A 141,855-nucleotide genomic window follows, 5' to 3' on the forward strand; every position below is an offset into this window, starting at 1 on the left:
AACAAGTGAAATGGAATCACTCGGTATTGCTAACAGCTGCATACCCTCAGCCAATGTTCGGTTATTAAAATATATATTGACTTGCTTTATGGATATTCAAATTATTGGGAGGTTCCCAAGGAGTGGGCAAATATTTTCTGTTTATATGAGATATTTGATAATGTTTCGGAAAGTTCGCGTTTCATAAGAGTTACAGTTATTTAAAATTTTAACTCTTTGTCGAGTTTGAAAGTAATCAGATCCTCATTTCTCGTTTTATGTGCTTGATGGTTATTCCCAATAGAAGGAGTGGTCCGTCCAATCCGTTCATCATACCACTGGCAAAAATCTTCGAATGTACCAAGTTTTCATAAAATCCAATGATCGTTTCTCTTTCTATGAGGTAAACATTTTGCACATTTGTGGGGAGGTACCAGAAGGAGTGGCTCGACTTTGCCCAAGTCGATCACAAGTTTAATAATAATACTATGATGTATCAAGTTTGGACCAAATCAGATACTCCCTTCGAGAGTTATCGTGCGCACCAACCAGCCAGACAGACGAAGGTACTTTTTGGAACTTTATCCAACTCTGAATATATTTTCACCTATATCAGATATGTTATATAGCTATATATCTGAACCGATCTCGATAAAATTTGGCATAGTAATTTGTATCTGATGTCCGGTATTGTGACGGCAAAAATCCTTCGTCATTTTTGCCCACACAAACTCTATGCGAGCAACCACACTCAATAAAGGTAAACAGTTACCACAACAACAGATCAGTGTCCACTCATCACTACCATTGGCGATGATGAGCACATGTGATGTTGTTGTGATAACCAAATTTTTGTAAACAAGTTCCCGTTACTCCACTGCGAGCACGTGGTGGAGCCGGGCAGTCGATAGCAGAATCGTGGCAATCAGTGCCAGACCGTGAACTTCTCAAGACCAAACCGGTAAGTGCTTATCTAGAAATTTATCCTGGACATCCTTCCCTAGAGAACTTATACAGTTCTCTAGTCATTGAATCCCGATATTATCCTTAGCATATCCTTGAACATCCTATACTTATTAAGGTCTCTCGCAACCGTATCCTTGAATATCCTGTAGTGCTTGAGTACATATTAAGGTCTCTTGCAAACATATCCCAGATCCTTGTAGTGCTTGAGTACTTATTAAGGACTCTTGCAATCATATCCATGAATACCCTGTAGTGCTTGAGTACTTATTAAGGTCTCTTGCAAACTTATCCTAGATCCTTGTAGTGCTTGTGTATTTATTAAGGTCTCTTGTAATCATATCCTTGAATATCCCGTAGTGCTTGAGTACTTATTAAGGTATCTTGCAAACGTATCTCTTGCAGCCGTATTCTTGAACATCCTGTATCCTGCTTGAGTACTTATCCAGGTCTCTCGCAGAGAATCCATCCCGAATCCTGAACACCCTGTTCCTGTATCCTTGTCCCGTTCCTTGAGTACTTATCCAGGTCTCGAGTGGAAGAACCCCCAATCCCGGACCGAAGACGAGTAGGATAGTTGTTCTAATCTATATATAGTTCAGGTTCCATTTTAAATAAAAACATAATATCAAAACGTAAACCACTGTCTTGCTCTTTCTGTCTCAAAAATAAAATATCTCCAAGAGGAGAAATCCTGTCGTTACAGTATAAAATATCAATGTTGTGGATTGCATATTACGCATGTGAGGGTCTTTGGTACCAAATCGGATGAAAATATATATATGTAAGTTATAGCTATAATTGAATCGTTTTTCACCAAACTTATTGTACTTCCTTCTAGCCCGAATTCGCTCGGAATTGCCAAAATTCAGTACATTTTGACGGATATAAGTCATTTGGTGCACAATAAACCTGATATTGGATAAATATATATATGGGAGCTATACCCAACTCTGAACCGATCTTGAAAATAATTAGGCACTTATTTCTGAGCTGTATCTAATATTTGGTACCAAAGATCATTGTTGTGCAGTGTATATTACGCATGTGAGGGACCTAAAACCCCATATCGGATGAAACATATATGTGGGAGCTATAGCAAAATCTGAACCGACTTTCACAAAATTGTATGTACTTGCTTCTAGACTGAATTCCGTTGGAAGTACCAAAATTCAGTCGATTGGGGCTGATGTTAGCCATTTGGTACACAACAAACCTAAAATCGGATAAAAGTATATATGGGAGATATATCCAAATCTGAACTGATCTCGATAAAATTTGTCAGAGGCATTTTTAAGCTCCATAAGTTATCTAATACCAAATATTATTCATGTGGAAGGCATATTAGGCATATGAAGGAGGAAACATATATGTGGGAGCTATAGCTATTTCTGAACCGATTTTCAGCAAATTTGATGTACTTGCTTCTAGACTGAATTTTGTCGTATGTTCCAAAATGCAAGTCATTTGCAAAGATATTGATTTTTTGGTGTACAAATAATACGAAATCGGTTGAAGATATATATATGGGAGCTAAATTTCAATTTGAACCGATTTTGAAAGGGTTCGTCCTTGGGCCAAACAAATATTGTTTGAAAATTTCATATTTTTTTCGTATAATAAATGCCACCTGCATTTTGTTTACAGGAATACATGGACAGACGGACGTATTTGAAGTTTGAATGGATACTACAGACTATGACAGAAAATTGGTGCGGTGCAGATCCACGTCTTCGTATAGGCCTCATATAATGGTACCTCCCAATATTCGGTAATTTCAAGATTTTATCGACATTATTCACCGGAATTGTTTCAAATTTGGTATTTGAAGTTCGTAATGGATACTACAGCCTATGACAGAAAATTGTTTGTGCAGATCCACGTCTTCGTATAGCCCTCATAAAACGGTACCTCCCAATATTCGGTATTTTGATGGTTTTAGCGACATTATTCACCGGAATTGTTTCAAATTACGTATTTAGAGTTCATAATGGGAACTACAGTCTGTGACAGAAAATTGTCTATGCAGGTCCAGGTCTTCGTATAGCCACCATATAACGATACCTCCCGATATTCGGTATTTTGATGATTTTAGCGACATTATTTAACGGAATTGTTTCAAATTTGGTATTTGAAGTTCGTAATGGATACTACAGCCTAAAACCGAAAATTGTCTGAGCAGGCCCACGTCTTCGTATAGCCATCATAAAACGGTACCTCCCAATATTCGGTATTTTGATGATTTTAGCGACATTATTAAACGGAATTGTTTCAAATTACGTATTTAGAGTTCATAATGGGAACTACAGTCTGTGACAGAAAATTCTCTATATAGGATCAGGTCTTCGTACAGGCCCCATATATCAGTACCTCCGTATATTCGGTATTTTGACGAGTTTAGGTACAATACTCACCGAAATTGTTTGAGATGTCGTATTTGAAGTTCGTAATGGATGCTACAGCCTATGACAGCGTATTGTCTATGCTGGTCCAGATCTTCACACGGCTCCGATATAACGGTACCTCCCTATATACGATATTTTGATGATTTTAGCAACATTCTTCACCTTTTATTTCAAGTTTCGAATTTGAATATGGTAATGGCTTATGACAGACAAGGCCTATGTATATTCGGTATTTTTAATATTTTGACACACTTTTTTTTAAGATTTTATTTATTGAAAATTTCCAAATTCGTTCCAAATGGTGTAGGGTATTCAAAGTTCTGCCCGGCCGAACTTACTGCTTTTTAACTTGATACAATTCCTTTAGAAGAATTTAGAAGAATTTATAGACGGAGGGGAAATTAAAAATTTTCATTGGACAGGAGACATTTAAAAATCTGATATTGACACCAGAAATCCCCTTCTACAGACGAAAGACCATTTGAAGGTCGTCAGTCTATAAGAGACCTTCACAAGACTTTTCATTGAAAATTTTTTGATGTTCGTCTTAATTATCCTTCGTTTCCAATTGACTCTATTGTTTCTGCCACAAATGGCAAATAAAAGCGCAATTACAATTAGGCCACAATAAGTACTTCAGTTTAACATTTGAATCCCTGACATCTCATCGAATAACTTTAATGGGACTTTGTGCGAAAATCAAATGCAATTTAAACAGACAAATTGCCAAAAAATAAAAAAAAAAACTGTGCTGCCATCTGGTCAGAGACCAACCAGCAAAGCGGCAAGTGGTTCAAGAAATGGCTAGTAAAATTGTAAAAAGAGTAGAAAAAACACAAATTACAGCCAAAAAAAAGTAGCCAAAGCATTCAGTTGTCACCCAAATTGCCAAGAACTTTAGAAAGTTGTTTAAAACTTTAAGTGTCAAGTGGGGTTAATCTGTCTCTCTGTGAGTGTGAGGACGAAAGACCAATTCCTCCGCTCACCATTGAGGTCAATTTCTCGGTCCGCAATTTCAAGTGACTGATGTTGAACCTTGTCTCATTTGGTTTGTTTATGTCTGTGTGTGTGTGCGTGTTGCCAAAAAAGTTTGAAAGCCAGCAAAAATAAACTTTCATTTTAACACAAAACGGCAAACAATTGATGTCCAACGCTAACACTGCTCGGCTGTCTTGCTTTCTTTATTTATTTACAAAGCTTATCTAAATCTCAAGACTACAGCGGGAATATGAAATAAAGTTATAAATTACAGAGAGTTTTCGTTGTTTTGTCGGGTTAAAATGGGGATCCTTTTTTTGTGGGAAATTTATAGACAGCTGCTCATTAAAGTCCTTTTTTTAATGAAGAGCTCTTTTTTTGGTGGTGCATTTTTATACCCTCCACCATAGTATGAAGGGTATATTAAGTTTGTCATTCCGTTTGTAACACCTCGAAATATATATTTTAGACCCCACAAAGTATATATATTCTTGATCAGCATAAAATTCTATATCGATTTATCAATGTCCGTCCGTCTGTGGAAATCACTCTAGTTTCCGAACGAATTGAAGTAGACAGATAAAATTTTACTCAAATGTACATTATGTCTGTAGGACTTTTGGTATTGAAAATGGGCCGTGTAGGTCCACGTCTTCGTATAGCCGCCATATAACGGTACCTCCCGATATTCGGTATTTCCATGATTTAAGCGACATTATTCGTCAGAATTTTTTCAAATTTGGTATTTGAAGTTCGTAATGGATACTACAGCCTATGACAGAAAATTGTCTGTGCAGGTCCACGTCTTCGAATAGCCCCCATATAACGGTTCCCCCCGATATTCGGTATTTTGATGATTTTAGCGACATTATTTACCGGAATTATTTCAAATTTTGTACTTGAAGTTCGTAATGAATACTACAGCCTATGACAGAAAATTGTCTGTGCAGGTCCACGTCATCCTATAGCTCCCATATAACGGTACCTCCCGATATGCGGTATTTCGATGATTTTAGCGACATTATTTACCGGAACTGTTCGAAAATTGGCATTTGAAGTTTGTGGTAGATACTACAGCATAAAACAGAAAATGGGCCATGTAAATCCACGTTTTGGTATAGCCCCCATATAACGGTACCTCCCGATTTTCGGTATTTTGATGATTTTAGCGACATTATTCACCAGAATTGTTTCAAATTTGGTATTTGAAGTTCGTAATGGATACTACAGATACATAACCCCCATAGTACCTCCCTATATTCGGCATTTTGATAATTTTAGCTACCATTTATAAACAGATTTTTTCAAGTTTCGCTTTTAAATATTGTAATAGCTTGTTGTAAAAGTTACCTATGCAGGGTCTACGTCGTCGTATAGACCCTAATATACGGCTACATTCTATATTTTTAAGATTTTAACAGGATTTTTAACGGATTTTATTTTTTTTGAAAATTGCCAAATTTGTATCAAATGGCGGAGGGTATACAAAGTTCGGCCCGGCCGAACTTACAGCTTTTTTACTTGCCTTTTTAACCATTTCATTAAAAAGTATTTTTTCATTTATTTGATTACACAAAAGAGTTTTGGAGCCAAAACAAAACCTTGGTTTAATGCAAGGCTGGCCATTACGGCCAAGAAAAAATAGAAATTAGACCGACCAGTTCAAGGCCATTAAAAAACACAAAGAGATTTATTCCAATTTTGGGATAAGGGGTAGAGAGGATAAATTAAACGTGTTTTTCTTTTACTTAGAAATTGGGAATTTTAATTGCACCATTAGAGATAAATTATATGCATCAGCGGAGTCCAGGCGATTTGCCATTTGTGGCCAACCGAAGCTGACCTCTTGGGAGGGTAAACACGATCATTTTGTTTGTTTACAAACAGCTGGACAACGAATATTTTCTCATCGGAGAAAACCAAATTTGGCAGTTCAACACTTTCGGCCAAGCGAAGCAACTCCTTGGCGCTTCTGAGTCTATTTTTTTCAGTAGCTATGTAAGTTTTTGAACTTTTTGGAATTTCAATGGCTTTATCCCGAGCTCATTTTTCAATAGTTGCCGAATGGAATATTGCGATATGTTCAGCTTACGAGCCATTTTTCGGCCGCTGCGACGCGGGTTTCGATCAAGTCGCTTCTTTACTTTTTGAAACAATTTTGCTGATGTTGCTGTTTTCTTCCGTCCACTTCTTTGATGTCGGACAACTCTACCAGTACCAGGATCACGGTAACGAGCGATGGTACGAGACATAAAAGATATATTCACATTTAAATTCTGAAGTGCTCTAACGATAGCCACTTATGGCTTTCCAGCCAAATTTAAAGAAATCACACTATCACGCTTAAGTTCCATCACGAATAACTTTGTTACTGGAAAATTCTCAGCAAAATACTTTTGTACGCTTGTAAACAATATAATGAGCTGTCACTGGAATAATTTTAACAGCTGTTGGACGAGGGGCTTAGAAATGACAGCAGTCTGAACTTGGTTGCATTTTTTTCATCTCACCCTGTATATCCAAAACCGTATCGATCTCGTCAAAATTTGGCAGAGGTGTGTCTATGTTACATTCCATAGCTGGCACGAAATATCTTTGTATTGTAATGCCTCGGAAGCCTCTGCTCTTTAATTTCATAATTTTTTATTGCTGAGCACAATTCACAAATGAAGAGAATGCTTTTTCCTAAATCTTGCCAAACGGTGCAAAATCTGGTATTAACAGCTCGACTTAAACAGATAAGTAGCAGTCGGGTATATTACAATCTCCCGACTATAACTCTTTCCACCTTCCTTAAAAATAGTTGTAGAAATTATATAAAAGGACCTATTGTTCTCCTTATGAAAGTTCAGTTGGTCTTCGATAAAAGTACAAACAACCAATCGATATGTTTATACCCTCCACCTTGGAAAGGAGGGTATATTAACTTTGTCATTCCGTTTGTAACATCCTTAAATATTCGTCGTAGACACTTCGTGGGATATATATATTCATAATCAGCATAAAATTCTAAGTCGATTTAACGATGTCCGTCTGTCTGTCCGTCTGTCTGTCCGTCTGTCTGTCTGTTGAAATCACCATACAGCCCACATTATTTGACGTAGAGCGCCAAAATTTAGCAGAGCAATTTGTATTGTTTCTAGGATGTTTGGTATTGAAAATGAGATATATCGGTCCACGGTCTGGTACAGTCCCCATATAATGGTACCTCCCGATATTCGGTATTTTGATGGGTTTTGCCACATTTTTTCACTGATTTGTCTAAAAATTGGTATTCGTGGGTCATAATGGGTTCCAGCTCCGATGGCGAAACATTGCATGTATGTATCCATGATTTGGTATAGGCCCCATATAACGGTACCTCCCGATATTCGGTAATTTGATGATTTTTGCCACATTTGTTCACGGATTTGTCTGAAAATTGGTATTTGTAGGTCATAATGAGTTCTAGCTCCTTTGGCGAAACATTGTATGTATGGGTCCATGATTTGGTATAGCTCCCATATAACGGTACCTCCCGATATTCGGTATTTTGATGGGTTTTGCCATATTTTTTCACTGATTTGTCTAAACATTGGTATTTGTGGGTCATAATGGGTCCTAGTTCGTGTGGCGAGTCATTGTAATTATAGGTCCACGTTTTGGTATAGCCCCCATATAACGGTACCTGCCGATATTCGGTAATTTGATTGTTTTTGCAAACATTTTTTCACGGATTTGTCTGAAAATTGGTATTTGTAGGTCATAATGGGTTCTAGCTCCTTTGGCGAAACATTGTATATTTAGGTCCACGATTTGGTATAGCCCCACGAAATCGATACCTGCCGATATTCGGCATTTTAATGGTTTTTGCCACATTTCTTCTAATGTTAATTTACCCTAAGGTGGAGGGTATTAAAAGTTTGGCCCGGCCGAACTTAATGTTTTTTTACTTGATTAAAAGATCCAATTATTTATTTATATTCTGTCCTCATCAATGCTCCCTTTTAATGAAAATTTAAATTACTTTGCCATTGCATTCTTTGTCAATCGAATACCAACTTCTGGTTTCGTATGTGTCAATTGTATGGCTAAACTGCGATGATTCAATGTTCTCCGGTGTTTGGTTCGATGGCATTCTTTTAAATCGGCTAACCAAATTTACGGCGTGTATTGACAAAACCTCGGTCGGTTGAGGCACAACAACAAGAGTTGTCATTTGCAACCGTGAGATTCCGCACCACAAACCAGGCAGCCTGCCAGGCAGCAAGCCACCAGAGACAACAGTCACGAAACCACAAGACCAACAACAATAACAACAATGTGTTTTATCCGAACCAAGCGAATTGATGATGAGTTTTTGTGCTTTAAAACATACTTAACATTATTGGTGGTGTAGTTGTTGTTATTGTTGTGGCGGCACTTTGTGGCATACCACTTGCCACATAGTTAGTTTTACTTTTTTTGGTTCAAAGACCAAATGAAGCCTTGCAAACAAAAACAAAAGCAATGCCACCACTTAGTTATGTCGATCGAGCAAGCAGGCAAGCAATTGCCGGTCTTAGGCTTTTTGCATGGTCCCGTGGTGGACAAACCGTGAAAAGGGGGGAGGGGGTGTTTAGCTGCTTGTTACACATTTTTATGCGCCATGCTCCACTCCTGTCATGTTAATTGTCGGACGTTTTAGGCTGTCACATAAAAGATGTGTTTTGTTTTTCTTCTGTCATTTTAATGAATTATTTAATAACTGCCAGCGGTGATAGTTGTTGGCGTTGTTGTTGCTGCTGTAGTTTAGATTGTGAGTTTTGTTGGTTTGTCGGAGGCACTCACTCGTTGCATTTAAGTTAGTGATGGTCTGTGGCATGGCGACAAACCATTAGCATAATGAATGAGTTTGCCACGGTGTAATGCAGGATATGTTGCGGTAGCATTTCGATTTTGGTTTTTTTTCACTCGAAATAAATCCGCAAACGATTTATAATAAATTGTTTTAATGTTTAGAAAAGAAAAATAGAAAATTATGGCCGAGATATAAATAAAACGATTTATTAATGGATGGATGGTGTGCGAATTTGTTTAGATTAGCGCTAAAAGAGCACACACATAAATGGGGCAAATGGTCATCTATACGCAAAAAAGGCTAATTGGTAATCTCTTTTTAGAAGATGTGCTAAAACAAATAAAAAAGCTGTAAGTTCGGCCCTGCCGAACTTTGAATACCCTCCACCATTTGGAACGAATTTGGCAATTCTCAAAACAATAAAACTTAAAAATTCTGTTGAAATCTTAAAAATACCGAATGTAGCTGTTATATCAGGGTCTTTGTTCTTAGCCATAACAATATTCAAATGCGAAACTTGAAAAAAATAATGAAGCTGAAATCATCAAAATACTGAATATAGGGAGGTACCGTTACATAAGGGCTATACGAAGACGTGGACCTGCACAGACAATTTTCTGTCATAGGATGTAGCATCCATTACGGATATCAAATACCAAATTGGAAACAATTCCGGTGAATATTGTCGCAAAATATCGAATATCGGTAGGTACCGTTACATGGAGCTACATGGTCCATCTTCAACGTGGATCTGCATGGTCCATTGTCAATACCAAAATAAAATTTTATCAATTTTTGATTTCCACAGACGTTAAATAGATATCGACGATATCCCGTTAAATAGATATCGAATCTGATCAAAAATTTATATAATTTGTGAAGCCCAAAATATATATTTCGAAGTTTTACAAACGGAATGACAAACTTATGGTGGAGTGTATACAAATAAGTAAAAAAAAAAATCTGCAGATTTTCTCATAGAAAATCTCAGACGAAATCTCAAAAACATTTTTAATAGAAAATCTCATCGGTTTTCTCTTAGAAAATCACATCGATTTTCTCATAGAAAATCTCATCGATTTTCTTACAGAAAATCTCCTGGATTTTCTCATTAAACATCTGTAGTATCTTTTCATAGAAAATATCATAGATTTTCTCATAGAAAATCTACAGGGTAAGATAAAAAAACTGCAACCAATTTCAGACTGCTGTCATTTTCAAGCCACTCGTCCGACAGCTGTTAAAATTATTCCAGTAACAGCTTATTATATTGTTTAAAAGCGAACAAAAGCATTTTGGTGAGAATTTTCCAGAAAAAAGTTATTCGTGATGGAATTCAAGCGTGATAGTGTGATTTCTTTATATTTGGCTGGAAAGCCACAAGTGGCTATCGTTAGAGCACTCCAGCATTTAAATGTGAATAAATATTTTGTGTCTCGTACCATCGCTCGTTACAGTGTTACTGGTACTGGTAGCGTAGCCCGACGTCAAAGAAGTGGACGGATGAAAACAACAACATCAGCAGATATGGTCCGAAAAATAAAGAAGCGACTTGATCGACACCCGCGTCGCAGTGGCCAAAAAATGGCTTGTGAGCTGAACATTTCGCAATATTCCATTCGGCAAATATTGAAAAATGAGCTCGGGATAAAACCATTGAAATTCCAAAAAGTGGAATAACTTACACCGCAACAGAAAGAAAATACTCTCAAAAGAGATAAAGATTTACTTCGCTTTGCCGAAAGTGGTGAACTGCCGAATTTGGTTTTCTCCGATGAGAAAACATTCGTTGTCCTCCCCCAAAAGGTCGAAATTTTCAAAAAATATATTTTTTGCACAGAAAGAGAAAGGATAATCCGAATTTGCTCCAACTTTGCAAACCCTAATATTTGCGTCAGTGCTAGTTCAGGTGTGAAAATAGGCAATATCGGTCCACTCCATCAAGTACCTCCCCCACAAATGGTCAAAATTTTGAATAATTACAACTCTCATAAAATGTTATGTAAGAGTCCGACTGTCTTCAAATTTCACACATCCAAATATTTATATTAACCCAAGGTTTTGTGTTAAGATGAACAATATCGGCCCACTCCTTCTGGTACCTCCCCCACAAAAGGTCGAAATTTTCAAAAAAAAAAACAAATTTTTTGCACGGAAAGAGAAAGGCTTATCCGAATTTGCTCCGACTTTGCGAATCCTAATATTTGCGTCAGTGCTAGGACAGGTGTGAAAATTAACAATATCGGTCCCTCCCCCACAAAATATTGAAATTTTGAGTACCCATGAAGCTCATAAATCGCCAAATTAACATCCGATTCCATATAGACTTGGCACATCTGTCGAAATATTTATATCATATTTTGGGTCCGATAGGAAATGGACAATATTGGTCCATTCCTTCGGGATCTGCTCCATAGAGGGTCAAACGTTTTAATAACCTTAACACTAGTCAAAATATATTTAAATAATCGAACATAGGCTGAGGGTATATCTCTGGCGGCATTACCGACTGATACTTTTTAACTTGTTTTGCTTTCATTCAATAAAAATAAAAAAAATTAAAAAATATGGCGCTTGACTTTGTTGCAGTTTTTTATCTGAACTAATTGGTATTTCATTTCAGAAGATATTCTAAAAAAAGAAGTTAAAGAAAATCTAATAGATTTTCTTATTGAAAATCTCTCAGATTTTCTCAATAGAAAATCTCTCAGATTTTCTCAATAGAAAATCTCTCAGATTTTCTCAATAGAAAATCTCTCAGATTTTCTCAATAGAAAATCTCTCAGATTTTCTCAATAGAAAATCTCTCAGATTTTCTCAATAGAAAATCTCTCAGATTTTCTCAATAGAAAATCTCTCAGATTTTCTCAATAAAAAATCTCTCAGATTTTCTCAATAGGAAATCTCTCAGATTTTCTCAATAGAAAATCTCTCAGATTTTCTCAATAGAAAATCTCTCAGATTTTCTCATGGAAAATCTCTCAGATTTTCTCATTGAAAATCTCATAAAAAAACTCATAGATTTTTTCATAGAAAATCTCATAGATTTTTTCATAGAAAATCTCATCGATTTTCTCATAGAAAATCTCATTGATTTTCCTTCAGAAATCTCATAGGAATTTCTCAATAGAAGATCGCATAGATTTTCTTAATCGAAAATCTCTTAGTATTTTCTCATAGATTTTCTCTTCATGATTTTCTCAAAATTTCAGATCTTAGAGGAACTTTACTAAATCAGATTTATTTTATTTAGAAATAGTTTAATTATTTTCTTCAACTTACCCCTTCACCTAATTTCTTGGTGTGTTCCTTGCAACTCTCCTTTCTATCCGGTCTTTAGCCATATTGTTCGTGAATTCTTTGAATATCTGTAAATAAAAACATATTTCGTGTTAGTTAACAATCTTTATCCATTAATCTGCTTTTAAAGAATTTATTATACGCCACATAAATTGTTAATTGCATTTGTACTCCCCCACCCCCTCGCATCCCCCACTCACTCTGTGCAATATTTTGGCTCCCACAAACGTTGCAAAACTCGGGCCCAAAAATGTTGGCCACATTGTGTTGCTGCTGTTGTTGTTTTAGCTGTCATTTGTCGTTTATTTTGTTTGCAAACATTTCGGCACAACTGTTTCATGTCACAGGAAATGTTTACATTTTATTTCTCTCCTCTGCAGTTGGTGGATTTGTTGTTGTGGTTAGTAGCCACAAAAATTTGCAAGAATTTTTGCCGACGACGAATGCTCATCAACATACCTCTACCTGGCCGCCACAGAAGTGTCCGGTAGTGGTTATCGAAAATTGTTTTAATTTTAACGAAATTACTGAAGTTGATTGTTACTCTGTGGTGCAGATTTTTAAAATAAATTTATTTTGGGGTTGGAGTGAAGGAAATAAGAAAAGTAAATGAGGTAGAAATTGGCAGAAATTGAAAAAATCCACACAAAATTGTGGTCCATTTTATCCGCTATTAACCGATGTCCATCCAAACTGCTAAGGTTTTTATCCTGTATTGTGACTACAAAATTAGGAACATTTTCAGAATTTTATCCAACCCCTAAATAATTTGCCACCATGTCCAAAAACATATAAATAGTATCAGTCGGGGTTTTTGACAGATGTTTACCCTCAGCCTTGAATTATCATTATTCACAGTGTTGACCCTTTATGGGGGAGGTTCCGAAGCAGTTGGCCAATACTGACCAATTCTTATATGACCTAAGACTGATATAAATATTACAATGTGCGAAATTTGGACTATATCGTCAACTTCCTGTACTTTATATGAGATATGGGCAAATTTTTGGAAAATGTGGAAAAATGCGTAACAGATATAGCGGATCGAAGTATTTCATTTTCATACTTCATCTAATACAGATAAAAATATTGGTATGTGCAAAAATTGAAGGAAATCGAACATTTATATTCAATTTTATGCAAAATCATAAATTCCGATAAATTACATATTCATCTCAGGTTTCTGGTTGAGAGAAATATTTAGGTATAGCAAATTGTAAAGAATCGCTGACTTGTTTCACAAGTTATGACAGATACAAGTATTGGAAATTGTGACCCTTTATGGGTGAGGTACCAGAAGGGGTTGCGATAACAAAAATTTTTGCATGTGTGAATTTTGATAAGAATCGGATGCTTAATTCGCTTTCTTTGAGTGTTTGTTTTTCAAAATCTTGAACCCTATGTGGGGAAGGAACCAGAAGAAACGTTCCGATCACTACCTTCTTTATAACAGAGCTTGTGTTGACGGAAATATTAAGATATGCCAAGTCTGAATGGAATCGGATTTTAATTTCGAGTTTTATGAGCTTCATGGATATTCAAAATTTTGACCCTCTGGGAGTATGTACCAGAAGGAGTGGACCGATATACCCCATCTTCACAGCAGATATTGTGTTAGTAGAAATAATGTGATGTGTGAAATACGAAGCGAACCTGATGCTTATTTTGGGTTTTACAATCGTTGGGTTAATCAAGATTTTAACCTCTGTGGGGGTACCATAAGGAATGGTCTGATCTCTACCATCTTTATAACAGATCTTGTGTTGATGAAAATATTGAGATGTACCAAGTTTGAATGGAATTGGAAGAAAATTTCCCACTTTATTAGCTCCGTGTATGTTCAAAATTTTGACCCTTTGTGGGGGAGGTAAAATACAGTGTAGAACGGTATATATTTAATTTTCACAACACAAAATATGAAGAGAACTGGATGCTTATTTCGGATTATATGATCCATTTTGGTTATTCAAAACTTCTACCCTTTGAGGGGGAGGCACCAGAGGGAATTGTCTGATCTCTTCCAATTTTTTTAAAGGTCTTGTGTCTATAGAAATATTGAGATGTACAAAGCCTGAATGGAATCGTATATTAATTTCGCGTTTTATGAGCTTCATGGATATTCAAAATTTTTAGCCTTTGTGGGGAGGTACCAGAAAAAGTGGATCATCTTAACACCAGACCAGGTGGGATATGTAAAATTTGAAGAATCGCATTTTATAAGAGTTCTAATTATACAAAATTTTGACCATTTGTGGGGGAAGTACTTTATGTTGTCCCGATGAGATAAAAACGAAAAACCTTTCATTACTAAGTAAAAAAGAGATCAGTGTTACCTCACATTCTTACGGGGCCTACCTGAGCCTACAAGCTCATCTGTACAAGATAGGATGTCCAGCATATGCAGGACATGTGGGGAAGATGACACGAAACATTGGAAAATTTTCTCTGCCAATGCCCAGCGTTTACAAATTTCAGATCTCAATTCTCAGGGAACGACTCCATACCAGACCTTAATCAGACCATGGTAAATGATATAAGACAGTTGAGAAATTTTATAAAGGCAACTGAATTTTTAAATACAACAGACCGTAAGCTGCCCGCCATCTTCAAAAATCCCTTAGTCTAAAACGCACAACAGGCCTATACTGGCTTAAGTGTATGTCCAACAGGGCATGCGGCGAATTGCTTCGCCCCTCTTTTCAACCTAACCTAACCCTAACTTTATGTTGTGCAACGATATTATCCTTTTTATCCGGGCTGATATTACACGTTTGGTGCACAATATAAAGTAAATCGGACGAAGATATATATGGAAGCTATATCTAAATTGTTACCGATTATCCCCAATTTCCAATATCCAAGAGGGTTCGGCCTTGGGCCAAACAAATGATTTGTGCAAAATTTCATCTGGATAAGGCAATAAATGCGAACTGTAGTTTGTTTACAAAAATACATGGAGAGAAGGACGGACAAATGGACGGACGGACATGCATAACTCGACTCAGAATGTGATTCTATGCAGATCATCAAAAGGAACTATGGGTCTATATCGTTTCCTTTTGCCTGTTACAAACAAATGCACATAGACATAATACCCTGACCACCTAGTGGTGTAGGGTATAAAAAAATATTTTTGTCGTACAGTGTAATCTCTCGTCTTTAGTAACCTTTGAAAGCCCTTCATCTATAAAAGACTCTTGAACGGTCGATATCGTGAGAATACCTTTGAAACGTCTTCCGAGTTGTGATATGAATGTGAAGTTGTAACACTACAGACCGTTGTTAGGTACATCCTCCAGATTTTTCCCTCTCTTCCTCCACTGTGCCACTTTAATCACATGGAATCATTTTTTGAAAGTTTTTTCCCCTTTTTGTATTTATTGTGTCACCAGCAACATATCATCCAACATGTTTTTGCTACCCATTTTCCGATCGTTAAATACCTTTGTAAACTTCACCCCATTTTTTTCGCTTTGATTTGCCTTTCCAACCTTCATTCAATAAAGCATAAATTGAGTGGATTGTCGATTGCCGAAAAGTAAATTTACACAGTTTGTGAATGCTTTTTAATTAACATTTTGTGACAAATTAGCAGGAGGTCGATTTGTTCCGCACAAACACATGCCGCGATACACACACATACTCACAATGTATTGATGCGTTTTTAAGTGATTGTTCGATGTTTGGCTTTTAATTCGTCCAACAAAAACTTTAATGAAATCAACTAAAGAGGACTTTCACTTTTGGCAGAATCGAAAAAAAAATATGGCAGCAATAACATCGACTGTCAAACATAAATATTGGGTCTGGAGTGGTGTTGCCTTTTGGGTTTTATGAAAATTGGAGTTTTTGTGATTGAAATGAATGGGAAATTGAAAGTTTGTTTAACTTTATTTTGGTGAAACGAATTGTTATTGTTGGTTTAACAATTTATTTATTGAATTGAATTCAAATTTAATAAATTATTTGAGGGGGGGAATATTTTATGCAGGCCATTTTAAATATGAGGATATTGTTTCATATTTCGAATGAGAAAATAATAAGTTATTATTAAATGAATTTTGCCGATGGCTTAAAAATGAAGTTTAAGGTTATGTTAAGCCGAACGGACTTCAAAAAAAAAAAAAAAAAAAAAAATCTGGGATATGTTATCCTCCAAGAGAAGGTATTTTATGTTGCGAATGTTGAATGAAAAGGTGAATTTTTTTAAAACATTTACAGAAACATTTTTGAATTTAATTTTTGTAAAATTTTAAAAATTAGAACACTTTGCGACCTATTTATTTCAATAATTACAGGAAACATCCCGAAGAGTATGAAAGTAGAACTAAAACCAGTAAAGAAAAGTCTAAAATCGGGTGACATAGGTCACACCAACTATGAAACTTTTTTGAATTCGTATTGTGGCTTTAGAGCTGTTATAATTTGGAATCAGAGGGAACAAATATATGGGAGGTACATCCAACTCTGAATTGATTTTCATTATACCATCCACATTGGAAAGGAGGGTATAGTAACTTTGTCATTCCGTTTGTCTAATTATTCGACACCATAATGTATATATATTCATAATCAGCATAAAATTCTAAGTCGATATAACGATGTCCGTCTGTCTGTCTGCCTGTCTGTCTGTCCGTCTTTCTGTCTCTCTGTTGAAATCACGATACAGCCCACATTATTTGACATAGAGCGAAAACTTAGCAGGGCAATTTTTATCGTGTCTAGGATGGTTGGTATTGAAAATGAGGTATATCGGTCCACGTTTTGGTATAGTCCCCATATAACGGTACCTCCCGATATTCGGTATTTTGATGGTTTTTGCCACATTTTATCAAGGATTTCTCGAAAAATTGGTAGTTGTAGGTCATAATGGGACCTAGTTCGTTTGGCGAAACAATGTATGTATAGGTCCACGTTTTGCTACATTCCCCATATAACGGTACCTCCCGATATTCGGTATTTTGATGATTTATGCCACATTTTTTCACGGATTTGTCTGAAAATTGGTATTTGTAGATCATAATGGGTCCAAGTTCGTGTGGCGAGACATTACATGTATAGGTCCACGCTTTGGTATAGCCCCCATATAAAGGTACCCCCCGATATTCGGTATTTTGATGATTTTTGTCACATTTTTCACGGAATTTCTGAAAATGGGTATTTGTAGGTCATAATAGGTTCCAGCTCCTTTGGCGAAACATTGCTTTTACAGGTCCACTATTTCGTATAGCCCCCATATAACGGTACCTCCCGTTCTTCGGTATTTTAATGGTTTTTGCCACATTTCTTCTCGTATTTTTCTAGAAATTGGTATTTGTTGGTCTTAATGGGTTCTAGCTCTTTTGGCGAAACACTGTATGTATAGGTCCACGTTTTTGTATAGCCCCATATAGCCGTATTTCCCGATATTCGGTATTTTGATGATTATTGGCACATTTTCCCATGAATATGTCTAAAAATTGGTATATAGGCTCTAATGTTTCCTTTACCCTAAGGTGGAGGGTATTAAAAGTTTGGCCCGGCCGAACTTAATGTTTTTTTACTTGTTTTTCATTAGTACCTCTCAGTGCTATCGAGTGCATGATATGACTTCGAGAAGGATTGCATTAAAAATATATATCGTAGCCGCATTACACCAAAAAGGAAAAATTCGGCTGAATGTGAACAAGTAAAAAAACAGTAAGTTCAGTCGGGCTGCACTTTGAATACCCTCCACCATTTAGAATAAATTTTCAAAAAAAAAAAAAAAAAAACATTCGCCAAAAATTCTGTTACAATCTTAAAAATACCGAATACAGCCGTTATATTGGGGTGTATACGAAGACGTGGACCTGCATAGGCGTATTTTGTCATACGTCATTACAATATTCAAATACGAAATGTGAAAAAAATCCAGAGAATAATGTAACTAAAATCATCAAAAACCGAATATAGGGAGGTACTGATACATAGGGCGCGAACCTGCATACACAATTTTCTGTCAAAAACGGTAGTTCCCATAACGAACTTTAAATACGAAATTTGAAGCATCTTCGGTGAATAATGTCGCTGAAAATCATCAAAATACCGAATATTGGGATATACCATTACATAGAGGCTATACGAATACGTGGGCCTGCATAAGCAATTTTTTGTCATAGGCTATAGTACACATTATGAATTCTAGGTACGAAATTTCAAACAACTCCGGTAAATAACATCCCTAAAATAAAAAAAATCAAAATATCGAATATCGGGGGGTACCATTGTATCGTGGACCTATATAGATATTTCTCTTCCAGGGAGTGAAGTGCTTGTAAAGAACTTCTAGTGTGGATTTTTAGACCATTCCATTGAAAAATGTTGCTAAAATCACTAAAATACCGAATATAGGGAGGTACCGTTATATTTGGGATATAAGATATCTTGGATCTATACAGATAGGCGATGAAGTACTCAGAAAGAAATCCTTCTGTGGATTTTCAGACAATTTTATTGAAAAAATTTGGCTACAATCATCAAAATACCGAATATCGGGGGGTACCGTTTTAAGGGGGCAATACGATATCGTAAACCTATATAGACAATTCAGACAATTCCATTGAAAAATGTGGGTTACATCACAAAAATACCGAATATCAGAAGGTGCAACAATATGGGGAATATACGATATTGTGGACCTATATAAACAATTCTCTTCCAGGGGATTAAGTACTCAGAAATAACTCCTTTTGCAGATTTTCAGACAATTCCATTAAAAAGTGTGGATAAAATCATTAAAGAACCGAATATGGGGGCTACACGAAATGGTGGAGCGATATAGCCCATCTCCCAACTTGATCTGTATGCACACAAAATACAGATCGGTGCAAAATTTTAGCTTAATATCTTTATTCGTTTTGACTCTAGCGTGATTACAACAGACGAATAGACGGACGGACAGGATCAAGAATATATGTACTTTTTTTGGGTCTAAAATTATTATTTCGATGAGTTATTTACAGAAACGACGAACTTAATCAGCCCTCCATACTATGTATGCTGGAGGGTATAAAAATATTTATTGGAGCAATAAATATACCGGACAGAGTTTCACCAAATGGAAAAATTCGGTTAAATATGAAAACATCTATCCAATTTGGGCTGATTTTGCACATATGGTGGACAAAAACCGTAAAATCGGATGTATATCGAAGTTCTATAAAACAATATTTTCGAGCTATATCTGATGTTCGGTATCAAATATCATTGTTGGTAAAAGCCTATTAAGCATGTAAGGGACTTAAATACCAAATCAGATGAAACATATATATGGGAGCTATAGCTATATCTGAACCGATTATCACCAAATTTAAAGATATTTTTCTGGGACGAATTTTGTCGGAATTGCTAAGATTCATTTCATTTGGGCTGATATTAGCCATTTGGTGCACAAAAAAAAAACATGAAATCGGATAAAGATATATGTGGGACCTACGCCCAAAACTGATCCAACCTCAATAAAATTTGACAGAGGTATTTCTGGGCTGTATGTGATATCTGGTACCAAATATAGTTTATGTGGAGTGCGTGTTACGCATGTGAAGGACATCAACACCAAATCGAATGAAACATATATATTTGGGAGCCAAAACTATATCTGAACTGATTTTCACCAAATTTTAAAGTAATCGTTTCTAGCACGATTTCAGTCAAAATTGCCAAGATTCTGTTCATTTGGGCTTATATTGGCCATTTAAGTACAAAAAAAATAGATATAAATGATTGATACCAAATCTGATCCGATCTCAAATTTTACAGGGGTATTTCTGGGCTGTATCTGATATCTGGTACCATAGACTATAGCTATATCTTAACTGATTTTCACCAAATTTTATGCACTTGCTTCTAGACCGAATTCTGTTGGATATGCCAAAATTCATGTCATTTGGACTGATATTGGTCATTTGGTGCACAATAAACCTGAAATCAGTTGAAAATATATATGGTAGCTATATCGAAATTAAGGCCAATTCTTCGCAATTTCAATAGAGTTCTGAAATTTTCATCTAAATCGGATAATATATGCGTCCTGCATTTCGTCTACAAAAACACATGGACAGACGGACGGGTAGACGGACCGACATGCATAAATCGACTCAGAATGTGATTCTTTGAAGATCTTCAAAAGTAACTATGGCTCTATTTCGCTTCCTTCTCCATGTTACAAACAAATGCACAAAGACATAATACCCTTCCCACTATGAGATTTATGGTATAATTAGGATTTGCAAAATTTGAAAAGAATTGAATGATACTTTCTGGTTCTATGAGGTAAATTATTGCCTGTGAACTTTTGTGGGGGGAGGTACCAGAAGGAGTGGACCTATATTGCCTATCTCCGAACTCGCGCTAAGTTTAACAATAATATGATAATGTACTGACTTTGGACCAAATCGGAGACTCCCTTCGTGGGTTATCGTACGCACCAGCCAGCCAGACAGACAGACGGACGGACACACCTAGATCGACTCCAAATGTTCATAAATGGATTTGGTTAAAAGAGACCTAGGATCTAAAATAGCTGTTTCGATGAGACACATTTTGGCCGTATCAAATGATATATACTCTCTGTAGCCACATGGCTGAGGGTATAAAAACGGCAACAAAGTCAAACGCCATAATTTTTTTATACTGTTGTTATTGTTTGTTTAAACATATATCATTTGATACGGTCAAAACGAGCCTAGTCGAAATAACGGTTTTAGACCCTAAGTCTCTTTGGACCATATCCGTTTCAGAACATTTGGAGTCGATCTAGCGATGTCCGTTCGTCTAGCTATCTGTCTGGCTGGCTGGTGCGTACGATAACTCCCGCCAAACCCCAAATCTACTATATGCTACACACGTCTTTCTTTTTAAGTTCTTTCAAGGCTTGCACGTGCTTCAACAAAATAGCAATCACTTCCAATTTATTCGGCTAATTATGGTCCAACCTAATTTCCAATTGATTTATTGCCAAATTTATTAGCGAAATTTCTTTTGTCTAAGCCTTAGAGTCATTAAAAAGCATTTTATGCAAAAATTAACAAAAAAAAGAAGAAAAGCAAAACCCCTTAATTGCAAAACAATCACTGCCATAAAATCATAAATTTCAAAAAATCAAATAACAATAAAAAACTTTTCACATTTCTTTGCCAATAAAAAAAAGAAAAAACGAAACAAAAAGCATCATTAAAATAGATAACAAGTAAAAAAGCTGTAAGTTCGGCCAGGCCGAACCTTGAATACCCTCCACCATTTGGTACAAATTTGGCAATTTTCAAAAAAAAAAAAAAAAAAAAAAAAAAAAATGAAATCCATTAAAAATTCTCTTAAAATCTTAGAAATACCGAATGTAGCTGATATAAGAGTCAATACGACGACATTACTCTATTCAAATGAGAAACTTAGAAAAAAAATCGGTAAATAATGAAGCTAAAGTCACCAAAATACCGAATATCTGCATGTACTATTATATGGGTGCTATACGAAGACGTGGATCTGCACAGACAATTTTTCGTAGTATTCATTGCGAACTTCATAAACCAAATTTGAAACAATTCCGTAGAATACTGTTGCTAAAATAATCAAAATACCGAATATCGGGAGATACCCTTATATGGGGGCTATACGAAGACGTAGACCCGCATAGACAATTTTCTTTCATAGGCTGTAGTATCCATTACGAACTTCAAATGCGAAATTTGAAACAATTCCGGTAAATAATGTCGCTAAAATCATCAAAATACCGAATATCGGGAGATACCATTATATGGGGGCTATACGAAGACGTGAACCTGCACAGACAGATTTCTTAAGCTATAGTATTCGTTGCGAACTTCAAACGCCAAATTTGAAACAATTCTGGTAAATAATGTCGCTAAAATCATCAAAATACAGAATATTGGGAGGTACCCTTATATGGGGCTATACGAAGATGTGGACCTGCACAAACAAATTTCTGTCTTAGGCTGAAGTATCTATTACGAACTTCAAATACCAAATTTGAAACAATTCCGGTGAATCATGTCGCTAAAATCATCAAAATACCGAATATCGGGAGATACCCTTATATGGGGGCTATACGAAGACGTGGAACTGCACAGACAAATGTCTTTCTTAAGTTGTAGTATTCGTTGCGAATTTCAAATACCAAATTTGAAACAATTCCGATGAATAAATTCGCTAAAATCATCAAAATACCGAATATCTGGAGGTACCGTTATACTGGAGCCATACGTGGACCTGCACAGACAATTTTTTGTCTAAGGCTATAGTATCCATTACGAACTTCAAATACCAAATTCAAAACAATTCCGCTGAATAATGTTATTAAAATCATCAAAATACCAAATATCGGTAGGTAACATTATATGGGGGCTATACGAAGACGTGAACCCACATGTCCCATTTTCAATACCAGTCCTGCAGACATAATACACATTTGAGTAAAATTTTATCAATCTACTTTAATTTGTTCGGAAGCTAGAGTGATTTCCACAGACGGACGGACATTGCTAAATCGACATAGAATTTTATGATGATCAAGAATATATTTACTTTGTGGGGTCTAAAATGTATATTTCGACGTGTTACAAAACGGAATGACAAACTTAATATACCCTCCATACTATGGTGGAGGGTATAAAAAAATCCATTCAAATTTTTAGCTCATCTTAAGCGGTCTGTCTTATTGTGTGTCTCTGTGTGTGTGTGCGTGTGTTGATGCTGCTTCTACAAAACAAACAACAAAAATTCCTTGGTTAACTAATTGTAAAATGATGTTTACAAATAAGCACGAACATCAACAGCAACATAAGCATAAACAAACATATCTATGTTCACAGGCAGCAGGCGAGCAAACAGCATTCATTGAGTCACTCGCCCCACCCCTCTCCCGAGAGATATATTTGGCTTTTCAACTTAATCAGGCAAGCCCACACAAAATCATGGCAAAAAAATACACAAAAAAATAAAAAATAAAATCCAACTCAAAACCAGAAGCAGAAATTTCTTTCATGGCATTCGCCACACAATTCCAGACAGACAGACACGCAGACAAGCAGACAGACAGCCGAATAATGTACGAACAAGTATCCCATAATTAACAATGTAGCCGATAACATTGACTATTGCCTAGCGATTAAAGGCAATATTAAGACAACAACAGCAACAATAATAATTTGTTTAAATAATTAATTACTCGATTGATGAGAAATCCAAAAGAGAACAGCATTTACATGGGCAAGTTAATTGCTCCGTTCGGACCATCATCTATATAGGAGTGTTGTATGAAATAATATACAAATTAAAATGGTTTTATAAACAACAAGAACAACAACATTATCAACAATATATCAGAGATCAAATATTGGCAAGTCATCACTTACGTTGAGCAAAATTCTCACGCTCATCGAATGTAATAGTGTGAGTGCAGGTAAACCAAACAACCCATACCAATATGCTTGAAATATGTATAAGTGGTCAATACGGATTTTTTTTTATTTCAGGAATACTATTCCTGAATTTCCGGTTGGGTTCCTTGTTCTGATCAATTTTTGGAGACGCCAAATTTGTTGGGACTTAGATGAGTAATTAGCAGCACTGAGTAACACAAAAAAAAATTACAGAAAAAACTGAGCAAATTATGAAAGTAGAAGATACGTGACGAATCGTTTTGAGAGATTTCCCCTTTTTTCAAATCTTCTTTTTTGGTGAAATATGTTAAACTTTAGGCGAGTCTCCAAAGGGAACTTGTTGATTTATTTTTATGCCCTCAGCCATATGGCTGGTTGTTGTGGATCAGGTTTTTATTGTCATAAATCCCTGGAATTGAATTCAAATTAGTTATGGAATGTAAATCTGGAGCAACAATTCTTTTCATATTGTAAAATGGTAATTAAAATTCTGGGAATTTTGTTGACTTGCTTAATAAGGAAATAATTTAAATAAATGTGGATTTTACAAAGGATGTGGATTATTTTTTAAAACACAAACAGAGACCTGTATTTTTTAAAAATATTTTTTTCAAGGTCCAAAAAAGAGACTAAGGTTTTTTTAAACTGTCCAAGGTTGAAAGAGACGTATATTTTTAAAAATATATTCTCAAGGACTCAAATCTAGACGGAGTTTTTTTTCCAAGGATGAAAAGAGATATTGATATTTTAAAAATATTTTTTTCAAAGACCTAAATGTTTTAAAAATATTTTTTTTTTCAACCAACAGAGACGTGGAAAAATATTTTTTCAACCACCAAAGAAGGCGTGGATTTTTTAAAAATATTTTTTCAACAACCAAAGAAGGCGTGGATTTTTTAAAAATATTTTTTCAACAACCAAAGAAGGCGTGGATTTTTTAAAAATATTTTTTCAACAACCAAAGAAGGCGTGGATTTTTTAAAAATATTTTTTCAACAACCAAAGAAGGCGTGGATTTTTTAAAAATATTTTTTCAACAACCAAAGAAGGCGTGGATTTTTTAAAAATATTTTTTCAACAACCAAAGAAGGCGTGGATTTTTTAAAATATTTTTTCAACAACCAAAGAAGGCGTGGATTTTTTAAAAATATTTTTTCAACAACCAAAGAAGGCGTGGATTTTTTAAAAATATTTTTTCAACAACCAAAGAAGGCGTGGATTTTTTAAAAATATTTTTTCAACAACCAAAGAAGGCGTGGATTTTTTAAAAATATTTTTTCAACAACCAAAGAAGGCGTGGATTTTTTAAAAATATTTTTTCAACAACCAAAGAAGGCGTGGATTTTTTAAAAATATTTTTTCAACAACCAAAGAAGGCGTGGATTTTTTAAAAATATTTTTTCAACAACCAAAGAAGGCGTGGATTTTTTAAAAATATTTTTTCAACAACCAAAGAAGGCGTGGATTTTTTAAAAATATTTTTTCAACAACCAAAGAAGGCGTGGATTTTTTAAAAATATTTTTTCAACAACCAAAGAAGGCGTGGATTTTTTAAAAATATTTTTTCAACAACCAAAGAAGGCGTGGATTTTTTAAAAATATTTTTTCAACAACCAAAGAAGGCGTGGATTTTTTAAAAATATTTTTTCAACAACCAAAGAAGGCGTGGATTTTTTAAAAATATTTTTTCAACAACCAAAGAAGGCGTGGATTTTTTAAAAATATTTTTTCAACAACCAAAGAAGGCGTGGATTTTTTAAAAATATTTTTTCAACAACCAAAGAAGGCGTGGATTTTTTAAAAATATTTTTTCAACAACCAAAGAAGGCGTGGATTTTTTAAAAATATTTTTTCAACCACCAAAGAAGGCGTGGATTTTTTAAAAATATTTTTTCAACCACCAAAGAAGGCGTGGATTTTTTAAAAATATTTTTTCAACCACCAAAGAAGGCGTGGATTTTTTAAAAATATTTTTTCAACCACCAAAGAAGGCGTGGATTTTTTAAAAAAATTTTTTCAACCACCAAAGAAGGCGTGGATTTTTTAAAAATATTTTTTCAACCACCAAAGAAGGCGTGGATTTTTTAAAAATATTTTTTCAACCACCAAAGAAGGCGTGGATTTTTTAAAAATATTTTTTTTTAACAACCAAATAAGGCGTGGATTTTTTAAAAATATTTTTTTTAACAACCAAATAAGGCGTGGATTTTTTAAAAATATTTTTTTTAACAACCAAATAAGGCGTGGATTTTTTAAAAATATTTTTTTTTAACAACCAAATAAGGCGTGGATTTTTTAAAAATATTTTTTTTTAACAACCAAATAAGGCGTGGATTTTTTAAAAATATTTTTTTTTAACAACCAAATAAGGCGTGGATTTTCTAGTACCTAGTAGAAATAACGGTTTTAGACCCTAGGTCTCTCTGGACCAAATCCGTTTCGGGACATCTGTAGTCGATTGAGCGATGTCCGTCCGTCTCTCTGTCTGCCTGTTTGGCTGGCTGGTGCGCATGATAACTGTCGAAGGGAGTATCCGATTTGGTGCCAACTGGGTACATCGTAATATTTTTATCAAACTTAGATCGAGTTCGGAGATAGGCAATATCGGACCACTCCTTTTAGTAGCTCCTCTACAAAAGATCGAAATTTTCAAAAAAACATATTATTCTGCACAGAAATAGAAAGTATAATCCAATTTTACTCCAACTTTGCAAATCCTAATATTTCTATCAGTGCTGAGTCAGGTGCGAAAATGGACAATATCGGTCCACTTTATTAAGTACCTCCCCTACAAGGAGTCAACATTTTGAATAATTACATCTCTTATAAAATGTGATGTAAGAGTCCGATATCCCAATAATTTTTTTCACATATCCCAATAATTTTATTAACCCAAGGTCTGGTGTGAAAATGGAATGTATCGGTTCACTCCTTCTGGTACCTCCCGACAAAAATTCGAAATTTTCAAAAAATATTTTTTGCACAGAAAGAGAAACTATAATCCAATTTTGCTCCAACTTTGCAAATCCTAATATTTGCGGCAGTGCTAGGTCAGGTGCGAAAATGGACAATATCGGTCCACTCCATCCAGTACCTCCCCCACTAAGGGTCAAAATTTTGAATAATTACAACTCTTATAAAATGTGATGGAAGAGTCCGATTGATATAATCGTCTAATTCTCCTCAAATTGTACACATCACAATATTTTTATTAAGGTCTGGTGTGAAGATGGATACATCGGCCCACTCCTTGTGGTACCTCCCTCACAAAGGGTTAACATTTTGAACATCCATGAAGCTCATAAAACCTGAAATTAACATCCGATCGCATTCAGACTTGGTACATCTCAATATTTCCATCAGCACAAGATTTGTCTTAAAGATTGTACAAATCGCCAATTCCTTCTCACATAGGGTTCAAGATTTTTGAAAAACAAAGCGCTCAAAGAAAACGAAATAAACATCCAACCCTCTTCAAATTTCACACATCCAAATATTTTTGCTAACGCAATATCTGTTATGAAGATGATATATGTCTGCCAACCCCTTCCGGTACCTCACCCACAAAGGGTTACAATTTCCAATACTAATATCTGTCATAACTTGCGAAACAAGTCGCCGATTCTTTACAACCGGCTATGTCTAAATATTTATTTTAACCAGAAGTGTGATATGAATAAGTACTTTATCGAAATTTATGATTTCGAATAACATTTCCTACAAATTTTGGACATACCAATATTTTTATCTGTATTAGACGAAGTATGAAAATGGAATACTTCGGTCCGCTATATTTTACTTGTTATTTTTAATTTTTTTTGGGAGATCCACGAAAGAGTAAAATTAATTGGCCATTGTATGTATTAAGTCTGATACATTTATAGAAAATCTGATATTTCCATTTATTATTTTTAATTTTTGAACTTTTTGAATATGTTATCTGAGTACTGGCATGTAACCTAAACCATTAATTTTGGTAAGTCATATGTCTGGCCGTATTAAATGCTCTCTACTATGATTTCTTATAGAATTTACCCGAACTTATAACAGACCAATAATCATAGATTTTCAAGAAATAAATATTTTTATAAATAAATATTTTTATTATTAAATATTTTTTTAAACATACGTTGTAAGGGATCTACAGTCATTGTCTTGCATTTTTATCAAGACCTTTTTAACAAGTAAAAAAAACTGTAAGTTCGGCCGGGGCAAACTTTGAATACCCTCCACCATTTGGGACGAATTTGAAACAATTCCGGTGAATAATGTCGTTAAAATCATCAAAATATCATTATATGGAAGCTATACGAAGACGTGGAAATGCATAGACAATTTTCTGTCTTAGGCTGTAGTATCCATTACGAACTTCAAATACGAAATTTGAAACCATTCCGGTGAATAAATTCGCTAAAATAATCAAAATACCGAATATAGGTAGGTACCATTATCTGGGGGCTATACGAAGACATGGACCTGCACAGACAATTTTCTGTCATAGGCTGTAGTATTAATTTCAAACTTCAAATACCAAATTACCAAAAAATTCCGATGAAAATTGTGGCAATAATCACCAAAATACCGAATGTCGGGAGGTACCGTTATATGGGGGCTATACGAAGACGTAGACCTGCAAAGACAATTTTCCTTCTAAGGCTGTAGCATCCATTACGAACTTCAAATACAAAATTTGAAACCATTCCGGTGAATAAATTCGCTAAAATCATCAAAATACTGAATATCGGGAGGTATCGTTATATGATGGCTATACCAAAACGAGGACCTAAATGGCCATTTTCAATACTAAAAATTCTGCAGACATAATATACATTTGAGTAAAATTTTATCAATCTATTCAATTCGTCTGGAAGCTAGAGTGATTTCCACCGACGGACAGACGGACGGACATCGCTAAATCGACATAGAATTTTATGCTGATCAAGAATACATATACTTTGTGGGGTCTAAAATGTATATTTCGAGGTGTTACAAACGGAATGACAAACTTTATATACCCTCCATACTATGATAGAAGGTATAAAAAAAATGCCATAGCAAATTTTATTATAATAATTATGGCTTTACAATAATCATTTAATTTTCAATTGAATCAATCCAAAATTTGCTAAAATTCTTCAGCAAAATCTGCACCCTAAGCTCTTTACACCTGCTGCATTTGATCGAATTTCAAATCCACTTAGTATTCAATCAAATCTGTATACCAGATGTTAGTAAAAATCTCCTTTAGTCAATAGAATTGTAGCAATACCATGGTTTAACATTTTATTTGGAGAACATCGCTTCAGATAGCTTGACTGTCATGAATACAATATTTGGTAGCATCTGTCTGTGAGAGAGAGAGTAGGGTGGGTATTAGAGGCGATACTTTAGTGCATTGTAAAATATACGTCCATTGAAAATTGACACTTGTTCCTGGGCAAACATGGAATATAATATAATACTCAAATGTACCAAACACAGAGTATAATGGTGTACTTACACCCACATGTACACATGCAAATAATCCCAAAAGTGTGATGATTGAAAATGTGGCATTCACACACACACATACACACACCGATGACGTGAGTGCATGCATGCAAATCACAAATCTACAGATGTTTGGTAATGTTGGTATGTGTCAATGTGAAATGCATACATACATTCCCTTAAGGGTGTACTTTGTTGGAAATGTGTGTGTGTGTGTGTGTGTGTGTGATTTAGATGTTAGGTTAAAGGTGATTAGAATATAAGGTGTTTAGTAGAGTATTAAAATACAGATATTTCATTATTGCTAGGCTCAATATTTGTTCAACAATTTTCACATAAACTTGTATCTGTTGGTTTGGAATATGAAATACTTGGCAGAAAAGACTGGACCGGGATGATTATAATTTCATCCCCGTCAAGAAATTTTATTTTTTTATACCCTCCACCATACATCGTATGAAGGGTATATTAAGTTCGTCATTCCGTCTGTAACTCATGGAAATAATAATTTTTGACCCAACAAAGTATATATATCCTTGATCAGCGTAAAATTCTAAGACGATTTAGCCCTGTCCGTCCATCCGTCTGCTGTAATCACGCTAGAGCCAAAATTAATTAATTAATCTGTCTTTTGTCTGCATGCAGGTCAAGTTCGAAGGTGGGCTATATCGGTCCACGATATCGCATAGCCCCCATATAACGGTACCCACATCGATATTCGGTATTTTGATTATTTCAGCCACATTTTTTAATGGAATTAGCTGAAATTCCACACAAGGAGTTCCTTGTGAGTACTTTACCCCTTAAAAGAGAATTTTCTATATAGGTCCACGATATCATATGTCACCCCAATAACTGTACCTCCCGATATTCGGCGTTTTGATGATTCCAGCCAAATTTTCAATGGAATCGTCTGAAATTCCACACAAGGAGTTCTTCGTGATTACTTTAGTCCCTGAAAAAGAACTGTCCATATAGGTCCACGATATCGTATATCCCCCATATAACGGTATCTCCCGATATTCGGTATATTGAAGATAGTAGCCTAGTTTTTCAATGGAATTGTCTGAACATCCACACAAGGAGTACCTTCTTAGTACTTTCCCCACTAGAAGAAAATTGTCTATATAGGTTCCCCATATCGTATAGCCCCTCTGCAACTGTATCCCTCGATATTCGCTATTTGCCTGATTTAGCAATATTTTTACGGGAATTGTTTAAAAATTTCGTATTTAAAATTCGTTATTGGTGCTTCAACCTGTAACAGAAAATTGTCTGTGTAGGATCACGTCTTCTTATAGCCCATATATATAACGGTACCACACGTAAGGTCCACGATATCGTATATTCCCTATCTAAGGTAATTTCCGATATTCGGTATTTTGATGATTTTAGCCACATTTTTCAATGGAACTTTCTTAAAATCCACAAAAGGAGTACCCTACATTATCCCCTGGCAGAGAATTGTCTATATAGGCTCACGATATCATATGGCCCACATATAACTGTACCTCCCGATATTCGGCGTTTTGATGATTCTAGCCAAATTTTTAATGGAATGGTATGAAATTCCACACAAGGAGTTCCTCATGATTACTTTAGTCCCTGAAAAAGAACTGTCCATATAGGTCCACGATATCGTATATCCCCCATATAACGGTACCTCTCTGTATTTGGTATTTTAATGATTTTAGCCACATTTTATAATGGAATTGTCTGAAATTCCACACAAGGGTTTCTATATGAGCACTTTACCTGCCCCATATAACGGTGCCCCCTGATATTCGGTATTTTGATGATTTTTGCTATATTTTCCAATGGTATTGTCTGAAAATCCACACAAGGAGTTCCTTGTGAGTACTTTAACCCCTAAAAGGGATTTGTTTATATAGGTCCACAATATCGTATATCCCCCCATATATCGGCACCTTCCGATATTAGGTATTTTAAAGATTTTAACAGAATATTCAATGGATTTTATTTATTTATTTTTTTTTTTTTTTGAAAATTTTCTAATTCTTTCCAAATGGTGGAAGGTACTCAATCAAATTTTAGAATAGGTTTAGATCTGTTCGAATTGACCAACTTTGGCACGAATTATGGCCTTCAAACGCCCAATGAAAACGTCACACGCTGTCCGAATGTTGCTCTGTGGTATTTTGGAACATTCCCGCGCTTCGCCGGGATAGAGGTGATAGACACTTTATTATTTTGTAGTGTCAACCTTCCTTTCCAAAATACTCCAGATACAATAGTCCAACGGATTGGTATCCGGAGATTTTGGTGGCCATTTTGCGCTGGAAATGAAGCGAGGAACCTCATTTTGTAACCATTCTCGGGTGGAGCGTGCTAGGTGCGGTGGTGCTGAGTCCTGTTGGAATGTCAAAGGTCTGCGGCCAAAATGTTTGCGTGCCCAAGGCTTTAATACACCCTCCAGAATATTTTCGCGATAATATACGGCATTGATTATGATGCCACGGTCGATTATTACGAGCGGAGAGCGACCATCGGCTGTTATGGCGGGCGGCCCACATTATTACCATGGCTGGCGCTTGAGTTCTGGTGGCCAACCGAAGGTGCATATTTTCAGCTGAACTCTTTGGCAAGTAAACACGATCATTTTGTTTGTTTACAAACTGCTGGACAACGAATGTTTTCTAATCGGAGAAAACCAAATTCGGCAGTTCATCACTTTCGTCCAAGCGAAGCAACTCTTTAGCTATTTTAAGTCTATTTTCTGTTCTCTCTATTGCTGTGTAAGTTCTCGCACTTTTTTGATTTTCAATGGCTTTGCCCCGAGCTCATTTTTCAATATTTGCCGAATGGAATATTGCCATATGTTCAGCTCACGAGCCATTTTTCGGTCATTGTGAGGCGGGTTTCGATCAAGTCGCTTCTTTACTTTTCGAACCATTTTTGCTGATGTTGCTGTTTTCTCCCGTCCACTTCCTTGACGTCGGGCTACCATACCAGCATCACGGTAACGAGCGATGGTACGGGACACAAAATATTTATTCATATTTAAATGCTGGAGTGCTCTAACGATAGCCACTTGTGGTTTTCCAGCCAAAGAAATCACTCTATCACGCTTAAATTCCAACACGAATAATGTTTTTTTTCTGGAAAATTCTCACCAAAATGCTTTTGCACGCTTGTAAACAGTATAATGAGCTGTCACTGGAATAATTTTAACGGCTGTCGCACGAGTGGCTTAGAAATGAAAGCAATCTGAAGTTGGTTACAGTTTTTCATCTCTTCCTGAATATAGGTCCGCGATATTGTATGGCCCCCATGCAATGGTACCTCCCGATATTCGGTATTTTGATAATTGTAGCCAAATTAGTAAATGGAATTTCCGACAATCCCTCTGAGTACTTTACCCCCTGGTAGAGAATTGTCTAAATAAGCCCACGTTTTAGTATAGCACCCATATATTTGTATCCCCTGATATTCAGTATTTTCATGATTTTAGCAACATTACTCACCAGAATTGTTTCAAATTTCGAATTTGAAGTTTGTAAAGGGTACTACAACCTATGACGGAAAATTGTCTATGCAGGTTCGCGTCTTTGTATGCCCCCCATACAACAGTACCTCCCATTATTCGGTATTTTGGTGATATTAGCGATTTGTTCTAAATTTCGTATTCAAAGCCCGGAATCGTTAGTACAGCCTATGATAAAATTATTTTCCATCACTACGCCTTCGTATAGCCCCCATATAAAGGTTATCATTTAAGCGGTATTTTTCGACGGAACTTTTTTAGAAAAATGTCAAGTTCTTTCCGAATGGTGGAGGGTATAAAAATGTCGGCCCTGCGAACTAAGCTGTTTTTGTTTTACTAGCTTTAATTATTTTTCCACCCTACGATAGAATCCATCCTTTGTTTTGGCTGGAATGCGCTATAAATTTCAATTCAAAATTTTCACATTATCACATTTTGAAAAAAAAAAATATCTCACAAGGCAACTTGGTCCAAATTTCAAAAAAAAAAAACCAAAACAAATGACAAATTTCGAAAAAAAAATTAAATAAAAATAATTATACCCTACACCACAAGGTGGTCAGGGTATTATGTCTTTGTGCATTTGCTTGTAACAGGCAAAAGGAAACGAGATAGACCCATAGTTCCTTTTGATGATCTGCATAGAATCACATTCTGAGTCGATTTATGCATGTCCGTCCGTCCGTCTGTCCATGTATTTTTGTAAACAAAGTACAGTTCGCATTTATTGCCCGATCTAGATGAAATGTTGCACAGATCATTACGTGTAATATCAGCCCGCATTGTATGGAATTTTGCATATACACCCAAATTACGCCTGAAAATATGTATGCCAAATTTTATCGAAATCGGTTCAGATATAGCAATAGCTCCCATATATATTGTTTATCCGATTTGTTATTTTTGTCCACCGCCGCCGTAATATGCACTCTGCAACAACAATATTTGGGGAAATATATCAAATACAGCTTTGAAATACATTTGCTAAATTTTATCGAAATCGGTTCAGATTTGGATATAGCTCCCATATATAACTTCGTCCGATTTACCATTTATTGTGCACCAAACGTCTAATATTCGTCCAAATGGGATGGAATTTGGCACTTACGACCGAATTGAATCTAGAAGCTAGTATGTCAAATTTGGTGAAGATCGGTTCAGATATAGCTATAGCTTCCATATATTTTATTCATCCGATTTGTTATATTTGTTATCCACAACCGTAATATGCACTCCGTAACAACGATATTCAGGGAAATATATCATGTACAGCTCAGAAATATCTTTGCCAAATTTTATCGAGATCGGTTCAGATTTGGATATAACTCCCATATATATCTTTATCAGATTTCAAATTAATTGTGCACCAAATGGGCAATACAAGTCCGAACTTAAAAGATACAAATGCTTCGGCATATTTAGTCCTTTGAACTTTAAATTATAATTATTATCATAGCGTGTATGATTGAATTCTCCCATAAAAACTTTTAATTGTTATGTGGAGCTCTACTGGCAAAGTGGTGTAGGGTATCATAAAGTCGGCCCCGCCCGACTTTAAGACTTTCTTTACTGGTTTAATGCTCAATTCTTTCAAACATTTAAATATTTAATTTTTTATCAAAAAAAAATTCTCAGTCACAAAACATTCTTTTACGACTTAAATATTTCTTCAGAACAATTACCCCCAAAGCTATTTCTTTTGGTAGAAACATACTATCCTCGTCTCCCCTTCGAATTTCTTAAAACAAAATTGAAAAATGCATTTATTTGTCCAAAAAATAAAAAGAAGAAGAACAAAGAATTTTGTGGTTTCTACATGGATTTTAACAAATCGTACATTTTCAAACACCAGAATCAACCCACTCAAATTCAAACTGCAACATTTATCACAGACAATGAATGACAGAATTTAAAGAGAGAAGTGGAAGAAAAAAGACAAGAATTCCAAAATGCCCTCGAAGAGTGAAAATTGACATGCAGTTGCAGGGAGTAAGGACAGCGTTTTTGACTTCAAGGCACAATATTCTAAATGCATTTGCTTTGCCAAAGTAAACGTAGGTAAATGTAAAAGAGAAGATAATATAAAAAACAAAGATATGACCGAAAGTAGAATACCTTATAATTGGCCTAAAATTATGCAAAAAAATATATATTTGTTCCACAATTACAGAAAAAACTTATTAGCAATATTACTGACAACAAAATGAGAACTATTCTTTTTAAAAATGTTAACGCTTAAGCGAGTCATAAAAATGTCTTTTTAATTAATTTTTTTTTTAAAAATTTGTTTAAAAGTCCTTTTACAAGTCAAAATCTTCTACAAGTTTATTTGGTATAAAAGTCTACTATAGTTTCCGGAAGACAAAAAAAAGTCTAAATTTTACCTAAACGACAGGAAATCATTTATAGAAAAAAGACACTCTGGTGGTATAGCCGTATTTTGTGAGAGTTTATGCAAAAATCTACTACAAATTGTAATTTAAGAAGGATTTTATGTATAATGTGTTTTTAATAAATAAGAATTTCTGGAATTTAAATAAAATTTATGAAGAAAAAATTTTTGTAGAATATTTAAAGGGTGTTGTTTCCACATTTTGGACAAGCGGCCACTAAAGACCTTTTTGGTGACTCGCTTGAGGACATAAAATATCCTTGTATTGCTGTAAGGGTTATTGCCGAAGACATTATAACACCTAAATTGCACGTATTACATGGAATCTTAATCCGAAAATCACAAAAAATTCTGAGGAAGGAAGAAGTTGCCTTTCAAAATGACAATACCCTCTCTTCTATTTTTAGCTCTGCTTTCATAATATTCCACGAGTATATAAAGAACTTTCAAATATCCAAATATGAAAATATTAACTAAAATTCAATATTAGATTTCCAACAATATTATTTAAACGGCTACGATTAGACCTTAAAAAGCATTTTATAAAATTACTCAAAAAGTGCTAGAAAATATTCTTTAAAAATAAAATGAAAAACATGCCTAAAAAATCTTTCAAAACCTAAAATCTTCTTTAAAAAAATACTATTTAATAATAATTAAATATTTCTTTAAAAAATTATCATGATGGGTCCTACATAGAATATTCTTTAAAAAATTATAAGTGGTTCCTGATTTTTTTTAAATCATTATTAGACTTTAAAAATATGTTTAAAATTACACAATTTAAAACTATTTTTTTTAAACACACGATTATTTCTTGAAAAATATTCTCTAATAATTCACGATAAATCATTTAAAATTATACTACAGAAATCTACGATTACTCCCTGAAAAAATATTCTTGCTTAATTCTTTAAAAATTGCGGTTTAGTCCTTCTTCAAAATAATATCTTTTTTTTAAGAAATCCAAATTTAAAAATTCCTTTCTGGTCTTTGCAAGAATATTCTTCAAAAATGCACTATTTACATTGAAAAAAAAATATTCTAAAAGATCTACTATTAGTGCTTGAAATATATTTCTTCAAAATACTATATGCATGTTCAATGAAAATTAATGATTTGTTCTTAAAGCATATTCTTTGAAATTCCAGGATTAGTCAATGAAAAATATACGCTACACAAAATGATACTTGTAGAAAACAATTAAAAAGTCCACTGTCTTTGGAAAATTTTTGTTGCAAATTGACGATGGGTCATTGCAAAATAATCCTCAAAAATCGACATTTAGCTCTTGAAAAATATTTCTGGAAAATTAAGGACAGTTATACAAGTTCCTGATTAGTCTTCGAAAATTATTATTTAAAATATCCTGATAAGTCCTTGTAAAACATTCTTTAAAATCCGTGAATAATTCTAGAAAAATAATTCTGAAAAAAGTATTTCAAAATCGACAATTACACCTCGAAAGATAATCTTTAAAAAACTACAATAATAATTCAAATAATATTTTTTATAATACCCAATAAGTCTTGTAAAATATTCCAAAAAATCACAAAAGGTCCTTAACAAATATTACTAAGCAACCCACTATTAGTCCTATCAAAATATTTTGTATTTTTTATTTCCTAAATTCATGATAAGTAATTGAAATTTATTCCTAAAAAAATCCAAAATAAGTCCTTGAAAAAAAAAATACTTTAATTGATTTGTAAGAGAATGTTTTAAAACCCCACGAGAAGTCCTTGGAAGCATTCTTTAAAAATCCACAATTGCTCCCCAAAACATGTTCCTTTGAATCCTCGATGAGTCCTTGCAACAATATTGTTTAAAAGTCACAATTATTCCTTGAAAACTATTTTTTTAATCCACGATTGTTAATATTCCTGAAAAATTTGTGCATCTATATAGATCCATCAGCCCTCAGAAAATATTCCTTAAAAGTCCGAGATTCGTCCTTGAAGAATAAATTTGAGAAATCCACTCTTAAACATTTAAACATAATAATATTAGCAATCCGGATTCTAAAATTCCCTAAAAATATTGCGATCATAAACTACAGTAATTCTAGAAAGTTGTTCTTTAGAAGATAAAAAGGCAGTGATCGTAGCCTTTTTAAAATTTTTCTTAAAAAGTTTTAGTTATAACTTTTTTCTTACTCTTTGAAAAAAATACGATAATTGCTCTGAGAGTCGTTGTATAAATATTTAATGAAAAATCCACGATTTGGCCTTTGAAAAATATTTATCGGCTTTAGCCACTATTAGTCCTTGAAAAAAAATTCATTTAAAATCCAAGAATATGCTTCTGATAATTCTTGAAAAAAAATGTTCATAAAAAAATCTAAGATTATGGTTCTCATAATCCTTGAAAAAATTTAATAAAATATAGTCCTAGAAATATATTCATTAAAAATATACTATTCGTTCTTGAGATATATTTTTTAAAAATCACCGTTTCGTTGGAAAAATATTTATTAAAATACTCAATTTTTTTGCTTCTATAGAAAGGATATTCTTGAAAACTTCTTGATTCGTAATTAAAAGATATTCATTTAAGACTTAACGTGTATGGCTCTGTAGTCCTTGAAATTTGTTCTTTAAGGGCTACAGATGCAGTTCTCAAAATGTTCTTAAAAAATACAACTGTATCTCTGATAGTCATTAAAAAAGTATTAAAAAATTTATCGCTTATGTATTCCAGAATACAATATTTAAAAATCAATATTGACCCTTGAAAAAATACCACGTTTAGTGCTCTGAAAGTCCTTGAATAAATATTTAATAAAAAATCCATGATTTGGCCTTTAAAATATATTTATTAGGAATATCCACGATTAGTCCTTGAGGAAGTTTATTAAAAAATCCACGATTATTACTCTGAAAGTCCTTGAATAAATATTCCATAAAAAATTCACGTTTTGGTTTTTTAAAAATATTCATAACAATCTCTGTTTTATCCTCGATTATTCCTTCCGATAGTCTTTGAAAAAAATATTCGTCAAGAGTCCAGTATTACGGATCTAATAGTTAATAAAAAATCCACACTTTGTCCATAAAAAAAAAATTGAAAATCTTGTATTTATCCTTACAATATTCACTAAGAATCCTTGTTTACAGCTCTGATAACCCTTTAAAAATATTTTTTAAAATATGCACTCTTTTTGGCTCTGATAGTCCTTATTATAACAATAAATATTTCAAATTATGGCCGTAATAGTACTCTAACAAATATTTATTTAAAAAAAATCCAAAAATTAATGGCTTTAAAAATATTTAATAAAAATTATTTATATGTTTGAGGAGTCTCAGAGCCGAGAACTTGGATTTTTAATAAATATTTTTGAAGAATAAATTTTATATATGATTTTTAATTAATAATTTTAAAAGAGATTTTTTATTAACATTTCTAAAAACACTTATCCAATGAAAATATTCATTAAAAATCTACGTTAGTCCTTAAGAATAAACCAGTAAGGAAAGCTCAAAAGTCGGGCGGGGCCGACTATATGATACCCTACACCACTATGCATATTTAGTAGAGCTCTCGTAAAAAGGTTTATACAGGGCATTTCAGAGCTCTATGATATATTTGGTACAAAATCAAAATCTATCTAATTCTATCGTGCATTTTACGAACTATAGCTATCTCTGAACCGGGTTTCTCCAAATTTTACGTATTAGCTTCTAGACTGGTGATTTGGGCTGATATTGACCATTTAGTGCACATTTAACCCGAAATCGGATGAAGATATATATGGGAGCTATATCCAAATCTGAACCGATTTTGATAAAATTTAAAACAGCTATTCCTGTGCTCCATCTAATACCTGGTACCAAATATCACGGTTGTGGAGTGAATATTACGAATGTATGGGACTAAAACTCTAAATGAAACATATATATGGTTGCTACATCTATATCTGAACCGATTTTCACTAAATTTGATATACTTGCTTCTAGGCTGAATTTGGTCCGATGTACTAAAATATAAGTCCAAATGGACTGCCATTTGGTGCACAATTAACCCGAAATCGGATGAAGATATATATGGGAGCTATATCCAAATCTGAACCGATTTCGATAAAATTACAAAAAGCTATTTCTGGGCTGTATCTTATATCTGGTACCAAATATCATTCTTGTGGAGTGCATATTACGAATGTGAGAGGCTTAAGTACCAAATCGGATGAAAGATATATATGGGAGCTATAGCTTTTTTTGAACCGATTTTCTCCAAATTTGATATACTTGCTTCTAGGCCGAACTCGGTTGGGTGTGAAAAAATTCAGGTAATTTGGACTGATAGTGGACATTTGGTGCATATTTAACCCGAAATCGGATGAAGATATATATGGGAGCTATAGCTGTTTCTGAACCGATTTTCTCCAAATTTGTTGTATTTGCTTTAAGGCTAATCTCGGTCACATGTGCCAAAATTCGGGCCATTTGGGCTGATATTGGCCATTTGGTGGTCAATTAACCCGAAATCGGATGAAGATATATATGGGAGCTATATCCAAATCTGAACCGATTTCGATAAAATTTAAAACAGCTATTTCTGTGCTCCATCTAATACCTGGTACCAAATATCACGGTTGTGGAGTGCATAGTAGGAATGTGAGGGACTTAAAGATCAAATCGGATGAAAGATATATATGGGAGCTATAGCTATATATGAACCGATTTTCTCCAAATTTGATATACTTGCTTCTAGACCGAACTCGGTTGGGTGTGCCAAAATTCAGGTAATTTGGACTGATAGTGGATATTTTGTGCACATTTAACCCGAAATCGGATGAAGATATATATGGGAGCTATATCTAAATTTGATCCGATTCTCACCAATTTCAATAGGGTTCGTCCTTGGGCCAAAAAAATATTGTTTGGAAAAAATCATCTCAATCGGATAATAAATGCGACCTGCATTTTGTTCACAAGAATACATGGACAGACGGACGGACGGACGGACGGACAGACGGACTGACATGCATAAATCGACTCAGAAAGTGATTCTATGAAGGTTCTCAAAAGTAACTATGGGTCTATCTCGTTTCCTTCTCCATGTTACAAACAAATGCACAAAGACATAATACCCTTACCACTATGTGGTGTAGGGTATAAAAATCCATATTTATAGCTCGGTTACAAACCGACCCACGAATTTTGAAATATTCAAAATCCCAGTGCAGCAAGACACAAACAAAGGAGAAAGTGCACAGGGCACACAGAAGATGCAAATATCAAATGCTTTCGTCGATGAAGAACTTTACAGGAAAAGAGTGAAAAAGTGCACAGGCAAGAGAACTAAAAAGAAAATGTCACCGGCCCATAAAAAAGAGCAAGTGTTTTCTGTCGAAGAGGAAACGGAACAGCACAACTGAAAGAGAATGAAGTTTGTCAGTTGGCAAAAAAGTGCATGTAATTCGAAAAAACGAAGGAAGGAAGCAACGGAAACATGGTTGTTTGGAATGTATGAATTTAAGGCACTATGTTTTTGGATGCTGTCAGTTGGTGATGTGGCTGATTTTTGCTCTTCTATTTTTTTCATTCATTGACTGTCTAACAAAATGTTGGATGGAAGGGAATGAAAACAAAAATCAATATGAACAAGTCAGTTTACACTTCACATGCATACCGGGTGTAAATTGAGGTGAAGATTTCGTTTCATTTCATTTTGAAGAGGGTGGAAATTTAGATCATTTTAAAAGTCGGTATGATGGGATGTAAGAGAATTTTACGATGGTGGGGTCCGCTGGTTTGTACGATGAGAATATATGCTATAGGGTCTTCAAAAGTTATTTTTTATTTGACAGAGAATTTGTCGAATAAAAATTAGTCATTGAAAAATATTTTTTAAACGTACGCCAATTATCTTTAAAAGTATTCCTTTAAAAGCCACAGTTAGTCAAAGAAAAATAGTCTTCAAAATGTTATTTGATAGCTCTCGTAATATATCCTTTAAACTCCACGAGTAATATTTATTTATTTTTTAACGGACACCAATTTTTTTTTTTTTTGAAAATATTCTTTAAAAAGCCACAACTTGTACCAGAAAAATATTATTCCAAAAATTGATTTAAAAGATCTTGAAAAATATCCTTTGTACCCTTCATGAGCTGTCTCAGAAAATATTCTTCAAAAATCCACAATAAATCCTTGTAAAATATTCCTTAACAATATGATTTGAAAAATATTCTCCAAAAATCCTCCATGAGATATTCTTTAAAAATCCTAAATGAGTTCTTGATAAATATTCTTCATAAATCAACGAAAGGTCCTTCAAAAATATTCCTTATTAATACTTTTTAAAAATTCCAGATAAGTCAAACATTTTTATACCCTACACCACAAGGTGGTCAGGGTATTATGTCTTTGTGCATTTTTTGTAACAGGCAGAAGGAAACGAGATAGACCCATAGTTCCTTTTGATGAACTGCATAGAATCACATTCTGAGTCGATTTATGCATGTCCGTCCGTCTGTCCATGTATTTTTGTACAGGTCGCATTTATTGCCCGATCCAGATGAAATTTTGCACAGATCATTTGTTTGGCCCAAGGACGAACCCTATTGAAATTGGAAATAATCTTTGGCACTTACGACCGAATTGAGTCTAGAAGCTAGAATGTCAAATTTGGTGAAGATCGGTTCAGATATAGCTATAGTTCTCATATATACTATTCATCCGATTTGTCATATTTGTTATCCACAGCCGTAATATGCACTCCGTAACAACGATATTCAGTGAAATATATCAAATACAGCTCAGAAATATCTTTGCCAAATTTTATCGAGATCGGTTCCGATTTTGATATATCTCCCATTTGAAATTAATTGTGCACCAAATGGGCAATACAAGTCCGAATTTAAAAGATACAAATGCTTTAAATTATAATTATTATCATAGCGTGTATGATTGGATTCTCCCATAAAAACTTTTAATTGTTATGGGCAGCTCTACTTAATTAGCAAAGTGGTGTAGGGTATCATAAAGACGGCCCCACCGACTTTAAGACTTTCTTTACTGGTTTTAATCAGTGAAAGGTCCTTCAAAATTATTCTTCATAATGTTTTTTAGAAGTATCAAATAAATGAAAAAAAATTATCATAAAAGTCCCTGAAAATTTTTAACAAATCCACGATTAGTCCTTGAAAAATATTTTTTAGAAATACAAGATTTATCCTAGAAAAATATTCCTTGCAGTAATGATTTAAAATGGTTCATGGTTAGTCCATAAAACATATACCAACAATGACCTTGGAAAATATTCTTCAAAATTTTGATATAAAATTTTCCGATAAGTCTTTTAAAAATATTCTCTACAATTTTCCTTGAGTGGATTTTTATACCCTAAAAAATATTCTATAAAATATACCTTGAAAAATATTCTATAAAAATCCTCGATGAGCCTATTAAAAATATTCTACAAAAATTGTCGATGAATCCTTGAAAAATATTCCTTAAAAATAATATTTAAAAGTTGCCTATTAGTTCTTAAGAAATACTCTACAAAAATCCTCCATGAGATATTTTTTAAAAATCCTAGATTAGTTCTCCAAAAATATTCCTTAAACATCAACGAAAGGTCCTTCAAAAATATTCCTCATAAATATGTTTTAAAAATTTAAGATTTATAAAACAATTTTTTCTATAAAAGTCGTTGAAAATATCCTTAAAAAAATAAATATTAGTTCTTGAAAAATATTCTTAAAAAAACCGAGATTAGATCATTGAAAATATTCTTTCGAAATCCACGATTTGTCTTTGAAAAATATTTTTTAGAAATTGAAGATTTGTCCTTGAAAAATATTCCTCAAAAACACAAGATTTGCCCTTAAAAATATCGCTTCGAAATGTATAATAAATTCATGAAAAATTCTGCAATACATCCTTAAAAATATTCTTTATAAATCCACGATTAGTGCTTGAAAAATATCTCTTAGAGATCGAAGTTTCATCCTTGAAAATATATCCTTTAGAAATGTACGATTAGACCTTCAAAAATTTTCCTTTAAAATCCACAATCGATCCTTGAAAATTATTCTTTAAAAATCCAAAATTCGTCCTTAAAAAATATTCCTTAAAAATCCTCCTACCAAAATATCTTTAAAAATCGAAGATTAGTCCTTGAAACATACTCTATAATATTTTACAATTGCTCTCTGAAATTTTTTAATTATCCACAATTGGTCCTTTGAAAAATATTTTTTAAAAATATACGATTAGTTTTTCAAACATATTTTTAAAAAATCCACGATAAGTCCTTGAAAAATATCTTTTAAAAAATCCACGATAAGTCCTTGAAAAAAATTTTAATAATCTACGATTAGTCCTTAAAGAATATTTTTTTAAAAATCCACAATTAGTCCTTGAAAAATATTTTTAAAAATCCACTAATAGTCCTTCAAAAATATTAGATAAAAATCCTCAATTAATTCTATTCTTTAAAAATAGTCCTTGAAAAAATCTTGAAAAATCCAAGAAAATATCTTTAAAAAAATCGAGCTTTAATCCTTGAAAAATACTCATTAATAATTCAAAATTATTCTCTGGAAAATATTTTTAAAAATCGTCGATTGGCCCTGCCAAACAATTTTTTTTAAATCTAGGCTTGGACCCTAAAAATTGTCCTTTAAAAATCCTCGAGTAATCCTTGCAAGCAATTATTTAAAAATCGACGATTAGTCCTTGAAAAAATGGTCTTTAAAATATCCTTTAAAAATCTAGGATTGTTCCTTGAAAAATTACTCTTAAAAATATCCTTAAAAATCCCATATTGGTCATTGGAAAATATTCCTCAAAATCACTTGTTAAAAATCCCGGATTATTTCTAGAGAAAAATTCCTTATAATCCCACAATTAGTCCTTGAAAATATTTTTTAAACATCCACGATTTTTCCTCGAAAATATTTTTAAAAATCGAAATTTAATCCTTGAAAAATACTCATTAATAATAAAAATAACTGTCTACAAAATATTTTTAAAAATCGTCGATTGGTCCTGCCAAACATTTTTTAAAAAATCTACGATTGGCCCCTGATAAATGCTCTTTAAAATTCCTCGATTAGTCCTTGATAGAAGACTGTTAAATATATCCTTTAGAAATATATGATTGTTTTTTTTTTTTTTTTTTTGGCAGATTAATCCTTAAATTATTCTTAAAAATCAACTGTTGGTACTTGGAAAATATTCCTTAAATATACATGTTAAAATCCAGGATTAGTCTATGAAAAATATCTTTTAAAAATCCACAATTAATCCTTGAAAAATATTCTTTAAAAATCCACGATTAATTCTTGGAAAATATTTTTAAAAATCTACGATTAGTCCTTGAAAAATATTGTTTAAAACTCCACTATTAATCCTTGGAATTTTTTTTTTAAACTACGATTAGTCCTTGCAAAATATTCTTTAAAAATCCACGATTAATCCTTGAAAAAAAATCAACGATTGGTCCTTGAAAAATATTCTTCAGAAATTTACGATTGGTCTTCAAAAAAATTCTGTAAAAATCGTCTATTAGTCTAGGATTGTTCCTTGAAAGATCTCTCTATTTAAACATTATTATTACTGTTGGTCCTTGCAAAATATTCCTTAAAAATACTCGTTAGAAATCCAGGATAAATCCTAGAGAAATATTTCTAAAAATCCATAATTTGCCCATGAAAAAAAATCCGCAATTGTTCCTAGAAAACTATTCTCTAAAAATCCATATTTGATGCTCAGTGTCTCCTTAATAAAATATTCTTTATTAAATTCTCGATTAGTCCTTGAAAAATATCTACGATTGGGCCTTGAAAAATATTCCTTAAAAATCCACTATTAGTCCTTGAAAAATATTTTTTATCCACTATAAGTCCTTGAAAGGATATTGTCTGAAATTGTGCGATTAGGCCTTGAAAAGTATATCTTGGGAATACTTGAAAATATTTTTCACAATAAAAGCTTGAAAAGTATTCCTAAAAATCCACAATTACACTCTGCAAAGTATTCCTTACGAAGATTATTTAGAAGTTGCCGAATAGTCCTTAAAAACTGTCAATAGCAATATTTTTTTAATTTCTTATCTGCTCAAAGAAAAATTAACTCCTTCGCCACTTTTAATCCCGCATTAAAGTCACTTCTCTCTTTCAGGGCCACACAACAAAAAAGTATCGAGAAAAAATAACCACAAAACACCCTCCAAAACTAAGTCAACAGTATTGCAAGAGCCAAAAAAACACGCCCGGATTCTTGAACCGAGTTTTTTTTTCTTTATTTACCATTCCCAATTCAAAGCCGAAACTCATATCAATCGCATTTCATTGCTTTGTTGCTGGCTGGCTGGGTATCACTCGGTTTGTTTTATTCTCTATTTTTTGCCACAGCAACCGTAAAAGAGTTCACATTCGATTTGAATTTAATGGCATTTTTTGCATCGAACACATATGGCCCGACCAAAAAAACATACACACACACACACATGCCTGCATACTTGCCATATTTGCCATGTACGACATGCAAAATAGATAAGATATCGTCAACTCCCACATATTCAACACAAAGTAGATGGATGTGGAGTAGATGGTTAGGTATGTGCGTATGTATGTATCTATCGACGACTGAATCGAATTTGTATCAATTTATGTTTACAATCAATAGTGATTGAGTTAGAGCTTGTTTTTGGGAAGGAGAGAGAGAGGTCATATGTTTTTTTTTATTCAATGAAAGTGTGTAAATTGAGGGGGTGATGAAAAATTAAGTTAAAAATTATAAAAACTCGACGATCTATTTAGCATTAGAAAAAATATATTCTCTGAATAAATATCCCTTTAAAGTTCCATGATTTTTGGACTATTTAAATATGAGGAAATATCCTAAAAAACGTCGATTCGTCCATAAGAAAATATTCTTAAAAATTGATGATTTTTTCTATTAATCCAAATATATTCTTAAATAATTTAAGATTTTTGTCCATCCTTGAGCTTTTCAGTCTTTTAGTCCACGATTTCATTTATTTTATTTATTTAGTACATGTATTCCTGTGAAAATCTTTATAAAGTATTGGTCTATTCGTCCTTGGAAAAAATAAAATAAATAAATAAAATATTTATAAAAAACGAATATTTTTCATCTACTTGTTCTTGAGAACATATTTTTAAACAATAGACGATAATGAGTTTATTCATTCTTACAAAAAAAATTAAAAAAGCGAATTTTCGTACCATTTATCCTTGAGAAAGTATTCTTGGAAAATCGAGAATTTCTGTTTTATTGATCCTTAAAAAAACGTTATTACCCAAATCTACGATTTTTGGTCTATTCGCCCCTTAGAAAGTATTCTAAAAAAATCGATGATTACACTGTGCAACAAAGATAACTTTTTTTTTCAATTATTACAAGAAAATTCCAGCAGATTATGATAGAGAGGGAGATTTCCCCTCTCCCATTACGTTTCCTTAGAATCCATTTATTTTAATTAAAAATCCGAAGCAGATTTTGGCTAGAAACTTTAATCTCCAAGCGAGTCAACAAATGGCTCTTTATGCTACTCTTTTCCAAAGCATTGTTAAAACCTTCTTTAAACACATTTTTGGGTTAAGGCCGTACTGTGTGTGAGTTTATACAAAATACTCTATTCATCCTTCGGAACTTATTCCTAGATTATTTATAAATCCTTGAATAATTATCCATTAAAAGTTCAATGTCGCTGTTGATAATTAAAAAAAGATTGTCTCACAAATTGTCAGTTTTGATCCTTGGAAGAAAATACGGTCCCTTAATCCTTAACGGTATTTTTCAAAAAATCAGGTTCTTTAGTCCTTAAAAAAGATTCTTTAAAAAATTCGGTCATTTAGTCATTAAACAAAATTCTTAAAAAAAATTCGACCTTTTAAGTCCTTAAAAATATTCTTTAAAAAAACCGGTTATTTAGTCCTTGAACAAATATTCTCTAAAAAATCCGGTCTTTAAGTCCTTAAAAAATATTCTTTTAAAAATCCGGTCTTTAAATCCACGTTTAAATGGTTTTTTAAAAAATCCACGTTTGATAGGTCCTTGAAAAAATATTCTTTAAAAAATCCACGTTTAACTGGTTCTTTAAAAAATCCACGTTTAACTGGTTCTTTAAAAAATCCACGTTTAACTGGTTCTTTAAAAAATCCACGTTTAACTGGTTCTTTAAAAAATCCACGTTTAACTGGTTCTTTAAAAAATCCACGTTTAACTGGTTCTTTAAAAAATCCACGTTTAACTGGTTCTTTAAAAAATCCACGTTTAACTGGTTCTTTAAAAAATCCACGTTTAACTGGTTCTTTAAAAAATCCACGTTTAACTGGTTCTTTAAAAAATCCACGTTTAACTGTTCTTTAAAAAATCCACGTTTAACTGGTTCTTTAAAAAATCCACGTTTAACTGGTTCTTTAAAAAATCCACGTTTAACTGGTTCTTTAAAAAATCCACGTTTAACTGGTTTTTTTAAAAATCCACGTTTGATAGGTCCTTGAAAAAATATTCTTTAAAAAATCCACGTTTAACTGGTTTTTTTTTTAAAAAATCTACGTTGAAAAAATATTCTTTAAAAAAATCTACGTTTAACTGGTTTCTTTAAAAAAATCCAGGTTTGATAGGTCCTTGAAAAAATATTCTTTAAAAAATCCACGTTTGATTGGTTCTTGAAAAAAAATATTCTTTAAAAAATCCACGTCTGATTGGTTCTTGAAAAAAAAATATTCTTTAAAAAATCCACGTTTGCAGGTCCTTAAAAAAATATTCTTTAAAAAATCCACATTTGATTGGTCCTTGAAAAAATATTCCACGTTTGATTGGTCCTTGAAAAAATATTCCACGTTTGATTGGTCCTTGAAAAAATATTCTTTAAAAAATCCACGTTTGATTGGTCCTTGAAAAAATATTCTTTAAAAAATCCACGTTTGATTGGTCCTTGAAAAAATATTCTTCAAAAAATCCACGTTTGATCGTCCGTTGGTCCTTGAAAAAATATTCTTTAAAAAATCCACGTTTGATTGGTCCTTGAAAAAATATTCTTTAAAAAATCCACGTTTGATTGGTCCTTGAAAAAATATTCTTTAAAAAATCCACGTTTGATTGGTCCTTGAAAAAATATTCTTTAAAAAATCCACGTTTGATTGGTCCTTGAAAAAATATTCTTTAAAAAATCCACGTTTGATTGGTCCTTGAAAAAATATTCTTTAAAAAATCCACGTTTGATTGGTCCTTGAAAAAATATTCTTTAAAAAATCCACGTTTGATTGGTCCTTGAAAAAATATTCTTTAAAAAATCCACGTTTGATTGGTCCTTGAAAAAATATTCTTTAAAAAATCCACGTTTGATTGGTCCTTGAAAAAATATTCTTTAAAAAATCCACGTTTGATTGGTCCTTGAAAAAATATTCTTTAAAAAATCCACGTTTGATTGGTCCTTGAAAAAATATTCTTTAAAAAATCCACGTTTGATTGGTCCTTGAAAAAATAGTCTTCAAAAAACTTCACATTTGATTGGTCCTTGAAAAATATTCTTTAAAAAAAAACACGTTTGATTGGTCCTTGAAAAAATATTCTTTAAAAATTCCCGTTTAACTGGTCCTTGATAAAATATTCTTTAAAAAATCCACGTTTGATTGGTCCTTGAAAAAATATTCTTTAAAAAATCCACGTCTCTGTTGAACCTTGAAAAAATATTCTTTAAAAAATCCACGTCTCTTTTGAACCTTGAAAAAATATTCTTTAAAAAATCCACGTCTCTGTTGAACCTTGAAAAAATATTCTTTAAAAAATCGACGTCTCTGTTGAACCTTGAAAAAATATTCTTTAAAAAATCCACGTCTCTGTTGAACCTTGAAAAAATATTCTTTAAAAAATCCACGTCTCTGTTGAACCTTGAAAAAATATTCTTTAAAAAATCCACGCCTCTGTTGGTCCTTGAAAAAATATTCTTTAAAAAATCCACGCCTCTGTTGGTCCTTGAAAAAATATTCTTTAAAAAGTCCACGACTCTGTTGGTGCTTGAAAAAATATTCTTTAAAAAATCCCATCTCTGTTGGTCCTCGAAAAAATATTCTTTAAAAAATCCAAGCCTCTGTTGGTCCTTGAAAAAATATTCTTTAAAAAGTCCACGCCTCTGTTGGTGCTTGAAGAAATATTCTTTAAAAAATCCCATCTCTGTTGGTCCATGAAAAAATATTCTTTAAAAAATCCACGCCTCTGTTGGTCCTTGAAAAAATATTCTTTAAAAAACCCACGTGTCGGTAGATCCTTGAAAAAATATTCTTTAAAAAATCCACGTCCCGGTAGATCCTCAAAAAAATATTCTTTAAAAAATCCACGTCTCGGTAGATTGAAAAAATATTCTTTAAAAAAATCACGTCTCGGTAGATTGAAAAAATATTCTTTAAAAAATCCACGTCTCTGTTGGTCCTCGAAAAAATATTCTTTAAAAAGTCCACGCCTCTGTTGGTGCTTGAAAAAATATTCTTTAAAAAATCCACGCCTCTGTTGGTCCTTGAAATTTTTTTTTAAGAATCAACGTTTGATTGGTCCTAGAAAAAATATTCCTTCAAAAATCCACGTTTGATTGGTCCTTGAAAAAATATTCTTTAAAAAATCCACGTTTAATTGGTCCTTGAGAAAATGTTCTTTAAAAATGCACGTTTGATTGGTCCTTGAAAAAATATTCTTTAAAAAATCCACGTTTGATTGGTCCTTGAAAAAATATTCTTTAAAAAATCCACGTTTAACTGGCCCTTGAAAAATTATTCTTTATAAAATCCACGTTTGATTGGTCCTTGAAAAAAATATTTATGAAAAAATCTACGTCTCGGTTGATCCTTGATTAAATATTGTTCACAAATCCACATCTCTTTTGATGCTTGAAAAAATATTCTTTAATAAATACATGTTTGATAGGTCCTTGCATAATATTCTTTAAAAAATTCACGTCTCCTTTGACCTTTGAAAAAATATGCTATAAAAAAATGCACGTATCTGCTAATCATTCGAAAATTGTTTTTTGGAAATTCACATCTATGTTCATCCTTAAAAAAATATTTTTAAAATGTCCAGATCTGGGTGTATCCTTAAAAAATTATTGTAAAAAACATCCACCTTTAAAATGGTTTTTAAAAAGTATTCTTTTAAAAATCCAAGTTTCACTTGATCCTTGAAAAAAATTATCTTTAAAAAATTCCTTGAAAAAAAAATATATAAAAAAACGTCTCTGTTGATCCTTGGAAAAATATTCTTTAAAATATCATATATTTAATTTTTTGTCACACCCTTTTTTCTTCTTCTCTAAAATGCGTAGCTTCAATCAATCGTTTCAATTAAACCAGAACGAAATAAAAACACACAGTTTGTTAAAGTGCTATCGGTTTAATGTCATATTGATAGTTTTAGTGATTTTTTCAATTTTGTCACGCTATGCTCAATTTCAAAAATACAAAAAAAAAACCCCGAGACATGCAAGCAACCAATTTTCAGGGGGGTTTTCCAATAAAATGAGATAACAACCCCCCCACAAAAAGATAAACAAACAGCAACAACAACCAATAAAACAAATGGAAAATTTGTTATAGAACCTCATACATCATTGATTGAGAGACAAAACATTTCCAAACATCAATTTTCTGAAATGGATTTATGCAAATTGTTTTGCACTCTTTTTTTTTTCTCCGCAGAACACAAAATTCGAATTCAAAATCCAATAAAAATATGTTTAGAGGCATTATCGACAACAGCAGCAGCAACAACAACACCGACACCAATCAAATTCACACACCGCATATGTTGTTGTTGTTGTTGCTGTTGCTGCGGTGGCTGTCTGCATAATTCTCTGATGATTATTTGCTAAAACTGATTTATACGTCAATTGCATTTTTTCCGATATTTATTTGCGAAATATTTGTGTCAATGAGCCATCCATATATCAATAATGTTCGCAGCGCACATTGTGGGTGGGTGGGTGAGAGGGGATGGGAGAGTAGAGCAGTGGGTGTGTGGTTTGATGTGGTTGGCTCGATATGCATGGTGTTAGAATCAGAATATTCACAAATCGCATTAAAACAATCATCAGATTTCACCAGCAATGACTCGGCTGAAAAACAAAAAATGATGAATGGTTCAAATGGATCAATGAAATGTTTTTCAATGCAATCGTCATCATCGTCATCGCGCTTGACGGTGTTCAAATTGTTTTTCCACCAGACCATGAGCCTCTCGACTCAATTTGTTCTAATGGCAGAGATGACTGTCAATTATTTGCTGGTAAAGCTTTGATTTGGGGGAGCTTAGGTGGCAATATTTTCCATGCAGAAAAAAAGAGGTAAGAGAAGCTCGAATACATTTGACCTTTAGGTCCTCAAAAAATTTACTAAAAAAATCCAACTCTTTGAAAAAATCCACAACCTAAAAAACTTGCTCATCCTGCAAAAAAAAAATAAAAAACAATTAACGGCTATCGAAAGTTTCTTCCTTAAAAAATTCACGCTTGTTGGGCTCAGAAAAGTGTTTTTCAAAAATCCATGCTTGAAAGGTAAAGTTTTGATTTGGGGGAGCTTAGGTGGCAATATTTCCAATGCAGGAAAAAGAGATAAGAAAAGCTCGAATACATTTGATCTTTAGGGCCTCAAAAAATTTACTAAAAAAATCCAACACTTTGAAAAAATCCACAACCTAAAAAAACTTGCTCATCCTGCAAAAAAAAAAAAATAAAAAACAATTAACGGCTATCGAATGTTTCTTCCTAAAAAAAATTACGCTTGTTGGGCTCAGAAAGGTGTTTTTCAAAAATCCACGCTTGAGATTCCAGCAAAAAAAATATTTTTAAAAAACATGCTTCTTTTCCAAAAATGTTTTTTCTTAGATAAATTAAGATTTGTTGGTATTTGAAAAAAAAAATTTAAAAGATCACAGATGTTGATCCTTGGAAAAAAACATTTGTAAAACAATCGAAACTCCTTAGTAAAAAAATCCGTAGAAAAATTCCACTCAAATAAAAATACTTTTATGGAGGCTATACGAAGACCTGTGCCTTCATAAGTAATTTTTGTCAAAGGCTGCAGTACCGATTCCGAACTTCAAATACGAAATTTTAAAAATTCTAGTGAATTACTCCGATAAAATCATCAAAATACCGAATATAGGAAGGTATCGTTAAATTAAAAAAAAAAAAAAACTTTCTTTTTTTTTTCAAAGTTTTTTTTCTCAGATAAATTAACATTTGTTGGTATTTGAAAAAAAAAAAATAAAAAATCACAGATCTTGATCCTTGGAAAAAAACATTTGTACAACAATCTAAACTCCTTAGAAAAAAAAAATCCGTAGAAAAATACCACTCAAATAAAACCACTTTTATGGGGGCTATACGAAGACCTGTGCCTTCGTATGTAATTTTTGTCATAGACTGCAGTACCGATTCCGAACTTCAAATACGAAATTTGAAAAAATTCTAGTACTCCACTAAAATCATCAAAATACCAAATATAAGGAGGTATCGTTAAATGGGATTATCCGAAGACGTGGACTTACATACGCAATTTTTTGTCATAGGCAATACAAAATTTGAAAAAAAAATCCGAATATCTCTAAAATTAATCTCGAATATCGGGAGGTACCGTAATATGGGTGCTATAAAAAAACATGGATCGACCATGGCCCATTTACGAACTCAACCTTATTTCGAAGAGTTACAAACGGAGTAACAATATTAATATACTCTCCATAGAATGCTGGAGGATATGAAAAATACGTTCTTCGCTCAAGCTTGCTGCCCCCTTAAAATCTATTCTTGGGGGTCCTTCATAAAATATTCTCCCAAAACTCCATGTCCAAATAGGTATCATGTCCTTAATATTTGTATCAAATTTAATTAATTTATCTAAAATGAAAATATCGACAAAATACTTTTGGTATCTCCTCTCCCACATATGGTCAAGTTTCTTAAAAATATTTCCAGGGACCAAGTTTTGCCAAGATTTTTTAAAATATTTTTCAAGAACACCCTGAATTCGAGTCGAGAATTTTTTGAATAAATTTCCACAGTTATTAATAAATTGAGATTAGATTTCCATGTTTAAACATTTGTATTTCTCTAACAACATCCTTGTAAAAAATCTTGAGTTCTCCTAAATAATTAGACAATTAGCCATGGCGTATCTCTAGCCCAAAACGTGCCTCAACGAAAAAACGGTTTTGTACCCTAGGTCTCTCTGGACCAGCTCCGTTTAAGGACAAAGTGAGTAATATATTTGGTTCCAAACTTGGTACATCGTAATATTAGTTTCCCACATAGATCCAGTTCGGTGATGGGTAATATAGGTCCTCTCCTTCCGGTTCCTTCCCCACAAAAGATCGAAATTTTCAATAAATATATTTTCTGCACAGAATGAGAAACGATAATCTGATTTTGCTCCAACCTTGAAAATCCTAATATTTGCATCAGTTAGGTGCGAAAATGGACACTATCGGTCCACTCCATCAATTACCCCCTTCACAAAGGTCTAAAAACTTTGAAACATCATAACTTTTATAAAATTTGATGTAAGAAAGTGATTGTCTTCAAATTAAACACATAACAAAATTTTTATTAATCCAAGGTCTGGTGTGAAGATGGAATATATCGGTCCACTCCTTCTGGTACCTCCACCACAAAAGGTCGAAATTTTCAAAGAAAAAAATATTTTCCTGCACGGAACGAGAAAGGTTTATCCGATTTGGCTCCAACTTTGCAACAATATTTTCATCAATGCTCAGGTGCGAAAATGGATGTCTGCCCACTCCTTCGAGTATATCCCCCACAAAGGGTCAAAATTTTCAATTATTAAAACTCTTATAAAATGTGATGTAAGAGTCCGATTGTATTCAAATTACACACAACAAAATATTTTTATTAACCCACGGTCTGGTGTGAAGATGGAATATATCGGTCGACTCCTTCTGGTACCTCCCTCACAAATTTTCAAAGTTTTGAATAACCAAAACGATCATAAAATCCGAAATAAGCATTCTGTTCTCTGCTAATTACAAACCAACTGATAATTTTAACTTTTTGTTTTTTTTTTAACATTCCGGGCCTAGAATTGCGATTTTTTACAGGACTCTCCAGCTATTTTTAAAGAAAATTTATAAAAAAAGACCTTACACATTTCTTTTAAGATTGCCTGGCCATAAATCAACTTTTTTCAAGAAATTAAAGATGATTAAGAATAAATAATTTATTCCTGATTCTTTTGAAAAATACTTCCTGTTGAAAAATTAAAATTTTTTAAAAACCTTTTTGAAAAAAAAATTAGATTTTTAAGAATAATTTTTGAAGGATTTCTCGATATCGTGAACCTTTTATACCCTACTCCACAATGTGGTAGAGGGTATTATGTCTTTATACATTTGTTTGTAACATGGCTAAGGAATTGATATATGTAGGGTCCGTTTTGGTGATCTACATAGAATCACATTCTGGCAACTAAAATACAATTACGCAACAAAATATCTACCTATGATATGAAGAGCGGGAAGATCTATCAAATAAAATATAATTACTGTCATTACGTTCTCAACCTAAAATACATATTTAATAACAATCAAATGTCAAAGTCAGTCATAAAATTTTCTTTTTTATTTTTTTATATTTTTCGTTGTCACAATCAGAGACTAATTTGAACTTTGTAAGTGTCTTTCCAAAATTTATTTGTTAATAAATGACTTAAATGTCAACAAGAATGGAAAAAAAAATCAGTAGAAAATCGACAAATCAATAGAAATTGAATAAAGCCGAACAAGAACTTAACAAACAATTTACGCCTGAAGGCAAATTATTTTAAAAATAAAATTGGAAATTGTAAAAATTAATTAATAAACAAATCAACAAATAAATGTACGAACACGCCCTGCAGCTATAAAAGCCATTACAATTATGTTGTTGTTGGTGTATTTTTAATTTAATGGCCAATGAGCTGGGTACCAACACACCGAGGTAGGATGGTGTGACATAATTTATGTGTATTTTGTTGTAGTGGAATTTAATTTAGGGAATTATTTGCGAATTTAAAGGCAGGGGTCTTTTATTTGAAAATTAAAATGAATTTCAAACAAATTTTTAAACTGAAAATATTTTTTATGTGTTTGTTTTCTCTTTCGAGACGAGCTTAATGATCTGAAATTTGCAGTGAAAAGGAAAGCCAGATAGACACTATCACACACTCACCACTATGCGACGCGTTTCGCCGTTGGTTAAGCGGCTCATCAGGCATATTTGGTGTGGATGATGGCTTACAAGGGCCGTTCTCTGGAAAGTAGTATATATTTCGAACTTATTGCAAATTAGCATATGCGAATTATACACTAGAAACTCTCCAGGTTCGACTCAAGTTCTATTGGCAGATCTTTTATTTTTGTCAAAAAGTGTTTGCAAGAGAGCGGACATCGGATGGAAGATATATCTTAATCAATTTCCACTGAATTTGGTGGAGATATTCTAATGATTATTCTCGAAGAAGCCTTCTCAAAGTCATAATCTGTACCCAATTGTCAGGACAATAGATCTCAAAATATGAATTTAAGAAGGTTCAAATTAAAATCGGTCGAAACACATATATCGGAGCTGTAGCTACATCTGTAACAATTTTCAAAATCTGCGCTTTAAAAATATCATGCCTACGATCTTATTGGAAGAAGATGAGATCGAACACTTTATTATTATAAAATATATTAATAAAATAGTAAAAAATTTTTTTCAAAAAATTTTGGGTGAGGATCAATCTTGGTCCAAAGGGGTCAGATATGGCTGGATTTTCGTACTAGAACGGTAAGAAAAATATTAAAAGGTACTAAATATGTTACCCCTGGTATTTGAGTAAACAGTAGTGCTAGAACTCTTAAATTTGGAATAAGGGTCACCAATGGAGTGTATGATAGATGTACCAAAGGGTTTTTGGAAATTCTCACTATAACTCTACGAATAGTACTACATTTGATACCATTTATTATCATGTGATCGGTTAGAGCTAAAAACGTGAAATTTGGAATGGGAATCAAAGATGAGGAGTAGAACAGACGTAGGGGGGTAGTTTTGGAAGTGTGTACTAATATATACGAAAAATACTAAACGGTACTCAATTTGGTACAATTTGAATTTGGAGGAACGTATGGAGCAAGAATTCTAAAATTTGAAATAATCATTGCTGGCGGAGCGTAGGATTGGGATATGGAGGAAGTTTTGTACTTATGTGCACGAAAAGTACTAAAATGTATTATATTTGGTACGATTGGTTCGATTTATGTGAACCAATAGATCTGCCATGCTGAAATTCGGAAATAAGATTACTATGGTATTAAAAGACCAACTATAGTCGTTTTTGAAACTTGTACTTTTGTACACTAAGTGGTACTAAATTTGTTACAATTTGGATTTGGGTAAACCAATAGAGCTGGTATCCTGAAAACAAATATGAGATTGCTGTCGGAGTGTAGAATTGTAATATGTAGGTAGTTTTGTAAATTTGTACTAAAATGCACTTAATTTGGTACAATTTGGATTTAGAAACCCTGAAATTTGAAAATAACATTTCTATTGGATTGTATGATGCAGGTTGTTATGGAAATGTATACTTATGTGTACTAAATTTGGTACAATTTGCAATTGTTATGAACCGAAGAAGCTGAAATTTGGAAATAAGATTTCTATGGGATGGTATGATTGAGACATGGTGGTAGTTTTGGAAATTTAGAGTGTAGCATAGGAAGTTTTCGAAATTTTTACTTATGTGTACTAAATTTGGTACAATTTGGATTTGGATGAAGGGATAGAATCCCGAAATTTTATATAGATGTCTCTGTTGGTAGCTGGTGTTGAGATATGGAGGTGGTTTCGGAAATCCGTCTTATATATTTACGAAAAGTAATAAATGGTATTGGGTGAAGGAATTGAACAGGAATTCTTAGACATGATATTGAGATCTATCTTGGTATCACGTATTGAGATTGGAGATGGTTTAGGAAATGCGTAAAGTAAATGGTGGTCTAGACAGAAACGTGGGATATGGGACCATTCTGCAATGTTTTTACTAATATCCCCTCGGAAAACTTCAAAATTAAGGTTTTTGAAGACTTGTAGGTGTAAACCATTTTGTATAATTCTTTCCAAAACAGAAAAAATGGTTAAAAATATAAACAGTGAAATTCCAAAAATTCAGTACGATGTATAAAATTTTGATAAAAAATTATTGTCATAAAAAATGTGAATTTTGAGTACTAAGAGAGATGTACCAAATTTGAATGGAATCGGATCGTAATTTCGCGTTTTTGAGCTTCATGAATATTCAAAATGTTGAACCTTTGAGGGGGAGGTACCAGAATTAGTGGGCCAATATATTCCATCTTCATAGCAGATCTTGTGTTAGTAGAAATAATTGGATGCGTGAAATATTAAGAGAACCGGATACTCATTTCAGATTTTATGATCGTTTTGGATATTTAAAACTGTGACCCTTTGTGGGGGAGGTATGACAAGGAATGGTCCGATTTCTACCATCTTTATAACAGATTTTGTGTTGATGAAAATATTCACATGTACCAAGACTGAAATGGGATCGGATGTTAATTTCGCGTTTTGTGAACTTTATGAATATTCAAAATTTTGGCCCTTTGAGGGGGAGGTACAAGAAGGGGTGGGCCGATACATTCCATCTTAACACCAGATCTTGGATTAATTTTGATGTATGAAATTTGAAGACAATCGGACTCTTACATCGCATTTTATAGATTTGCAAAGATAGAGCAAAATCGGATTATCGTTTATTTCTCTGGGCAGAAAATATATATTTTAAAAATTTCGACCTTTTGTGGGGGGATACCAGAAGGTGTAGACCGATGTATTCCATCCTAACACCTTACATTGGGTTAATAAAAATATTGGGACGTGTGAAATTTGAAGACAATCGAACTTTTATATCACATTTTTTGAGAGTTGTTATTATTCAAAATGTTGATCTTTTGTGGGGGAGGTACTTGATGAAGTGGGCCGATATTGTGCATTTTCGCACATGACCTAGCACTGATGCAAATATTAGGAGTTGCAAAGTTTGGGGCAACATCTGATTATCTTTTCTCCTTCTGTGCAGTCAAATATTTTTTTGAAAATTTCGACTTTTGTGGGGAAGTACCAGAGGGATTGGACCGATATTGTCCATCTGTGAACTCGATCTAAATTTGATAATAATATTACGATGTAGCAAGTTTAGATCAAATCCGATACTCCTTCGAGAGTTATCGTGCGTACCAGCCAGACAGATGGACGGACGTATGTACAGACAACCCCAGATCGACTATAAATGTCATGAAGCGGATTTGGTCTAAAGAGACCTAAGGCCTAAAATCGTTATTCCCATGAGACACGATATGGCCGTATCAAATGATGTATACCCTCTGTAGCCATAAGGACAAGGGTATACAAATTACCTATATATCCCAATCAACCCACCACACTCCGACAGTAATGTGTTTTCCAATTTTCAGGATATCAGCTCTATTGGTTCACACAAATCTAAATTGTTCAAAATTTAATACCATTTAGTACACTTAAGTACAAATTTCCAAAACTACCTACATTCCTCAGTTCTAGAATGCAATAGTAATCGTATTTCTATCTGTTCTCCCAAATCGAAATTGTACAAAATTTAGTACTTTTCGTGTACGAGTAAAAATTTCGAAAACTTGCTCCATATCCCAATCCTACAATCCGACAAATTTTAGGATCCCAGCTCCATCCGTTCCTCCAAATTTAAATTGTACTAAATTTAGTACCGTTAAGCACTTTATATATTCATGAGAACACACTTCTCAAAATACCTCCTTTCATCGACTCACCTCCTCAACCATGATTCTCATTCTAAAATTCAAGTTTTTAGCTCTAATGTTCAAATGATACGAAATGGTACCAAATCTAGTACATTTTAGTACGTTTCGTACACTTATAGTGCGAATTTCCAAAAATCGTTTGGTAAATCTTTTATACACTCCATCAGTGACCTCCTTTCCAAATTTAATAGTTCTAGCTCTTAGTGCTTCCTCAAATACAAAAGGTACCATATTTAATACCTTTTAATACTTTTCGTACCGATATAGTACGAATTTTCAAAAACCCAGCCTTACATGTCCCCCTGGGACCAAGAGTAACCCTCACCCAAAATTTCAAGATTCTAGCTTCAGCCCTTTCGTCTGGGCATTGATGAATCGTAAAGTAAGTCAGTTAATCTATTAGTAAGGCAGTTGGCTCCTTGAGGCTGTTGAAGATAAACGCCTTTCCTCAACTTAAAACGACTTCCTTATTTATAATAGGTGGGGAACATGGAGCCTCAATTTAGAACATGCTCAAAATTTTCGGTCCACAAAAAAAAAGAAAACAAACCCTTACCTCAAAATCGGCAATAAATGGTCTGAAAAGGATTTGGGCGAAAAGTAGCTGGAGTTTAAAACTGTTATTTTAACGAGGCTGAGGGAAAAACTTTTTTTCTAATTTCAATATACTTTTCAATTTTAAATTCCTAATTCCGATAAAAAAAAAAACATCGGCTCTACAAAATTTAATTTTGTTCTCTTCAAAAGAAATATGTACCTTTCGAGGAATGTCAAGAAGTCCATCATTGTTTTCTGTTTCTTTAGAATCAGACTTCCCTTACTTCTGGGAACTACGCAGAAAAATAAACATTTTCCCTGCAACGTGTGTTCGATTGGGCCTGAGGCTTTCAACGACACGAGCCATAATTTGTTCTAAAACAACAACACCAACACATCCGTATTCCATCCTCCACCTCCCCCACGATTAATAAATATCCTTCACCAGCCTTATTTACCAAAATCAAACAGCAATCATTCTCCAAATAAAAAAATTGTGACGTTTGTTTCCCTGTGTATGTGTGCTTTCGTGTGTGCGTGTGTGTGATTTTGAAAATAAAAAAATAACCTCTGTCGTGGTAACCATCAATGGCCAATTTGGTCGATAATAAATTTATACCCAATCCTTAACACTTCAAAACCACAAAAAGGTGGAGTCCAATCTGTGGCCAGCCGCAAATTGACTGATTTCTTTGATGAAGACGTAAAAAGGGGGAGGAAACACGAAAGGTCGACTGTGGGCGACAGTAAAAAATCTGATTTTATTGAAGGCCACTTTGTGGTAGGGGGGGAGTAACGGGGCTTTAAAAATGATTTGACTGCCCATTAACATGGAAAATATTTCATTTTAGATAAGGTGCGTTTTATATACCCCCTTAACACGTATGTATGTGTGTGTGTGTGGTTGGGCTGAACGGATGTGTTTATTAGCCAAACATTTGTTTCGAATTTCTTTTTCTGACTACATAATTTGCTTTGCAAAAAAAAAAACTTAATTTTGTTCGCAAATGGGAGGTGTATAACACTTCCTGTACATTTTAGGGCCGAAATGTGTGTCAGGTGAAATACTCGGTAATTTTTGCGACGAATTTTATGAAAATAACTTAATTTTTTATGTAAATACTTTTAATGGCGGATATTTAACAATAGTCATCTAAACAGTTGCCTAATAATATAGTTAGAATAAAACAAAGTATATTTAGCAAAAATTATGTTTGTACTGCATTCGAAAATTAAGGTTTTGGGAACTCGTAATGTTTCAATTCTCCCAGAAAGCTAAATTAACTCATCAACCAAATTATTGCTTTAATTATTAGGAAATTGAATTTTAAACTTATTTACAACGAAGTAAGCAAAAGCTATAGTCATGCCGGGACGACCATGTGATACCCTACAACACTACAATATGCTGGAAGACTCCGTATCTATTTTGGAAGATTTCGATTTTAAAGTAATGTCACAGAGCCCTTCACAGATATTAACCTTAGTTTTTGACCGGGACATTTGTCCAATATTTACGTCCCGTGATTTGGAGAGGTATTCAAAACAATTACACAAAAGTTGTGGTCAATTTTACAGCTCAATATAATCCAATGATCATTCAAAAAGTTAGATTTCTTTCCCGTCCTTAACTCTCTTCTCATGTAAAATTCCGTGTCGATCTCTTATCAATTGTTACCTATATAGGGTGAGATAAAAAAAACTGCAACAAAGTCAAATGCCATAATTTACACATTTTTTTTAATTTTTATTTTTTCTTAAATTTTTTTGAATGAAAGCAAAAAATGTCGGAAATTGCATCAAATTTTAGAATAAATTTAGATTTGTTCAAATTGGTCACCTTTGGCACGAATTATGGCTCTCAAACGGCCAATGAAACCGTCACACGCTGCCCGAATATTGCTCTACAGTATTTTGGCCCATTCCCGGGGAAGCGTTAGCTTGAGGTGATCGACACTTTGATATTTTTTTCGTGCCAACCTTGCTTTCCAAAATACTCCAGACACAATAGTCCAACGGATTGGTATACGGAGATTTTGGTGGCCATTGTGCGCTGGAAATGAAGCGAGGAATCTCATTTTGTAACCATTCTCGGGTGACGCGTGCTGAGTGTGATGATGCTGAGTCCTGTTGGAATGTCCAAGGTCTGCGGCCAAAATGTTTGCGTGCTAACGCTATAATACACCCTCAAGAATATTTTCGCAATAATATTCAGCATTTATTCTGTTGCCAAGATCGATTAATACGAGCGGAGAGCAACCAATCGGCTGTTATGGCGGCCCACACCATCACCGTGGCCGGCTCTTGAGTTCTGGTGGCCAACCGATGCTGCACATTTTCAGCTGACCTCTTTGACAAGAAACACGATCAATTTGTTTGTTTACAAACTGCTGGACAACGAATGTTTTCTCATCGAAGAAAACCAAATTCGCCAGTTCACCACTTTCGGCCAAGAGAAGCAATTCTTTAGCTCTTTAGAGTCTATTTTATTTTAGTTGCGGTGTAAGTTCTTGCACAATGGCTTTACCTCGAACTTATTTTTCAATATATGCCGAATAGAGTATTGCGATATGTTCAACTCACGAGCAATTTTTCGGCCACTGCGACGCGGTTTCCGATCAAGTCCCTTGTTTACTTTTCGAACCATTTCTGCTGATGTTGCTGTTATTTCATGTCCATTTCCTTGATGTCGGGCTACGCTGCCAGTACCAGTATCACGGTAACGAGCGATGGTACGAGACACAAAAGATTTATTCACATTAAAATGCGTACAGTGACGTAGACAGAGGGCCCTAGGACCCAAGTGCACTCCGAAAAGTTAATGTTTCTAAAATTGTTCATGGAAAAGTTAAGTTTTGGATAGTTACAAGAATTTGCAATTTGGGGAATATACCCATATTATTAAAGAATCGAAAATGTGGACATATATAGACAATTATCTGCCAGAGGGATAAATAATCCTTACAAACTTCTTTTATAAAATTTCAAAACATTTCCTCGAAAGAAAGTGAGTGGTTCAAATGATCAATATACTGGATATTTGAGGGAATGGTTACATAGGGGATATTCAAAATAATAGACTAATATACACCATTTCAAAATTTTCCTGTCTAAAGACTAACGACAGGTCTGTGCAAAATCTTAGCTTTCCCTTATTAGACCAGTTTCAGAATAGAGTCAAATTCAAAATACAATAAGGTTATATGAAGGCGTGGAAAAATCTGATAAGAATAGTCAAAAACAAGTAAAAAAGCTGTAAGTTCGGCCGGGCCGAACTTTGAATACCCTCCACCATTTGGAAGAATTTGCAATTCTCAAAAACAATAAAATCCGTTAAAGTCTTAGAAATGCCGAATGTAGCTATTATATTAGGGTCAATACGACTACATGGTCCTGCATAGTTAATTTTTTTATAAGCCATTACAATATTCAAATGCGAAACTTAGAAAAAAAATCGGTGAATAATGTAGCTACAGTCATCAAAATGCCGATTATCGGGAGGTACCGTTATATGGGGACTATACGAAGACGTGGACCTGCACAGACAATTTTCTGTCTTAAGATTAAGTATTGATTGCGAACTTAAATAGCTAACTCGAGACAATTCCGGTGTATAATGACGCTAAAATCTTTAAAATACCGAATATTGGAAGGTACCGTTATATGGGGGCTATACGAAGACGTGGACCTGCGTAGAGAATTTTCTGTCATAGGCTGTAGTATCCATTACGAACTTCAAGTGCGGAATTTGAAACAATTCCGGTGAATAATGTCGCCAAAATCATCAAAATCATCAAACGCCGACCAACATGACCTATTTACGAACTTAACCTGCATACTGGAAAAATAAAAATATGTGAAAAATTTTAGCCTTCTATCTCAATTCGTTCGAAAGATAGCGTGATTACAACAGACAGACAAACGGACAGACGGACATCGCTAAATCGACTTAGAATTTTACGCTGATCAAGAATATATATAATTTTTTGGATCTGACATGAGTATTTCAAGAGTTACTACCGGAATGACAAGGTCAAGATACCCTCGTCAATATACCTGGTGGAGGGTATAAAAATATTTTAAATACTTAATATCCCAAGGTACCCTTGTATGTGGGCCATAGAAAACGTGGACCCATTGCAATCTCTAAATGTCAAAATTAAAACAATTCCGTAAACAGTATGTCTCGAAATAACAAAATATCAGGCGATGGTGTTATATGGAACTTATACAGGGTGATATGAAAAAACTGCAACCAAATTCAGACTGCTGTCATTTCTAAGCCACTCATCTGACAGCTGTTAAAATTATTCCAGTGACACCTCATTATATTGTTTAAAAGCGTACAAAAGCATTTTGGTGAGAATTTTCCAAGAAAAAAGTTATTCGTGTTGGAATTTAAGCGTGGCTGGAAAACCACAAGTGGCTTTCGTTAGAGCACTCCAGCATGTAAATTTTTTTGCCTCGTACCATCGCTCGTTACCGTGATCCTGGTACTGGTAGCGTAGCCTGACATCATGGAATGAAAAAGCAACATCAGCAAAAATGGTTCGAAAAATAAAGAAGCGACTTGATTGAAACCCGCATCGCAGTGACCGTGAGCTGAACATATCGCAATATTCAAATGAGTTCAATATTGAAAAAATGAGTTCGGCGTAAAGCCACTGAAATTCCAAAAAGAGCAAGAACTTACACCCCTACAGAAAGAAAATAGACTCAAAAGAGCTAAAGAGTTGCTGTGCTTGATCGAAAGTGGTGAACTGCCGAATTTTGTTTTCTCCGATGAGAAAACATTCGTTGTCCAGAAGTTTGTAAACAAAAAAAAAAGATCGTGTTTACTTGCCAAAGAGGTCAGATGAAAATGTGCACCTTCGGTTGGCAACCAGAACTCAAGCGTCAAGGGATGGAAATAAAAATTTTAAATTTGATATTTAGATTACAGAAGGGTGAATGGGCAGAGCTGGGATCCCCAAATTTAATATCAAGGTCTCTGTATATATATATGGAATTGTCGATGTAGAGGTGTCCATCCGTCTGTCTGTCTGGCTGGCTGGTGCGCACGATAACTCTCGAAGGGAGATTTTTGTCCAAACTTGGTACATCGTAATATTATTATTAAACTTAGATCTAGTTTCGAGACGGGCAACATCGGTCCATCTGGTACCTCCACCACAAAAGTCGAAATTTGCAAAAAAAAAAAAAATATTTTACTGCACAAAAAGTGAAAGCACAATCCGATTTTTCTCCAACTTTGGAAATCCTAATATTTGCATCATTGCTAGGTCAAGTGCTCAATCTCCATCAAGTACCTCTGCCACAAAGGGTCAACATTTTGAGTAATTAGAACTCTGACAAAATGTGACATAAGGGTCCAATTGTCTTAAAAATATCACACATCACAATATTTTTAATATCGCAATATCTGTTGCCAAGATGGGAAATATCAGTCCACTCCTTTTGGTATCTCCCCCACAAAGGGCCAAAATTTTGAATATCGATGAAGCTCATAAGCCCAAAATTAACATCAAATTTAACAATTTAAAATCGGCACATCCCAATATTTCACTTAACACAAGATAAGTTGTAACGATGGTATAGATCTGACCATTCCTTCTGGTACCTTCCCCACAAGGGTCAAAGATTTAAATAACCAAAACAATCATAAAATCCGAAAAAAACTATCGGTTCTCTTTATATTTCACACATTCCATTATTTCTACTACCACAAGATCTGCTTTGAAGATGGGATATATCGGCCCTTTTCTTCTGGTACCTCCCCCACAAAGGCTCAAAATTTTGAACATTCATGAAGTTCACATCCGATTCCATTGCAGATTTTGAAGATGGTAGAGATCGTATCATTTCTTCTGGTACCTCCACCACAAAGGGTCAAAGTTTTGAATAACCAAAACAATGACAAAATCCGAAATAAGCATTCCATTCTCTTCATATTTCACACATCCTAATATCTACTAACACAAGATCTGTTGTAAAGATGATATATGTCTGCGAACCCCCTCTTACCTATACTCACAATTGCGTCATAACTTGCGAAACAGGCCAGCGGTTTTTCACAACTTGCTGTATCTAAATATTTCCCTTTACCAGAAATCTGCGATGAATATGGAAGTTATGGTTTCGCATGAAATTGGATATAAATGTTCGATTTTCTTGTAATTTTGACCATTCCATTATTTTTTATCTATATTAGATGAAATATGAAAATGGAATACTTCGGTCCGCTATATCTGCTACCTCACGCATCTTTCCAAATTTTTAAAAAAATTGCACATATCTCATATAAACCTGTCATGCCACAATATTTATATCACATTATTTAGGTCCGATACAAAATGGATAATATTGGCCCATTTCTTCGAAACCTACTTCTTAGAGGCTCAACAATTTGAATAATCATAAAAGAAGTCAAAACATATTTAAATAATCGAACATTGGCTGAGGGTATACATCTGTCGGCGAAATCACTGATATTTTTAAATTGTTTTTTTTTTAATTCTTCCAACACTTTAGGTATTTTTAAGGTCCTTTTTTGATTCTGAACCATTTTTTCTAATTTATAAATATTTCACTATTATTTTAGTACTTATGTGGGTTAGAAAGACAGACATACTTTGTAAAATTTATTTTGAATCGGTGCATATGGAGCAGGGCATAAAAAAATTGGTCCGGTGGAGCTTAGACCTCCTGTTCAAAAAGTGTTCTCCACATCAAAAAAAACTCTCAATATAATTTAATAATTGAACGGTCAATAAAGGTAGGTATTTATTAACTTACGTTAATTATCCGGGCCAATCCGCCCTCAACCATAAATTCGCCTACGGCACTTAAACAACTGATGTGTTACTTAATGGCCTCTTGATTTTCCACCAATTCCCCAGAACACTTCATTTTCCTCTTGAGAAAAGTCCGAAATGCTAATAGTCACGAAAATATGTGAGTGGAGGATGACGCACGGTAGGCAAAAATTTCTAATTAACCACAAATTTTGCTTTTATGTTTTTTTTTTGTTTTTTGTTATTTTTGTGGCGAACGTCAAATTGGCGTCTGTAATTTAATACAAATGAAAATAATTTAATTAATTTTTCCAAAAAAAGTGCACAAACAAATTATTGTTATTTTATTTTTCCGTGGATTTTCACCGTTTTTCCCATTGCCAATGAAAATTTTTCAAATATTTTTCATCACAACGAAAAACAGAGGAGGATGAAGAGAGGAGATAAAGGAGAGAGAAAAAATAAACACGTACCGACATTGATGTAGTGCTGCATGTTGGCGTTTAGCTGATGATCATTGGTGGGTACCATTGGCTGGTTGGTTGGTTGGTAGCTTGGTCCATTTGTGGTACGGTTCATATAAATTTTAATTTTGTAATAAATTCTTGAACACTTGAGGAAACACCAGCGAAAAAACTATGTTCACTCAACAACGGAAAGAACAACAATTTTGCCAATTTTATTTTACATTTTCTGTTCCTTATTCGTAGTTTATTTTTGTGTTACTTTGATAAACTTTTTGGAATATTTTTAATTAGATTTTGATTTACTTCAATGTGGTTGCTGAGTAAATTTTAATTTTTTTTTTAATGGGTATGAGTTTAGGTGTAATTATTATAGGTCATATAGTCCAAAAGTCACTGCACGTGAAAATGGGCTATTAATTTTTAGAGACGTGAATTTTTTAAAAATAATTTCTCCATCAACAACAGAGACGAGGGCTGTTTTAAAAAATATGCTTTCGCCACAAATTTAGATGGTAGTTTTTATTTTATATATCTATAATATTTTTCCGCACAGAGACGTAAATTTTTTAAAAATATTTTTTCCTCAACCAACAGAGACGTGGATTTTTTAAAAATATTTTTTTCAAGGATCAGCAGAAACGTGGATTTTTTAAAAATATTTTTGTCAAGGATCAGTCGTGGATTTTTTAAAAATATTTTTTAAGGATCTACAGAGACGTGGATTTTTTAAAAATATTTTTTTAAGGATCTACAGAGACGTGGATTTTTTAAAAATATTCTTTTCAAGGATAAACAGAGACGTGGATTTTTTTAAAAATATTTTTTCAAGGATCAGCAGAGACGTGGATATTTAAAAATATTTTTTTAAGGATCAGCAGAGACGTGGATATTTAAAAATATTTTTTCAAGGATCTACGGTGACTTGGATTTTTTAAAAATATTTTTTCAAGGATCTACGGAGACGTGGATTTTTTAAAAATATTTTTTCAAAGATCTACGGAGACGTGGATTCTTTTAAAAATATTTTTCAATGACGTGGATTTTTTAAAAACATTTTTCAAGGACGTGGATTTTTTAAAAATAATTTTCAAGGACGTGGATTCTTTTAAAAATATTTTTCTAGGAGGAGGATTTTTTTTAAAATATTTTTCAAGGACGTGGATTTTTTAAAAATAATTTTCAAGGACGTGGATTTTTTAAAAATAATTTTCAAGGACGTGGATTCTTTTAAAAATATTTTTCTAGGACGAGGATTTTTTTTAAAATATTTTTCAAGGACGTGGATTTTTTAAAAATAATTTTCAAGGACGTGGATTTTTTAAAAATATTTTTCAAGGACGTGGATTTTTTAAAAATATTTTTCAAGGACGTGGATTTTTTAAAAATATTTTTCAAGGACGTGGATTTTTTAAAAATATTTTTCAAGGACGTGGATTTTTTAAAAATATTGTTCAAGGACGTAGATTTTTTAAAAATATTTTGTCAAGGATCTACAGAGGCGTGGATTCTTTTAAAAATATTTTTCAAGGACGTGGATTTTTTAAAAATATTATTCAAGGACGTGGATTTTTTAAAAATATTATTCAAGGACGTGGATTTTTTAAAAATATTATTCAAGGACGTGGATTTTTTAAAAATATTATTCAAGGACGTGGATTTTTTAAAAATATTATTCAAGGACGTGGATTTTTTAAAAATATTTTGTCAAGGATCTACAGAGGCGTGGATTCTTTTAAAAATATTTTTCAAGGACGTGGATTTTTTAAAAATATTATTCAAGGACGTGGATTTTTTAAAAATATTATTCAAGGACGTGGATTTTTTAAAAATATTATTCAAGGACGTGGATTTTTTAAAAATATTATTCAAGGACGTGGATTTTTTAAAAATATTTTGTCAAGGATCTACAGAGGCGTGGATTCTTTTAAAAATATTTTTCAAGGACGTGGATTTTTTAAAAATATTATTCAAGGACGTGGATTTTTTAAAAATATTTTGTCAAGGATCTACAGAGGCGTGGATTCTTTTAAAAATATTTTTCAAGGACGTGGATTTTTTAAAAATATTATTCAAGGACGTGGATTTTTTAAAAATATTTTTTCAATGATCTACCGAATTTAAAAAAAATATATATTTCTTTAAGGATCTACAGAGGCGTGGATTCTTTTAAAAATAATTTTCAAGGACATGGATTTGTTAAAAATATTTTTTCAAGGATCTACCGAATTTAAAAAAAAATATATATTTTTTTTTGACCAACAGTCATGAGTAATTCTCAAATAATTTTTTTTTCCTCAAAATATTTTTCCTCGAGCAACGGGGAAGTGTATTTTTCAAAAATATTTGTTATCCTCCGAAAACGTGGAATTTTTTAATTTTCTCATACAATTTTTATTTTTTTTTTAATTTAAAAAAAAATCAACCCTGAGCAGGATTTTGTGCACGCCAAATGTCCAATTCGACTAGACTATTTTATATTTTTCTCAGAAATTTTCAAATATTTATTCAATTATTTTTTTTCTTCCACCAATTTCCACCTTCATCAACACTTATTTTGATTAAAACGCCCCGTCATCGCTGTCGTCGTCATCTTCATCTTAGGCGCGATTAATTCGTTAACTTTGTTTTCGTTATTAAGGTTAATTTGAAACACTTCTTATTTTTTCTCAACGAATTAAAGTTTTGTCATGCTTGGCATGATAGTTGGCCGCTTTAGCTATGCAACTTACCGCTATCGATTTGTTATTGTTTGGGTTAAGCTCAGTTTAAATTCGACTTAACACCGATAACAGGTTGTAAGTTACTTTTCAATGCGATTTATAGAGCCGCTCCATCGTTTTGGGGAGGTATGTTCGGTTGAAGTTGTAGTTTGTTGGAATCTGAAAATAAAAGGAGAGAGTTTAAATTAAAATAAAATTATGGGAAAGTTTTGTGGGAATGAAAAAATATAAAAGGCGTGAAATTTGGCCAAGATGCATCTTTTCGTTTTTTCTCTTCTCTCCTCGCCAAGAACGACCCTCATTCAAAATTTAAAAAAAGAAAATCTGCTATTGCTTGGTAACAATATAGTACCTTTCTTATTCTTGATGACCGAATTTCTGGAAAACCCGCCCTATCTGAACTCCTTACACTAAGAGTGTAAGATTTTTATACCCTCATCCATACCGCTAAACAGGGTATATATCATTTGATATGGCCGAAACGTGACTCATTGAAATAACGGTTTTAGACCCTAGGTATCTTTAAACCAAATCCTTCTCAGGACATTTGAAGTCGATCTAGCGATGTCGGCCCGTCTGTCTGGCTAGTGCGAACTATTACTCTCGAAGGGAGTATCCGATTTGGCCCAAGCTTGGTACATCGTAATATTGTTATCATACTTAGATCGAGCTCGGAGATCGCCAATATCAGTCCACTTCTTCCGGTACCTCCCAAAGTTCGAAATTCTCAAATAAATATTTTATTGCACAGAAAGAGATAGGATAATCCGATTTTTCTCCAACTTTGTAAATCCTAATATTTACGTCGGTGCTAGGTGTGAAAATGGACAATGTCGGTCCACTCAATCAGGTGCCTCCCCCACAAAGGGTCAAAATTTTGAATAATTATAACTCTTATGAGATGTATTTAGGAGTCCGATTGCCCTCACATTAAACATATCACAATATTTATTAATAACCCATGGTATGGTGTGAAGATGGAATATATCGGAACACTTCCTCTGGTACCTCTCTCACGAAGGGTAAAAATTTTAAATAACCATGAAGCTCGTAAAACGCGAAATGAGCATCTGATTATTTGAAATGTCATACATTCCAATACTTCTACTTAAGCAAGATCTGGTGTGAAGATGGTAAGTATCGGATCACACCTTGTGGTACCTCCCCCTTAAAAGGGTAAAAATTTTTAATAATTATAACGTTTATATAAATTTTAACTAAGAGTCTGATTATCTTCAAATGTTGTACATTTCAATATTTCTACTAACACAAGGCCTGGTAAGGAGAACGGATTAAACGGACCACTCCTTCTAATACCTCCCCCACAAAGGGTCAAAATTTGAAATAACCATTACGCACATAAAAGGCGAAATGAGCATCCGACTACTTTCAAACTCGGCACATCCCAATACTTTTATCAACACAAGATGTGTTGTGACGATGGACAATATCCGACTACTCCTTCTGGTACCTCCCAAACAACGGGTCAAAATTTTAAATAATTAAATTCTCATTAAACACGAACTTTTCGAAATATAATGAAATATTTAATTTAAAGTGAAGCAGGTAGTCGAAATAAAATCCAATTCTGATACGTTTTATTATTTCTTTGTCAGACTTACGTCAGATACGAAATGAAAAATATTGGCCAACACCTTCGGAACTTCTACTATGAAGGGTCAACAGTTTGAATAATCATAACACAAGTCAAAATATATTTAAATAACCGAACATTGGCTGAGGGTATGCAACTGTCGGCAATACCGACTGATATTAATTATACCCTCAACCATAGTATGGAGGGTATATTAAGTTTGTCATTCCGTTTGTTACACCTCGAAATATACATTTTAGACCCCACAAAGTTTTCTTGATCAGCATAAAATTCTATGTCGATTTATCAATGTCCGTCCGTCGGTGGAAATCACTCTAGCTTCCGAACGAAATGAAGTAGGTTGCTAAAATCTTACTCAAATGTGTATTATGTCTGCAGGATTTTTGGTATTGAAAATGGGCCATGTAGGTCCACGTCTTCGTATAGCCCCCATATAACAGTACCTCCCGATATTCGGTATTTTGATGATTTTAGCGACATTATTTACCAGAATTGCTTCAATTTTGGTATTAGAAGTTCATAATGGATACTACATCCTAAGACAGAAAATGAGCCATGTAGGTCCATGTCTTCGTATAGCCCCCATATAGCGGTACCTCCCGATATTCGGTATTTTGATGATTTTAGCGACATTATTAACCGGAATCGTTTAAAATTTGGTATTTGAAGTTCGTAACGGAATCTACAGTCTGTTACAGATAATTGTCTATACAGGTCCGGGTCTTCGCATAGGCCCCACATACCAGTACCTCCCTATATTCGGTATTTTGACGAGTTTAAGTACAACATCCAGCGAAATTGTTTGAGACGCGAATTTAAAGTTCGTAATGTATGCTACAGAATATGGCAGAAAATTGTCTATGCTGGTTCAGGTCTTCGCACAGCTCCGATATAACGCTACCTCCCTATATACGATATTTTAATTTATTATTTTAGCTACGTTATTCACCGTTTATTTCAATTTTCGAATTTGAATATGGTAATGACTTATGACACACAATGCCCATATAACGGCTATGTTCGGTATTTATTTTTAATTTTTGTGATTTTTTAAACTTTTCTATAGCTCTTAAAAAATCACCCTGTATTTACATTGTAGGGGCTAGCATGATTATATCGTGGAGTTACAATCGCAATGATATCGTCAACATACCCTCCATAGCATAACAGTTGAATTCTATATTAAGGTTGTACTATAAAGTGAATGCGAATTATATCCTCAAAGCTAAATGGATACTAATTTATTTTCTTATAAATGACTATAATAATGATGAAATTCTCCATCTGCCCTCTTGAAATGTGTTATTAATTAGGGCGTTTAAAGTAAGTGCCTCCAGTATGCATCAATTTAATTGCCTCTGAGCATTGTCACTCCCATTTCACATCCCTTCCACGTATATGGACAACCTGGATCGACTTCAATGGTAGTCTGTCTTCGAGATGTATTTATTTTATAATTTACGCAAGTTCAACAGACTTTGCAGAGTTTCAAGTAGTTTTTCATTGCTGAGTTGTTGAGTTTACATTTTTTTTCTTCAACCTCAACCAGTCCGCCAGTCAGTGAAACAGACGGACGAACAACAAAGATAGCAGAGTTGAGTCGTGTGCCTAAAACGCGTGCAGGGGCCAAACCACAACAACAACAACAACCTCTACCGGCAACAGGTATTCAAAATGTATCCATGGCAAATCTCTTGATTTATGTGAAGAGTTTTGGAATGACTGCAGCCGCAGTCATACTAACCAGCCGGCGTTGTTGTAGCCAACAATAACAACAGCAAGTGTACTCATAGTTGTTGTAATTTATATTGTTTTGAGGTGTGTTATTATTATTGCGACTTGTTGAATGTTATTGTTTGTTGGCGTTGTTGTTGCTGTTGTTATTGTTATTTGTATTAAATATTAAATTCAGTTGAATTATTTTAATTAACTTTTTTTTGTTGAAAAGAAAACCCGCCACAATCAAGGAATTAAATGGCCAAGAGAGTGAGAGAGAGGGAGAGGGGGGATATGAAGAAGTTATGGGGGAAGCAGAGGGCAAGGATGATGACAGAAGTAGCAATACAGAACATTAATCTTGAATTTTCAACACCACGAAATGGAAAAACGATGAAGAAAAAAAAAGAAGTGAAGAAGAAGATGAAAACCAGACCCCTCCAATGGTTGTGAGTGAGCGGTTAAATATGTTGCCAGCAATTTTCAGCTTCATGCAGTAGTTGTGGCAATTTTATTATTATATACATACATACAGGGTGAGATAAAATACTGCAACAAAGTCAAACGCCATAATTTTATTTTTTTTTTTTTTCAAATTTTATTGAATGAAATCAAAAAAATGTCGGAAATAGCATCAAAATTTAGAATAAGTTTAGATTTGTTCGAATTGATCACCTTTTGCACGAATTATGGCCTTCAAACGGCAAATGAAACCGTCACACGCTGCCCGAATATTGCTCTGCGGTATTTTGGTCCATTCCCGGCGAAGCGCTTGCCTGAGGTGATCGACACTTTGGTATTTCCTGGTGCCAACCTTGCTTTTCAAAATACTCCAGACACAATAGTCCAAGGGATTAGTATCCGGAGATTTTGGGGCCATTGTGTGCTGGAAATGAAGCCAGGAACCTCATATTGTAACCATTCTTGGGTGGCGCTTGCTGAGTGCTATGGTGTTGAGTCCTGTTGAAATGTCCAAGGTCTGGGTGTCCAAAATGTTTGGGTGCCCAAGGCTTTAATACACCCTCCAGAATATTTTCGCTACAATATTTGGCATTTTTTCTGATGCCACGTTCGATTAATACGAGCGGAGAGCGACCATCGGCTGTTATGGCGGCCCACAACATCACCATGGCCAGCTCTTGAGTTCTGGTGGCCAACCGAAGGTGCACATTTTCAGGTGACCTCTTTGGCAAGTAAACACGATCATTTTGTGTGTTTAAAAACTGCTGGACAACGAATATTTTCTCACCGGAGACAACCAAATTCGGCAGTTCTCCACTTTCGGCCAAGCGAAGCAACTCTTTAGCTCCTTTGAGTCTATTTTCTTTCTGTTGCGGTGTAAGTTCTTGCACTTTTTGGAATTTCAATGGCCTTAACCCCGAGTTCATTTTTATACCCTCCACAATAATATGGAGGGTATATTAAGCTTGTCATTCCGTATATATATTCTTGATCAGCATAAAATTCTGTGTCAATTTAGCGATGTCCGTCCGTCTATCCGTCTGCGGAAATCACTCTTGCTTCCGAACGAATTGAAGTAGATTGACAAAATTTTACTCAAATCTATGTTATGTCTTCAGGACTTTTGGTATTGAAAATGGGATATGAAGGTCCACGTTTAGATATAGCCCCAATATAACGGCACCTCCCGATATTCGATATTTTGATGATTTTAGCGACATTATTAACCGGAATTGCTTCAAATTTGGTATTTGAAGTTCGTAATGGATACTACATCCTAAGACAGAAAATGTTCTGTGCAGGTCCACGTCTTCGTAGAGTCCCCATATAGGGGTACCTCCCGATATTTGGTATTTTAATATTTCTTACGACATTTTTCACCGGAATTGTTTCAAATTTGGTATTTGAAGTTCGTTATGAATACTACAGCCTAGGACAGAAAATTGTCTATGCAGGTCCACCTCTTCGTATTGCCCCCATATAACGGTACCTTCCGATATTCGGTATTTTAATAATTTTTCCGATATTTTTCACCAGAATTGCTTCAAATTTGGTATTTGAAGTTCGTAATGGATAATATAGCCTAAAACAGAAAATTGTCTGTGCAGGTCCACCTCTTCGTAGAGCCCCCATATAACGGTACCTACCAATATTCGCTATTTTTATGATTTTATCTACATTATTACAGAGTTTTTTTAAGTTTCGCATTTGAATATTGTAATGGCTTATGACAAATGTTACCTATGTAGGTCCATGTCGTCCATGTTCGGCCCGGTCGAACTTACAGCTTTTTGACTTGTTCAATATTTACCGAATGGAATATTGCGATATGTTCAGCTCACAAGCCATTTTTCGGCCTCTGCGACGCAGGGTTCGATCAAGTCGCTTCTTTACTTTTCGAACCATTTCTGCTCATATTGCTGTTTTCTTCCGTCCACTTCCTTGACGTGGGGCTACGCTACCAGTACCAGTATCACGGTAACGAGCGATGGTACGAGACACAAACGATTTATTCACATTTAAATGCTAGAGTGAGCCAAATGTAAACAAATCACACTATCACGCTTGAATTCCATCACGAATAACTTTTTTTTTTTGTAAACAATATAATGAGCTGTCACTGGAATAATTTTAACAGCTGTCGGATGAGTGGCTTAGAAATGACAGCAGTCTGAAGTTGGTTGTAGTTTTTTCATCTCAGCCTGTATATACATATATACGTATATGAATACGGGTAAGAATCTCGGTGTGTGTGTGTGTGTGTGTGCGAGTTTTGAAATGTTAAGTTCAATTGCAAATTCGTTTAACTCTGTATCCACCCTCCATCGCCGCCGAACTTGATGAAGTGAAATGAAATAAACACTTTAATAATGTTGACACCACAGGGGGTAAACGAATCCTTTTTGCAAAGCAGACTTAAGGCATTTCTGGGAAATATAACGCGGCAATGAAATGAGGGAGAGTAGAGAGAGAGAGAGAGAGAGAGAGGGAGATTGAATGGGTGAGAATTTGAAAATTGGGTCACAATGGACCACCATTTCACAGAATATGTTTCTTTCCCCCATTGAAGTACAAGGGTATTACAAGTGCAAACCCTTTAAGGATGAATGCAAGGACCTTAAGGACATATTATCGCCAGTATTTATTTGTGGTTCTATGTGTGTGTGTGGGGAAATTGTTACATTTTATAAATTCAATTTTATTTATTATTTAAAGCTGTTAAACATTTTCGTGGAAAAACAATTTTAAAACTTTCATTGTGGGCGATGGAAAACTTGGAATTGCGCTAAGGAAATGAAGTTTAAAAAAACGAAAAGAAAAACATTTCGAAGAAAATTTTTGATGTTTTCTTTTACAGAGTTTTTGTAGAAATTCAGAGAAATAAATGGAGAAACCCTAAGGACGAAGCCTATAATGCTTGTCGTTTCGTGTCATTTCCCTAAATGGGAAATATGGGTTGTTATCAAATATGAAACGTCTCACTCCGCCGTCGTTGCTGGTACACAGTAGTTCGATTCCTATTGTGTCACAATAGGGTGACTAAATTCTCTTCCCAGCATATGTGCTAACCTCAGAATGACATCTACATACTCACTTCATTACGAATACATTCAAAATAAGGCCACTACATACCTTCCAAAAAATAATGTGTTATTCCTATAATGATCCAAAAATACTTATTCGAATTTATTTGTAACGCTTTATTGCAGATTGGTAAGTACTTACTTTGCATGCAGTTTTGTAGGTAGTTACTACTGCAAAAAATGTACTTTAAAAGTCAATGTTTCCCTGACCAACACTTCAGGGTACAGGGTATTCTGTATTTATGCATTTCTTTGAAAATCTACTCGAAACTTCCGAAGGAGTGGGTTATTATTGTCCATTTCGTATCGGACGTAAGTCTGATATAATATTATTTCCAATTTGATCAATAATCAAATAAAGTTTGTGAAGGAGGTGCCATAAGGATTTGGCCAATAAATGCCATGTTCACATGAGATATCTGGCGGAGAAAAATATTAAGACATACAAAGTTTGGAAAGAATCGTTGATTTGTTTCACAAGTTATGAAAGATACAATTGTTCAAAATGTTACCCTTTGTGGAGACGGCACCAGAAGGTGTGAACCTATAAAACTCATCTTCACACCAGGTCTTATTTCGATGCTTATTTCGATTTTATTAACCTTTTTTTATTCAACATTTTAACCCATTACTTGTTCTATTAGGTAAAATATTTTCTATGAAATTTTGAGCTTTTGTGAGGGTTTTACCAGAAGGAGTCGACCGATATTGCCCATCTCCGAGCTCGATACAAACGATTTACCAGGTTTGGACCATATCGGATACTCCCTTCGAGAGTTATTGTGCTTACCAGCAAGTCAGACGGACGGAGACCCTTAGATCGACTTCAGATGTCTTGAAACGGATTTGTTCCAATAAAGACCTAGGGTCTAAAACCATTATTTGGATGAGTCAAGTTTTGGCGGTATCAAATCATATATACCCTCTGTAGGCATATGTCTGAGAGTATAATAATTGACAGACTGATGAAGAATCAACACCCAGAGAAAACGACTGAAGCTAGACTCTTAAAATTCTGCACGAAGGTCCGTCTTGGTATGTAGGCTTGTGATATGGCTGGGTGTTTGGAACAAGTAAAAAAACATTAAGTTCGGCCCGGCCGAACTTTTAATACCCTCCACCTTAGGGTAATGGAAACACTAGAACCAATTACGACCCACAAATACCAATTTTTAGACATATTCCTGGGAAAATGTGGCTAAAATCATCAAAATACCGAATATCGGGAGGTACCGCTATATAGGGCTATACAAAAGCATGGACCTATACATACAATGTTTCGGCGAACGAAATAGGACCCATTATGACCTACAAAAACCAATTTTCAGACAAATCCTTGTAAAAATGTGGCAAAAATCATCAAAACACCGAATATCGTGAGGTACCGTTATATGGAGGCTATACCAAAGCGTATACCTATACATACAATGTTTCGGCGATCGAAATAGGACCCATTATGACCTACAAATACCAATTTTCAGACAAATCTATGAAAAAATGTGGTGGAAATCATTAAAATACAGAATATCGGGAGGTACCGTTATATGGGGGCTATACCAAAACGTGGACCGATATATCTCATTTTCAATACCAACCATCCTAGACAAAATACAAATTATTCTGCTAAATTTCAACGTTCTACGTTAAATAATGTGGGCTGTATCGTGATTTCGAATATAGGGGAGTACCGTTATATGGGGGCTATACGATATTGTAGACTTATATAGATGATTCTCTGCCGAGGTATAAAGTACCCACAAGAAACTCCTTGTGTGGATTTTCAGACAATTCCGTTGAAAAATGTGGGTAAAATCATCAAAATACCGAATATCGGGGGATACCCTTATATGGGGGCTATACGATATTGTGGACCTATACAGACAATTCTCTGCCGAGGTATAAAGTACCCACAAGGAACTCCTTGTGTGGATTTTTAGACAATTCCGTTGAAAAATGTGGGTAAAATCATCAAAATACCGATTATCGGGGGGTACCGTTATATGGGGGATATACGATATCGTGGACCTATATAGACAATTCTTTTTGAGGAGGTAAGATACCCACAAGGGACTCCTTTTGTGGAATTTCAGACAATTCCATTGAAAATTGTGGCAAAAATCATCAAAATAGCGAATACCGTGGGGGTACCGTTACATGGGGGCTATACGATATCGTGGACCTGTGCGGACAATTCTCTGCCGAGGTATAAAGTACCCACAAGGAACTCCTTGTGTGGATTTTCAGACAATTCCGTTGAAAAATGTGGGTAAAACCATCAAAATACCGAATATCGGGGGGTACCGTTATATGGGGGCTGTACGATATTGTGGACCTATATAGATAATTCTCTGCCGAGGTATAAAGTACCCACAAGGTACTCCTTGTGTGGATTTTCAGAGAATTCCGTTGAAAAATGTGGGTAAAATCATCAAAATACCGAATATCGGGGTGTACCGTTATATGGGGGATGTACGATATCGTGGACCTATATAGACAATTCTTTTTGAGGAGGTAAGATACCCACAAGGGACTCCTTTTGTGGAATTTCAGACAATTCCATTGAAAATTGTGACAAAAATTATCAAAATACCGAATACCGTGGGGGTACCGTTACATGGGGGCTTTACGATATCGTGGACCTGTGCGGACAATTCTCTGCCGAGGTATAAAGTACCCACAAGGTACTCCTTGTGTGGATTTTCAGAGAATTCCGTTGAAAAATGTGGGTAAAATCATCAAAATACCGAATATCGGGGGGTACCGCTATATGGGGGCTGTACGATATTGTGGACCGATATAGCCCATCTTCGAACTTGACCTGCCTGCAGACAAAAGAGAGATCTGTGCAAAGTTTTAGCTTCCTATCTTAATTCGTTTAGACTGTAGCGTGATTACAACAGACGGACAGACGGACGGACAGTATATATATATATATATATATACTTTGTTGGGTCTAAAATGATTATTTCGATAAGTTACAAACGGAATGACGAACTTAATATACCCTCCATACCTTTTTTGGTGGAGGGTATAAAAAAAACGGAATGGCCTAGAATTCTGAAATTTGAAATAAGAGCCACTGATGGAGTGCTATTCGAAATTTAAGGTTACGAAAAGATCTTAATAAATACTGAACTTCCAAAATATTTTGTATAACGTCAACGGATAGAGCTTACAATTTTAAATTTGGTAGGAGAATCAAGGTGGGACAGAAATGGTTTTACTGTACTAAACTGTACTAAGCGGTACTAAATTTGGAACAGTTTGGTTTAAGGTAAACGAATAAAGCTGAAGTTTTGAATTTTTGTATTAGCGATGGTTTTGGAAATGTGTACTACAGGTTTACACAAAGTACTAAATTGTACTATATTTTATAAAATTTGGTATTGACTTGTATGCTAGTACTTAAAATGTGATATTTGGTATTAGGATCGCTGTTCATATGAAGGGATAGAGCTGAAATCCTTTTTTTGAAATTTTATGTTACGTTAACTGTTGGTTTATAGAGTTTACAAATGGAATCGTTAAAATAGTTTTGGACAGAAAAAAAGCAACATGGGTCTACTTTGCAATGTTTTTACTCATATCCTCCTCGGTAAACCTCAAAATTCTTTCTGAAAAAGGTAAATTTTGAATAATATATAATACCTTGAAAGTCTGAAAGTTTAGTATGATGTATGAAGTTTTAATAAAAAAAAATTGTCAAGCTGAACAAATTGTGAATTTTGAGTACTAATAAGACCTAACACGAACTATTGGAACGAAACCAAAATTATAAGGTGGTCTTTTCGAAGTGCCGGGCACTTGCCATTAAAAAATATCATACCTCTGTAGTTAATAAAAAGCCTTTTTTTTATTTCGGAAAAATGTTGCCTTATAATTTCACTCTACAATTGCCATTCTGGGTTGGAAGAAAAAATTCCAAGTGGACTTAATAGTACTCATTTTTAGATCAAAACCCCAACGTTTCGAGTTCTTAGTTCGAATGATGTGGTAAAAACTGTATGGGGGCCTTATACTGTTTTGACCACATCGTCCGACACTATGTGTTGGGGGTATTACAATCCATGTTAATTTGTAATCACTCTACAGGTCGCAATTATGGTCCAATCAACGCGAAAGTCAGCATGGGGCTAGATCTTAGGGCAGAAGTCTTCCAATTTTGATGATCATCGGGTAATATTTAGTGGGTGAAATAGACCATAACATTTGTGTTGAATAAAAGTCAAAATATCCCTTAAACCGCGAAACTTTTTAATATATTATATCTCAAGATTGGCTGGACCGATTTTGACAAATTTTGTCAATTTAGAATGCCCTCCTATTATAAAATTATAAAATCTAAAAAGATTGCATAAAAAGATGCCAATAATGATGTTAATATAGATTTTGTAGTATTTTGTGACATTTTTTTATTTTTCCATATTTTTTATCGCATGCGATTTTTTCAATTTGACTTATAATATTGAAATGTATACTTCGTAATATTTTTTCGCATTACAACACAGGTTGGGGTTATTATATACATATTGCAAATATCGTCTGATTCTCACAAAAATTTTGATAAGGGTAGGGTTAGGCTCAGAAGGGCTGGCCTATGGTTTTTAAAAATGTCCGCAATATATTAAAATGTTTCCCATTTTGCAGCTGTTATAAAGGTCACGAATAGAAAACAAGTAAAAAAACATTAAGTTCGGCCGGGCCAAACTTTTAATACCCTCCACCTTAGGGTAAAAGAAACATTAGAAGAAATGAGGAGGTACTGTTATATGGGGGCTACACCAAAATGTGGACCTATAATTACAATGTTTCGCCACACGAACTAGGACCCATTATGACCCACAAATACCATTTTTAGACAAATCAGTGAAAAAATGTGACAAAAGCCATCAAAATACCGAATATCGGGAGGTACCGTTATATGGGGGCTATATCAAATCATGGACCCATGCATGCAATGTTTCGCCACCGAAGCTGAAACCCATTATGACCAACAAATACCAATTTTCAGACAAATCCGTGAAAAAATGTGGAAAACAACTATAATACCGAATATCGGGAGGTACCTTTATATGGGGGCTACACCACAACGTGGACCTATACATGCAATGTTTTGCCACACGCTCAGGAACCCGTTATGACCTAAAAATACCAATTTTCAGACAAATCCGTGAATAAATGTGGCATATCGGGAGGTACCGTTATATGGGGACTATACCAGAACATGGACCGATATATCGCATTTTCAATACCAACCATCCTAGACACAATGCAAATAGCTCTGCTAAATTTTGGCGCTCTACGTCAAATAATGTGGGCTGTATCGTGATTTCAACGGACAGACATACAGACGGACATCGTTAAATCGACTTAAAATTTTATGCTGATTATGAATTTATATACTTTATGGGGTCTAAGACGAATATTTAAGGATTTTACAAACGGAATGACTAAGTTAATATACCCTCCTTTCCAAGGTGGAGGCTATAAAAAGGACACGAAATCTCGCATGAAGTTTAGGACAGTGGGTAGAATGGACCACTTCTTTTATATGGAAAGATACAAACATTTCCATTCTACCGAAACGCTGAAAATAAGATATGAAGTCCAGAATTTTGAATGACCATTGGATTATATTTAACTGAAAAATGGACTACAACAACTAACAGTCAACAACTGATCAAAGAGCTAAGGGTAATATCTGGGCAGTGCTCTATGACATAATTTCAAAAGCGAAATCTTCCAAAATGGATTTGGATATAAGGGGACTTCGAACATATTGTAGTGTTGTAGGGTATCACATGATCGGCCCCGCACAACTATAGCCTTTGCTTACTTGTTTTATTTTATTTATTTATTTATTTTTTTTTTTTTGTATATGCACTGAAAATAGAGATTTCTATCCTTTGGTGACTTATAGTAAAATATGATTAAGAATATGTTTTTTCCCGACATATGCCTTCTAAAATGATGTTTTGGGGACAAAAAGACCCCTTTGTTCACTCGCTAGGGGGACCAAAATATACCTCGTACTTTTATTTTCAATATTGTCGAAGACACTATAAACATAAAATGCACGGATTGCGAGGAATCTTATTCCAAAATTTTTTTGTTAGAGAGGAGGGGGTAGCTCCCTCTATTTAGGTTATCTTGGGATGTAAACTTTCAAAACGCCGATTCAGATGCCTTCTGTTTTTAGCTCTACTTTCACAATCTTGCTGAATTTTATCTGAAATTTGCACACTGTTATTGTTTCAAAATTAGGTTATTTATATACAGTTCTTCTAAAATGTAATATTTTTGTGCAACTACTCTACCCTTGAACTTTTAAGGACAATAATGTTAGGGCATAAACTTCAATCAGGAACATGCTTGGCCTATTAATAAGATAATATGGCGATAGTCCAAAATTAGATTTCCATAGCTTAAAAAGATACAGATATACCCAGATACAGATGTACCCTTTACCTATTAGAAAACTGTTTTCAAAACTGCCGAGTATCTCTACACTAGTTATGTACTTAATTTATTAACTTTTCCTTTTTCAATGTCTTGTTTGCAGCTCAAGAATGTTAAATTGTACAGAAACAAAAAACTTTAGAGAATTTTGGCAATATAACTCAATAACATAATCAAGTTACACTAACACACATACTTCTCCGAAATTATCCAATATCTGCAATGAACTATAAGCGTTACAAATATTTCATATCGCTCTGAGATAAGCAAAGTACAAAATCATCAGAAAAAAAAAAAACGTTGACGCCAAAGAAACAAGTTCCTTTTTTGTGCACATTATGGCAGTTAAGTATTTTTGCCGGTTTTTTTTTTCTCGTTTTTGGGGTTTCGGGCTTATCGCTTGGCCAGAGTTCTCTCCTCTCTCTCTCCCAGTCTCCCCCCAATTCGGTTCATTATTAAAGTCAATTTAGACAAACTTACAACGTATTTACGTGTTTGAAATGCGTAAGACTTTTTTTGGCGTTCAACTAATACCCTACAGATGGCAATTCATAGGTTGGGGTGTTGGAATGGAACAATTGGTAGTTATAGAGATTAGGGTCATTAGTGTTAGCCAGAGTATAGAAGTTGTCCGGAAAAAAAATCATAATTAATAACAGATTTCGTTCGGGGAAGTTATGTTTTTAATGGCCATTTCCATGTTCCTCGAAGAGGGTGAGGATATCCACTGCCTCCTATTACCCATAGTTCTGCAGGCAAGCCCCCAGCCACAAGCTTGCCAATGGTTTTTTCTCCAGTAACGCACAACATGGAAGTGCCAGCAAACCAGTGAGCCAGTCAGCCCGCCAACCAACCATTTATTCCGGCAATCATTGAAACTTGCGTTGGTAAGCATTTGATGTTGGTTGGTTTGCCAGCCAGCCAGCCAGCCAGCTTGTGCGTGGTCAACTATAAAAACGCGTGCCTCACACCAGGCCACGAGCTAAACAATAACAACAACAACACCAATAAAACACAATAAAAAAACTACACATTTTTGTGCGTTTATTGCATTGTTGCATCATTGGACAGAACAGTGCATTGGAATTTGCAACAGCCAACAAGAGTTTTGCCAAACGCTTATGGCTCGAAAGGTTCGGAGCAAGTTCTTTTTGTTTTCTTTGGTTGTTCTTCTTGACAACTTTTTCCGCACACACACACATACTCACTCACACACACCCCAGCATGACATCGATGAAAGCGAAAGAATTGTACAAAAAAGCTGACCTTCAAATGGCATTTGTTGTTGTTAGAGAACTTCGTTATTAGAAATTTGTTTTTAATTTCGGTTTAATTTCGACAGATTTGACTTTTAAAAAAGAACGAACATGTGCCGGTGTGGGGTATTTTTTTGGATTTTTTTTCATATCCCTGTACAAAGGATGTTGGGGTATATGCATTTAGTCTTCATTGGAAAGGGGATGACTATAGGATATCCTACACCATTTTTTCATTGAGCAGTCCTACCTACACTAATAATATATGATTTTATTGGAAATTTATGGAAAATAAATCATATGTAGGTTTTTGGAATGAGGTTTAAGATAAAATTGCATATTGTCAAAGGATTCAGAGAGCCTAGAGATATGTGTTTTTGGACTGAAAGGTTGCCTAGAACTTCTTTTGGAGACTACTTTCGCACAACACGGACCGTAGGCAGCTTTTCAAAGTAATTTCTCTACAACTCTCTCTCTCTCTCTTTCTCAGCCCATGTTGCTGTTAAAGATTTCCTGGAAGCAACGGTGCTTTTAGTCACCTCGGTGCATTGCAGCTTTGTTTGCATATTCTCACTCTTTTACGAGCTAGGAGCTAGCTAGCGAGCTAGCTGCCGGAGTTTATAATCTCTCACAACATCCTAAAAAAGGTCATTATACCCTTAGCCATTCGGCTAGAGAGGATATATAATTTAATACGGTCAAAACCTGCTCCATAACGGTTTTAAACCCTGGGTTTCCTTGGACCAAATCCGTTTCAGGACATTTGGAGTCGATCTAGTGATGTCCGTCGGTCTGTCTGGCTGGTGCACACGGTAACTCTCGTAGGGAGTATCCGATTTCGCTCTCCGCTCGTATTAATCGACCGTGGCATCAGAATATATGCCGAATATTATCGTGAAAATATTCTGGAGCCTTGGGCACGCAAACATTTTGGCCGCAGACGTTGGACATTCCAACAGGACTCAGCACGCGCCACCCAAGAATGGTTACAAAATGAGGTTCCTCGCTTCATTTCCAACTCACAATGGTCACGAAAATCTCGGGATACCCACCCGATGGATTATTGTGTCTGGAGTATTTTGGAAAGCAAGTTTGGCACTAAAAAATACCAAAGTGTAGATCACCTCAAGCAAGCGCTTCGCCGGAATGGGCCAAAATACAGCAGAGCAACATTCGGGCAGCGTGTGACGTGTGGTTTCATTGGTCGATTGAAGGCCATAATTCGTGCCAAATGTGACCAATTCGAAGAAATCTAAAATTTATTCTAAAAATTTGATGCTCTTTCCAACCTTTTTTGCTTTCATTTAATAAAATTTAAAAAAATTATGACGTTTGACTTTGTTATAGTTTTTTTAGACCCAAGGTGTCTTTGGACCTATTCCGTTACAGGACATTTGGAGTCGATCGAGCGATGTTCCTCCGTCTGTCTGTCTGGCTGGCTGGTACACTCGATAACTCTCGTAGGGAGTATCCGACTTGGTCCAAACATTGCACATCGTAATATTTTTGTCAAACCTAAATCGAGTTCGGAGATGGGCAATATCGGTCCACTCCTTCTAATGCCTGCCCCACAAAAGATCAAAATTTTCAAAAAATATATTTTCTGCACAGTAAGGGAACAGATAATCCAATTTTGCTCCAACTTTGCAAATCCAAATATTTATATCAATGCTGGGTCAGGTCCAAATGGATAATACCGGTCCACTTCATCAAGTATAGCCCTCGCAAAGAATCAAAATTTTGAATAATTATAACTGTTGGAAAATATGACGTAAAAATCTGTTTGTCATCAAATTACACTCATCACAATATTGTTATTAATCCAAGGTCTGATGTGAAGATGGAATATATCGGTCCACTTTTTCGGGTACCTTCCCCACAAAGGGTCAACCTGATGAATATCCGTGAAGGTCGAAAAAAGCCAAATTAAGATCCGATTCCATTCAGATTTGACAAATCTCAATATTTCCATCAAAACAAGATCTGCTATAAAGAAGATAGAGATCGGACTATTCCCTCTGGTACCTCCCCGACAAAGGGTCAAAATTTGGAATAACCAAAACGATTATAAAATCCGAAATAAGCATCCGGTCCTTTTCATATGTTACACATCCCATTATTATACCCTCCACCATAGTAAGGAGGGCATGTTAACTTTGTCATTCCATTTGTAACACCTCGAAATATACAGTTTAGACCCCACAAAGTATATTTATTCTTGATCAGCACAAAATTCTATGTCGATTTAGCCTATTATTAGTCTATCCGCCTGGGCAAATCACTCTAGCTTCCGAACAAAATCAAGTAGGTTGATAAAATTTTCTCAAATTATATTATGTCCGTAGGAACTCTTGGGTATTGAAAATGGGCCATGTTGGCCCACGTTTTGGTATAGCCCCCATAAAATGGTACCTCCCGAAATTCGGTATTTTGGTAATTTAAGCGACATTATTTACCGAAATTGTTTCAAATTCGGTATTTAGAGTTCGTAATAGATACTACAGCATAAAACAGAAAATGTGCCATGTATGTCTACGTCTTCGAATAGCCCCCATATAACGGTACCTCCCGAAATTCGGTATTTTGGTAATTTAAGCGACATTATTTTCCGGAATTGTTTCAAATTCGGTATTTAGAGTTCGTAATGGATACTACAGCATAAAACAGAAAATGCGCCATGTATGTCTACGTCTTCGTATAGCCCCCATATAACGGAACCCCCGATATTCGGTATTTTGATGATTTTAGCGACATTATTTACCAGAATTATTTCAAATTTGGTATTTGAAGTTCGTAATGGATACTTCAGCCTATGATAGAAAATCTTCTGTGCAGGTCCACGTTTTGTTATAGCCCCCATTTAATGGTACCTCCCTATATTCGTTGTTTTGATGATTTTAGCTACATTGCCAAATTCGTTCCCAATGGTGGGGCGTATTCAAATTTCATCCCGTCCGAACTTACCGTTTTTTTGCTTGTTTTTACTAACATAAGATCTGCAGTGAAAAGGGAATATATCGGAATTTTGGATATTAATAAAGCTCTAATAACCCGAAATTAACATCCGACTACATTTAGACTTGGCACATATCAATATTTCCATCAACACAAGATCTGTTATAAAGATCTTCTGGTACCCCTCCCATAGAGGATTCAACATTTTAAAAAAACTAAACGCTCAAAGAAAGCCAAATAAGTATCCAACTCCCCTCAAATTCACACACAAACATTTTTGCTAACACAAGATCTGTTGTGAAGATGATCATTTATATCTGCGAACCCCTCTGGTACCTCACCCACAAAGGGTCGCAATTTTTCTTTTATCTCATATAACTTGCGAAACAAGTCAGGGATTCTTTACATATTTCTCTCAACCAGAAACCTGATATGAATATGTAATTTATCGGAGTTTAAAATTGCGAATAAATTGGATATAATCGGAAATAAATGTTCGATTTCCTTTAAATTTCTCATGTCGATATTTTTAACGGTATTGGATGGAGTATAGGTCGACTATATCTGGTACTTCACGCACATTTTAAGATTTTCTAAAAATTATCACATATCCTATATGAAGTGAAGGAAGTAACCAATATAGCCCAAACTTGGCACGTCGTAATATTTATATCATATTTATTTAGGCCCTCTTCGTAATGGACAATATTGGTCCATTCCTTCGTAGCCAACTCCATAGAGGGTCAGCAATTTGAATAATCATGACAGAAGTCAAAATATATTTAAATAATCGAGCATTGGCTGAGTGTACACATCTGTCGGCAAAACCGATTGATCCCTTTTAGCTTGTTTGCCAGATTTTCGATATATTATAATCAATTTTCTTTATATGGCTATTGTTTAGCATAGCCTAAAAATAGAATAATTTTCCCCACAGCCCCTTTCACAATATCGAACAATTATATTTATTGCCCATAGTTTACGTATTATTATTGTTATATCATAACATTCTTTGAATTACTCGACATCCATCCATCGCTTATATTCCCTGGAAAATTGATAAAACTTTTCTTCTTTCACCGACAGAACATCACCTTGTCATAACTATCGCCAGTATTTCATAACATTATCTCTTGCATTTTCCGCAAGATAACCCCAATAATTATTGGAGTTAGGAAAACTACAATTTTATCAAATATTTTATCGAAAGAAACTTTTACTTGGCCAACAGTTTTCCAGATAATCGCGTCAACAATAATCTAATTAATAAATTGCCAAAGTTTAACAAACAATTATCCCCTTCATTTATCCAAATACAATGGCAGGGCACATTATCTCCAGCAACAACAACAACAAATCACATTGTTGTAGTTTGTGTGAAATAAGTTTTAACAAAGGTATTGTTTGGTCTTTTGTTTTTTTGGTAATTCGGAAATTGGGTAATGGCTTTTAGACAACTATTTGCTGTTTTCTTTGTTTGCTAATCATCCAGAATTTTTAACAAATGTTACCACAAAATGTTAGTTGTTTAGAAATTGTTGGGATGTATATTGAAATATTGACAAGAAAACTTTGTATTTTTATACCCTCCACCATTGTATGGAGGGTGTATTAAGTTTGTCATTCCGTTTGTAATACCTCGGAATATAAATTTTAAACCCCACAAAGTATATATATTCTTGATCAGCCTTGATATCTATGTCGATTTAACGATGTCCGTCCCTCTGTCCGTCCGTTTGTCCAGCTGTGGAAATCACTCTAGTTTCCGAACGAATTGAAGTGGATTGATAAAATTTTACTCAGATATGTGTTTGGACTTTTGTTATTGAAAATGAGCCATATAGGTCCGCGTGTTGATACAGCCCCCGTACAACGGTACCTCCCTATATTCTTTATTTGCTGATTTTTGCGACATTATTCACCGGAATTGTTTCCGAGTTCCTATTTGCAATTTGTACAGGCTCCAATATAACTTAACCTCCCTATATATGGTATTTTTATACCCTACAACACTATGTGTTGGGGGTATTATAAGTTTGATTGGGCCAAAAATTATGTAACACCACGAAATATTGGTTTCCAACATAGGAAAGTACATATGGATCTTCCTAGCTCGCCGAGCTGAGTCGATCTAGCTATGTATGTCCGTCCGTCCGTCTGTCCGTCTGTCCGTCTGTCCATGTTAATTTGTAATCACTCTACAGGTCGCAATTATGGCCCGATCTTCACGAAATTTAGAATGGAGGTCGGGGTCGGGCCAGAATAGAACCCTATTTCTTTTTGAGATGATCGCCAAATGTTTAGGGGTTGAAATGGACCAAATACTGAAAAAATTCCTGATTTTGCACTTGCTCTACAGGTCGCAATTATAGACCAATCGACGCGGAATTTCGCATGTAGCTAGAGTTTAGGGCGGGGAAGAAGCCTACCAATTTGCGTGGTCATCGGATAATATTTAGCGGGTAAAATAGACCATATATTTTGTGTTGAAAAAATTCAAAATTTTTCATTAAACCGCGAATATTTGAAATCCCGGCGAAATCACAAAGCCATGACAAGGTTACTTCTGACCTTTACATTGATGTTAACATCCAACAAATCGGATATATAGAAAAATATGTGCGATATATATGTCTATCAAAGAAGATATGCTTGAAAGATCTCTTATATGTCGAGAACGGCTGAACTGATTTCGACAGTTCTCATTAATTCAGAATGGCCTCTTGGCAGGAAAGAAAAGACGTCTAAAAAAATCGCATAAAAATATCTCTCTAAAGATGAAAATATTGATTTTGTAACATTTTCTCATATTTTTTCAATTTTGTCATATTTTTGGCATATTTTCATTTTGAATTAAACATTTGGTAATATTTCTACAGCTAACAAAACTAAGTAGTTAGGATATCAGGATATCATATACAGATCGCATTTATGGCCCGATCCTTACGAAATTTTGCATGGGGATAAGATGAGGGTCAGAATAGATGCCTACTCTTTTTGGAGATGATCGTTATATATTTAGGGGTTGAAATGGACCAAAAAACTGCAAAATTGTCAGCAGGTCGTAATTATCGCCCGATCCTCACGCACATTTGAATGGGGGTTACTGCACATTGTAAAAGCCAAGCAGTTTCGGATGGCCATCCAAAAATATTCAATGTGTGAAATAGTTTACCAACTTTTGTAGACTAAATACGAAAATGACCATTCCAGCGACTTTTTGGAGAATTCATAAATGCAGGAAAGACGCACTTCTAACTATTTCGTTAACGCTGATTTCGTTGAAGAATATAGTCAAATGTCTCTATCTCATATAGATGCGTTTCAGTCAAAAACCAATAATAAATGTTAATCTTTTGCCACTTCTGAGAGATTATAGGTCTTTGGGAAATTTTGGTTCCAGATCTAGGAAGACCATTTACGTGCAACATCTACCAATAAATTGGAAATGAGCAAATTCGTTTAAGTTGCTATTATCCGAAAATTAGAGAGCGAAACCTGATGGTTTTCTTTTATTATTTGTCACAATATCATGTGGAATTCTTTCGAGTATCTCGCCTATATAAACAGTATCGTTTATTATAGTGTTGTAGGGTATTCAACGGTCGGCCCCGCTCGACTGTAGCCTTTGCTTACTTGTTTTTTCATATTTTTGGCATATTTTCATTTTGAATTAAACATTTGGTAATATTTCTACAGCTAACAAAACTAAGTAGTTAGGATATCAGGATATCATATACAGATCGCATTTATGGCCCGATCCTTACGAAATTTTGCATGGAGATAAGATGAGGGTCAGAATAAAAGCCGTTTCTTTTTGGAGATGATAGCCATATATTTAGGGGTTGAAATGGACCGAAAAACTGCAAAATTGTCAACAGGTCGTAATTATGGGGGTTGCCGGACATTGCAAAAGCCAAGCAGTTTTGGATGGCCATCTAAAAATATTCAATGTGTGAAGGAGTTTGCCAACTTTTATAGACAAAATACGAAAATGTCCATTCCAGTGACTTTTTGGAGAATTCACAAATACAGGAAAGATGCACTTCTTATAGTGTTGTAGGGTATTCAACGGTCGGCCCCGCTCGACTGTAGCCTTTGCTTACTTGTTTTAATTTCCAAATGATAGACTTTATTCAAAGTTCGACCCCACCGAACTTAATTTTTTTAATACCCTAAACCATAGAATGGAGGGTATATTTAGTTTGTCATTGCATTTGTAACAACTCGAAATATACACTTTAGACCCCACAAAGTATATATATATTCTTGATCAGCTTAAAATTCTATGTCGATTTAGCAATGTCCGTCCGTCTGTGGAAATCACTATAGCTTCCGAACGAAATGAAGTAGGCTGCTAAAATTTTACTCAAATGTGTATTATGTCTGCAGGACTTGGTATTGAAAATGTGCCATGTAGGTCCACGTCTTCGCATAGCCCCCATATAACTGTACCTACCGATATGCGGTATTTTGATGATTTTAGCGACATTATTTACCGGAATTGTTTCAAAATTGATATTTAAAGTTCGTAATGGATACTACATCCTCAGACAAAAAATGAGCCATGAATGTCGACGTCTTCGTATAGCCCCCATATAACGGTACCCCCCTATATTCGGTATTCTGATGATTTTAGCGACGTTATACACCGGAATTGTTTCAAATTTATTACTGGAAGTTCGTAATAGATACTACAGCCTATGACAGAAAATTGTCTGTGCAGGTTAACGTCTTCGTATAGCTCCCATATAAAGGTACCCCCCAATATCGGAATTGTGACGATTTTAGAGATATTATTTACCGGAACTATTTCTATTTGGTATTTGAATTTCGTAATGAATACTACAGCCTATGACAGAAATTTGTCTGTACAGGTCCACGTTTTCGTATAGCCCCCATATAACGGTATTTAGATAATTTTAGCGACATTATTTACCGGATTGTTCCAGGTTTCGCATTTGAAGTTCGTAATGGATACTACAGCCTGTGACAGAAAATTGTCTGTGCAGGCCACGTTTTAAAACCCACATGGTACTTCCATATATTCGGTATTTTTATGATGTTAGCTACATTATAAAAAGATTTTTTTCAAGTTTCGCATTTGAATATGTGATAGCTTGTGACAAAAGTTGCCTATGCAGGTCCACGTCGTCATATAGACCCTAATATACGGCTACATATGGTATTTTTAAGATTTTTAAAAGAATTTTTAACGGATTTTATTTTTTTTTTTTGAAAATTGCAAAATTTGTACCAAATGGTGGAGGGTATTCAAAGTTCGTCCCGGCCGAACTAACATCTTTTTTACTTGTTAATTTGAAAATTCGTTCGAAATGGTGTTTTTAGTTGTTTTGATGACATATCGTTAATCTTTTATTATTATTAGCGGATAACTTTAGACATGTTTTAGGTCTAATCTCCGCCAAAAACATTTAAAACAAAAAACACTTTCACCTTCAAAAAAATGTTGAAGGCGTTACGCCAAAAAAATGTCGGTTTCAAGATATTTAGAATATTTTGTTGTTGCAAAATGGTGGAATATACCAAAAAATGTCATTCTACTTCGTACCTCTTCTATAAAATATAGACCGAATTCGAATATCGAATATGCTTATTTCGTATTTTATGATAGTTTTGGTTATTAAAAAATTTTACTCGTTGTGAGGGAGGAAATATTGAGATGTGTCAATTTTGAATGGAATCGGATATTGATTTAGCGTTTCATGAGCTTCTTCGATATTTAAAATTTTAACCCTATGTGGAGAGGTATTTGATGGAGTTAACCGATATCCATTTTCGCACCTGACCTTAGGACTGATGAAAATATTTTGTGCAGCAAAATATTTTTTTTTTTTTTTTTTTGAAAATTTCGACCTCTTTTGAGGGAGGTAACAGAAGGAGTGGAGCGATATTGCCCATCTCCGAGCTTGATCTAAGTTTAATAATAATATTACGATGTACCGAGTTTGGATTAAATCGGACACTCCCTTCTAGAGTTATCGTGCTCACAAGTCAGCCAGACAGAGAGACTAACGGACGGACATCGCTAGATCGACTCCAAATATCCTGAAATGGATTGGGTCCAGTGATGAGACACGTTTTGGCCGTATCAAATGATATATACCCTCTCTAGCCATATGGCTGAGGGTATAATCTCTCTCAATCTGGTACGCACGATAACTCTAGAAGGGAGTATCCGATTTAATCCAAACTTGGTACATAGTAATATTATTATAAAACTTAAATCAAGCTCGGAGATGGGCAATATCGCTCCACCCCTTCCGTTACCTCCCCCACAAGAGGTCGATTTTTTCAAAAAAAAAAAGAATAAAAATTGCTGCACAAAAAGAGAAAGCATAGGCAAATCCTAATATTTGCACCAGTCCTAGGTCAATCTCTTTAAAAATCAGTGGGGAGGTTATTTCAATTTTCACTGATGACCCAATTTAAGACAATAAGAGATTTTTAAGGAAGGAACACCATAATGATAATTTTTAAAAATCAGTTGCCTATTTTTTAATATATTGATAAGGTTTCGGTCTATCTCAGATAGGAAGGCTTAATTGTCATCCAATTTTAACACCTCGAAATATACATTGTAGACCCCACAAAGTATATTCTTGATCAGCATAAAATTCTATGTCGACTTGGCGATCGACCGTACGTTTGTCCGTCTGTGGAAATCACTCTGGCTTCCGAACGAAATGAAGAGGTTGATAAAATTTTACTCAGATGTTTATTATGTCTGCAGGACTTTTGGTATTGAAAATGGACCATGTAGGCCCACGTTTTGGTATTTCGATGATTTTAGCGACATTATTCACCGAAATTGTTTTAAGTTTGGTATTTGATGTTCGTAATGAATACTACAGCATAAGGCAAAAATTTGTCGGTGCAGGTCCACGTCTTCATATAGCCCCCATATAACGGTACCTCCCAAAATTCGGTTTTTTGATGATTTTAGCGTCATTATTCACCGGAATTGTTTCAATTTACGTATTTAGAGTTCGTAATGGGAACTACAGTCTGTGACAGGAATTTACCTATGCAGGTCCAGGTCTTCGTTTAGGCCCCATATATCAGTACCTCCCTATATTCGGTATTTTGACGAGTTTAGGTACAATACCCACCGAAATTGTTTGAGATATCGTATTTAACGTTAGTAATGAATGCTATAGCACAGCTCAGATATATATACGATATTTTGATGATATACGATATTTTGATGATTTTAGCTACATTATTCACCGTTATTTCCAGTTTTGAATTTTCATATGGTAATTGCTAATGGCAAACAATGCCTATATAGGTCCACGTCGTATTGACCCCAAAATAACGGCTATATTCGGTATTTTTAAAATTTTAACAGAATGTTTTAAGGATTTTATTTTTTGAAAATTTTCAAATTCGTTCCAAATGGTGGAGGGCATTCAAAGTTCGGTCCGGCCGACCTTACTACTTTTTAACTTGTTTTACTTGTTTTTGTTTATATACGGAGTTGCAGTTGCCTCTTCTTTTCTAAAATTTGAACACTTTCTGATTTTCAAAGTAATGTCGCTATATTTCTTAGCATTGTTGAAGCGTACACACAAGCCTATTCATACTGCGGCACTAGTTGAAGAAAAAACCTCAGATTGCGGACCCTTTACATTGAAGTATTTGTTTCAGATGTAGGGAGGTGGGGATGGTAATATCGGTCCACTCTTTCTGATAGCATCTCCACTTATCAACGAATATTAATTTTTAGTTCCCAAAAAATGCTATATCCCGGGGTTTTCTTCAAACTTCGTACATTACAACATTTCGAACAACATTGGATTTTCAACAAGTAAAAAAGCAGTAAGTTCGGCCGGGCCGAAATTTGAATACCTTCTGTTAAAATCTTAAAAATACAAAATATCGGAAGGTGCAGATATATTGGGGGGATAAACGATATTGTGGACTTATATAGACAAATCTATGTCTGGGGGTGAAGTACTCACAAGAATTTCAGACAATTCCCTTAAAAAATGTGGCTAAAATCATTAAAATATCGAATATCGGGGGTTCCGTTTATAGGGGCTATACGATATCGTGGACCTATACAGACAATTCTCTTTCAGGGGGTAAAGTACTCACAAGGAACTCCTTGTGGTATATATCGGTCTACTCCTTCTGGCACCTTCCCCACAAAGTGTCAAAATTTTTAATATCCATGAAGATCAAAAAACGCGAAATGAACATCCGATTCCATTCAGACTTGGTACATCGCAACATTTCCATCAACACTCGATCTATTATAAAGTTGGTAGAAATCGGACGATTTTTTCTGGTACTTCCCCCAAAAAAAGGGTTCAATATTTTGTATAATTACAACTCTTATAAAATGTGATGTAAGAATCCTATTGTCTTAAATTGTCACACATCCGAATATTTTTTAAAACCCAAGATCTGCCGGAAAGATGGAATATATCAGTCCTCCCCCACAAAAGGTCGAAATTTTGAATATCCATTAAGCTCATAAAACGCAAAATTACCATCCGATTCCATTTAGACTTGGCACATCTGAATATTTCCATCGGCACAAGATGTGTTATAATGATGGTAGAGTTCAGAATACTCCTCCTGGTACCTCCCCCACAAAGGGTGAAAGTTTTGAATAGCCAAAACGATTATAAAATCCGAAAAACACATAAAGTTCTCTTCAAATTAGACATATCACAATATTTTTTTAGCCCAAGGTCTTGTGTAAAGATGGTATATCGGTCTACTCCTTCTGGTACCTCCCCCACAAAGGGTCAAAATTTTTAATATCCATGAAGATCATAAAACGCGAAATGAACATCTGATTCCATTCAGACTTGGTGTATCGCAACATTTCCATCAATACAAGAGCTATTATAAAGGTGGTAGAAATCGGACGATTTCTTTTGGTACCTCCCCCACATGGGGTTTAATATTTTGAAAATTTTACACATTTTTGTTAACAAAGATCTATTGTGAAAATGACATATATCTGCGAACCCCTTCTGGTGCCTCACCCACAAAGGAGCACAATTTTCAATACCTTTTATCTTTACAACTTGCTATGTCTATACTTTGCTTTCAACCAGAAAATTGGATATAAAAATTCGATTTACTTGTATTTTTTCACACCGATATATTTATCTGTATTACATGAAGTATGGAAATAGAATTCTTCGGTCGACTATACCCGGTACCTCATCAAGTGATGAAAGTTACCAATTAAGTTCAAACCTGGCACGTCGAAATATTTATATCATTTTTATTTAGGTCCGATTCGAAATGGACAATATTGGCCCATTCTTTGAAAACTCACTCCATAGAGGGTTAGGAGTTTGGATAATCATAACAGAAGTCCAAATATTATTAAGTAATCGAACATTGGGTGAAGGTATACATCAGGCGGCAAACTGATCTATACTTTTTACATTTTTTTTTTTTTTTGCTTGTTTAAATATGGAGCTGACGTTGTTTCTCTTCTTCCAAAATCCGTAGGCAATTTTCGCACACATTCTAATTTTCAAATTAATCAAATTATTCAAGTGTATACTGAACCCTATTCATGCTGCTGCACTAGTCGAAGAAAAAACCCTAGATTACGGACCCTTTAAATTGAAATATTTGTTTCAGACATAGGGAGTTGGGGGTGGTAATATTGGTCCACTCCTTTTGGTAGCTTCTCCACATATGAACGAATTTTTAATTTTCAGCTCCCTAAAAATGCTACATCCCGGGTTTTCTTCAAACGTCGTACATTACAAAATTTCTTACAACATTAAATTTTCCAGAATAATGAAACCATATTTTTAGTACCATCCCAAAAAGGTTAAGATTTTCAAATAATCATGGTCATTTTGTGAAATTTCAAAAAAAAATTTTTATATTTTTCTTATTTTAGAGAAAATTTAAAAAAACTTTTATTCGCGCTAATTTTTTCGTTATTTTTCGAATTATGAAATTAAATATTTACAACAAGCAACCAATTAAATATTTTAACTTAATTAAAATTTAATTTTTATTGACCGGATTTTTAAATTCAAAATGAGAAAAAAGGGTCAATATGTTGACAACTGGTAAACATTTAAACACAGCAACCTATAGGTACTGACATTACCTACCAATAGTTTGTTTAAACTGCTTCACTGCTTTTTGTTGAAACGTATTTCTTGTCAAATATGCATCAAGCTAATATCAGGATTAATATTTAATTAATTCTCTATTAATCTTTCATTGTGTGTTGAACTACACAAAATTATTTGAAAATTTTATGGTATTTATTTAAAAAAGAACATTTTTTTATTACTTATTAATTTATTATTATTTTTTTTTTAATTCTAAAAATTACTAGTATATATTTTTTAATTTATATTTTACATAGTTAGGTAATTTTTTCACATATTTATTTATGCCTTAATTTTTCAATATTATTTTAATCTTTATAACATCTTTGTTTCCATTCAAATAATTTTCTTTTGGTTTGTTATTTTCATTACAATTTTTTTTTATTTTATTTATTTTTTATTATTATTATTTTTTAATTTTTTTTATTTATTTTTTATATTTTTTAATTTAAATATTTTTTCTTTCCTTCTTTTTTCACAACTTTTCACCATTAACACTTGTCAACTGGTCACTTTCATTCATTAACACAAAACTGCCGACGTACAAGAAGGACCACGACAATCGTAACCGTTGCCAAAAGCCAACCACTGCATGGCCAGGCGAGGCATGCAACATCAAAAGGAAAATACCGATGCGACACGGATCCACGCAAAGAGAGATTCGAACAAAACGCGTCCGTTATGTTCACAATTTAACGTGAAACTGATTTTGGATTTTGTGCTTCCTAATTTTCTACTTGTTGTGTGCGTGTGTGTGTGTGTGCTTGTGTGTGACAGACAGCCAGTCACATGCGAAGCATGCAGCCAGGCAAGCAACTAGCTAGCCAGCCACCAAGCAAGCAAGCAAACATGCACCGTAATTCCAGCAACATATCATCCGTTGCTTTTAAAGCTCTGCCAACGACTTTAAGCAGCAAGCGTTTTTAGCCATGTTCATTCGGTTGTGTATGTGTGTGTGTTTTCCTTTGGCCAATATGAATTGTGGAGCATGCTGTGCGCGAGTGCTTCACTTCGTGCAGTACATTCGGTTTGTTTTGATTGTTGTTGTTTGGCAAATTTCATTCATGATTTCAGTAAATGAGTTGTTTCGCCGAATGCCAAACAGCTGTTTTTTGTTTACAAAAAGTTGTTTTCGTTGTTTTGTTTGCAACATTTAATGTTGCAGCAACATTATTTAGTGTTAGTAGTCCAAAGACATAGCTAAATACTCTCGATGCATTCGATAACAATTATATTTGCTATCAGATATCTTATACAGCTCGGAAATACATTTGCCAAATGTTATCGGTTCAGATTTGGATATAGCTCATATATATCCTTAATCCGATTTCAGGTTTATTGTGTAAACAATGACTAATATCAGTCCGAATGGACGAATTTTGACTTTTCTGACGAATTTTGACTTTTCTGACGAATTTCGGCCTAAAAGCAAGTGCTCCTAATTTAGGTTGAAATCGGTTCAGATATACTTTTAGCCCTCACATGCGTAATATGCACTCCACTACAATGAAATTTGTTACTGATCATCAGATACTGCTCTAAAAAATACCTCTGCCAAATTTTATCGAGTTAGGTTCAGATTTTTTATATAACTTCAATATACACATTCATCGGATTTTACGGATATTGTTCCCCATATATGTAATATCAGGCCAACTTGAATAGATTTTTTTTCATATTTAACCGAATTTTACCATTTGGTGAAAGTCGGTCCGAAGTCATGTCATGCACTATACAGCAATGTTATTTGGTTCATAGTTGGTAGGATCTACTTCACATAAATTCCCAATATAAACTTTTTTGTTATGGGAGCTCTACTAAATACGCATTGTGGTGTTGGACATCATATAGTCGGCCCCTACCGACTTTTGACCTTTCCTTACTGGTTGGTATTGAAAAATGGCTATTTAGGGGCATGTTTTGGTATAGCCCTCTTATAACTTACAGACAGATTAAAGGTTTTTTTTGGGTGTATTAGCTACAATCTTAACCAGAATGTACTGTAAATAGGCAGCATATGTTCGCATCATGTTAGATACATCCTTGCATAGAACTGTACCACGTTTTGGCATATCCCCCATATAACGATACCTTTCTATATTCGACATTTTGATGATTCAAGCGACATTATTTACCGGAATTGTTTAAAATTTCGTATTTGAAGTTCGTAATAGGTGCTACAGCTTGTAACCGAAAATTGTTTATGCAGGTCCACGTCTTCGTATAGGTCCCATATAGTCCCCATTTTAATGGGTATAGGTATTACGTGTCTCGTTCTAACACCGTTATTTCAATGACCCTAGGTCTCTTTGCAACAAATCCAAAATATTTTACTGCGCAGAAAAAAAGGATAATCCGATTTTGCCACAACTTTGCTAATCCTAATATATGCATCAGTGCTAGGTCAGGTGCAAAAATGGAAATTATCTGTCCACTCCCCTACAAAATTTGGAATAATCACAACTCTTATGAAATATTATATAAGAGTCCGATTGTCTTCAAATTTCTAATATCGTACTATTTTTATTAATCCAAGATCTGCTGCGAAGATGGAATACGTCGGACTACACTTTCTGGAACCACTCCAACAAATATTCAAAATTTTGAATATCCATTAAGCTCATAAAACGCGAAATTAACATCCGATTCCATTCAGATTTAGTACATCTCAATATTTCCATCGACACATAAAGATGGTGGAGGTCGGACCTTTTCTTCTTGTACCTCGCCCACAAAGAGTCCAAGTTTTTATACCCTACACCACAAGGTGGTCAGGGTATTATGTCTTTGTGCATTTGTTTGTAACAGGCAAAAGAAAAAGAAGATAAACCCATAGTTCCTTTTGATGATCTGCATAGAATCACATTCTGAGCCGATTTATGCATGTCCGTCCGTCCGTCTGTCCATGTATTTTTGTAAACAAAGTACAGGTCGCATTTATTGCCCGATCCAGATGAAATTTTGCACAGATCGTTTGTTTGGCCCAAGGACGAACCCTATTGAAATTGAAGGTAATCGGCTAAAATTTAGATATAGCTCCCATATATATCTTCGTCCGATTTACCTTTTATTGTGCACCAAATGTGTAGTATCAGCCCGAATTGTATGGAATTTTGCATATACACCCAAATTAAGCCTGAAAAAAAGTATGCCAAATTTGATCGAAATCGGTTCGGATATAGCTATAGCTTCCATATATATTTCTCATCCGATTTGTTATATTTGTTACCCACAGCCGCAATATGCACTCTGAAACAACGATATTCAGGGAAATATATCAAATACAGCTCAGAAATATCTTTGCCAAATTTTATCGAGATCGGTTCAGATTTGGATATAGCTCCCATATATATTTTTATCCGATTTTAAATTATTTGTGCACCAAATGGGCAACACAAGTCCGAATTTAAAAGATACAAATGCTTCGGCATATTTAGTCCTTTGAACTTTAAATTATAATTATAATCATAGCTTGTATGATTGAATTCTCCCATAAAAACTGTTAATTGTTATGTGGAGCTCTACTAAATTAGTGGCAAAGTGGTGATGATACCCTATATCATAAAGTCGGTCCGCCCGACTTTAGGACTTTCTTTACTGGTTAATAACAAAAACGATTATATAAGCCGGAATAAACATCCGGTTCTCTTCATATTTTACACATCCCATTATTTCTACTAACGCAAGATCTGCTGTAAAAATGGGATATATCGGTTCGCCACTTCTGGTACCTCCTCCACAAATAGTCAACATTTTGAATATCTATGAAGCCCATCAAACGCGAAATTAGCATCCGATTCCATTCCGACTTGGTACATCTCAATATTTCCATCAACACATAAATATGGTACTGGTCGGACAATTTTGTCTGATACCTCCCCCACTCAGGATTCAAGATTTTGAAAAGCAAAACGCTCAGAGAAAGCGAAATTAGCATCCAACTCTCTTCAAATTTCACGCATATAAACATTTCTGCTTACACAAGATCTGTTGTTAAGATGATATATATCTGCGAACCCCTTCTGATGCCTCACCCACAAAGGGTCACAATTTGAAATACTTTTATCGGGTATAACATGCGAAACATGTCAGCTATTCTTTACAACTAGCTATATATAAATATTTCTTTCAACCAGAAACCTGAGATGAATATGGAATTTATGATTTCGCATAAAATCGGATATAAGTGTTCGATTTTCTTACTAGAATATGTTTGTGTTGTTATGTTGTAGTATGTGTGTTTTATATTTTCAATAGTTCCATGTATAGATTTGATTTAAACATTTCATCCGAAATTTTCAAATTTTTTTGACATGTATTTTCTTTTTTTATTATTTTAAAGTGCTGCTAACATTGTCATTTCCCATAGAAATGTTCATCTAAAAACTGCAAATACCATATTCGAAAGCGACAATACACAATGCTAAGTTTTCAGCCATTAATATTGAACTTTTACAACAGCAAAAATAATGGCAATGAAAACTATCTCACATTTCCTCCACTGACAACTACCCGCTTAAATATTTATTTTCCTCATTTAAATTGCAATTTTATGCGTTGTCGCCTATTAAATGCCAACTAAGTTGCGCTTTATGTGGTCATATCAAGAGACGATGATGAAGAAGAAAATGAAAACAAGCAAATAAATTCCTTGCGATATATGAACCAATAAAATTTTACTGAATTGCCAAAGCAAACAACAAAGTTGTAGGATTGGGTCATCAGCAGTCGCCGCACTTAAACAACATTACTTATCTTCAGCCACATGAAAATGGGTTTTAATTAAATTCCCACTGAAGTGGCCAGAGATAATGTAAAGACAACACTTGAAATGTGGTGGTTTTTATAAATTACTTTTGCAACATGTTGCAGACGAGACAAGAGTTGTGACAACATGTTATGAAAGAGAAAAAAGCTCTGTTGAGAAAGATTTAAGAGAGCACATTTATAGTTGTTACAGTGGGAGGAAATTAGGTATGACACCAAGATATAATATAAGCCAGAGACAATCATATTCCAATACGGGTATATTTATAAGAATATATGCAGTTGAAGACCAATATTTGTATAGTTTTTTAATTCTTGGATTTTTTAACTAATATTTGTTAGTGATTTTCTGAAACATTTCCTGTCCTTTGACTAGCAGAATCGTTAGCTGGAAATACATTTTTGAACTGGCTCTCATTAAGTTTTGTGGCCGTTAATTCATTTATACAGGGGCGTCGAGTAGTTGTCCTTATTTTATAAGGTTTAGTGGGTCCTGATGGTGATCCTGTCTACATCTGAGCTTACCTCGGCATATGAGAAACCACGTTACATATTTTATCAGGTACCAAAAGATGTTTTCAAAAAAATCTAGTCAAGGATACAGTGAATTTTTCAAAACTAAAATGCTTGTCAGGACATAGCGTACTGCTTTCATAGAAATGGTGCTAACAATCACGAATATAATGAATATTTTTAGAACCAACAAACTTGAATTTTTAAAGATTAATTTTTACAATTACAAACAAGCCTAGATTTTTTAATGGAATAATTATTTAAGAATCAACAAGCGTTGATTTATTGAAAAAAATTTTTTCAAGGACAAACAAACATAGATTTTTAAGAGAATAATTTTTTCAAGCACCAAAACGCGTGGATTATTCAAATACCCCAAAACGTGGATTTTTAAGGAATATTTTTAGCAAGTATGTGGCGGCCGGAAAGTACTCAATAATAATTTACTTTAAAAATATTATTTTTATGTGATCAAGTCATCTTTGATTTTGTATTTTTCTTTTTTCGTCAAGTTAGCCTTGACTTTCAGTTTTTGTATTTGGTGACAACAAAATAATTTTTACATTTTCTAGAGAGTTCTATTTTGTCTTTTGGAAATTAAACATTAATTTTTTAAAAAAAAAAAATTAAATTGTTGTGGTTTTATTCATACCAACGCACAACAAATTGGTGACCCCGGACAAAAAATAAGAACAGCCAATTGAACGGAAATCAGACCTACTAATGGCAACCACCGCTACAAATTCTGGACCATCAATGGAAGTTTCGCGAGTAGCTGTGAAAGCTCCACCATTTTGGCGTTCAGACCCGCTGCTTTGGTTTAAACAAATGGAATCGCAATTCATTATGGCTGGTATTACGCAAGATTCCACAAAATTCCATACCATTGTCGCATCTATTGAAAGCAGTATTTTGGAGAAGGTATCAAACATCATCGTCGATCCTCCTGCGGAAAACATGTACGACACGCTTAAGGAAAAACTTATTAGCAGTTTTTCGGATTCAGAGGAGAAGCGTCTCAAGAAGCTTTTGACTAACGTTGAACTTGGAGACAAGAAGCCTTCAGAGTTATTATCCGAAATGCGGTCTTTGTCTCAAGGTAAGGTTTCAAACGACATTTTGAAGCAGTTGTGGATGCAACGTCTTCCTTCACAAATGAAGGCGATATTGTCAGTTAGTGAAGATAGTCTTGACAAATTATCAACGATGGCCGATAAGATTGCGGATAGCAGTGAATCGGATGTGTGCAGCTTTTCTCCATCGAGCACTCGTTTAGAGGAAATTGAGAAGAAATTGCAAACGCTCTGCACGCAGATAAATTCCTTCAGGAAGTCAAGAAGCCGTAGCAAGTCATCATCATCAAGGAATAGACGGTCAAATTCCGGAAGCAAATCAAAACCTTATTGTTGGTATCATTTCAAATTTGGGGAGAAAGCCAGAAAATGTCTTGCTCCATGCAATTATAAGCCTCCAACTTCGGAAAACTGAATGGTGCACCATCTTTGGTGACGGATGAGTGTACCCCAGATATATGTCGCCTGTTTGTTCGAGACATTAAATCGAAAACCAGGTATTTAGTAGATACAGGGGCAGATTTAACGGTATATCCTGTGTCGCAATCCATGCGAAATCAACCTCCCAGTCAGCTTGTTTTGTATGCCGCAAACCAAACTCCGATTAGGACATATGGTACAAAAACCCTTTCCATAGATTTGGGAATGAATCGATTGTTTAAATGGAACTTCGTAATTGCTGATGTACAAAAACCTATTATTGGATCAGTTTTTTTGGGGAAATATGGACTACTTATCGATATTAAGAATAATACTCTTATAGACCCCCACACCAATTGGAAATGTAATGGTGCTATAGCAAGTGTACAGGATTCCGCTATTAAATGCATTTCGAGATCATCTCAATATACGTCATTGCTGCGAGAATTTAACGACTTAACAAAGATTAATTTCAAATCTAGAGCAAAACATTCAGTTAAGCATCATATCGAAACTACGAAAGGTCCACCCGTTTTCAGCAAACCCAGACGTCTTCCACCTGAAAAACTACAAATTGTGAAGAAAGAATTCGAGGAAATGATTCGTCTTGGTATTTGTCGTCCATCAAATAGCAGTTGGGCTAGTCCGCTACATATGGTGAAGAAATCCAATGGTGAGTGGCGTCCATGCGGTGACTACCGTGGTTTAAATGCTCGCACCGTCCCAGACCGATACGCAGTTCCACATATTCATGATTTTGGTGCATTGCTGGATGGTAAGACAATTTTTAGCAAAATTGATTTGGTTAAAGCTTACCACCATATACCAGTGGAAGAAGAAGATATAAAAAAGACAGCAGTAGCAACACCGATTGGAAATTTTGAATTTACTAGGATGGCATTTGGATTGTGCAACGCTGCACAAACATTCCAACGATTTATGCACGAGGTATGTAGAGACTTAGAATTCGTTTACGTTTATATAGACGACATTCTCGTGGCATCAGTAAGTGCGGAAGAACATCAAAATCATCTTAGAAGATTATTCGAGAAACTGCGCCAATATGGTTTAACTATCAACATCGATAAAAGTGTTTTTGGAGTTGCGGAATTGGAATTTCTTGGGTATCTCGTAACAAAAGAAGGGTTAAGACCTCTTCCTAGCAGAGTTCAGGTAATACAAGCATATAAGAGACCCAGCACTGTCAAAGATCTTCGTCGTTTTCTGGGTATGATAAACTTCTACAGACGATTTCTACCAGGTGCTGCAAAGTCACAGGCAATTTTACATAGCATTTACAACGCCAATGTGAAGAACGATAACAGCGATATAACGTGGACTGAGGAACGGACACAAGCTTTCGAAAATTGCAAGAAAGAGTTGGCAGACGCAACATTATTATCCTATCCATGCGAAAATGCACCAACATCAGTTTGTGTCGACGCTTCCGATTTTGCCATGGGTGGTGTCCTACAACAGTATGTTAGTGGTGAGTGGAAGCCACTAGGATTTTTTTCTAAGAAATTGTCGCCTGCTCAAGCTAAATACAGTGCATATGACCGTGAATTGCTGGCAATATATTCCACTTTGAAGCATTTCCAGTATTTCTTGGAAGGTCGTCAGTTCTGCATTTTTACGGACCACAAACCTATAACATACGCTTTTAAGCAGCGTCCGGAAAAGGCATCTCCACGACAACTTCGACATCTGGATTACATTGGGCAGTTCACAACAGATATACGCCATATCAGTGGTAAAAATAATGTGGTGGCCGATACATTGTCGCGTGTGCAAACAATCAGAACGCCCCATTGCATTGACTTTAAAGGACTAGCAAAAGAGCAACAATCCGATGAAGAATTGCAATCAATATTAAACGGCAAAATGTCCGGACTACAGCTAAAACTTATGAAGAATGAAGGATTTGAGATTTACTGTGATGTATCAAGCTCTACCATCAGACCTTACGTAACACCATCATTTCGAAAGTTAGTTTTTGATACTATTCACGGATTGTCACACCCTGGAGTTAAAGGTACAGTCAATTTAATTCGGTCACGTTACATCTGGAAGTCATTAAAGAAGGATGTGAGCGAATGGGCTAGAAGTTGTATCGAGTGCCAGCGATCCAAAGTTCACCGTCATACGAAAAGTGAGTATGGTGAATTCAAACCACCAACTCAACGTTTCAAGCACATCCACATAGATATTGTTGGACCATTGACGCCATGTCAAGGTTATCGATATCTCTTAACTTGTATTGACAGGTACACGAAATGGGCAGAAGCAATTCCTCTGGCAGACATTAGGGCTGAAACAGTAGCCTCAGCTTTTGTCAGTCTATGGATTTCACGATTTGGTGTGCCATTGGAAATTATTTCGGATCAAGGTAAACAATTTGAGAGCAGATTATTCAGGCAACTTGCGAAATTATGCGGATCAAGAGTGAAACACACAACACCTTATCATCCTCAGACAAATGGATTGGTAGAACGATGGCACAGAACTTTAAAATCAGCTATAAGATGTACAAATAGTAATGACTGGGTAGGTGCACTACCGCTCATCCTACTCGGGTTACGAACCCGAATTATCACCGATACTGATGTATCTCCTGCTGAAATGGTTTATGGAAGTAGTTTAGCTTTGCCTGGAGAACTTATTATTGACACACAGCAGCTTTCAGATGAATCTGATTGGATAACATTATTCCGGAACAAGATGAATAGTACAAAGCCAGTAGTTACAGGATGTCACAGTAGTAACAAAATTTACATCAACAATCAACTGAAAACATGTCAATATGTTTTTCTAAGGTATGATGCAGTGAAGAAACCGTTACAACCACCATACACAGGCCCACATAAAGTTGTTTCAAGGAACGGAAAAATTTTCAAGATTCTTGTTGAAGGAAAAGAGAAAGTAGTTTCTATTGACAGATTGAAACCGTGTATATTATCTAATGAATTCAACAATCAAGGACAAAATCCAAAATCTGTAACAAAGAAAGTTCGTTTCGCTGAATGACAACGCTGGAGGGGGAGTACTGTGGCGGCCGGAAAGTACTCAATAATAATTTACTTTAAAAATATTATTTTTATGTGATCAAGTCATCTTTGATTTTGTATTTTTCTTTTTTCGTCAAGTTAGCCTTGACTTTCAGTTTTTGTATTTGGTGACAACAAAATAATTTTTACATTTTCTAGAGAGTTCTATTTTGTCTTTTGGAAATTAAACATTAATTTTTTAAAAAAAAAAAAATTAAATTGTTGTGGTTTTATTCATACCAACGCACAACAAGTACCCCAAAACTTGGATTTTTTAAAAATAATATTTTCAAGGACGAAACAAATATTTTATAAGAACATTTTTTTTTAAAAATAAAGAACGTGGATTTTTAATGAAAATTTTTTCAAGTACCCCAAAACGTGGATTTTTAAGATATAGTTTTTTCAAGGACGTGGATTTTTTAAAAATAACTTTTTCAAGGACCAACGAGTATTTTATAAAAATAATTTTTCAAAGATAAAAAACGTGGATTTTTTAAAGAATAATTGTTCCACGGTGGATATTTTAAAGAATATTTTTTCAATAGCCAATACATATGGATCTTTTAAAGAAAATTATTTTCAAAGACCAATCAAATGTGTATTTTTAAAGAATATTTTTTAAAAGTCCAAACAAATGTGGTTTTTTTAAGAACATTTTTTCAAGGATCAATTAAATGTGGATTTTTTAAAGAATATTATATTTAAGGACTCAATAAACGTGGATTTTTTCAAGGACTGCATAAACGTGTATGTTTTAAAGATTATTTTTTGCAAGGACTTTATAGACGTGGATTCTTAAATGAATATTTTTTCAAGGATGGATTTTTTATGGATTTTTTAAGAATAATTTTTGCGAGGGTCAACAATCGTGAATTTTTTAAAGAAAAAAATTTTTAAGTCCAACAAGCGTTAATTTTTTAAAGAATAATTTTTTCAAGGATCAACGAGATTTGACTTTTAAAGAATATTATTTCACGTGGAATTTTGTTAAGAATATTTTTTAAGGACTTAGATTTTAAAGAATTTTGTATCACGGAAAAATATTTATAAAAAAATCGACGTCCCTGTTGGTCTTTTTTTTTTCTTGGATTTACCGTCCCTGTATGTCCTTTAGTTTTCTTTGGATTTTTAAAAAATTCACGTCCCTGTTTGTCGTATAATTTTTTTTGGGTTTTTAAAAAAAAAGAACACGTCAATAAAAAAAGGTATTTTTAAAAAATTCACGTTCCTTTTGGTCCATAATAAAATTCACGCCTGTTTTGGACGCTGAAAAAAAAAATATTTTTCAAATTAACGTCTCTTTTGATCCTTGAAAAAAAATATTTTTTAAATTAACGTCTCTTTTGATCCTTGAAAAAACAAATAATTTGAAAAACCCACGTCTCTTTTGATCCTTGAAAAAACCAATAATTTTAAAAACCCACGTCTCTTTTGATCCTTGAAAAAACAAATAATTTCAAAAACCCACGTCTCTTTTGATCCTTGAAAAAACAAATCATTTCAAAAACCCACGACTCTTTTGATTCCTGAAAAAAAAAATAAATTTAAAGAATTTGTTTGTCCTTCAAAAAATATTTTTGAAAAATCCACGCATGTTTCCGTCCTTAAAAAATATTTTTAAATAATCCACGCCTGTTTCCGTCCTTAAAAAATATTTCTTAATAAACCACGCATGTTTTCGTTTTTAAAAATATTTTTAGAAAATCCACGCATGTTTTCGTCCTTAAAAAAATATTTTAAAAAAATCCACGCATGTTTTCGTCCTTAAAAAAATATTTTTTTTAAAAAATCCACGGATGTTTTCGTCCTTAAAATAAAATATATTTAAAAAATCCGGGAATGTTTTTGTCTTAAAAAAAAATAATTTTAAAAAATGCACGCAAGTTTTCGTCCTTAAAAAAATATTTTTTAAAAAATCCACGGATGTTTTCGTCCTTAAAATAAAATATATTTAAAAAATCCGGGAATGTTTTTGTCTTAAAAAAAATAATTTTAAAAAATGCACGCAAGTTTTCGTCCTTAAAAAAATATTTTTAAAAAATCCACGCATGTTTTCGTCCTTAAAAATATTTTTAAAAAATCCACGCATGTTTTCGTTCTTAAAAAATATTTTTAAAAAATCCACGCATGTTTTCTTATTATTTATTATTATTTCACGTGGAATTTTGTTAAGAATATTTTTTAAGGACTTAGATTTTAAAGAATTCTGTATCACGGAAAAATATTTATAAAAAAATCGACGTCCCTGTTGGTCTTTTTTTTTTTCTTGGATTTACCGTCCCTGTATGTCCTTTAGTTTTCTTTGGATTTTTAAAAAATTCACGTCCCTGTTTGTCGTATAATTTTTTTTGGGTTTTAAAAAAAAAAAAAAACACGTCAATAAAAAAAGGTATTTTTAAAAAATTCACGTTCCTTTTGGTCCACAATAAAATTCACGCCTGTTTTGGACGCTGAAAAAAAATATTTTTCAAATTAACGTCTCTTTTGATCCTTGAAAAAAAATATTTTTTAAATTAACGTCTCTTTTGATCCTTGAAAAAACAAATAATTTGAAAAACCCACGTCTCTTTTGATCCTTGAAAAAACCAATAATTTTAAAAACCCACGTCTCTTTTGATCCTTGAAAAAACCAATAATTTTAAAAACCCACGTCTCTTTTGATCCTTGAAAAAACAAATAATTTCAAAAACCCACGTCTCTTTTGATCCTTGAAAAAACAAATCATTTCAAAAACCCACGACTCTTTTGATTCCTGAAAAAAAAAATAAATTTAAAGAATTTGTTTGTCCTTCAAAAAATATTTTTGAAAAATCCACGCATGTTTCCGTCCTTAAAAAATATTTTTAAATAATCCACGCCTGTTTCCGTCCTTAAAAAATATTTCTTAATAAACCACGCATGTTTTCGTTTTTAAAAATATTTTTAGAAAATCCACGCATGTTTTCGTCCTTAAAAAAATATTTTAAAAAAATCCACGCATGTTTTCGTCTTTAAAAAAATATTTTTTAAAAAATCCACGGATGTTTTCGTCCTTAAAATAAAATATATTTAAAAAATCCGGGAATGTTTTTGTCTTAAAAAAAATAATTTTAAAAAATGCACGCAAGTTTTCGTCCTTAAAAAAATATTTTTTAAAAAATCCACGGATGTTTTCGTCCTTAAAATAAAATATATTTAAAAAATCCGGGAATGTTTTTGTCTTAAAAAAAATAATTTTAAAAAATGCACGCAAGTTTTCGTCCTTAAAAAAATATTTTTAAAAAATCCACGCATGTTTTCGTCCTTAAAAATATTTTTAAAAAATCCACGCATGTTTTCGTTCTTAAAAAATATTTTTAAAAAATCCACGCATGTTTTCTTCCTTAAAAAAATAATTTAAAAAAACCACGTCTCTTAAAATATATTTTTTAAAAAATCCAAGTCTCTTGAAAAAATAATTATTAAAAAAAGCACACCTTCTTTGTTTTGTTGAAAAAATAATTTCTAAAAAATCCACGTCTCTTAAAAAATAGTTTTTAAAAAATCCACGTTTCATTTGATCCTTGAAAAAATAGTTTTTAAAAAGTCCACGTTTCATTTGATCCTTGAAAAAATAGTTTTTAAAAAATCCACGTTTCATTTGATCCTTGAAAAAAATAATTTCTAAAAAATCCACGTCTCTTAAAAAATAGTTTTTAAAAAATCCACGTTTCATTTCATCCTTGAAAAAAAAATTTCTAAAAAATCCACGTCTCTTAAAAAATAGTTTTTAAAAAATCCACATCTCTTAAAAAAATAATTTTAAAAAAATCCAAGTCTCTTAAAAAATAATTTTTAAAAATCCAAGTCTCTTAAAAAATAATTTTTAAAAAATCCACATCTCTTAAAAAAATAATTTTTAAAAAATCCAAGTCTCTTAAAAAATAATTTTTAAAAATCCAAGTCTCTTAAAAAATAATTTTTAAAAAATCCACGTCTCTTGAAGAATAATTTTCAAAAAATCAACACTTTCTTTGGATGTTGAAAAAATATTTTTAAAAAACACACGCCTCCTTTGGTTATTGAAAAAAAATTAAATCCACGCCTCCGTTGGCCCTTGAGAAAATATTTTTAGAAAATCCACGTCTCTATTGGCCTTTGAAATAATATTTTTAAAAAATACACGCCTCCTTTGGTTGTTGAAAAAAATTTTTTTTTAATCCACGTCTCAGTTGGCCCTTGAAAAAATATTTTTAAAAAATCTACGTCTCCGTTGGCCCTTGAAAAAATATTTTTAAAAAATCCACGCCTCCGTTGGTTGTTGAAAAAATATTTTAAAAACATCCACGCCTCCTTTGGTTGTTAAAAAAATATTTTAAAAACATCCACGCCTCCTTTGGTTGTTAAAAAAATATTTTTTAAATCCACGTTTCTGTTCGTCCTTAAATAATATATTTAAAAAAAATCCAAGTCTTTTTGATACTTGAAAAAATTATTTTAAAGAATCCACGTCCCTATTGGTTGAGGAAAAATGTTTTATAAAAAATACACGTCTCTGGTCCTTGAAAAAAATGTTTTTAAAAAATCCGCGCATCTTTTGGTCCCGGGAAAATTATTAAATTAAAAATTATATTACGAAGCTGCTCGTTGGCGAAAAAATATATTTAAAAATTCTCGTCTGTTTTGTTCCTAGAACAAATGTTTTTATAAAAAAATCCACGTCTTCTTTGATCTTTGAAAATATATTTTTTTTAAAAAACCATGTCTCTATTAGTTGGGGAATAAATAATTTTAAACAACCTACCTCCTTTTGGTCCTTAAAAAATTATTAAAAAAATCCACGGTTTTTTTGGGTCCTTGAAAAAAAATATTTTTAAACAATTTACGTCTTTTTTGGTCCGTGAAAAAATATTTTTCAAATATCCACATATCTTTTCATCCTTGGAAAAATATTAAAAAACACTCCGTCTGAATTATGGTCTTTAAAAAATATATTTTTAAAAATCCACGTATCCTTTGGTCCTTGGACAATTAAAAAGCAATTGTCTATTATTTAATCCTTGAATTTAAAAAAAATCCACGTCACTTTTTATGCTTAAAAAAGTATTTTTAAAAAATACAAGTCTCTGTTGTTGTTTGAAAAAAATAATCCGCATCCTTTGCAAAATCCACATTTATATAAATTATTTCCTTATTAAGCAAGTCAACAAAATTCCCAGAATTCTAATTACCATTTTACGAAATGAAAACTAATTTGATTCTGCAGAATTCAATTCCAAGGATTTATGACAATAAAAACCTAAAGCCACAATAACCAGCTATTAAATGAATGACAATTTAGAATTGAATTGAAAAATTCCTTAAACATTGACACATTCAAGCAGTCGTCCTTGCAGATTTAGTAAAATTATTTACTTTCTTATGTTGTCGCTGTGGTTGTTGTTGACGGTGCACCACCACATCAAGGAGATGGTCTTCTAGGCAGTCATATCCTTTCCATATCCTTAAGCTCTGAATGTCTTCACAGAATGATGTCAATTGTAAATTGATGACGTTTCATGGTTTATGATGATGATATCACTGTAAATGACTAAGAAATGATAAAGAGTTTATCTCTTCCATATCTCCTCTCAAGTCATGCACAATTTACGAGCTGAGGTCTTGTGTGTGAGTGCAGTTGATGCCATAAGAACGGTGGGTCAAACATGAGGTGATACTGGGAAATGGAATATTAAATCATTGTTTAAAATTTCCTATTTACAATTACTTTTGTGGTGTGTGGTATCCTTTGATTATAAATGTACAGTTGGGAGAAGGTATTACCACACTGCCATCCCCTCCCCTCCCCTCTGTGATGAAACACATTGATATCTGATAATGTGTGTGTGTATGAAATTGTGTATTTGTATCACACTCTAATAGATCACAGAAGGTAAAGGAAATTACCGACCGACCGACCCACTGCTGTTGTTGCCACATGTCATGCCCATCCTCCGCCAACCTCCCTCCTGCTGTTGTCCTGCATTCAATGTGTGGCTGCAGATAATCAAATTTACTCTTCTGTAAATTATAAATGCAAGCGACATCTTAACGCATTTTAATCGTTGGCATTCTTACATTTTCACACACACGCACGCACACACATACACACGCACTCCCATACACATGCATTTGTATGCATTTATTTGTTGAGAAAATGGAAATTTCTTTGGGTAAATAACGATTTAGATCAAGGTCCAAAAGGGGTCACAATGAAACAATTTAAACTACAGGGGATGACATTATGTGACAATATTTGCTCGTGAAATGATTTGGCTTCAAGATGAAGGAACTGGATGCTGATTTAAAGGGTTTTAAAAATTTCTTAAGTATGAATATTTAAAAAAAAAAATAAAAAACAGTTTTATATTTTTTGATATAAAATTTGTAAGATTTCAACAATTTTAGATATCATAAAGAATATTGTTTTCAAGAACACACAAACGTGAATTTTTTTAAGAAAAATTTTTGAAAAATATTTTGTTTAAGTACCAAAATTGTGGGTTTTTTAAATACATTTTTTTAAAAGACCACTTTTTCTGTTTCCACACTTTTGGAAATTTGGAATAAAATTCCTCGAAATCCGTGCTTTTAAGGTATATAGTGTCTTCGGCAATATTGCAATATTATTTATGGACAGTGAACAAAAATCAAATAATCCACAATTGTTGGTATGCTGATCCTTGCAAAACAAAAATCTGTAAAATCCAGGCTTGCGGGTCTTTGAAAAAAGTCACATTTTAATAAAATATAAGTCAAAAGGTCATTGAAAAATGTTTTTAAGAAATATTGAAGATCCTTAAAAATTATTTTTTTCAAAAACTCTCCTCGCATTCCTTGAAAAAATATTTTTTTTTAAAAATCCAAGGATCCTTGAAAATTATTTTTTTTAAAAAGTCCAAGGATCCTTGAAAAAATAGTTTTTAAAAAATCTTTGAAACGTATCAACGTTTGATTGATTAAAAAAATATTCTTAAACAAGTTCACGTCTTTTATCCTTGAAAACATATTATTTAAAAATCCACATTTAAATATTCCTTGATATTTTTTTTAAACCAGGTTTGATTGGTGCTTGAAAACCATTCTTGAAAAAAATATTCTTTAAAAAATTCAAGTTTTTGAGTCCTTAAAAAATATTCTTTGTTGTTTCTTTCATATCCACGTTTGTTTAATCATTTAAAATATCTTCTTTGAAAAATTCACATTTGATTCTTCTTGGAAAATTTGGCCTTGGAAAAATATTCTTAAAAAATCCACGTCTATACATCCTTATAAACACATACTTTAAAAATCCACATATGACTCGTCCTTGAATTTTTTTAATCCACGATTGATTGGTCCTTAAAAAAATATTCTTTAAAAAATCAACGTCTCGGTAGATCCTTGAAAAAATATTCTTTAAAAAATCCACGTTTGATTGGTCCTTAAAAAAATATTCTTTAAAAAATCCACCTCTCGGTAGATCCTTGAAAAAATATTCTTTAAAAAATCCACGTTTGATTGGTCCTTAAAAAAATATTCTTTAAAAAATCCACGTCTCGGTAGATCCTTGAAAAAATATTCTTTAAAAAATCCACGTTTGATTGGTCCTTAAAAATATATTCTTTAAAAAATCCACGTCTCGGTAGATCCTTGAAAAAATATTCTTTAAAAAATCCACGTCTCGGTAGATCCTTGAAAAAATATTCTTTAAAAAATCCACGTTTGATAGTCCTTGAAAAAATATTCTTTAAAAAATCCACGTTTGATAGTCCTTGAAAAAATATTCTTTAAAAAATCCACGTTTGATTGGTCCTTGAAAAAATATTCTTTAAAAAATCCACGTTTGAAGGTCCTTGAAAAAATATTCTTTAAAAAATCCACGTTTGATGGTCCTTGAAAAAATATTCTTTAAAAAAATTCACGTTTGATGGTCCTTTGGTCCTTGAAAAAATATTCTTTTAAAAATCTGCGTTTGATGGTCCTTTGGTCCTTGAAAAAATATTCTTTAAAAAATCAATGTTTGATGGTTATTTGGTCCTTGAAAAAATGTTTTTTTTTTAAAATCTACGTTTGATGGTCCTTGAAAAATTATTCTTTAAAAAATCTACGTTTAAAGGTCCTTTGGTCCTTGAAAAAAAAATTCCTTAAAAAAAATCTACAAAAAATCCACGCTTGAAAAAAATTTTTATATGGTCCTTGAAAAAATATTATTTAAAAATACTTTTCTTTATAATTTTTGAAAAATTATTTTCCAATATAAATTTATTTCATTTTATTTTCGAGGCTTTAAAATTCCATTCCAAAGCATAAACTACAAAAATGTTATACCCCTTGTTCCACTAATTGTTGCCAATCCATTTAAAATTCCAACATTTAAACATTTACGCTCGTCCATTTTACGCTGGCATTTCAAAATTTAAACAGAAGCTGTCGAATAATTTACGGCTAATTAATTGCGACATAAACACAAATGATTGACGCGTGAATGGTCGATTGAAAATATCTTTCGTCTCCAATCAGTTTGTCGGCAGCTTGTCTGAAAAATGACAGACAACAGTTTTCGTGAACGGGTAAACGATGGATGGATGGACTTTCTTTTTGATCGTTGGTCTGGCTCTGGTTGTTCTCTGGCTGGTATGATAGCAGCCATTCACAATTTTGAGATTCGCCAAAATGAATGTGGGCAATATCAATTAAGGCATTGGCCAACAAGGTATCGTTTTACAAGATTTTACAATTGGGATAAAAAGTAGGTGGTATCTACAGGGTGAGATGAAAAAACTGCAACCAATTTCAGACTGTTTTCATTTGTAAGGCTGGAAATACATAAAGCGCATATTTGGCTGGCTTAAGTCATCGTCTGGCTTCTTCTTAGATGAACAAAGGAGTTTTAGGTTGACCTAGTTCTATTTTGGCCCTAGGCTCCTTTGTTCATTTCCGAAGAAGCCAGCCGATGACTTAAGCCAGCCAAATAAGCGCTTTATGTATTCCCAGCTTAAGCCACTCGCCCGACAGCTAATAAGATTTTTTCAGTGACAGTTCATTACATTGTTTTTACAAAAGCATTTTAGTGAAAATTTTCGAATTCAGGCGTGATAGTGTGATTTCTTTATATTTGGCTGGAAAACCACAAGTGGCTATCGTTAGAGCACTCCAGCATTTAAATGTGAAAGAATGCTTTGTGCAGCCCGACGTCAAGGAAGTGAAGAGAAGAAAACAGCAACATCAGCAGAAATGGTTCGAAAAGTAATAATAAAATGGTGAATTGCCGAATTTGATTTTCTCCGATGAGAAAACATTCGTTATCCAGCAGTTCGTAAACAAATAAAACGATCGTGTTTACTTGCCAAAGAGGTCAGCTGAAAATGTACACCTTCGGTTGTCCACCAGAGGTCAAGCGCGGGTCATGGTGATTGTGCGGGCTACCATAAGAGCCGATCGTCGCTCTCCGCTCGTATTAATCGACCGTGGCATCAGAATGAATGCCGAATATTATCGCGAAAATATTCTGGAGGGTGTATTAAAGCCTTGGGTACGCAAACATTGTGGCCGCAGACCTTGGACATTCCAACAGGACTCAGCATCATCGCACTCAGCACGCGCCACCCAAGAATGGTTACAAAATGAGGTTCCTCGCTTCATTTCCAGCGCACAATGGCCACCAAAATCCCCGGATACCAATCTGTTGGATTATTGTGTCTGAAGTAATTTGGAAAGCAAGGTTGGCACTAAAAAATACCAAAGTGTCGATCAGCTCAAGCAAGCGCTTCGCCGGGAATAGCCCAAAATACCGCAGAGCAAAATTTGGCCTTCAGTGGCCGTTTGAAGGGACGGAATTGAAAAGTTCGATAAAAGATGTAAATCCCTTCATGGATTTTTTTTCTAAGGACTCACTTTATATAGAAGACTTCTTAAAGGCCTCTCAATACATTTACAAAAATTCATAAGTATTCTCAAAAATGAGGAAATTTGATGTGCTTTCTATGACTAGAATACCTCTCTCAAGTCTTCCATAAATAGAACCCTCTTAAGAATCCCTCTGATACAGAAAAAAGTCCATAACTCTTTTATACACGGAATACCTTCTTTGGGTCTTCTTTATACAGAAATATTTAAAAATAAATTGAAAATTCTGCCTTCTCAAATATTTGTTTAATTTTTTTTCAATGCTATGATTTTGAATTTCCAAATTTATTTTTAATGTGAAGCATTGACTTCATTATGCAGCTGAAATCAAATGGCGAACATTTTTTTATTTCTTCATTTCAAATTCAGACATCATCGAATTTTTGTTGATGTTTTACCACCATGTCATTCATTGTGTTGTGAATGTCAATGATGACAGACGACTGATGACTCTACGACTGCTGCTGCCACTTCTGTCGCTGATAATGGCAGCGTCACAGATGATGAATACAAAATATGGCCCAGTCTGCTGTCGCTGCCGCTTTAATGGAGCATCTGGTGGTATTGTAATTTTTTTTTTTTTTTTGTTTTCATTTGAAATTTATGATTATTTTTTCTTAAATGCATTTTTGCCAAAAAATGTATTTTTTCTGTTCCATTCATTCAATTTATTGAATAAAAATGTGTTATTTATGACACGCCTGTATTTGTTCCCATCCCCAATTAACAGGGCTTTGTTGTTTTCTTCAATGCTGGCGTATGGAATAAACAATGTTTATTGTTTAATTTAATGTGTATTAAATTTTTGTTTTTGTGATGGAGAATTGGGCGCAGCAGCTTTCTTTCCCACCAACTGTATAAATATACTGCAATCTCTTTTGCTTTAAAAATAAATTTTTATTACTTTTAAATACCGAATGAGAACAAAAACAATAAACAATGAAGGATCAAAAAAATGTTGGATTTATTTTTGAGCGAACACTTGTTTAAAAATCAACACGTACCTTGGAGTTCATACAAATAGGTCTTCATCAAACAATGAAAACATTTTTTTTTTTTTTTTACTTTTTAAGAAATGTAGAACAAAATTTACAGATTTTTTTTAATAACTATTGACGGGCAACACCTCCATCAAAAGTAGATGTTTTAAGATAAAAAATTGTTTAGGACCAATCAAACGTGGATTTTCTGAATAATATTCCTTCTATTACCAAACAAACGTGGATTTTTTAAAGAATATTTTTTCAAGGACCAAGAAACGTGGGTTTTTAAAAGATTTTTTTTCAAGGACCAAATAACGTGGATTTTTTAAAGAATATTTCTCCAAGGACCAAAAAACGTGGATTTTTTAAAGAATATTTTTTTTCAAGGACCAATCAAACGTAGATTTTTGAAATAATAATAATAAGACCAAAGGACCATTATACGTGTATTTCTATAGCATTTTTTCAAGGTCCAAACCACCATCAAATGTGGATTTTTTAAAGAATATTTTTTCAAGGTCCAAAGGACCATCAAATGTGGATTTTTTAAAGAATATTTTTTCAAGGTCCAAAGGACCATCAAATGTGGATTTTTTAAAGAATATTTTTTCAAGTCCATTAAACGGAGATATTTTAAATAATATCTTTTCAAGGACGTGGATTTTTTAAAGAATTTTTTTTCAAGGACCATCAAACTTGGATTTTTTAAAGAATATTTTTTTCAAGAACAAAAGGACCAACAAACGTGGATTTTTTAAAGAATATTTTTTCAAGAACCAAAGGACTAACAAACGTGGATTTTCTAAAGAATATTTTTTCAAGAACCAAAGGACTAACAAACGTGGATTTTTTAAAGAATATTTTTTCAAGAACCAAAGGACTAACAAACGTGGATTTTTTAAAGAATATTTTTTCAAGAACCAAAGGACCAACAAACGTGGATTTTTTAAAGAATATTTTTTCAAGAACCAAAGGACCAACAAACGTGGATTTTTTAAAGAATATATTTTCAAGGACCATCAAACGTAGATTTTTTAAATAATATTTTTTCGTGGACCAAAGGACCATCAAACCTAGATTTTTTAAAGAATATTTTTTCGTGGACCAAAGGACCATCAAACGTGGATTTTTTAAAAAACATTTTGTCGAGGAACAAAGTGCTATCAAACGTGGATTTTTTAAAAAAAACATTTTGTCGAGGAACAAAGTGCTATCAAACGTGGATTTTTTAAACAATATATTTTGTCGAGGAACAAAGTGCTATCAAACGTGGATTTTTTAAACAATATATTTTCAAGGACCAAAGGACCATCAAACGTAGATTTTTTAAATAATATTTTTCCAAGGACCAAAGGACCATCAAACCTGGATTTTTTAAAGAATATTTTTTCAAGGACCATAAAACCTGGATTTTTTTAAAAATATTTTTTCAGGGACCATAAAACCTGGATATTTTTAAAAAATATTTTTCAAGGACTTAACAAACGTGGATTCTTTAAAAAATATTTTTTCAAGGACCTAACAAACGTGGTTTCTTTAAAAAATATTTTTTCACGGACTTATCAAACGTGGATTCTTAAAAAATATTTTTTTCAAGGATCAATCGAACGTGGATTTTTTAAAAATTTTTTTTCAAGGACTTAACAAACATGGATTCCTTAAAAAATATTTTTTTAAGGACTTAAAAAACGTGGATTACATAGAATATTCCTAAAAAAATATTTTTTCAAGGTATATTTTTAATTTTTTTTTTTTTAACGAACAAGAAAATGTGAATTTTTTTGGAAATATTTTTTTCGAGGACCAGCAAAAGTGCACCTTTTAAAGAATATTTTTTAAAGAACCAACAGGGGTGGATTCATTAAAGAATATTTTTTCAAAGACCAGCAAAAGTGGATTTTTTAAAGAATAGTTTTTTAAGGAACAAGAAAATGTGAATTCTTTGGAAATATTTTTAAAGGACCATAAAATGTTGATTTTTTAAAAATATGTTTTTATTTTATTATTTTTTTTTGGATAAAAAAATAAAGGCCTATTGTGACCTATGTTTAATTGTTTCGGCGGCTTGGAAACTATCTACCGTGGATTTTTTAAATTATATCTTCAAAAACTTTTAGACCAACTCCCGTTATTTTTTTTTTTAAGATTATATTTTATAGGACCAAACGTGGTCTTTTTAATGGAGTTATATGCAGAAAAATCCTAGATTTTTCACAAACCATTTTGGCATCAAACCTGGATTTTCAAATGAATAAATTTTTATTTTTGTTTTGAATATTTTTCAAAGATAAACTGAAAATGTATTCTGGACTTTTAAATGATATTATTTTTAAATTATAGAGATCCCTTTATTCCTGAAGTTCATAAAAAAATCTTTTGTTTTAGATTATTATTATTCTTCAAAATTTTTCTAGCATTTCACAGAACTAATCAAAATAAATTTGTTAAATAAACACCAAAAAAAGATTTGCATTTCATGGAAGACAAAAAAAAAATATTCCAACAAAAATCAAGATTTAAATCTTGATGCTCTTCCACGAACATTCGTTCGCATGGGCTGACATATGAAGTACACCTTTTAGTCTTGCTCCTCAATGTCTTTGTCGTTTTTTTTCCTGTGACTGAAAATGATTTATGTCCTCGGCCGAGTAACACCAGTCAGTCGGTGGCAAGCAGACAATGTGTCAGCCAACTAGCTAGGCAGCCAGGCAGTCAATCACTTTGCCATTAGACTGCAACCAAAACCCCAAAAAAACGAAGCGCCAATTCCAACTAATTGTCATTGAATGATTTGTTCTTTTTTCGTCAGACCTCCTCTATTTGTCAGAATGGTTTGCACGATGCCAACGTCATGATCCAACTTTTCGTTTCAAATTTATGCAGTCACCTAAAAAGTTTTGTTTTTCTGTTTTTTGTGTTTTTGCCAATGAGACGGTACTTAATCATTAGCAGAACACCCAACAACAGAGCAGACCGCCTAACATGTTTGATGTGTGATTTGTTTGTTGTACGACAGACACTTCAAAACAAATTTAAATGATCTTTAGATTTATTTATTGTTTTTGTTTTGGAACCTAGTGTGGGTGGGAATTAGTTGGTATCGTATGACACAACACGACAAATTGGGGTTTTCCACGAAAATTAATCACGGGAGACTGTGGTTTGGAGGAAATGTTTAATGAATTTAAACATATTTTTGGTAAATATAGATTTAGTAGAAGTATTGTTGTTTAAGTAGCATTTTAGCTGATGAAAAATATGTCACAAAATGTGAATTGTCTCGCATTCTGTGATATGAAATCGATCGAGAGCTTCGAAACTAGCTTAAGGTATTCATCTTCACACAAATAGTGTAAAATATCTTAAAAGAGACAAATGTTCAAGATTGACATTTGTGTAGTGATTGCGGACTTCAAACAAATTTTGTTAACAACTAAATATTTTTCAAAACTAAAATATATTTTTAAAAAATATTTTTAAGACCATCCGAGAAAAAATCGTTAACATAAAAATATAAATTTTTATAAGACTCACAAAATTTTTGAGAAATTATTTTTGGATGCATCCGCAAACGGATGTTTGTGTTAAGAATATTTTTCAAAGACCCACAAACTTGGAATTGTAAAGCAAAAAAAAAAGAAAACAGTAAATAAAGTCTTAAAGTCGGGCGGGCCGACTTTATGATACCCTACACCACTCCTTCTTTTTTACAAAGTACAATTTTCAAAATTTTTAAATGACAAATTTTTGGTGGTCTCGTTTTCATTTCTTTTTAAATCAATTTAACTTTTGTTTAATTTTTTCAAATAGTTTTATATTCAAGACTTATCATTTCTTTCAATTCAATCTCTTCACATATTTTTAAACTTTTTTTATATAATTTTCTTACCATCGCAAAACTATCAATTCTTAGTCCAATCTTAACAAAAAAAATGGTACGCCAAAGATCCCGCCGAACAATTGAAGAGGTCTACGGAACAAAATTCGAGACGACAAAACCCGTAGCCAACAGCACCAAGAATGGAGGATTTCAGACGAATGTCCATGACAATGGTTACATAATTAATTCCAATACTCCATATTACACAACACCAGCTCCGCAATCATCTGCGCTCAACAACAATGGGGCTTTAAATAGTTCCAGACGTAGAAGCACAGTTCGTACAAATGGAAAGACAGCACCCATCACCGTAGCAGCTACCCACAAGATTGGTGCTAACAAAGAAAAGGAGGATATTGGTAAGGACTACAATAGCACAAAAATGTTGAAAACCTCTCGTGCATCAGGCCATGATAAATCAGCTCGCCTTGGAGGTGGTGGTGGTGTTGGTGGTGCTGCTACCAATCAATATTATGACAACAAAACCTATAGGCCATACATTGAACATAACAAGGAATATCATGTGACGTCTGGTAATGATGGTCAACAGCAGCATCACCATCAGCATCAACATCAGCAACAACAACAGCATCACAACAAACATCAGCATGTCAATCATCATCATCATCATCAGCCTCACCATCAGGATGAGGATAAGGACGACGATACCGAAGAGTTTTTCCAACTTATCCGTCAAACAGTGGAGAATGCCATTGGGGTAAGTGTCAAGAGGAATTATAGTTCTGTGTAGACTTTGAGTGTCTGTATTTTTTGTCCTTGTAGAAATCGATTTCGGAGTTATTGAATCGCAATTTCCGGGAACTGAGTTCAAAGATTGACCGCTTTTCCATGGAGCTGAAAAGCACCAATGACCAAATGAAGAAAATGCACATGGAACTGAATAATAGTAAGTACAATTAATAAGGTCTCCAATTCAAAGTATATTTTTGTATTCACAATCCACTATTTATGAAGTAACAACTTTTAAATATTGTGAATGGAATCAAAATCTCCACTTTAATAAAAATTTTTCATGAAACCTTTTATATCCAGTACATACGGAGGAAATATCCAGTGTGTGAAAAAAAATAAAATCTCCCTGTAGATAACATACAAACGTACCAAAAGTATCCCTTGAGGATTTGACCTGTTTATGGAGATTAGTCTCCAATTTAACAAAATCTTTAAAAATTTGTATCTTACAATAATTCTTCATCTTTTGCCACTGGGACCTGCTTATGAAATTACCTTCAACAAAGTCTCCACTTAATGAAAATAAATTATAAAAACCTGTACGATTCTAAAGTAGTTCGACGGAAGTCTTCATGTTATGATATTAGCTGATAAAATATCCTACATTCTAAAAGTTTCAGAGAAAAAATTCTCCACGTTCTGGCAATAACATGAAAAAGTCGCTAGCTTATACTTAACCTCCATTTTCTTAAAACCTAGTAAAATGTCTACTTTATACAAGTACTCTCCACTTTAGAAAAAATGTACGAATCTAACCATTAGTAAGTCTCCATTAAACGAATATAACATACACTAAGTCTCCACCATGTGATACCCTGAAAATGTCTCCTCATTGTTAACTTAGGACGAGCTAAGCTATTTGATTTTAGCAAAAAACAAGTGAAAAAGCAGTAAGTTCGGCCGGGCCGAACTTTGAATACCCTCCACCATTTGGAAGGAATTAGAAAATTTTCAAAAAAATAAAATCCATTAAATTTTATTTTAAATCTTTACAATTTCTAATATAGGAAGGTAATGATATATGGGGGTATATATGTTATTGTGGACCTATTAAGACAAATCTATGTCTGGGTGTAAAGTACTCACAAGGAACTCCTTGTGTGGATTTTCAGATAATTCCATTGGAAAAAGTGGCTAAAATCATCAAACTACTGAATATCGTGGGGTATCGTTATATGGGGGATATACAATATTACGGACCTATATAGACAATTCCCTTTCAGGGGGTAAAGTGCTCACAAAAAACTCCTTGTGTGGATTTTCAGACAATACGATTTGAAAATGTGGCCGAAATCATCAAAATACCGAATATCGGCGGTACCGTTATATGGGTGTTATACGATATCATTAACCTATATAAAGAATTCTCTGTCTGGGGTAAAGTAAAATTGTACCCCTTGTGTACAATTTCCGTTGAAATATGTGGCTAAAATCATCAAAATACCGTGGGTACCGTTATATAGGGGCTATACGATATCGTGGACCTATATAGATAATTCTCTGCCGAGGTATAAAGTACCCACAAGGAACTCCTTGTGTGGATTTTCAGACAATTCCGTTGAAAAATGTGGGTAAAGTTATCAAAATACCGAACATCGGGGGTAACGTTATATGGGGGATATACGATATCGTGGACCGATATAGATAATTCTCTTCCGAGGTATAAAGTACCCATAAGGAACTCCTTGTGTGGATTTTCAGACAATTCCGTTAAAAAATGTGGCTAACATCATAAAAACACCGAATATCGGGGGTACAGTTATATGGGGGATATACGATATCGTAGACCTATATATAGACAATTCTTTTTCAGAGGGTAGAATACTCACAAGGGACTCCTTTTGTGGAATTTCAGACACTTCCATTGAAAAATGTGGCTAAAATCGTCAAAATAACGTATACCGGGGGGTAACGTTATATGGGGGCTATACGATATCGTGGACCTATATAAATAATTCTCTGCCGAGGTATAAAATACCCACAAGGAACTCCTTGTGTGAATTTTCAGACAATTCCATTGAAAAATGTGGCTAACATCTTCATAATACCAAATATCGGAGGGTACCGTTATATGGGGGCTATACGATATCGTGGACCGATATAGCCCATCTTCGAACTTGACCTGCCTGTACACAAAAGAGAGATCTGTGCAAAATTTTAGCTTCCTATCTTAATTCGTTTAGACTGTAGCGTGATTACACGTCTGTTGTAATCACGCTACAGACAGACGGACGGACGGACAGGGCTAAATCGTCTTAGAATTTTACGCTGATCAAGAATATATATACTTTATTGGATCAAAAATGATTATTTCGATGAGTTACAAACGGAATGACGAACTTAATATACCCTCCATACTATGTATGGTGGAGGGTATAAAAAATTTCCATACACCTTGAAGAATGTCTTCACATTATTAAAAGAATATTGAAGAATGTCTACACATTATTTTGAATCGATGGAGTGAGTTTAAAATGAATCCATTTTATTATAATAGCTTATAGAAAGTCATTATGACAAAGACCTCCACATTAATAGAATAATTTGAAAATAGTTGCTACCTTCTTTGAAGAGCTTGTAGAAAGTCTCCACATGATTAAATTTAGAGCAGAATGTCTACATATTAAAAATTAGTTTTAAAAATCCATATTGGCCAAAATTTGCCTAATCAAATATTTCATTATGAACAAGTCTACATGTTATAAGAAAGTCTCCCCTTTACGAAAATGATTTAAGGCTGTCTCCACATTAGGAAAATAGCTGCGTGAGCTTAAAAATATCTCCACTTGAAGTCTCCACTTTATTCCAATATATTGAAAAAAATTTCCTTGTTACAAAAATAGGTTGAAGACCGAACCCGTTGCAAATTTCCCTGCCCAAGGGGGGGATTCCCAAGCACATAGTGGAATCCCATGGAGGAAATTCCCCGGTTTATGGGGAGTTCATCGGTCCATAGGGAAAATCCCCCTCTCATAAAAGTAAACCCCTCCCATAAAAGGAATCCCCTCCCTCCCTTCTTGGCCACCAACTCTTCTACATGGACACCCTGGTCCACCAGCTCATTTATTTGAACATCCTGGACCAGTAGTTCGTCTGTATGGACATCCTAGCCCACCAGTTCGTCTGTATGGACATCCTAGCCCACCAGTTTGTCTATATGGACTCCCTGGCCCTACAGCCGGTCTATATCACCTCCCTGACTTACACATTGTCAATATGGACTTCCCAGCCTGCAATATAGACTCCCTAGCCCACCATCTCCTATATGGACTCCTTGGCCTCCAATTCGTCCATATAAACTTGCGTCTATTTAGACTTCCTGGTATTCAACACGTCTATATGGACTCCCTGGCACACAGCTCGTCTATATAAACTAAATACCCCTCTTTTCGTCTATATGGGCTTCCTGGCCTCCAGCTCATTTTTATACACATCTTGCCCTCCAGCTCGTCTATCTTGGCCTTCTGGTCCCCATCTTGTCTTCATTGACTCTCTGGCCTCCAACACGTCTATATAGACTCCCTGGCATTCAGCTGTTCTATATAGACTCACGGTCCTCCAGCTCGTCTATATGAACTAAATACTCCTATTTTCGTCTATTTAAGGTCCCTGGCCTCCAGTTCATATTTATATACTTCAGGTCCTCCAGCTCGTCAATCTTGGCCTTCTGGTCCCCATCTTGTCTTTATAGACTCTCTGGCCTCCAACACGTCTATATAGACTCTCTGGCACTTAGCTGTTCTATAAAGACTCGCGGGCCTCCAGCTCGTCTATATGAACTAAATACCCCCCTTTTCGTCTTTTTGTATTCCCTGGCGACAAGCTCATCTTAATGGGCATATTACCCTCCAGCTTATCTATATTGAACCTCTGGTCCCCAATCTGTCTTTATGGACTCTCTGGCTTCCAGTTCGCAAACATGGACTCTCAGTTAAAATATTAGGTATAAAGTCTCCACTTTATGTCTAGAATATAGCTTATAGCTTTCATCGTAATAAATAAAATCTCTTCCTACGTTGGAGAGCTTGGCTTTAATTTTCGTGTTACTAAAATCTCGCAGATAAAGTCTCCAACCACTAAAAAAAGAAATAACGAAGATTTATCGTAAAACATGTAAAGAAAGTGGAAAAATTGGGAGGGCCGACTTTATGATATCCTACACCACTATACTCATCAAGTAGAGCTATCCGCAATATAAATAAAGAAGAGTACATAATACCACTGATCACTATAAAATATCCAAATTCGATAAAATTTGGCAGATGTATTTCTGACCACTATTTGATATCTGGTAGCAAATATAATTGTGGAGGAGTGCATATTATGAATGTAAGGGACTTCAACGCCAAATCGGATGAGACATATATATGGGAGCTATAAATCTATCAGAACCAATTTTCAGTAAATTTGATCTACTGGTTTCTAGACTGAATTCGGTCGGATATACAAAAATTCACTCCATTTGGACTGATGTTAGCCATTTGGTGCATAAGAAATCTGATATCGGTCCAGATAAAATTTGGCAGAGGTATTTCTGGGCTGTATCTATATCTGAACCGATTTTCACTAAATTTGATGTATGTATTTGCTTCTAGACTCAATTCGATTGGATGTGCCAAAAATTCAGGTCATTTGGACTGATATTGGCCATTTGGTCACAATAAAAAACCTGAAATCGGATAAGGATATATATATGGGAGCTATATCCCAATCTGAACCGATCTTGACAAAATTGTAAACACTTATTTCTGAGCTGTATCTGATAACTGGACCAAAGATTGTTGTTGTGGAATGCATATTACGCATGTGAGGGACTTAAGCCCCCAAATCCGATTTAACATATTTATGGGAGCTATATCTTAACCGATTTCCACTAAATTTGATGTATATGCTTCTAGTCTAAATTCGGTCGGATGTGCCAAAATTCTGGTCATTTGGTCTGGTACTGATCATTTGGTGCACAATGAACCATAATTCGGTTGAAGATATATATGTGGGAGCTGAAGATATGTTATGGTCCGATTCTCACCAATTACAATAGGTCTTGTCCTTGGGCTAAACAAATTTTGTTTGTAAAATTTCATCTCAATCGGATAATAAATGCGACCTGCATTTAATTCACAAAAATACATGGACATAAGGACGGATAGACCGACAGATGGACTCACATGCATAAATCGACTCAGAAAGTGATTCTATGAAGATGCTCAAAAGTAACTATGTGCCTACCTAGCTTCCTTCAAATGCACAAAGGCCTTACAAAGAACTTATAACTATGTGGTGTAAGCCATCAAGTCTCCACTACATTTCTTAGATATAATTTTCGAGTTACGAAAATGTCATCGATAAAGTCTCCAAATTATAAAATACAAAGTGGATTTTTATTTTTTACATTTATAAAATATCACCGGTAAAATCTCCTCATTACACACAAAAGTATCATAGACTAGGTCACCACATTGACGAAAAGAGGATGACTGTGGAGACTGTATCTACAAAGTTTCTTCATTGGGAGACCTTATCCACAGTGTATAATAACATGGAAAATTATTTCAAAATCTTGTGGCTTTTACGCTATTTTTATAAAGTGGAGAGTTCGTATTTCTCATATGTTCCATGTCAATAGAATACTATGAAAAAGTCTCCACTTTATTTCAAGCCTATTATAAGACAAAGAGGCAAAATCCTTCATTCATTTAATAAAACATCTAAGAAAATAGTTCCAACTTGATAAAATGTCTCCACTTTATGAAAAATATAAACTCTCCACTTTATAAAAATAGCATATGCAAAGTGCAGACTTTTTATAGTATAAAAATAGCATATGCAAAGTGGAGACTTTTTATAGTATTGTAATTGAATGGAAAATATAAAAAATATGAACTCTCCACTTCATAAAAATAGTGTATACGGCTACAAGAGAATTTTCCATGTTACTTGTAAGTTGTGGAAAAAGTCCTATAATTGTCATTGAAATAAAGTGGAGACTTTTTATAGTATAGTAATAGAATGGAAAATATAAACTCTCCACTTTATAAAAATATCGTATGTAGCTTCAAGAGTTTGGATGAATTTTCCAGGTTACTTATATATTGTGAATAAAGTCTCCCAATTAAAAATCGGTGTATACAAAGTCTCCACATTTATAAAGTAGCGTGTGTATATCAGGTTATTTTTAAAGAATGTGGATGTAGTCTCGACGTGAGTAAAATATCAATAGTTAACTTTGGTGACAAAAGTCTCCACTTATTTCATATATTTAAAAGTTTCCAAAATTATTAAAATATAACATACAAACCTATTGAATTATTCTGTAAGTCTCCAATATTGAGTGAATTTTTTTTTACCTTTCCAGAAATTTCCCACTATGGGGAAGAAAATTCCCGACATTTTCGCTACCTTTGCATGAAATCGGAATATGACAAAATGTTCTATCAACATCAGACAATGATGTCGGCAGCGGTTGTGCCCAGCAAAAATCGTCCCGTCAAACTTGATAAACGCTTGAGTGCTGTCCACACAAAGTCTCCAAATAACCAAACACCAAATTCTTCGGAAAACGATGCAATACCAGCTCCATGCACATGTCGTAGTGTCATAAATAACAAAAGCTCCTCCAAGGATCCCCAGAAGTCCTTATCCAATGATCGCAATGATATAAGCCGAAAATCTTCCGAAGATGGTATTCGGGAAATTCTCGAGCAATTTCAACGATTTTTCACTGAAATGAAAGAACTTAAGAATGGCCCCAACTCCGCCAGAAAAATGTCCGAAATGACGTTGAGAAATGATAAGGAATGTGGTGCTGCAAGAGCTTCCGGGGCGGCGGGTGATGTTATGGCCAGTTATCATCAGGAAAAAGCCTTGCGTATAAATAGAGAATTGTTTCAGGAAAATTACGATGAGGTTGACGATGATTTTGAAATGAGTTCGGATAGTATAAGTCCTCGAAGTGTTGAAAATCTAGATATACCACATCAATACAATGGCGGAATGACGGTGAGAACTTCAAATACGTCCAGAACCCAACACATTACTGGCGGTGGTGATGGAGATGGCGGTGATGCTATGTAATGTGAGATTGTAATGATACCTTTTTTCGATTTGGGAACAAAATTCTGAAATGTCGAGTTGAGTAATTTGTATATTTTCTCGTCAAATTGTTTTGTATTTGGTGTGCTTGTCGATAAAAAAAATAGATATCTCGAACCAAAACTAATAGCAAAGCCGTTGTGAGGATTTGGGGATTTAAGAGATCTTTAAAAAAAGGCTTTAAATTTTTTAGAAATTTTGAGATTTTGAGATTTTTTTGAAAGTTTTTAAGTATTTAAGTCAACGATTTTTTGATGAGGGGCTTATTTACTTACTAACTTACCTCAATAGAGGTCATCGCGTATTGGTTTTCTGGCCCTAGAAAAAGCAAATAGAAATAAGGAGTTATTCCACACCCACAAATAAAATTTGGGATGAGAGTCACTGTTGTAGTGCAGGATAGTGTGGTTAGTGGAATTCGAATTTAAAGGTTAAGAAAAGTTCTAAAATGGTGCTGAACACATAAAATGGTACCATTTTGTATTATGTGAATGGATAGAGCAAACACCATGAAATTTGGTATGAGGTATAACCAAGGTTGGAAAGTAAGTTTGAGTGCGAATTGTACTAAATGGTACTAAATTTGGAGAAATTTGGTTTGGGGTGAACAGATGAAGCTTGTGAACAGAAGGTTTGTGATAAATATGTGATTTTGAAAATGTGTACTAAAAATGCACGAAAAGTACTAAATAGTACTATATTTGGTAAAATTTGGTATTGGGTGAACAAATAGTACATGAAATCGGAAATTTGGTATTGGGGTCGCTTTTCATGTGTCGCCTGGACATATAGAGGTGGTTTCGAAAATGTGTATGATGATTGTACGAAAAGTACCAAATAGTACTAAAATTGGTATTGGAAGAGGGGATAGTGATAAAAATCTAGAATTTGATATTTAGATTACCGTTTGAAAATTGGCGATAGTTTAGAAATGCGTCCAATATTTGTATGAAAAGTACTAAATGGTACTAAATTTGCTATTGGGTGAGGTATTACTGATGGCATTTGTGGTTGAGATTTGGCGATAGTTTGGAAATGCGTCCTATATTTGTACGCAAAGAATTAAAATTTGCTATTGGGTAAAGGGATAGGCCTGGAATCCTCAAATTTGGTATGGTGGTCTCTGTTGGTATCTGAAATTGAGATATGGACGTGGTTTTGGAACTATGTACCATAATTGTACAAAAGTACGAAATGGTACTAAATTTGGTATTGGGTGTAGGAATAGAGATAAAATTCTCGAATTTTAATATTTAAATAATTTTTAGTATTTGAGGTTGAGATTTGGAAGTAGGTTTGGAAACGCGTACTACACTTGCCCGAAAAGTACTAACATAATTCTACAAAATTCCAAATAGTACAAAATTTAGTGAACTTTAGTAATTTTTGTGCACTTATTTTTCGAATTTAAAAAAACCCTTTAGTTCGTCTACCCTACACAACATCATTACTACACCCTTTTTCAAAATTTTAGATTTCCAATTCTATCCCTTTCTCCAATACCAAATTTGGTACCATTCAGTACTTTTTGTAAAATTATAGAACACATTTCCGAAACAACCTCCATATGTCCAGCCGCGACATATGAACAGCGACCGTATAGTGCTTTTTATACTTTTGTAGTATATACTTTCAGAACCGTCTTCAGATCTCACAAAAATAACTCCAATACCAAATGTCAGATTTCAAAATCCAACCCTCCCTCATAAATCAAATATAGTACCATTAGCAATCCGTTCACTCAGACCCAAATTTAGTACCATTTTGTACAGTTCTTACTCTTACTACACACGTCGAAAACTACATTCTTATATCAACACTTCTTAATTCTTATAACAAATGCCAAGATTTTAGCTCTATCCGTCCATATAATACCAAATGGAACCAATTTTAGTATTTTAATACTCTTTGCAACAACAAAAATTTAATACTCTTATATTTCGAATAAAAATCAAAAATGGAACTATTCTACACCACATCAGCGACCCTCATTCCAAATTTCAGAATTTTAGCACTTATCATTTTAACAAAAACCATTAATTCGATACTTATACCTTCTAGGTCTTTCAGTCCACTCATCCATATCAAATTTCCGAATTTCAAACCTATCCCTTCACCCAATACCAAATTTAGTACCATTTAGTTCTTTTCGTACAATTAAAATACTATTTTCCTAAATCATCTCCTCTTGTCCAGGAAAAGTCCAGCCTTTTCACACGCCTACACACCAAGACTGAGCCTCGTGTAATATTTCAAGGAGTGGGTCAAGGAGTCCATCTGCGCACCAGGTCTTGGTTTTGTAAAAGTATTTAGCTGTGTGAAATTTAAAGCGAATCTGATACTTATTTCGCTTTGTATGAATGTTTTTTTTTTATTCAAAATATTGATCCTTTGTGGCGAAGATACTAGAAGGAGTGGCCTGATATCTATTATCTTCACACCAGATTTTGTTTTGGTAAAGGTATTGAGATGTGCAAAACTTGAAGACAATCGGACTCTTAATTCATATTTTATATGAAGTACCAAAAGGGTTAAGCGTATGTATGCCATCTTCATACTAGATCTTGTGTTGGTGAAAATATTAGGATGAAAGGAATCGGATGCTCATATCGCTTTTTATGAACGCCATGGTTATTCAAATTTTTGATCCGTTATGAGGGATGTACATGAAATGAACTGCTATATCCCATCGTCTCATGAGTTCTTGTGTTAGTATCAGACCCTCATTTCACATTTTGTAAGAGTTATAATTCTTCAAAATTGTGAGCCTTTGTGGGGATGGAGTGGGCCGACATTATCCATTTTCGCACATGACAACCACTAACAAAAATATTTGAATTTGCAAGGTCTGCACCAAATCAAATGATCTTTTCTCTTTTTATACCCTCCGCCTTGGAAAGGAGGGTACATTAACTTTGTCATTCCGTTTGTAACATCCTTAAATATTCGTCTTAGACCCCATAAAGTATATATATTCATAATCAGCATAAAATTCTAAGTCGATTTAACGATGTCCGTCTGTCTGTCTGTTGAAATCACGATACAGCCCACATTATCTGACGTAGAGCGCCAAAATTTAGCAGAGCTATTTGCATTGTGTCTAGGATGGTTGGTATTGAAAATGAGATTTATCAGTCCACGTTCTGGTATAGTCCCCATATAACGGTACCTCCCGATATTCGGTATTTTGATGATTTATGCCACATTTTTTCACGGATTTGTCGGGAAATTGGTACTTGTAGGTCATAACGGGTCCCTGAGCGTGTGGCAAAACATTGCATGTATAGGTCCATGTTTTGGTGTAGCCCCCATATAACGGTACCTCCCGATATTCGGCATTTTAATGGTTTTTGCCACATTTCTTCTAATGTTTCTTTTACCCTAAGGTGGAGGTTATTAAAAGTTTGACCCGGCCGAACTTAATGTTTTTTTACTTGTTATGAGGTAAATTACTTTTGAAAAATTGGCCTTTTGTGGGGAAGGTACCAGAAGGAGTGGACCGATATTGCTCATCTCCGAACTGAATGTATGTTTAATAATAATATTACGATTTTCCAAGTTTTGATAAATCGAAACTTTTCGTGGCCACCTCTAGATCGACTTCAAATGTCCTGAAACGGATTTAGTCCAAAGAGACTTTAGGGGTCTTAAGCCGTTATTTCGATAAGGCCCTGTGTAGCCATATGACTGAGAATATAAATAGAAAGAGAGAAATCGAAAAGAGAAAAAGAACATATGTTCGCCCAGGCCGAAATTTTAATATTATCCTCCAGCATTTGGAAAGAACTTGAAAAATTTTAAAAAATGTTGTCAAAAATTACGGTTTTAATGAAAAGCTTTATATATTGTATATACCAAGAGGAGGACCTGCATACGCAATTTTTTTTTCATAGGCTGTATTACCCATTACGAATTTCATCTCCAAAATTTGAAACAATTCCGTTGAAAAATGTCCCTAAAATCATCAAAATACCGAATATCGGGAGGTATCGTTATATAAGGTCCATACGAAGACCTAAACCTGCATACACGATTTTTTGTCATAGGCTGCAGTACCCATTACGAACTTTAAATGAGAAATTTTAAACCATTCCGGTAAAAAATGTCGCTACAATCATCAAAGTACCGAATATGGGGTAGAACCCTTGCTTGGGGCCTATAAGATATCGTGGACCTATATGGACAATTATCTTCCAGGGGATAAAGTACTCAAAGGAACTCATTGTGTGGGGTTTCACACCATTCCAGGTCGCTAAAATCAGGTAGGTACCGATATATGGGGTATATACGATATAGTGGGCTAATACAGCCCATTTCCGAACTTGGACTGCCACTAGACAAATCACTGATAAATTCAAAATTCTAGCTTTCTATATTAATTCGTTTTGGCTCTAGCGGGATTACAACACACTGATAGAGACGGACGGACGGACAGGGCTAAATCGTATCAGAATTTTACGCTGATCAAGAATATATATACTTTGTTAGAACTCAAAATAATTATTTCGATGAGTTACAAACGAAATGACGAACTTAATATACCCTCAATATTATGTGGAGGGTATAGAAATTGACATTTTTGCCAGAAGGAGTGTACCGATATTGCTCATCTCCGAATTCAATCTAGGTTTGGTAATAATATCACGATGTATCGAGTTTGATCGCAATCGGACCAGATCTGGTATCTAGAACCATTATTTCGAAAAGTCACGTTTTGGCGTATCAAATAATAAATACCAGGAAAATCAGTAGGTTTTTGCCCTTTAGTCTTATTTTGTTGGGGGAAGCAGTTTATCCATAATGTTAACCTAAAATATTACATTATACAGCCCATTCCACAGGATATTTTTCCGTTTTGATATTTGTTTTATGTTGTCCTAAAAGCTCCGGCCTGGTCTTTGTTTTACCAAATTATGTTTCCATAGTGTACGCAATATTAAACGACTTATTTATGCAGCTAATATTTATCCAGTCAATAACCATTAACTCAGCACCATAATCGTATAGCCCTTTAAGTGGCCATTATTTGGGGTGAATATGTATTGGTTTCATTCGCTTGTCAAATACGGGTCAAAGCATAAACAAGAAATGCAACAACTCTAATTTTCAACATTTGACCTATGTACAATATTCGCTTAGCATAACCTGCAGGGTTGGGGTACCTCTTCGATTCGGTGTTGTTTACTTATTGTTATTATTTTTGCTCCTTTTTGTGTTAACAAGGTTGGCATTATTTTTAGTAACTCTGTTTAGCCAACCAGCCAGCCAGCTATCCAGCCATGTGCCGTACAAATGTCCATTAATGTTTAACGCTTGAATGAATATTTTTTGCAGCTGAACTACAACTCGAGAATATTGAATTACCTTCTTCGTCTTCTTCTTGTTTTCTTTTTATACCATCCACCATACTATGGAGGGTATATTAAGTTTGTCATTCCGTTTGTAACTCCTCGAAATACTCATGTCAGACCCAACAAAGTATATATATATATATTCCTGATCAGCGTAAAATTTTAAGTCGATTTAGCCATGTCCGTCCGTCTGTCCGTCTGTGGAAATCACTCTAGCTTCCGAACGAAATGAAGTAGGTTGATAAAATTTTACACAAATGTGTAATGTATGCATGTCTTTTGGTATTGAAAATGGGCCATGTAGGTCCACTTCTTCGTATAGCCCCCATATAACGGTATCTCCCGATATGCGGTATTTTGAAGATTTTAGCGACATTATTTACCGGAATTGTTTCAAAATTAATATTTAAAGTTCGTATAAGATACTACAGCTTAAGACAAAAAAATGGGCTATGTAGGTCCACGTCTTCGTATAGCCCCATATAACGGCACCTCCCGATATTCGGTATTTTGATGATTTAAGCGACATTATTCACAGGAATTGTTTAAAATATGGTATTTGAAGTTCGTAATGGATACCACAGCCTAAGACAGAAAATTGTCTATGCAGGTCCACGTCTTCGTATAGCCCCCATATAACGGTACCTCCCGATATTCGGTATTTTGTTGATTTTAGCATCATTGTTCACCGGAATTGTTTCAAATTACGTATTTAGAGCTCGTAATGGGAACTACAGTCTTTGACAGAAAATTGTCTATGCAGGTCCAGGTCTTCGTATAGGCCCCATATATCAGTACCTCTCTATATTCGGCATATTGAAGAGTTTAGGTAAAATACCCACCGAAATTGTTTGAGATGTCGTATTTAAAGTTCGTAATGGATGCTACAGTCTGTGACAGAAAGTTGTCTATGCAGGTCCACCTCTTTGTAGAGCCCCCATATAACGGTACCTTCCGATATTCGGTATTTTGTTGATTTTAGCGACATTATTCACCGGAATTGTTTAAAATATTGTATTTGAAGTTCGTAATGGATACCACAGCCTAAGACAGAAAATTGTCTGTGCAGGTCCACGTCTTCGTATAGCCCCCATATAACGGTACCTCCCGATATTCGGTATTTTGATGATTTTAGCGACATTATTTACCGGAATTGTTTCAAATTCGGCATTTGAAGTTTAAAACGGATACTACAGCCTGAGACAGAAAATTGTCTATGCAAGTCCACGTCTTCGTATAGCCCCCATATACCGGTACATCCCGATATTCTGTATTTTGATGATTTTAGCGACATTATTAACCGGAATTGTTTCAAATTTGGTATTTGAAGTTCGTAATCGATACCAAAGCCTAAGACAGAAAATTTGTCTGTGCAGGTCTACGTCTTCGTATAGCCCCCATATAACGGAACCTCCGGATATTCGGTATTTTGATGATTTTAGCGACTTTATTCACCGGAATTGTTTCGAATTTGGTACTTGAAGTTCGAATTGGATACTACACCCTAAGACAGAAAATTGTCTGAGCAGGTCCACGTTTTATAACCCTCATGGTACCTCCCTATATTCGATATTTTAAAGATTTTAGCGGCATTATTCACCGGAATTGTTACAAATTACGTATTTAGAGCTCGTAATGGATACTACAGTCTGTGACAGAAAATTGTCTATGCAGGTCCAGATCTTCGTATAGGCCCAATTTATCAGTACCTCCCTATATTCGGCATTTTGAAGAGTTTAGGTACAATACCCACCGAAATTGTTTGAGATGTCGTATTTGAAGTTCGTAATGGATGCTACAGCCTATGACAGAAAATTGTCTATGCTGGTCCAGATCTTCGGAAAGCTGCGATATAACGGTATCTCCCTATATACGATATTTTGATGATTTTAGCCACATTATTTGAATATGGTAATGGCTTTTGACGATGTAGGTCCACGTCGCATAGACCCCAATATAAGGTCTATGTTCGGTATTTTTTAAATTTTAGAAGAATTTTTTAAGGATTTTATTTTTTGAAAATTTCCAAATTCGTTCCAAAAGGTGGAGGGTATTCAAAATTCGGCCCGGCCGAACTTACTGCTTTTTAACTTGTTTTTTTTTTTTTTTTTTTTTTTTTTTTTTGGATGGCTGACCTGGCCTTTTGACTAGGTGGATAAATGATATTAGGTATCTTTAGATATTGTTATGAGTATTTAAATCGGTATGAGCCAACATGTATGAGTTTGAGTTACTATGCAAAACAACAAAAAAAAAAACTGAAATAATGGCACGTGCTGTAAACATGGTTCCATTTGAAAGAAAGAAAATGAAACTGGTCCTAAAATAAAACTCAATTAAAAGACAATATTTTGCAACAATTGCAAAGCAAAATGGAGCTTCCTTTTGTGTTTGGTTATTGTCTGTACAATTTTTATGACAATCGTTATGTCCTTCTATGACTTCCATTGACTTTTGATTTTAAATTGTTAACAAAAATTTTAAAGAACGTTTCTGCTATCGTTATATAATGTCAATTAATTTTGAAAAGGGTTTCAGATGGCATTTTTCAATATTGCTTGGCATAAGTTGAATTGTTAGATAATTTAAATTTTCTTTTTTCTGTATAGGTATTGAAGGTATGCTATTTTTGTGAATGCTTTATTTTTAGACTATGGTCGGTGTCACGTTTAAGCGTTCAATACTCGAATGAAAATTATTGGTTACGAATAATATTCAAACGATATCTAGAAAGTTAGCATAAAATAAGTAAAACAAGTTAAAAAGCAGAAAGTTCGGCCCGGCCGAACTTTGAGTACCCTCCACCATTTGGAACGAATTTGGAAATTTTCAAAAAAAAATCTCTTAAAATCTAGAAAAAAATTAAAAAAAAAAATCAATAAATAACAAAATTTGTTAAAATCTTTTTAAAATAGCGAATATAGTCGATTTTTGGGGGTCTGTATGACGTGGACCTACATAGGCATTGTTTGACATAAGCCGTTTCCATATTCAAATTCAAAACTTAAAATAAACGGTAAATAATGTAGCTAAAATAATCAATATATGTGTATAGGGAGGTACCATTATATCGGAGCTATACGAAGACCTGGACCTGCATAGACAATTTTCTGTAACAGGCTGGAGCATACATTACGAACTTAAAATACGACATCTCAAATAATTTCGGTGAGTATTGTCATAGCCTGTAGTATCCATTTCGAACTTCAAATATTAAATTTGAAACAATTCCTGTGAATGAATTTTGAAACAATTCCGGTGAATAATGCCGCTAAATTCATCAAAATACCGAATATCGGGAAATACCGCTATATGGGGTTATACAAAAACGTGGACCTATACATAAAATGTCTCGCCACCGAACCGAGCTAGAACCCGTGAAAAATGTGGCATAAATCATCAAAATACCGAATATCGGGAGGTACCGTTATATAGGGACTATACCAAAACGTGGACCGATATATCTCATTTTCAATACCAAACATCCTAGACACAATGCAAATAGCTCTGCTAAATTTTGGCGCTCTACGCCAGATAATGTGGGCTGTATCGTGATTTCAACAGACAGACAGGCGGACAGATAGACGGACATCGTTAAATCGACTTAGAATTTTATACTGATTGTGATCTATATAATTTATGGGGTCCTTTACAAGGTGGAGGGTATCAAAATGCTATTAAGGGTTTTTATACCCTAAAATATGTGGCTAGAGGGGGTATATATCATTTCACACGGCCAAAACGCACCTCATCAAAGAAATGGTTTTAGACTCTAGGTCTCTTTGGACCAATTCCCTTTCAGGACATTTGGAGTCGATTTAAGGGTGACAGACAAACGGGCACCATTTTATAGAATGTTATCTTTCCTCTTTTAAAAAGTGATCACAAATTATAGCTAAAATCCCCGAAATGTCAATATTTAAGGAGTTATGACCTCTATTAAAAAGTGATCACAAATTATAGCTAAAAACCCCGAAATGTCAATATTTAAGGAGTTATGGCCATTTTGAAGAATGCTATCTTTCATCTTTTAAAAGGTGATCACAAATCATAGCTAAAAACCCCGAAATGTCAATATTTAAGGAGTTATGGCCATTTTAAAGAATGCTATCTTTCTTCATTCAGAAGGTGATCACAAATTATAGCTAAAAACCCCGAAATGTCAATATTTAAGGAGTTATGGCCATTTTAAAGAATGCTATCTTTCTTCATTCAGAAGATGATCACAAATTATAGCTAAAAACCCCGAAATGTCAATATTTAAGGAGTTATGGCAATTTTAAAGAATGCTATCTTTCCTCTTTTAAAAAGTGATCACAAATTATAGCTAAAAACCCCGAAATGTCAATATTTAAGGAGTTATGGCCATTTTAAAGAATGCTATCTTAAGTCACAAATTATAGCTAGAAACCCCGAAATGTCAATATTTAAGGAGTTATGGCCATTTTAAAGAATGCTATCTTTCTTCATTCAGAAAGTGATCACAAATTATAGCTAAAAACCCCGAAATGTCAATATTTAAGGAGTTATGGCCATTTTAAAGAATGCTATCTTAAATCACAAATTATAGCTAAAAACCCCGAAATGTCAATATTTAAGGAGTTATGGCCATTTTAAAGAATGCTATCTTTCTTCATTCAGAAAGTGATCACAAATTATAGCTAAAAACCCCGAAATGTCAATATTTAAGGAGTTATGGCCATTTTAAAGAATGCTATCTTAAATCACAAATTACAGCTAAAAACCCCGAAATGTCAATATTTAAGGAGTTATGGCCATTTTAAAGAATGCTATCTTTCTTCATTCAGAAAGTGATCACAAATTATAGCTAAAAACCCCGAAATGTCAATATTTAAGGAGTTATGGCCATTTTAAAGAATGCTATCTTAAATCACAAATTATAGCTAAAAACCCCGAAATGTCAATATTTAAGGAGTTATGGCCATTTTAAAGAATGCTATCTTTCTTCATTCAGAAGATGATCACAAATTATAGCTAAAAACCCCGAAATGTCAATATTTAAGGAGTTATGGCAATTTTAAAGAATGCTATCTTTCCTCTTTTAAAAAGTGATCACAAATTATAGCTAAAAACCCCGAAATGTCAATATTTAAGGAGTTATGGCCATTTTAAAGAATGCTATCTTAAGTCACAAATTATAGCTAGAAACCCCGAAATGTCAATATTTAAGGAGTTATGGCCATTTTAAAGAATGCTATCTTAAGTCACAAATTATAGCTAGAAACCCCGAAATGTCAATATTTAAGGAGTTATGGCCATTTTAAAGAATGCTATCTTAAATCACAAATTATAGCTAAAAACCCCGAAATGTCAATATTTAAGGAGTTATGGCCATTTTAAAGAATGCTATCTTTCTTCATTCAGAAAGTGATCACAAATTATAGCTAAAAACCCCGAAATGTCAATATTTAAGGAGTTATGGCCATTTTAAAGAATGCTATCTTAAATCACAAATTATAGCTAAAAACCCCGAAATGTCAATATTTAAGGAGTTATGGCCATTTTAAAGAATGCTATCTTAAGTCACAAATTATAGCTAGAAACCCCGAAATGTCAATATTTAAGGAGTTATGGCCATTTTAAAGAATGCTATCTTTCTTCATTCAGAAAGTGATCACAAATTATAGCTAAAAACCCCGAAATGTCAATATTTAAGGAGTTATGGCCATTTTAAAGAATGCTATCTTTCCTCTTTTAAAAAGTGATCGCAAATTATAGCTAAAAACCCCGAAATGTCAATATTTAAGGAGTTATGGCCATTTTAAAGAATGCTATCTTTCTTCATTCAGAAGATGATCACAAATTATAGCTAAAAACCCCGAAATGTCAATATTTAAGGAGTTATGGCAATTTTAAAGAATGCTATCTTTCCTCTTTTAAAAAGTGATCACAAATTATAGCTAAAAACCCCGAAATGTCAATATTTAAGGAGTTATGGCCATTTTAAAGAATGCTATCTTAAGTCACAAATTATAGCTAGAAACCCCGAAATGTCAATATTTAAGGAGTTATGGCCATTTTAAAGAATGCTATCTTAAGTCACAAATTATAGCTAGAAACCCCGAAATGTCAATATTTAAGGAGTTATGGCCATTTTAAAGAATGCTATCTTAAATCACAAATTATAGCTAAAAACCCCGAAATGTCAATATTTAAGGAGTTATGGCCATTTTAAAGAATGCTATCTTTCTTCATTCAGAAAGTGATCACAAATTATAGCTAAAAACCCCGAAATGTCAATATTTAAGGAGTTATGGCCATTTTAAAGAATGCTATCTTAAATCACAAATTATAGCTAAAAACCCCGAAATGTCAATATTTAAGGAGTTATGGCCATTTTAAAGAATGCTATCTTAAGTCACAAATTATAGCTAGAAACCCCGAAATGTCAATATTTAAGGAGTTATGGCCATTTTAAAGAATGCTATCTTTCTTCATTCAGAAAGTGATCACAAATTATAGCTAAAAACCCCGAAATGTCAATATTTAAGGAGTTATGGCCATTTTAAAGAATGCTATCTTAAATCACAAATTATAGCTAAAAACCCCGAAATGTCAATATTTAAGGAGTTATGGCCATTTTAAAGAATGCTATCTTTCCTCTTTTAAAAAGTGATCGCAAATTATAGCTAAAAACCCCGAAATGTCAATATTTAAGGAGTTATTGCCATTTTAAAGAATGCTATCTTTCTTCATTCAGAAGGTGATCACAAATTATAGCTAAAAACCCCGAAATGTCAATATTTAAGGAGTTATGGCCATTTTAAAGAATGCTATCTTTC

The 141,855-nt window shown here is 34.0% G+C and overlaps 1 protein-coding gene and 2 long non-coding RNA genes across 3 annotated transcripts; 1 reads left to right on the forward strand and 2 right to left on the reverse strand.

Annotated features, from left to right (window-relative positions):
• Positions 1 to 12,441: 12,441 nt before the first annotated feature.
• LOC105261769 (uncharacterized) lies at positions 12,442 to 97,364 on the reverse strand. Its single transcript, XR_891516.3, has 3 exons — positions 97,283 to 97,364; positions 69,622 to 69,771; positions 12,442 to 12,512 (listed from the first exon to the last, which is right to left on the reverse strand). It is a non-coding gene; the product is annotated as an uncharacterized LOC105261769 (long non-coding RNA).
• On the reverse strand, positions 61,426 to 67,150 carry LOC109612473 (uncharacterized). Its single transcript, XR_002194550.2, has 3 exons — positions 66,899 to 67,150; positions 66,427 to 66,696; positions 61,426 to 62,458 (listed from the first exon to the last, which is right to left on the reverse strand). It is a non-coding gene; the product is annotated as an uncharacterized LOC109612473 (long non-coding RNA).
• Positions 97,365 to 121,803: 24,439 nt separating the features above from the next.
• Positions 121,804 to 129,828, forward strand: LOC101889203 (rho GTPase-activating protein gacF). Its single transcript, XM_005189508.4, has 3 exons — positions 121,804 to 122,574; positions 122,640 to 122,763; positions 128,965 to 129,828. Exons 1-3 carry the CDS (start codon positions 121,909 to 121,911, stop codon positions 129,681 to 129,683), a joined length of 1,509 nt encoding a protein of 502 aa, XP_005189565.1. The 5' UTR covers positions 121,804 to 121,908; the 3' UTR covers positions 129,684 to 129,828.
• Positions 129,829 to 141,855: the final 12,027 nt, after the last annotated feature.

Source organism: Musca domestica, unplaced genomic scaffold, assembly GCF_030504385.1.
Source record: "Musca domestica strain aabys unplaced genomic scaffold, Musca_domestica.polishedcontigs.V.1.1 76, whole genome shotgun sequence".
Lineage (NCBI taxonomy): Eukaryota > Metazoa > Arthropoda > Insecta > Diptera > Muscidae > Musca > Musca domestica.

Bases quoted from the DNA above. Each gene is read 5' to 3' on its own strand.
- LOC101889203 (XM_005189508.4), top strand. From the start codon at position 121,909: ATGGTACGCCAAAGATCCCGCCGAACAATTGAAGAGGTCTACGGAACA. The intron at 122,575-122,639 runs GTAAGTGTCAAG...TTGTCCTTGTAG, and splicing joins CAGTGGAGAATGCCATTGGG to AAATCGATTTCGGAGTTATT. The intron at 122,764-128,964 runs GTAAGTACAATT...TTACCTTTCCAG, and splicing joins GCACATGGAACTGAATAATA to AAATTTCCCACTATGGGGAA.